General features: G+C 34.8%; 11 protein-coding genes and 3 pseudogenes across 14 annotated transcripts in view; 7 read left to right on the forward strand and 7 right to left on the reverse strand.

Annotated features, from left to right (window-relative positions):
* Window positions 1–294: 294 nt before the first annotated feature.
* LOC145611381 (thioredoxin-like protein CXXS1) lies at window positions 295–2,282 on the reverse strand. The gene is made up of 3 exons (XM_081666708.1): window positions 2,103–2,282; window positions 1,359–1,481; window positions 295–638 (listed from the first exon to the last, which is right to left on the reverse strand). The coding sequence occupies exons 1-3, from the start codon at window positions 2,190–2,192 to the stop codon at window positions 495–497; spliced, it is 357 nt and encodes a 118-aa protein (XP_081522834.1). The 5' UTR covers window positions 2,193–2,282; the 3' UTR covers window positions 295–494.
* Window positions 2,283–3,632: 1,350 nt separating this feature from the next.
* On the reverse strand, window positions 3,633–10,178 carry LOC145611368 (kinesin-like protein KIN-14C). The gene is made up of 17 exons (XM_081666694.1): window positions 9,957–10,178; window positions 9,608–9,853; window positions 9,351–9,495; window positions 8,834–8,943; window positions 8,615–8,734; window positions 8,314–8,517; window positions 7,529–7,738; window positions 7,364–7,438; window positions 7,116–7,262; window positions 6,603–6,741; window positions 6,307–6,416; window positions 5,724–5,885; window positions 5,300–5,517; window positions 4,851–4,932; window positions 4,674–4,772; window positions 4,478–4,582; window positions 3,633–4,058 (listed from the first exon to the last, which is right to left on the reverse strand). The coding sequence occupies exons 1-17, from the start codon at window positions 9,999–10,001 to the stop codon at window positions 3,879–3,881; spliced, it is 2,397 nt and encodes a 798-aa protein (XP_081522820.1). The 5' UTR covers window positions 10,002–10,178; the 3' UTR covers window positions 3,633–3,878.
* A 7,590-nt stretch (window positions 10,179–17,768) lies between these two features.
* On the forward strand, window positions 17,769–18,328 carry LOC145611379 (protein SMALL AUXIN UP-REGULATED RNA 54 pseudogene; annotated as a pseudogene).
* Window positions 18,329–29,405: 11,077 nt separating this feature from the next.
* Window positions 29,406–32,830, reverse strand: LOC145610966 (uncharacterized). Its single transcript, XM_081666221.1, has 3 exons — window positions 32,750–32,830; window positions 32,028–32,291; window positions 29,406–30,545 (listed from the first exon to the last, which is right to left on the reverse strand). Exons 1-3 carry the CDS (start codon window positions 32,828–32,830, stop codon window positions 30,048–30,050), a joined length of 843 nt encoding a protein of 280 aa, XP_081522347.1. The 3' UTR covers window positions 29,406–30,047.
* A 246-nt stretch (window positions 32,831–33,076) lies between these two features.
* On the forward strand, window positions 33,077–45,580 carry LOC145610967 (uncharacterized; annotated as a pseudogene). Its single transcript, XR_014106311.1, has 16 exons — window positions 33,077–33,108; window positions 33,560–34,834; window positions 34,980–35,123; window positions 35,260–35,438; window positions 35,526–35,736; window positions 35,827–36,064; window positions 36,177–36,324; window positions 36,448–36,760; window positions 40,134–41,336; window positions 41,926–43,248; window positions 43,394–43,537; window positions 43,673–43,851; window positions 43,939–44,149; window positions 44,240–44,477; window positions 44,590–44,737; window positions 44,861–45,580. The product of XR_014106311.1 is annotated as an uncharacterized LOC145610967 (transcript).
* Window positions 45,581–48,115: 2,535 nt separating this feature from the next.
* Window positions 48,116–51,495, forward strand: LOC145611366 (G-type lectin S-receptor-like serine/threonine-protein kinase At1g11300). The gene is made up of 7 exons (XM_081666693.1): window positions 48,116–49,379; window positions 49,494–49,604; window positions 49,700–49,878; window positions 50,038–50,248; window positions 50,383–50,620; window positions 50,761–50,908; window positions 51,042–51,495. The coding sequence occupies exons 1-7, from the start codon at window positions 48,116–48,118 to the stop codon at window positions 51,354–51,356; spliced, it is 2,466 nt and encodes an 821-aa protein (XP_081522819.1). The 3' UTR covers window positions 51,357–51,495.
* A 13,695-nt stretch (window positions 51,496–65,190) lies between these two features.
* On the forward strand, window positions 65,191–66,657 carry LOC145610969 (G-type lectin S-receptor-like serine/threonine-protein kinase At1g11330). The gene is made up of 5 exons (XM_081666222.1): window positions 65,191–65,331; window positions 65,415–65,625; window positions 65,739–65,979; window positions 66,055–66,202; window positions 66,334–66,657. Exons 1-5 carry the CDS (start codon window positions 65,191–65,193, stop codon window positions 66,655–66,657), a joined length of 1,065 nt encoding a protein of 354 aa, XP_081522348.1.
* Window positions 66,658–70,527: 3,870 nt separating this feature from the next.
* Window positions 70,528–74,671, forward strand: LOC145610970 (G-type lectin S-receptor-like serine/threonine-protein kinase At1g11300). The gene is made up of 8 exons (XM_081666223.1): window positions 70,528–71,806; window positions 72,465–72,483; window positions 72,817–72,914; window positions 73,013–73,176; window positions 73,431–73,641; window positions 73,746–73,983; window positions 74,093–74,240; window positions 74,360–74,671. The coding sequence occupies exons 1-8, from the start codon at window positions 70,528–70,530 to the stop codon at window positions 74,669–74,671; spliced, it is 2,469 nt and encodes an 822-aa protein (XP_081522349.1).
* A 1,301-nt stretch (window positions 74,672–75,972) lies between these two features.
* LOC145611370 (G-type lectin S-receptor-like serine/threonine-protein kinase SD1-13) lies at window positions 75,973–79,700 on the reverse strand. The gene is made up of 7 exons (XM_081666696.1): window positions 78,019–79,700; window positions 77,540–77,644; window positions 77,304–77,440; window positions 76,995–77,205; window positions 76,618–76,855; window positions 76,380–76,527; window positions 75,973–76,284 (listed from the first exon to the last, which is right to left on the reverse strand). The coding sequence occupies exons 1-7, from the start codon at window positions 79,295–79,297 to the stop codon at window positions 75,973–75,975; spliced, it is 2,430 nt and encodes an 809-aa protein (XP_081522822.1). The 5' UTR covers window positions 79,298–79,700.
* Window positions 79,701–86,055: 6,355 nt separating this feature from the next.
* Window positions 86,056–90,328, forward strand: LOC145610971 (G-type lectin S-receptor-like serine/threonine-protein kinase At1g11300). Its single transcript, XM_081666224.1, has 7 exons — window positions 86,056–87,343; window positions 88,176–88,292; window positions 88,384–88,541; window positions 88,634–88,841; window positions 88,998–89,235; window positions 89,741–89,888; window positions 90,014–90,328. Exons 1-7 carry the CDS (start codon window positions 86,056–86,058, stop codon window positions 90,326–90,328), a joined length of 2,472 nt encoding a protein of 823 aa, XP_081522350.1.
* Window positions 90,329–92,112: 1,784 nt separating this feature from the next.
* Window positions 92,113–95,461, reverse strand: LOC145610972 (3-ketoacyl-CoA synthase 20 pseudogene; annotated as a pseudogene). The gene is made up of 2 exons (XR_014106312.1): window positions 94,679–95,461; window positions 92,113–92,913 (listed from the first exon to the last, which is right to left on the reverse strand). The product of XR_014106312.1 is annotated as a 3-ketoacyl-CoA synthase 20 pseudogene (transcript).
* Window positions 95,462–100,893: 5,432 nt separating this feature from the next.
* LOC145611374 (uncharacterized) lies at window positions 100,894–105,851 on the reverse strand. Its single transcript, XM_081666700.1, has 2 exons — window positions 104,764–105,851; window positions 100,894–101,184 (listed from the first exon to the last, which is right to left on the reverse strand). Exons 1-2 carry the CDS (start codon window positions 105,829–105,831, stop codon window positions 101,161–101,163), a joined length of 1,092 nt encoding a protein of 363 aa, XP_081522826.1. The 5' UTR covers window positions 105,832–105,851; the 3' UTR covers window positions 100,894–101,160.
* A 1,515-nt stretch (window positions 105,852–107,366) lies between these two features.
* Window positions 107,367–116,640, forward strand: LOC145610973 (uncharacterized). Its single transcript, XM_081666226.1, has 11 exons — window positions 107,367–107,432; window positions 107,554–107,764; window positions 107,921–108,143; window positions 108,276–108,420; window positions 108,509–108,685; window positions 111,055–111,658; window positions 115,106–115,287; window positions 115,389–115,599; window positions 115,710–115,947; window positions 116,066–116,210; window positions 116,338–116,640. Exons 1-11 carry the CDS (start codon window positions 107,367–107,369, stop codon window positions 116,638–116,640), a joined length of 2,505 nt encoding a protein of 834 aa, XP_081522352.1.
* Window positions 116,641–143,713: 27,073 nt separating this feature from the next.
* Window positions 143,714–144,179, reverse strand: part of LOC145611372 (uncharacterized) — a 2,527-nt gene continuing 2,061 nt past the window's right edge. For both annotated transcript variants that reach the window (XM_081666699.1, XM_081666698.1), the window contains 2 exons: window positions 144,091–144,171; window positions 143,714–143,993 (listed from right to left, as the gene is read on the reverse strand). In XM_081666699.1, the coding sequence (XP_081522825.1) occupies window positions 143,874–143,993; window positions 144,091–144,171 (201 nt within the window). In that variant the 3' untranslated portion in view covers window positions 143,714–143,873. The remainder of the gene's footprint in view (window positions 143,994–144,090; window positions 144,172–144,179) is intronic.

Consider the following 144,179-nt stretch of genomic DNA (forward strand, 5'->3'; position numbering starts at 1 on the left):
ACTGCAGGAGGCTAGTGTGATATCAGAACTGCTTCTACTGCAGTGACTGAAGTTATAATGCAGGTTCGTACTATACACAGTGAGTCAGCAATGAATTGATGTGCTTCTGTTCTTATGATACTCTCTAGTGTAGCAAAATATGACAATTATGCTGACTCAATGACTGCAGCAGACACTTCAAGCTAACAGCTTGACAAGCAAATCTTCAATTCAAATATTATGAACATGCCAAGACATTCAATAATCAAAAACAGAACAGATGAGAAGCAGTCATCAGGCATAGCACAAAATACATGAAATAATTTACAATCAACCTTTCATACGCATACTTTCATGTATATATTTTCACTTGACAATCAGTACCACACCAGAAACGGAATACATTCATACATCAGAAATCATTGGCATAAAGCTGTAATAATTTTCCTATTTGCCAGCACACTGCTATAAGGAAAATGAGCAAGGTAACAGAATGCACAACATGAAATACAAGACTAGGCCATACTAGCACCAGTAAACTTTTCGACCCTTTTCCTTAACTCATCTTTGTTCGCTCCAACCATCTTGTCAACTACGATGCCATCCTTCAGCACAAGAAATGTTGGCATAGCTTTCACTCCCATCATTGAAGCAACTTCCTGTACAACAAAAGCCACAAGTGCAAATACGATAAGTAAAGAACTACAAAATGATTAACCTGTATGAAAGTAGTAATTTTCTGAAATTGACCCGAGATATTATCATACTAATACCGCATTAAACATAAAAATCATATCAACATATCAGATACTCTAGATAAGCATGATTCAAAATCTTGACTAATCAACTGAAAAAAGGGCATTTCTTATGTATGGTAATGCTATAGAGAAGCAAACATAGTAGTGCTTAACATGACATGGGAATCAGATTTAGAAGCAGTCAGTCGGACACTACAATTTCACAAGACATGACACTAATTATTGGAAAATTTCACCTTTGCTAACCAGTAAAGACCTGGACCGCCTAGTAAATTGTCTCGAACTCTCAACTACAAGATACAAATAACACAAACCCGACTGAAATTGTATTAAACTAACTCAATAGGAGCTTACAGCATGTAACATCAACTGATTCTTTCATGATAAACTGATCGACAATAGACCTGATTATACACCATTTGTCCCAAATCGAACCAAATTACTTGTTACACGCATAACTCTACACAATAACAAGATAAGCACACTGTAATTGATTGACAGAATCAAAACACAATCCAATAACATATTCATCATATACTACTATGAAATATGAAATCCGAAAATATATTTTCTTAAGGCCAATTCAACAAAACCAAGTCATTTCAAAGGGAAAGATACTACCTTGACTTCATCAACATCAACGTTGACAAACTGTACATCAGCATATTCTGAGGCCAATTCTTCAAAGAATGGATTCATAACAAATGATGTGACACACCATGTTGCTCCAAAGTGAGCCACAATCTGTAAAATAAAATTTGCCATTATAACATGATATAAACATGTTTCACCAAAATAAATACATCATATCCAAGTAATAAGTATCCAACTCTTCCTAAGAAATGACACATTCATACTCCCCCTATCCTTCTCTACCGGCCTTGTTTGACCTTTTATGACGAGATTTTCAACAAATATGGGGCAAGTGAAAAGAGACGGAAATTTTACTATTTCATTGCCAATATAAAAATGTTTGCTTCTGAACTTCCAAAAACACCCCTCATTAATATGAATCCCTTCCTCCTCCCATCACTCCACCAAAAATAAATGGAACCCATCCATTTTCATAGCTTTTTTTTTTCTTGCTTAGTGTTCAAGAAATTCAATAAATAGAATTGAATACATAAATTTTGCCCAAAAATAGCATGCAAAAATATGATAAAGCCCCAAAATAACTCATGACCCCACTAAGCCATATTGATCAAAAAAAAAATTATGCAAGATTAGATCTTTCAAAATTATTCATATAAAATACAAACTCACAACCAGAACCACAACATATATTTGAACAATAATCAATATAAATAGCATAATTTGAAGTGACAACTAAATTCGGACGAAGACGGGTAATAGAAATGAACATACAGGGGTACCCTGTTCCTTGGCTTTGTTGACAAGATCCTCCCATTGATCCTTGGATTCCACAGCTGAAACCTTTGATCTGCTACTCTCCATCTCCTTCACTTTTGTTAATGTTTTTTAGTTTTGATGAGTTTTTCTTATATAAAATCGATTTAAATAAAAATTGACAACACCTGAAAATATTCGAATAAGAAGTCCAACAAAGTGGATGTGAACGAACTATATATCTAGATAAGAGACTGGCATGAATCAACTTGAGGTGGACCCACCCTTTAATTTTAATTACAAAAAACAAATAGTACTCCGTATCTTGTTTGATATTTTGATTAGTTTTTGGGTAATTAAGGCGAATCAAATAAGATTGTTGATATTGATTTAATTAATAAGCTTAATTTAATGCAATTATAAAGGATGTTAGTGATTCTTGGGGCCACAATAATACTGTGGGCTTTGACATGCAATTCTAGAACCACCTAAATTAAACCACAACATAATGTTATTTTATTTTTAGTAAAAAAAATTTTAAAAAAAAAAAATTTTAAAAATAAATAAATAAATAAAAAATAAATAAAAATAAAAAAAATTATTCTCCCTAACAAAATCAAAATTAATTATGTTCCAAAGGCCTAGTTTGATTTGATTTGTCTCTAATATGACTATACTAGCTTAGTACTTTATAGACCCTATACTTTATTTAGGAATATGTAATCACACATGGGAAGAAAAAATGATGTCATAAAAATATTAGGCAGAAAATAAAAATTCATAAAAATTGTCATGTGCCTAATGTCAACATAACCTGTTTTTGTAATACGGAGTAGTTAATACATAGTATGAATTTGTCTTGTCTAAAAAGAAATTATTTTAAATTTGCCTTATGTAAAATTGCACCATTGAAGTTCAAAGATACGTGTTTGGTAACTCATATTTCAAACCTGTAGATACACAATGTGATTTGAACGACTATTAAATTTTTAAGAAATTTTTATTTATAACTTGTTTTCCCAATCAAATTTCTATCTCTTTTCCAATTGTATTTGTCATTTCTACTTTTCACTATAAAATAGATTTTTCAACGTGGATAAACACTTTGTTTTATACAAGTACTTATGTTGTAATGTCAAAACAACTTATGAGCTATTTTCCTTTTTTTTTTGTATACAATTAATTTCTAAGCATTATAAGTAGACTTGAAATTCTATCCTTTATTCTTATAAATGAAGTAATAGAAGTAAATTTATGACTGTATATGGATTTCAAAATTGATCATTATATTTCAATGCAATTATATAAAGACACTCCGTTTCAATACAAAAAATCAAGAACACAAGGCCTTTTTTTGTTAATGAACATATGCATGAGTACATTTTCATACTATAATTACAAACTTGCAATGAATCTAAAGTAATTTGAATAAATCTCTTCAAATAATTATTGACTGCACTGTAATATACTCTGAATTTGCATAAATCAAATTATAATTGATAATATGAAGAAAGAAGATACATCAAAACGACACAGCAGAAACCCATTCAAATCAGGTATTACAGGCAAGCAGGAAACTTTGCCCTCAGATTCAATATATTACAATACAATCAGAATAAACCAATTAATGCAACCTATAGCTGCTTATACAAATCCATTATAAGCCCATCATGTAAATATATGTAATACAGATTACAACTCTAGGAACAAATTTCATACAGGTAACATAACCAACGGGAGATGTGGTTGTGAGACTAGATGTTAAGAAATAAAAAGAGAGAAGGAATCATGTCTTCAGCCTATGCTTAAACGAGAATCAGCCGATCTGATAGCTGTCTGACGGCGAGGAACTCCTATCTGACAAGTATTGACTCTGGCTGCAAACCGGAGGGAGCAAAGTGACTCGTTGACAGATGATGGTTCGGGAGAAAGGTTGACAAACATCAACGTCTTGGAGTCTCCACTAAGGCATGGCTGATAATACAACACAGATATATTAATATTTATCCAGTTTCAATAAAAGCAACTGATGGAAATTGAGATGCATGAAACTAAGGACTCCATTCCAGAAGCAATAGAATGTATTCAGATTAAAGACAGGAAATATTCATGTCATTCTAATCAGAATTATGTCAGATAGACTCCATTCCAGAAGCAATAGAATGTATGCAGATTAAGGACAGGAAATATTTGATATCCGGTTATCAGAATTATGTCAAATAACCGGATATTAGGAAGTATGTTATCAAATATTATTAGTAAACTGCAAATATGGAAAATAGATCGCTTTTAAATTTGCAGGTTTTTGCACATGATATTTACTATTAGAAATGATATTAGAAAAAACACCAAGATAAGGTAGTTCATTTAAGATGATAGTTTCATATTGGTACCTGCAGAAGATATGTAAGCTTTGAGTTCCTAAAAGGGACATGGTTATCCTTCTTGGCCAAAGCGAATATAACATCAGCCAGGCAGGACAAGCTCTTGTTTATGGCCTGATCATAGCAAAAAGAAGTTAGATTCAGTTCAGTGGCCTGGAATAACAAGCTCAGAAACCCAAACAAATTCCTAAGCAGACATATATACCTGAGTCTCTTTCAATTGATCTCCTGTTGAGCCACTTTTAGAGAGCCGCTCACTTCCAGCAAGATCAATAAGATTCAAAACACCATGCTTTTCAGTGGTCTGGAAAAATCAACCACTCATGTCAGACAAGTCATACTAGGGCTACAAGAATGTAAAGTGCTTAAATTTAAAGCCTACCGCATTTACTGCAGTTATCCGCAGGGTAAACACAAAGTGACTTCTTGATGATTGCTCATTCATTTGTGTCTTGCCAACCGACCTGGAAGATAGCACAGTAAAGTAAGAAAGCATGAAGCAAAAAGGCAGAAAGAAGAATCACGATAAAGATATACTGAGAAAGAGTGCCAAAGAAATTTCCTATAATGTGTTTGAGAAAGGAAGAGAAGGCGATTGATAGATCTGATTTCTTTATATGCATAGATATACATTCGGGTAAAAAGTCAATATCTTAAATCCTACTAAAAATACTGACTAAGCTCGAAAATCATCATCACTGATACATTCAGTTCTACAACCTCTATCTAAGAAAGCTTTAGGGAAATCAGAACCTATTACTAGCCCTCCCACATTTGATTTTCAGTCCAACCTCCTTTTGTACACAGAAAGTAAAATAAAATAACACTTACCGGCATTGACCTGCTTGATGCAGCAGAGAAGCTACCTCTTTTGAGCTACAGACATCAACAATGGTAAGATCAGAAACATATGTTTCCCCATTTGCGTCATGCTTAATTGCATACTGCTTTCCAGGAATGCCATTTTCAGTACGTGTAGCATCCCAGCTTGTTCGATTAGGTGCCAGGAGATCCCTAATTGTTTCATTGTAAATTTCCAGTACTGATGCCTGATATAAACAGCAAGTTAACAATGACTTCTTCATCACTAAACTTGCTACACTTCCATCAATGAAAAATATCTATTTGCGTGTGTGAATAAGTAAATATTCCAATGCTTTTTACATAAATTGGTAAATATTAAGCATAACATTTACTATACTCCTATTAGAAGTATTTTCAGATAATACATGGAATTGAGAGTCAACCAGCCTACCTGCATTTTATACTTCCAGCCCTGAGCAGAGAGCCTTTGGCTAGTCTCAAAAATCTGCTCCAAAGAGCGGGGTATAAGCCCTTTCTGGTCTATGGACTGAGGCCTGCCCATCATGGTATATGTTTTGCCTGAACCTGTTTGACCATAAGCAAATATACAAACCTGCTTATATATAAGACAGAAATTCCAATGGAATTAGATATCTCGAAAAGAATATGAAATAATACCAGAGACTCACCACATAAACATCCTTAAACAATGAAAACACAATGATTGAATGTTCCGCATTTCTATACTACAATCCTACATGTTTTGTACCACAAACAACAGCTAACATACTAATAAAGAGAAAACTGAACGTAAGAAACAGTCATGGATCAGAGGATAGGTGATAAGCTTCACAAACTACCTTATCATTCTTACACAAATCCAAAGGGTAAAAATTCTCTTTAACAAGTTCAAGCTAAGTGATAAAAATGTCTGCAAATGATTGATCTTAGCCACTTGAAGCAACGTGTCACCTTAAATTAAGTATGCTTTCATTTTAATTTAAGTAGGAAATCCAATTGAAGCAACATGTCACCTTATATCCATCAAGTGCACTCTGCACCAACTCTGATATTTCCGAAAACACATGAGTCTGTGAGGCCTCATGAGTAAAAACTTTGTCAAAAGTGAAAGCATACTTTTGTCCTGAAAAAAAAGGAGGAAAAGGTATCAGTAACTAGTTCTTACAAATTACAACGCATCGACCTGATATAATGTTGTACCGTGAATTAAAAATGTGAAGTCCATTTTTATTCTGTTCATCATTTACAATAACGAAAATGTGAAACCAGGCATGCTTGGATAATAATGCAAAAATGCCTAAAAACTTACCACTTTGTGTAAGATCAATGCCCTGCTCATGTCCTTCATCTGAGGCAGGATATGATATAACTGGTAAATCTGAAGCACAGCCATCCTCAGGTAGTAAAGGCCTCACTCTGCAGAAGACACGAATGTTTCCTTTTAATTCCTGTAACACAAAAAAACAGAAAAACAAAAAAGGTTTAGAAATTTCAATATAAATGCAAGGGGGGATAAGAGAAAGTCCACCCGCCCCCACCCCCACCCCCAACAAATAAATAAATAAATATACATTTCAAGTGAAGGAGAAACATGATTATAAAGAGGCACCAATGGAAAATAGGTCTTCATCATAATACAAATATACTAACCAAATAATATACTACTCGGAATAAGTCATGTAAAGATTTTCCCATACTTTCCTTCACTTACATTGCCAATGTTAATTGTCCCTTTTCCAACTTTCCTTTTCCCGTTGTCCATTTAAAATACTCTAAAACAATATCAACATATAAAGTTTGTCTATTTCCAGTAAATAATTACCAAAATAGTGTTGTGCAGCTTTCTCCTCAACATCTCCTTTTCATTAATTTGAAGTTCAGCATCTGCCAAACGTTTTCTCAATTGACATATCTCTTGTTTCTGCTCTTCATATTCAGTTTTTGTTTCCGAAACAGATAGATCAGCCATCTGCAAAGAACAACTTTGATATGAACAAAAGTGTGCAATGTACAGGCTAGGTGATGAATGTTGAAGTATACAAATTTGTAAACTAAGTCTTAAATTTCAACCTTAAGTTTCTCGTTTGCAGCAGCAAGCTGATGTTGAAGTATACGCAATTGTTCCCTTTGTGAAGCACAGGTTTCCTATCAGAAGATGCACAGACAATAATTACTTATTTAGAAATGATTTGGCAGAAAGCCTAGAAAAAAAAATATATAGTCAAGGTAATAAACCTCCAAGGAATTTGACTTGATCATCATGTTATCCAACTCTGCCACAGATTTTCCCGTACTCTCTTTAAGCCTTTCGATATCAGCAGTTAGGAGCTTCATTTGTGATTGCAACCGTTCACGATCTTCTCTTACTTGTTGCAACTCCCCACGTAGACGATTAGCTTCATTCATAAATGTCTCTTTTTGCTTTATGGCCTCATCTTGGGAAGCCTAGAGATAGGCAAAGAAACAAAAGCAATTAATTACAAAGCAGACCTTTTATAACCAGTAGCACACATACTCCTGACATTTTCAATTGAATGTCGTAAGATTTTGCATATTGTGTATCATGTTTCATCCATCTTCATTATACAAATTTGATTCAGAGGAACATAAAATTAATTTTGAGTTCCTTACATATACAGGACAATAAAAGCTGTATATAAGTTAACCGTTAGGATACCATTTTCACACTCCTTTCCCACTTAGCTACAAGGAATTCTATACATCAAAAGCCCAATAAACTACTACCATTAAAATTTCCTTATTTCCTTGATATCCAAAACAATACCTTGTCAAAAGAATATAAGACACCAATAAGACACACTGATACATATTATAAAAATTTCTTAATAACTGAAGATCCATTTTACAAGATACATCACTAATATCAGCAACCAATGCATGCATAAAAAACTAAAACAAATGGCACACCACACAAGACAGCTCCATGTTAAATCAGATGATTTGAAAAGAAAAGCATTAAGTAAGTTGCTTGAGGAAGCAGCTTTCATCAAGCAGCTTACCCTCGAAGTTGTCAATTGATCTTGCAGGGAGGCGTAATGCCCCCTTAAGGTACCCAAATTCTCTACAATCGTGGATTTCTCCTTCTCCACCCTTTGAAGTGTTGCATTAGCTGTTGCAAGATCTGTTTGCAGCCTGCTATTATACTGCTGTAAGCTTGTGTTGTACTCTTGCAAGCGCTTGTACATATCATTGACTGATATTACCTAAACAATTTAATGTTTAAAATAAACATCATAAGAACAAGTACATTGTAAACATGTAGTGGCAGGAATACTTAGCTAATCAATGCAGCTGCAATACCTTTTGGTCAGCAGTCATTTTTTCTTGACGGGTTTTCTCAAGCTCCTGAGAAAGGGCAGCATTCAAAGCTTCTGCAGCAACTCTCCCTTCCTTTTCTCGATTAAGACATTCAATTGCATCCTACACATACCATGGTTGACATATTTTAAAAGGGTTAAAGATTAAAAAATAATAGTGTGATAACAAATTAAAATTTATTATTAATTGAAGTAAGCATACCAGCTTTTCTGACTCTTCTTTCACGAATTTCTCCTCCAAAACTGCAACATTATGTCTCAACTCTCCAATAATCGCGTTAAGTTCGTCCTCCTTGTTCTTCCTCCCAATCTCTAAAATCATACCACACATAAAAATGAGATATGCTATAATGTCAACATGATCACTCTTATTCTTCCTTGCCTAACAAAGAACTAAAAAATGATCTCCAGTATGATATAACTAATGCTTAACAGATTAAGCCTAAGAAAACGAGTCTCAGTAATCAATAATTCCAATCCACACCTCGAAGTTTGAGTGTTTGACAGTGATAAAACCCTAGCTTAAGGGGGGGAAATTCTATGATTTGTAATTGATTCACTCCTTAATATTGAACTAATACAGCTTACATAAAAGCAAGTAAAATCGAAGTGATCGAAAATAAAGGCCATTAATGATTTTCAATATTTGTACTTGGCAAACTTCCCAATACAGAATTAGCTATAACACATCAACAAATGATTAGGGTTAAAGAAATTACCGATTTCCAAGCATTTCTTCTCGGATTCATCTAACAAATTCCGCAGCTTTTCCTGCTCTTGATTACGGGTTTGCTCACCTTCTTGAAACCATTTTATACAAAGCCTGAGCTTTTTATTCAATTCTGAAATTTGCTCCAATTTACCCTAAAATTCAATAATCAAGCAATCAATCTACCTAAAAACCTCTCCAATTATGAACACCACATAAATCAATCAAACACAAAACATCTAACATTCAATTGTTTTGAACAAATACCTTGAGATCAAACTTTTTTCCCTTAATTTTCTCATTCAATAACGCTTCCACTTCTTCACTAGTAAATTCAACCTGCTCCGAACCCTCGGCAACCGATGCCGTATCACTAGCAGTATCTTGATTGTTCGAATTGACAGCGGAAAGCACCTGCCGCGCCCTACTCGCCGCAGTGGGCCCTGCTAACCTCGTTCCTCCGGCGATTCGCCGGCGCTTATCAAAGGGAATTTCTTCTCCGCCATCCTTTTTCTGCAATCAAATACAACAATCAAAGATTAACCAAATTACAAGAGGAAGATGAAGATGAAGCTTCAATGGCGGAAAATGAGGAGAGAGAGTGAGAGTGAAGTACATGGAAAGGGCTCTTAGGAGGTCGATTTTGGTTGCGAGTCGCCATTGTTGAAGAGGAGAGAGAAAATGAGGAAGAATTTGTACAGAATTAGGGATTTTGTGAGTGAATTTCGAAGGTTTGATTTTTTGATTTAGGGTTTTGCAGAAAGTGGGAGGAGCGGAATTGGGGAAGGGGGAGCGTAGAGAGACGTTGGGATGAGTTTTTTCAAATTTTGAAATGTGTTCTGGCGCTATGTAAATGGACCCTCTAAATTTGGATTAAAGAAAATTAAACACATCGTTTTGCTCATTTTTGAAGAAAAACGAGGTTTTAACAAGTTAATGCTTAACGGTCTAATATTTTTTTGAACAACTTCTTGGTTGAATAAAGAAAACAACTGAAGTTGGGTATGGCTGATGTTTGGGCCTAACACGAAATGGGCCTATACAAAACAAGTCTGTTTAAAGTACGGTTCAGGACGAGCATTGAGCATGATATCAACACAACAAAACCACACCCGAATCAACCAGATTCAAAATCGACCCAAAAAAAATTCGACTCTTATTTCAATATAATTCAAGTTTAAAATAAACCTGACCCAAGAGCCAACCTCACCAAAGTCGATACAAACACCACCCAAATTGACACCTTTATTCACTACATCGAGTTAGTCCATGCATTGGTCAACAACTCAACATATTTAAGTAAAGGGCCATATGGCATCATCCAACTGGACATGACTCGTGGGTCAATGGACCTCTTTTATGGAAGATTAGCATGGCTTGCCTCAGCATTGACTCATTTCAAGGTAGGGTAATACCTTTTTTTTTTTCTTTCTTATTTCCCTCCTCTTACATTCATTACTTTTCAATAAATTATTACTCACAGTATCTTTCTTTTACAACTTCCTAATACTCTAAATACCCCCACTTACCTCTTATTTTATTTAAGTCAAGTAAATTGGCTAAATCTATATACCAGTCAAAATGTAACAGTTATTAAAATAAAGAAGAGTAATTTTTTTTTTCTTTTAGCTTCTTATACATAGCCCTTAAAACTACATATAGTATTTTCCTAAAAATTATTTTAGTACATAAAAATTCATAGGTGAGAGATATTTAAGTGTGAAATCCATGGTCACAAATTTTCATCAAATCCATGGTCACAAAATTCATAGGTAAGTCGTGAAATAAAGCATATGTTCGTGATCATCAATCACTGGCCTTGTCATTATTTGCCGTAGAGTCTAAGAAGTATATCTTGAATTAATCTTGATCATTATTTACACATTAATACGTTACTATCAAAGAATAATGCACAATTTACGCGTGATAGGATAACAGTCACTACTGAAATTTGGACTTCATATATAAAAAGAAAATCCAAATATATACAGTATTACTTTGTTCTTATTGTCATACATACTTGTAGTTCTTAACATCTTTCAAGTATATTCGATTGATCTAACGACAGTGTAACACATGATTCATATGCTAAAAATTAGTATACCACATGCATCTACGAATTTTTCTATGTAAGGACGCGTAAAAAAAAGCAGAATTGGACCCTTAAATACCTAAAATGCACATATTATTTAGCTCTTGTCTCGTCACTAGAACATCTGGTAAGATTCATCTTATGTCAAGTTCAATACTACTATACAGGAACAATTGTCTAGCTTACAATAATAGATCACCATGGCTCCCTATGTCGGGTTCGAATCTTTTTCGAGGTCTTCGTTAATCCTAGATCACAATTGTTATCATCTTTTGCGAATTACATAGTACTCCGTAGTATATACACGTTGTATATAATCCTACTTTACTATTGTTTATAAATGCTGAATGATCAAAGTATTGGTCCTGTTATTCACATGTTATAGTAACTATTGATGGGATGTAACGTTGTGGAAATTAGGTTATAATGTTATAGTTTAATTTGTATCCCACACGTGATTCATTGCTTCTAGCTATGAAGTATATATGCCTGAATTTGTTTTTGCACATGTTGAATTCATCACCAAAAATAGATTTATATATTAAGTACAATTGTACAAAAATGCCGCGAATATCTTCTTGCAGATATGGACGGCTACAGCTCATTTATTTTGATGATTTTATACATAGTAGCGACCGAGCGAGTTTTAATTTCAAACTTACTTATACTTATTGATCATTGAAAGAATATAAAAAGTAAAATAGCTTAGAAGTATTCTTTATTAGTCATTTCTTTTATGTGATGATAAGTATTAAAAACGATATGTATAATCATTAAAGAACAAACCTTCAGGGCCGTCCCAACCAATTTAGGGGCCCTGTGCTATTTTTAAATTAGGCCCCAATGATTTTAAAACGTATAATTTTAAATATGAAATTATGCTTTATAGTTTTTAACTCATTGCATTTAGCCTTCTTTTTTTTACATGATAAAACACATAAAACTTATGTTTTATTATTAAGTTTATGAATTTGATAATAGCATTTCAATTTCAAGTTTAACCCATATATTTCCTTTTTTTTTAAGAGAAACTATATATACTTATTAATTATTTTGAATAAATATGCTTATCAATTAATTAACCTAAAATGTAAGTTTAATTAGTCTGTTTATTACATTAAAAACAAATTAGCAAAACTGGTCTGGCCTCTTAATTTCTAGATACTACATTAAAAACAAATTAGCAAAACTGGTCTGGCCTCTTAATTCCCTAGACTAGTGATTGAACAAACAAAAAAGAATAAAAAGAAAATAAAAAGTAAAATAAAGGCTGGAAAAAAATGAAAGAAAAGAGAATGGCAAAAGGTTTTTAAATGTATAATAAAAAATATATATAAAAAAAATAAAAAATAAAAAAAAAAAGACATGGGGGCTCGAACCTCAACCCTGGCACAATAACCCAAGCCTTAATGACTTAAGTATTCGACAGCTACCAACTAAGCAAATTGCACTTACATAACACATTGCACATTTATTTTTCTTATAATAGTAACAATGGTTTTTTTCAATTGAGGGCCCTCTTAATTTCGGGGCCCTGTGCTATGGGTCTCTTTGCACAGGCCCATAGCCGGCCCTGCAAACCTTAATTTCAAATATTCAAATAAATTTTATTACAGCTTTTTAATGGTAAGAAGAACGACGCTCATTTGAGGGGGAGATAACTCAAATAAGGGAAATCTCTCAAATGAGTCCCATAAGGGTTGATCCTTAGATTCAAGGATATGAGGAGGGAACGATGTTAGTATGCCACTACTCTATCACCTCTACCTCAATAAACTTTATTACATGATGAACCAAATTGTGAGGAGTATGTACATGAAAACCTAATGTCTTTTTTTTTTTTTTTAATAAAATACCCAATGTGTTATTAAAATATGACATATATGAGAGGATCAATAGTAAGAAGGAAAATAAAAAAATAAAAAAAAAATTGTTAAAATTTTCTAAATGCGGTAATAGAGCAATTACTTAAATACAGCTAAATATGAAAAATGAAGCAATTAATCAAATACGGATGGAGTACTACAGTATATAGCTAGGGCGATGATACTGATCATAGGTGATGACCTATTTGGGTGGAAGTAAAACTTAAAAGCATGCATGTTTTCAACTGTTTTTGTACGAAAGTGAAATTTTTGTGTACCAAAACCCTAACCTATTTCAACCACAAAAGTAGCCTACGCCGTGTAATTGAGGCCACCAATATAATGATACAAGTACAATTTTTCAAGGATCAACGACTAAGCAGTATTCACATGGTTCTACATTAAACTTCCTTGCCGACTTCTGAATTCTCTAGTTACTACTTGCTATAGGTAATATGACTACTCTTATGAGTAATCAATGGCTCAAATCTTCAAGATCATCAGATATTTAAACCTTTTGCGAAAGGACGGATATTCTATACTTCTATTGTTGTGTTTTTGCAAAAAGAACAAAGTGAGTATATAACTATATACCGAATATATAATAATTAAGGAACTGTGAGTAATTAATTAGGATTAAGCTAAGGAAAAAGGATTAATAAGAACATTAAGGAACATAGGGTTTGTATAAATTACTTGGCTCGTGTTGTTTTAATATTATTATTATTATTATCATTATTATTATTATTATTGTTCTTTTTTTTTTTTTTTTTGTGGGCGAATTATTTTAGAATACTTGTAACACAACTCCTTGGCATGCACATCAAGAGATTAGATATAAAATCTAAAAAATAATACATCTATCTTCTATATTTTTCCTCAATCTCAATCATCGTGCCAATTAAGAGATTGAGTACCAAGTATAAAGGAAACAAAGGAAGAGAGGATGTACTATAATAACAACAACAACAACATCTACTCTATATTGAAAATTCTTATATATGGACTTACGGAGTATATTCTTGAGAATGGTGCACGCATAATTATTTTGTAATATAGGTTTGATTTAATTGGTCTATATCTTTTTTAGTATTAGATATTCCATGAATGTGTTATTTGTATATATATTTCACTCTAATCTGATACTCTCTACTATGTACTCTAACCTAATTTTACCCTATTATGTAGGAATGTCGTCCCCAAAAATTAAAATTAGGATTTGTTCATTATCATTTTATGTACTTGCATTCAATTATTATGATTTTTAAAGAAATACTAAAAACTAGAATACTAAATCTACACATGAGTTAATATGAAAGTAGAACACATACGGTAACGTCATGAACTACCTTAGTTATCTTTACACATGTATTATGATTTTTATGAGTTATGAATGAGAATGACGACAACACAAAATTAAAAAATCCGCAAAGCCAAAGGACAAGCGGTCGATACAAAATACTACTCGTAGTACTTGTGTATCACAAAGGACGATTCTCCTTTAATAGTTACACGATATGTATATTTAACGTTCAATCATTGTTTTTCACTATCTTATTCTCCTTATTAACCGTAGTGTACATAAAAACTCAAATGTAACCTTCTTTCAGAAACGAAGTGTGCAATAGTGTTAGAGGTATGAGATATTGGAAAATATATGTGTGATATCTCATATCTCTAACAAATAGCTACATTAATCGACTAATTGTAAAAAATTAAATGATTGTACTTAAATGATGGAGAAAACAAGAGTTGGCTGGCGGAAAAAACCAGAAATGAACATACAATAACACTGAATACCAAACATAAAAAGCCATTGAATTGGAGTATGTAGGACCCTCATTGCATGCAATTCAATCTGATGAGAAGAACGAAGAGCACGTACAGATCAGATCAATCACTGACGATGTACAGATCAGATCACAGCTATAGATTAGGATGCCACTGAAGTATATAGTATATAAATTACTACTTGTTTGAGAAATTTCTGATAACTCATGAATTGAATGATGAGTTGTAATGCTGCATTTTATTCACCAAAAACAATGCCCATTATATCGGATCACTCAATGCATGCATAACTTTCATGTATAATTCTGATCGAGGTATGTAAAATTTTTTAATGCTAATTATGAGGTGATATTCTAGTTTACACAACCTATGCAATTAGGGTCTACTTAAGTTAAGATAAGTTTAGACAAAAAAGATCGCATATTAATATTGCTACAATAAAATATTTATATGTTCAAATAAAGCACACAAAATAAGTTGGAACCAAACAAAGCCTTGCCTTAATTTCCTCTATTTTCAATTCATCCGTACCAATCATTTGAAACAAGTTCCTTTTTTAAAGTCGTCTAGGTGTTAGGAGATCGAAAATATCGAGTTTTTTTTTTATCCAACAAAAAAAAGTACTTCATAGTACATTATGGATTATTTCACTTGAAAATGATATTTGCAATGAAAGGAGAGTGTGGAAGTGCAATGTGGCAAAGCCAAGTATGTATGAAATTATGGATAAGAAAGTAATATATGGCAAAGAAAACACATCATTTGACAAAGTTCAGATTAGGGTTTGTTCTCTTCAGCTTAATTTTAGTTCAATTCAGCTTCTAATTTCCTTCTCTCACAAACAGTTCAGTTAAGTTCAGTAAATCATCAGAATAGGCCCTAACTGCCTATCGATATATATGTACATTTAGGCCTAACTTTTTTTAATATGAAATGATTTGACCTACCATGTTGCTTTTGATGATCACAGTACAAATAAAGTCCGGACGTACCCATTACATATTTGACTCCTTTTACACATGAACAGTACAACTTATTAACTAGCTGGTATCTATAACCCTAATTATAACTCCAACTCTTTATTTAGTGCTATTTGCGGATCGGACAGCTTAGGAGCCTCAACCGCTTAGCAACTTTTGTGAAACAGGCTATACTCTAAAATGTAACTTTGGCTCTTTCAAATTTAACACTAACTGTATATACTCTAAAGTTGATTTTTACCATTACTTGACTGAACATCAATCAGGTAGCATACAATAATACTAGGTTCTGAACATCAATCATGCAGCAATAATACTAGCTAGGCTCTCAAAACCTAGCTTACAAAGTGTAGATAACATAAATTTCAAATAATTTAATCAGCTAAATTAAGATAAGTAGTTTATAGGAAAAGATTACTACTCCGTAGTTCAAACAAATTCAGGCCAAATAGCTAGCTAGGTTTAATTGTTTGAATAAACTAAGTTCATATAATTTAAGTTAGATATAAGAATAATAAGATAAACTTAGACATGCAATTAAGTGGAATAGGACATACCCAAAGCCAAGAGCTTTTCAAATTATTAGCAAGTACTGTAGTTAGTAATACTGTTTTATTTAATCAAAACACGTGTTGACGTATTTGTGTGAACTAATATTAGCTTATCTTAAATCCAAATTTTTTTTTTTTTTTGGTTTGAACCTATTTGAACTAATTACCTTGTCCAAATTATCTGTCTTAAATTGTTTGAAAGTATCTATACTAATTTCGTTTAAAATTGTTTGAGCCTGTCTAATTTATTTACAATAATATGAATAAAACAAAGTTGGCCTAAAAGTTACTTCAAAAGTTAGTAAAGTTTTTATATAATAATACGCTCAAAATATTCAATGTAATCACATAATGACATAAGTATTGTTTAACAAATTGTTCACACAAGTATACATACGAAGCCTAGGTGTGGGCTAGGTCCTACTCCGTGTTTCATTGATTACACCTCAATTCAGCTAAAACTCAGCTCAAATCACACAAATTAAGCTTCAAAAAGTCATTATAGGTTAACTACTTCTAATCATTCCAACTAGCCTATTTGATTTTTGGGTTGGTACCCAAGACCTGGTTTGGTATCAAATCCCTTCTACGTCGCTACCGTTACTGTTTTGCAGCTCGTTTTACAACAACCAAAAAAAAAAATACTAATTTTAACCCAGTATCACATCATTTATGAAACTTTGGGCGACTAAACCTGTTGTATAAACAAGTTTAGGAATTAAATAAGAAATCGAATATACAAGATCCAAAACACACAAACACAAACAAGTAGAGGAACTAATTGAAGCAACTTCAGAGTGAGTGCCTAATGGTATACTGATCACTAGTGAGAGTGGGGTGTTGTATTCTTGTATAGTGTATAGTAGGACAACCATTGCGAAATAGACGTTACATAGGCTAAGAAGAAAGCTAAGGGTTTTCCTTCACATGCAACGGTCTCCCTCTTTAATATCACGTCCTTTGTCGTTTCTTCCGCCGTGTCTTTCTTGCCTTAGCTCTTTTCTTCCATTGCCTTCTTATCATCATTAATACTTTCAATTTTTCCTATAAATACCTACCTAATTTATACCATTTTACACAACAAAAAAAAGTGCAACCTTAAGCCTTAATATTTGACCAAAAAACCAACATTTTTCAAACATAATATTATATAATTACCTACTTCTATTACAAAGCTTGTTGAATATGGCATACTCTAAGCTCATTTCTAAGAAAAACAAGATGATCAACCTTAAATTAGTCATGGAGAAGTTACAAAGGAGTTTCTCCCTAGGGAAGAGGCTTTCGATGTCCGATGTTGATGAGCTCCAAGATCAACATGATCATGAGGAGGAGGTATGTGATCACTCTGGAGGTGACTCAAACACGGTGCCTGAGGATGTCAAGGAAGGGCATTTTGTCGCGGTGGCTGTTGATGGAGGGGAGGTGAAGCGGTTCGTGGTGCCTCTAAGGTACTTAACACACCCTATGTTTCTAGCATTGTTGGAAAAGGCAGCTGAGGAGTATGGGTTTGATCATGGTGGTGCACTTACCATACCTTGTAAGCCAAGTGTGATTGAGACAATATTGGCTGATAGATGGGATGGAGGTAGACGATCTAGTTCTAGGAGAAGGTCTAATAATTATAAGAGAAATTTTAATATTATGGTTCAAAGCTATTAGATTAATTGCTTAATTAGCTTGTATTATGTGAAATGGGTATATATTAATCAATGCATGTAATGCTTTTCTCCCCTTTAAAGTCTCGAGGTTTTTTTTGAGGGGTTGTTCTGATTATTACTTATCTTGCTAATTATGATATTATTAATATTATAATCTTATGTTTGACTAAATAATAAACGTCTTAACATAATAAATAAATAAATAAAATTGGAATATAAGTACCACAAATTGATTTGGGACCTACACTGCAAATATAATATAGGTCGAACAACAAATTTAGAAATAGTTGAGACAAGTATATTTATAAGGAAATTTAAATTTTCCTCAAATAGATTTTTTATTAAGTTTATAATGTTCATTTTAAATACTGCAACATAATAACTCTATCAATGATTCCAATCACCCGTTATTAATTACTCCTACGTACTTTATTTTTCCATACATATCACGAGTTTAATCTAAAGTTAGCATTAAAAACATCTACTCTATAATTAATAAACAAACTAATTACTACTATAGTATAATTCGCGATATTTATTTAGTTGAAAATTTCCTTCAGCCCTGCATGTTGGTCTTAAAATGCTAGAAAAAATACACAATTTCTACTTATTTAAGCTTTTTTTTTCTTAATTGAACTTATTAAAACCTATATAGAGTAAAAATTTGGATGTGAATTATTGAACCTGGGTAACCCCTGTAATTTTTAAACTAAAGTTATTTAAACATGTATCTTTAAAATTATCTTTTGTGTACTTATCTTCTTAATTGGACTGAGCTTATTTGTGCAAAATTTTCTCAAATGTGAAAATAATTAACTAAAGTGAACAAATCAAAGGTAAACAAAACAAAGTCTACTAACGCCATGTATCTATAGAGTGTAGATAAAACGATTCAATTGGTAAGAATTAGGTAGGACCGTAGGATTAGTAAGGGAAATGAAAGGAATAAATTCAAGGTATTTCCTTTTCTTCTTAATTGATTTCATTTCCTTCGATTCAGTGCAAACCATGCATGTGGCCGCTTGTAAAAAGAACAAAGTAACTCTTATAACACTAACCGGTCGAGTAATCCATTAAACACTGACAAATTAAAAGGTAACCACTGTAACAATTATCGAATATCCCTATAACACTAACAAAGTAACCCCCATTATAGCCGGTCATACGATGTGGCCAGTCACGTATAAAAATTTAATTTGAGCACTTCCTTTATTTTAATTTCTATTCTTCTCGTAAAATTCCCACTAACTATATACGAAGTATAAAACAAAGGTTTAATTTATTTCTCTTTCTCTTTTCTCTTCTCTCCTCGCTCTGTCCTTCAGGGTTTTAATTTTCTTAGTCGTTTAGGTCGAAAATAGTCTAAATACAGTATCTTATAGTCTAATTTTTCTATTTTCGACCCTTTTCTTTAATTTAATTAATTTTCGCTTTGTGTTTTGTTTTTATTTGCTTTATTCTCTCCATTTGAGAGCATTTGTGAGGGCTTGTCCTAATGTTTTGAATTTTTTTAATTTTCTGAGATTTTGATTCTCATTTATGGATGAAAATTTTATTTTAGTATTTTAAAAATAATTGGGAAGGTGATTTGGATTCATATGGGTTTAGAGTTTTTCATCAACTCTACGATCAAAACATCAGCACAAATTATTAAGGTCTCTAGAAAGATGCGAGTACATTGAAAATCACTTCTCACGTCAAACTTGAAGTGTTGGAGTGTGAGCTATGCAAATTTGCAAAATAGCAATGAATGATTTTGATTGTAGAAGTTATGTAATTTCCTCTAAATTAGTGATTTATTAATGGATTGTAAATACCCTATGACTATTCATTAATGATATACACTTCTGCTTGGTTAAAAAAAAGGGGAGGTTTAGTTCAAACTAGATCCTATAGTTTTTTCCCTCAAAAAAAAAAAAGGATCCTATAGTTTTAGCTAAAATTAGAATTTATAACGGTGATATGTGTTTCCTCCAATACCCTAGCTAATAGCTAGTGCCCATCAATGATCACTTTAACATCTAATTTTTTGATGTACCCCGGCCCAATGGGTGATCGACAAACAACAAAGAAAATAGTCAAATACAATGCAATGTCCTCTCAAAATTGGATTTTCACAAGCTGATAAAGACAATTGCAAAAGAGAATTAGCTAAACATTTTTTAAAAGCTCTATTACTAATTTTTTAGTATTTTTATTGCAAAAGTGGGTGCTACTATCATCGATTGGTAGATAAACAATTAAATAGGCCAAAGTATATAAGATATTGTTCGATTATTCCATTTAATGCAGAAAAAAAGTTCTTATAATGACTTTCAATTCTTTTCACCTTATTTTTGCTTAAGGTGAAAAGAATAGAAAAAAAATCCTAAATTGAATTAAGAAAAAGCAATTTACTTTTTTCAGATAATTTACATACATACAAGTATAAGTTTATTTCGGATAAAATAAAATTTTGTTATATGGAGTATTCGACTTTTATTGTCTAAATTTATTTTGATTTAATATTTGAATTTACTTCACCCTCATTCACCTTCGTTCTTACTATCACCCATATATCACTTCAACTATGTTTATTTTGGCACATCCTTAATTGATTTTGACGCACACCTATATGAGAAGAACCTAGATAACTGTGCTCTCACATAGGGGTGTGCAAATTAATTACCCATCATAGGAGAGTACTTAAAGAACAAGGGAAATAGCTCAATCTTTATCGGACTTACTATTGGCCAATGCCAGAGATTTAGGATTGGTGAGGGTTTTGTTTGAAAAACACTTGCCCTAATAGATAGGGTCATATAATTAAGAATTATAGTACCTTTATTAGGACCAAAGGCGACAAAAGTTGAAAAAGTGCTTGCCCAAATAATTGGAGATCGCGATAACGCTACAGTTCTTGCGATCGACTTTTCTCACCGCCCCACTCTTGGGTCATCATGATCAAATATTGACATATAGACATTGCTTTTTATGTTGCTTGAAATTTTTTTTTTTTTTGGATGGTCATGCTAATTAAATTTGATGCCCCGCCCCGGCCCTTAAGAAAAGACTCTATCCAATTTTACATTTTTCCTGATGTTTAGAGAGCCGAAAACCCACAACAACAATAAGAATCGATCCCAAAATTCCCTGGAATCGAGAAAGAAGCTCTAACCACTTAAATTACCCTTCACTCTCTGACTCAATCATAAAACCAATTTCTAATACTTTTTTTTTTTAATTTTAGGTAATACTTTGTACTAAATATTTATAGATGTTATCTCTATCTTCTTTAGATTGTTACATAGTCCTAACAAGTCGGCATAAGTATGCTTCAAAAGCAAGAGCCAAGAAGAAATGACTTGATATCGAACTCTCACAAATTTCATCACGTTCATGAATGTCCTACAGGCCTACATACACAAAAAAAACTTGGACCCTCTTATTACCTTCATGAATTATTTCCAATGAATCTCTTTTTATTATTAGGGTACATTATTACGTACCCAAAATTATAAAGCCATGACTTCCTAGAATCAGTCAAAGTAGTCTCAAAATAATTAATTCGCGTTTGTGTTATGTAAATTTCAATTCGAAAAATATATCTCCTTATAAAAGCATGTTAATGTATGCATGTGTTAGTTACCATATATAATTTAAATTGAAAGTAAACAATTAACCTCCTAATCTTAAGAGTCAGATGCATGATTATTGATCCAATCAGTCAAATGTAATAATTTGATCGTAAATGGAATAATCTTAGGGTATGTTATGTTCACCTTATTTTCACTTATTTCAGGTACTGCCTCCGTTACATATTAGTTGCAACTTTGGAATATTTTATCTCTCACAAATAATCCCCAAAGTTGCAAAAATATGTAACGGAGGTAGTATAATAAGTTCAAATAAGTTCAGGTAAGTTCAAATAAGTTCTGATTAGGTTTGGTAAGTTTTGATAAGGGTTACCCAAGTACAAATTACAACTAAAATAAGTTTTAATAAGGTCTAGCTAATAAGTTCAGATCAGTGAAAATCAGTTGAATAGAACACACCCGTAATGTTATAAGAGATGGAGGAGAACAGGAGAGAAGCCCAAAAGTTCATAAATTAGTGCCACAACGAGGTTTCATTCAAAAACTAATTGGTAATTGGAGTAGTTTGTTAAGGTTATAAACTAAAAAAATACTACTCACACTTGAGATAAGCTAAAATACGGTCCCTAAACTATACCATTAGTTGCACATTTGGTCCCTCATCTTTAAAATGAGGCAAATTAGTCCCTCTGCCACCCTTGGATCACCATTTCTGGTGGAGAAAAATCTGAGTCAGCAAAGTTGAGGGATGTTTTTGCCAACTAAGCAAAAGTTTAGGGACTGCACATGTTGAGTCAGCATTAGTTTAGGGACTGCACTTCTTTTTTTCCAAAAGATTAGGGACCTCCTGTATGCTTACATGGACATTTTCAATTGCAAAAAAAAAATGGTAGTTTAATTTTAGGTTCAGGGACTCTGCATTTAATTCTGAAGGATTGTAACAGCAAAAATATCCAAATTCCAAAATAGCTAAAAAAACTATCGTTACACACAAAAGTGACTATCTTTATATATTGTTGCTGGTAGCCATTAAAACCATCAAAACAGTAAGCGAAAATTCTTCCAAAAGGGGAAAAAAAAACCACAACAATTGCTGCAGTGAAGAAGGAAGCTCCTGCCAAGATACCTGCAATAAAATTAGTAATTAAGGTAATTAGGAGTTGATCAAAATTAGAACTGAAAAGAGACAAGGGTTCAGGTGGCTATAAGTATGAATTTTGGGGTGTAGTTCTTGTAATAGCAGTAATTTGGTGTTGGTATTTGTTTAAGAAAGTAGGCAAGTAATGTAATCATATGTAGTGAAAGTAAAACCAACAAGAAAAAAATTAAAATAAGCAAGTATGTAATGAAATGATAACTAATTAAATAAAGTTGTAGATTTACCTTAGGATTTCTTATTTGTTAGATGTTGTTGCTTTTCCTTTGCTAATCCTTGCAATGCTTGACTTGAGATTGTCTGTTGTGGTTGAGATGCATTCTCTGACTGTGATTGTGAAAGGGGATACTCTTGGGAGAAAGCATATATGGTCTGTTCACCTTCATTATCAGAATAAAATGCTGCTTGTCTTTGTTGATTGCTTGGCTATATGCACAGATTTATAAATAGAGTTAAAAGTGTAGATATAAAAAAGATGATGTAATGGGAATAAATAAATAGGTTAGTTGGTACTCACATTAGCAATTCTTTGGAATCCATTGGGGTAGGTGTAAATTCCCACTCCTCTGTTATGCATAGGGACTGTGTTGAGAGTTGACCTTGGTTGTTTTTTGTTCTGATGATGAGCAGATCCACCAGTATTGTCATTTGATTCCCTGGGGGCATCCTTGCAGGTTGTTTTATTGTGCCCTTGAACTCTACACAAACTGCAAGTCATTGCAACACCTGATTTCTTCAGTTTTCCTTTTTCAGTCACTTCCCCAACACTTGGTTTTTTCTTTGTCTTAGGTCTGTGATTGACTTTTTTCAGTGGAGGGGGGATGACTGTGTTCAGTGAAGTAGGCCACTCTTGTGGGCCATTTAGGGGTTCAAGCAAAAACTGGTACGCATTTACATAAGTTGATTTTCTGAAATATTCACTTACATACTCTTCGGGTTCATCAACCTTCTTCCAAATGGCAACTATGGCATGTTTACATGGAATGCCACTTACTTGCCAAGCATTGCAAGTGCAAGTTCTTTGTGCCAAGTTCACCACATACTTGCATTGCGATGACCCATCCCTGACTCCATAGCTAAATCCCCCATCCCAAAAGGCATTCCAACCTCTAGCCCACACCTTATGCTTTTCTAATTGCTGCTGAATTCTAGGACAAAGTGGTTGTCCATCATCCTTGAGCATGTCTCTCTTAGTGTGTAACCTCTCCATAAGACCCTCTCTTATGTCTTCTAACGTGGTTATGATTGGCTTGTGTCTCACCTTGAGTATATAAGCATTGAAGACCTCGCTCATATTATTATCCACACTATCACATGAAGACATAGGTGTATAGAAAGCCCTACACCATTTCTTGTAGTTCCTATTTAACAAATCAGTAGCTGCATCATCAGAAAGCTTTCTCATAGCATCAATTTGTTCAAGAAAACCATTTTCAGTTGTGCTCTTTGCTATGAACCAAAATTGTTTCCTTAACTCTAAGCCACCCCCAAACACACTCCTAAAATTGCAATAAACATGTCTTGCACATACCCTTGTTTCTGCTTGTGGAAACACCTCTGCAACAGCTGCAAGTAACCCTTTTTGTTGATCTGACATGAAGGTGTACCCAGCACCTTCAGAAGTCCCTAGGTCAGCAGCCAAAAGATTTAAGAACCAACTCCAAGTTTCAGTCTTTTCAACATCTACAATAGCCCAGGCAATAGGGAACATTTGATTATTTCCGTCCCTACCAACTGCCACTAACAACTGCCCACCATAAGGTCCCTTAAGAAAACATCCATCTAGGGAAATGAAAGGCCTGCACCCAGCCAGAAAGCCTTTCCTTAATGCCTCAAAGCATATGTAAATCCTGTCAAAGACATTCCCATTCAATTTCAGCTTCACAGTGTTGGCCCGATTGCTCTTAAGTATCTCCTCTGCATACCTGGAAAGTAATTCATATTGTTCCTTGTACTACCCAATAATAATGGATTGGCCCCTCTTTCTAGCTCTGAAAGCCATGTACTTGCTCACTCTAATACCCCAGTCTAACCATATTAGCTCCATTATGTCATGAAGCCTCATATAAGGGTTGACCTTAAACTGATTTTGGTAGGTCTCACCAATCCATCTTGCTGACATCTTTTTCACTCTTGGAGATCTACCACACTTATGCTGACTGACATGGGACTTGACTGTGAAATGGATTTTATTCCTATCCCAAGAAGCCCATATTCTCCAAGGGCACCCCTTATCTTCATGCTCACATTCTGCCCCTACCCTTTGTTTGTCATTTTTTTTAAAAGGTATGTTTCTGCCTAGCTTTATGGAATGATTTCTAATTGCTTGTTTGAAGGCAGCAGGGTTGTCAAACTGTTGACCAGGAAAGAAGTCTTCTATGCACTCATCATCCTTAGCTTTTCTCACCTTCTTTACCTGATTATTGGGGGGTGCAACTAAGTAACCACAATCATCATCATCCTCTGACTCATTAGGGCTCTCAATGTCACTAAACTCCTCAAAATCCGTTCCTATCTCACCAAGACCCTTTGATGCAGCTACCTTCCTAAGCCTATCCAATTCCTCTTCATATGAATGTTCATTATTTTTATCCATTGCAATTTCATCCCTAGCCTTCACAAACTCCTCATCATCCTCGTTTGTTCCCTCTGTATCATAGTCTATGTCAGTTTGAGTTGCCCTAGGAGTTTGGGTTGGTTGAGAGACTTTTTCATCAACTGTAAAAAATTGTGTTGCCTTAGGAGTTAGGATAGATTCATCATTAACCTCAGAAACATTGTTATCTGTTAATAAGCTCATAAACTGTCCCCTTCTCCCATGATTGAACAATGGTGTGGGTGGTGGGTCATGTTCAGTGTAAATGTGAATCAGTTTGTATTCAAGGAGAAGAGACAAGAAAGGATCACAAATTCTACTTTCAAAGCTTAAGTACCTAATGCCACTATTCAAATCTTTCCTCGGGTCCAAAAAGTGGAGCTTCACAATGTCATTATAACCTAACCCCTCTACTAATCCTTTCACATAATGCCCATCTATATTATCGGGAAGGTTATCAAAAACATTTATATTCCCACCTACATAAAATGCATCAGAAGAAATTTGCCATTCACCACCATGATGTATAACCAAACATGGTTTTAGATCCATTTCTGACAATAGTTATAAACAACACCAAAATTAACAACCCCAGCAAGCAATAAATTGAACAAAGTCAATGAATAAATTTTTAATTTATTGCAACTCTAATTTTTGATAGTTGATTATAGCTCATCCATAAACCAAGGGAACTAAATAGCTAATTTTTCAATTATTTTAATGTATAACAAAAAAAAAGTAGCCTCTGCTTTAGCATACACAGTAGCAGACATATGTAATTAGCATTATTGAAATAATAGTGGTGGATCATATCATGCATGATCTATTCTTATCTTATTACAAACCTTAAAGAATAATTTAATAAGCATATACAGTAGCAAACAAAACTTTGATCATCATCATTCATTCACTTAATTCATCAACAACTAGCTAGATGTGGCCGTTGATTTATTGCAATTTAAAGTTTAAAAAAACAGAGCATAACTAAACCCTAACCTACCCGTAAAATCGTTAGAAAACTTAACCCACAAAAATTCAATCTTTACCAATCACAATTACATACAATACCACAAAACAGCATAATCAAGCATATTTGAACCAAAATCAACCAAAATAAGCACAAATTACAAAAAGCCCTAAATTTTTTTTTCGCAATAACATAGCAGGGTTTGATCATATAACTAAATCGAGATTAATTTCTAAGAAGTCAAGATCGATAGGCGTACCTTGAGCAGATGTGAGTTTCGCCATCTTCACTCTCTTCTGCTCCGAACATTCACCAAATTCCTATGGAGTAATTGAGTTTGAAGATGATGTGTGGGTTTGTTTGGTAACCAGTACTATACTACTCGTATATTATCATTATATTTTTTTTTTCACACCTAAAATGATAGAAGGTCCCCTAAACTTACTCCTTCATTAATTAAATGCCAACTCATACCCACAAGATCCTTAAACTTGGATTAAATTTTATTTATTTTGCCACATGGGCATTGCAGTCCCTAAACTATGCTGACTCAACATTTTTTTTCACCGGAAAAGTCAGATAAGGGTGGCAGAGGGACTAATTTGCTTCATTAGAAAGATGAGGGACCAAAATGCTACAAATACTATAGTTGAGGGACCGTATTTATACTTAACTCACTCACACTTGCACCTAACAATTGAAATTAGCTAAAATTTGAAAAGCGAATTGAACGTCAATCATGTACAAGTGATTTAATAGATACTTAGGGCGGTTCAGTTACCCTATACAAATCAATGCAATAGCAACAACTACGACCTAACAAATAACATCATACTAATAATAGTGATAAGGTTTGGCATGCATAGTCAATCAATTATAATAAGCTCCATATATATGTTATTAAAGCTAGGTTGAAAGAGATGTGTTAAGAAGAAAAGTGCAAAAAAAGTGCACAAAAAGCGCAAGTAGAGCGACCAAGAGGGTTCCACGTGGAATTAGACGAGTGCTAATTGGTGGGGTTTTTGATTAAGTCATTTATAAATATCTAGCTGGATATTCTCTGAGATATTTTTCATTGTCTTGTTAGAATATAAAGAGATATTGTATTAGATATTCATTGCCAACTTTCAAGATTGAATGTATGTCCCTTAGCTAAGTAGAAAGGAAACATGACGGTTTCCTTTAAGCATCTCTATTGGGGTATGATTCAACATTTGAACGTATGGACAATGGAAGTTATCCAGGAAAATAGTGCAAATTTATAATAATTCATCTCTATATCTTGTTATGTACGGAGTACGTACTAGTATATTGATCCTTAGTCTCGCGAGTAATAACAAATAACGATACTATGTTACCTTACTAGTAGCGTTACAAGAACAATGAAAATTGCGACTATTTTGATGATCGATCAGTCTTTAATTTGCAAAAAGATAAAAAATTTAAGTATGAATGTATGATACAGAGTTTGTAAAAGGTGATAATAATAAGTTGATAGGCTGATAGCCAACAGCATAGTAGTACATTTATTGATATTATTAATTGGTACTCTGTAATAAGTTGCTGAATTGTACTCCGTAATATATATGTCAATGTGATTTATGATTTGATGGAATAGAAGAGAGCTAGAATTGCTTGTTTAATGTATTGTCTTAATTGACATGAGTGTATTTGTAATTATTGACAATTTTGCTATCATAACTAACATGACATTGTTTAATTAGTACTTTAGTAGTAGTAGTACAAGTATATAGTAATGATGAACAGAATTTTCATTAGCTATGATTGGTACTGTACATTGTTAATTAGCATCCAAAAGGTACACATTAAGTAGGGTAAGAGCATAGCTTACTAATTAATTTAATGGGCCATAATATAAATAGCTTACTGTATAATGAAATAATGATTAAACTAGTGAGTAGCCCGAGCGTTCCATGCCCCGGGTTGCTACTGTTGTAGACGTGCAATCGATAAATTTTTTAAAAGTTTTTTTAAAATTGTGTAATAATTATTATTGTCAAACTAAAATTCAGTTATTTATTTTTTTTAGTATATTTTATTTTAATTGAATCTTGTGGTTTGCACTTATATAATTTTTTTTACATATTGATAATATACTTGGTAATTGGCTTAGATGGTGAAATGGTTATTCTTCTTGTAAGAGATTGTGGGTTCAATCCCCCTTATTTTTATATTTTTAGGGACTGCGTGGCACATCGACGTTCTTAAAAACGCCTTTTAATATATAGTTTAGATAAGACCATAATTCGCATGTCTAAAATTGTAAATTAAGCAAATGACACAAGTACGTCATTACTCAATTTTGGTTACGTCAAAATTGGAGTGTGACATGCTAATAATACACAAGTGTATAATAAGTAAGTCAAAAAAGTAATGTCCATTTATGAATAATTATTTTCCAATCCGGCCGGAATATATCTTGTCTTTGGAACGTAGGCATCATTCATAGCAAAGGACAGGACAGCAACAGTGCTACAACATAACAAGTACAGTAATCCAATAATCCATTCAGATGGGAATCAAAAATTATTATTTTCAGAGGATCAAGGTTTTCATTCGTTACTCTTCTTATAAATCAATGTTGGGATTCAAACATCATCAAACTTAATGACAGAAGTTCGGGACAAGTTTATATAATCTATCATTAAATTTAATGATTAAAGTTAATGACTGAAGTTAGTTTGGGATTATCACTTTAGGGGGGGGGGTGTTAATTAATTTTTAACCTAATTAAAAAATAATTTAGATAATTTTACCTTTTTTAATCACTACAAGAAAAGGGCCGTTTTGCGACGGAAATAATTCGTCGCAAACTGGCAAAATTCCGTCGCAAAGTGACTTTGCGACGGATTTCCGTCACAGGCATGGCGTCGCTCGAACTTTCGTAGCAAACAGTCCTTTTGTGACGGAATATCCGTCGCAAAACGAATTGCGACGGATTTTGCGACGGAAAGGTAGTTGTAGCTGAAAACAACATTTGCGACGAAAATTCCGTAGCAAGAGGAGTCATTTTGCGACGGAATATTCCGTCACAAATTTTGCGACGGAATGTATTTCCGTCGCAAAATGGATTCTTTTGCGACGGAATAGTCCGTCACAAATTTTGCGACGGAATGTAATTCCGTCACAAATTTTGCGACGGAAATTCCGTCGCAAAGTTATTGTAATTTTAATTTTTTTTTTTTTTTGTATTTTGTTTTTTTTTCCTGGAACCTGTATTCCTGCAATCCTGTTTAATTTTTTTGTATTTTGTTTTGTTTTCCTGGAACCTGTATTCATGCAATCTTGTTTAATAAAATACGTGCATTTAAAATAATTTCAGTCAAAAAGTCCACGCCCTAACATAATTCAAATATATACAACACGTAGCCGTAACTACCAAGTACGGTACATGATATAATTTTTTAAACTACAATGTCATCCATATACAAAAATCGAAAAATGACACCTAACTAAACACAAGCTGGCTGTCCTTGGCCTGCACCACCACCACCACCACCACCCGGGTCGTTCCTGGGGTCTCGAATCTGAGGCTGAATCGTAGAACAAGTGAAAGGAGTGGTCAATCCTGTAAATCTACTGGCTAACTCCTCTAAGAACTCCTTGTTCTTCCTCTCGATTTCAGCCATCCGTTCTGCCACTCGAGCCTCCACTCGAGCATCGAGCTGTTCCGCCACACGGCTATCGATCTGGCTCTCAATTGCTTCCACCCTCTCATTCAACTCCTTGTGGAAGTTTTCCTGCATTTGAGTTATGACCGACGGTACGTATTGGCTGGAAGAACCCGATCCTCGTCCCCTAGATGTGCCGTAGTACAAGTCAGCACCAACACCAAGACCTCTAACACGACCCTTCTTATTACGACCACCAGCCGCCTCAAAGAAAATTTCATTTTCAGACAGTTGGGAACCCTGGGTTCTTGATTCCTCCTGTCTGTGTTGGTACGCCTCCTGTAACAAACAAAGGATATACAATGCAGAAATAAAAATAAAGAATGAGAACCAATAGTTTGAGGCTTGATATAGTTCATAAGTGGCAATATAGGTTCACTAGGTCCTAAAACTAGGAAAATTGGGTGAAAATGGGGCGTTTTTGGTTCTAACTTGTCTATTTCTCACATTTGTTATCTAATGAACCTATTTTTGACCTTAATACACCTAACTAACATAGTTACTTGAGTTTGAGGCTTGAAATTGTTTATAAGTGGCAATATAGGTTCACTAGGTCCTAAAACTAGAAAAAATGGGCGAAAATGGGGCGTTTTTGGTTCTAACTTGCCTATTTCTCACATTTGTTATCAAATGAGCTTATTTTTGACCATAATACACCTAAATAACATAGTTACTTGAGTTCGAGGCTTGAAATAGTTCATAAGTGGCAATATAGGTTCACTAGGTCCTAAAACTAGGAAAATTGGGTGAAAATGGGGCGTTTTTGGTTCTAACTTGCCTATTTCTCACATTTGTTATCTAATGAACCTATTTTTGTGACCTTAATACACCTAACTAACATAGTTACTTGAGTTTGAGGCTTGAAATTGTTTATAAGTGGCAATATAGGTTCACTAGGTCCTAAAACTAGAAAAAATGGGCGAAAATGGGGCGTTTTTGGTTCTAACTTGCCTATTTCTCACATTTGTTATCAAATGAGCTTATTTTTGACCATAATACACCTACCTAACATAGTTACTTGAGTTCGAGGCTTGAAATAGTTCATAAGTGGCAATATAGGAAACAAGTGGCTTGAAAATGGGCGAAAACTAGTTATTACCGCTACGCTCTGTTCGTTTCATTGTCACAACTTCTACACAACTCACGCATATAATCATATCAGTCACAAACAATAGTAGCAAAGTATCAAGCTAAGTTCTTTTCTTCATAAAATCAAACCTACATGAGGTTTTAGATGACATATATCCAGGGGTCCTTATCACTCCAACCTAACCCATCCTTGGACATCTTATCTCACTAGTGAATGTATGCCTAGTGATGAAACACATATAATTAACACACAATTACCCACATTCAAATAAACATACATACACTAACATGTATTTTTAAATTAACATATATTTTAAACTAATCTAACATATATTTTAAACTAATCTAACATATATTTTAAACTAAACTAACATACATTATAAACTAACTAACATATATTTTAAACTAAAATAACATACATTATAAACTAATCTAACATGTATTTTAAACTAAACTAACATACATTAAACTAATTCTAACATTGCAATATATCTTAAAAATTAAACTAATTCTAACATTGCAATATAAATTAAACTACACTACACTAAACACAAGTAATTAAATAATAAAATTTAGTTACAAATTAAATTAAAAAACATAATTAGAAAAAGTTAGGGTTTACATTAAAATTAAATTGAAAACAAAAACAAAGGGGGATAGTGGAATACTCACCGGGATTTGAGGGTGTTGTGGCGGAAATCCGGCTGCCGGAAGGAGGGTGGTGTGGTGGCTGCACACCGCCGGCGAACGGAGGGGCGTGAGTGGGCTTGAACGGAGGGGGTGGCGTGGGTGGGCGTGAGTGCGCGTGAGTGGGAGTGAACGGAAGGGGTGGGCGTTAGTAGGTGTGAGTGGCCGGATTCCGGTCGTTCCGGTGGCGACAGCGGCGGTGAAGTGGCCGGATTTTCTTTCTCTCTCTACGCTTTCCTCTATCTCTCTCTACGCTTTCCTCTTTCTGTTCTTCGTTTTCTTTTTCTCTCTCCTTCAGCGAAACTTCAGTTTTTTTTAAAAAAATTTAAAAACTTTTTGCGACGGAATTTCCGTCGCAGAATCCGTCGCAAAATGTTTTTTTTTTTATTTTTTTTTTAATATTGTTTTGCGACGATTATTTCCGTCGCAAACAAACTTTTGCGAGGGAATAAATTCCGTCGCAAACTTTGCGACGGAAATTCCGTCGCAAAAGTTTGTTTCCGTCGCAAAGTTGCGACGGAATTTATTCCCTCGCAAATTAACCCTTTTTGCGACGGAATTGTAGTCCGTTGCAAGGTTTCCGTCGCAAAATGACCTATTTCTTGTAGTGAAGTGCCAGATAATGCCGAATGGTTGGAATCATATGATGAAGAGGATTGCAGGAGAAAGTGCCTTGGAAATTGCTCTTGTTTAGCTTATGCTTATACTTTAGGTTTTGGGTGTATGATCTGGAATGGAAGCTTGATTGACATACAGAATTTCGCTCCTGTTGGTCCTGATATTTTCATTCGGCTTGCACAATCAGAACTAGGTGATCTTCTTAATGTCTTTAATTTATCCCCTTTCTTTTAATTTTTTTATGTTCTGCTAGTTCTTATTAATGATCAGTTTTTTTCTGTTTTTCCTTATATCAATACTCGTTGGCTTTGTAAGATTGATCATGCATGCTAATGTTCCTTTGTCTTCTAAGTGACACTAGTAAACCGAAGGACATAACTTTTAAATAAGGTTGTGGTGTTGGTTGAAAAGTTGAAATGAGTGATTTTAGTGGTCACATGCCATGCACGTGGGTGGTTAGCACTTGAAAAAGGGAGTCAATGCTGGAATTTAAAGTATTGTTAAAAGGAAGTTTCTAACAAAAATCCTATTCTTGGTGATTTTGGCAAGTTTTCCTAAGTGGAAAGTAATCATCACAGTCATAGTGATTATGGATGCAGCACTTAAGCTACATAACTAACATTTATTTGTCTAAGCCTGAAATTCTAACACACGCTTTTGCATGATGAAATTGTATGGGAAAGCACCAAAATAAAATTCAAAGTTGGGTTCTCAAAGAATATAGACAAAGCTGACAAGTTGCTCTAAATCTCTAATACATGCTACAAGGCAAAAACTGAGCCACTAATTAGCATTGATTAAGTATATGAGAACAAACAGAGTCTTGGTTGATTGGATGGATGTTTTAATCATAAAAAGCATATGCAAAGCGTTTGAATTTTTTTTTTGTTTTCTTTAAGGTATTATCATAGGAGAAAATCCTCAGTGAAAATTATGGCTTGTATGCACATGTTTGTTTTGTTTCTCTGTTTTATTTCTCTCTTTGAGTTTGGTATTGCTCGAAACAAAATTACAACCACTCAGTTTCTTAGAGATCCTGAAACAATAGAGTCTAGTGATGGCATGTTCAAGTTTGGTTTTTTCAGCCCCATTAACACGACGAATCGTTATGTTGGGATATGGTATAGTAATCAGGAGTCTGATAAGCTGGAAGTGGTATGGGTAGCCAACAGGGAAAACCCAATTAATGATTCCTCTGGGGTGCTCAAAATATCAGATGGAAATCTTCAACTTTTGGATGGGAAAAATGAGGTGCTTTGGTCATCAAATGTATCTCAACAGGTGAATAATTCAGATGTTGAGCTTCTAGACACAGGAAACCTTGTTTTGCGCTCGAATGCTGGTAAGCTCATTGTCTGGCAGAGTTTTGAGCATCCCACAGATTCATTTTTGCCACTAATGAAATTTACCATTCATGAGAGTGTGAAGAACAAGCATGACCTATTTCAGTCATGGAAGAGCACTTCAGATCCATCCATTGGTAAATTCACTGTTGGTATTAACACTCTAGTTCCTCCTCAAGTTTTTCTATGGAATGATGATCATCCTAATTGGAGAAATAGCCCATGGAATGGAAATATAATCCTTGGAAAAGGTTCAGTTCTTAGTATTTTAACTGACAACGATGGAACAACATACTTTGGATATCCTTCGGGGAATCAGTCAACTCAACAACACTTTGTAGTGAATTATGATGGAAGTCTTGTCCAGAAAGAATGGAATACAGGCACTAGAAAGTGGGAAGTTATGGAGTGCTCGAGAATTTGACTGTAACTTTTATGGAAAGTGTGGAGCATTTGGTATTTGTAACTCAACAAATTCACCTATATGTGGTTGCTTGAAAGGCTTTGTGCCAAATAACTATGAAGAATGGAGCAAAGGAAATTGGACGAATAGGTGTGTTCGGAGAACTTCACTGCTGTGTGAGACTAAAGGAGACAGAGCAGATGAGTTTTGGAAGTTGAGAAATGTGAAAGTACCAGATAATGCTGAGTGGTTTTCCGCAAATGGAGAAGATGATTGTAGGAGTCAGTGCTTAGGAAAGTGTTCGTGTAATGCTTATTCTTATTTTTCAAGTATTGGGTGCATGATCTGGAATGACAGCTTAATTGACACAAATAATTTATATAATCAGGGCATGGATCTTTCCCTTCGGTTGGCTTATTCAGAATTAGGTGCATCTACGTTTCTATCCTCTTGCCCTTTGTGTTATCCCCATAGACTTACATTGCAGGCTTGCATCATCACCGGTTGGGCATTTTATATTTTGTACATGAGATTTCAATTACTGAATAATTGATGATTTTGTTCTGTTTTCAGATAAAACTAATCAGCAGAAGCAACAACCAAAGCAAGCTAAAACTAGAAAAAGGAAAATTATTCTTTTACCGATGGTTATTATTGGAATAACTACGGCTGCTGTCATCATGTACTTTGTATGGAGGTGGATGCGTCAAAGAAATGGTGAATTCTTTTTTTTTTTTTTTTTTTTTTTCTAATTCACTTATACTTCATAGTTCATATGGGTGATATTACTGATATAGCTACTTGGAAGTATTGTTTTTAGGCTGTATTTTCTGATAGGACAATTTGGCTGTAGGAGTAATGAGAATTACGAGCAAGGAGACGTTACTGCAAAACACTATGCTTAAAGGCAGAACTAGTAAAGCTGAAGTTGGAGATTTACCAGTGTTTGGATTGAAAAAGTTGGCAGTTGCGACAGACAATTTCCAGGATAGTAACAAGCTTTGGCGAGGTGGTTTTGGCACCGTGTACAAGGTAAATGCACTGAAGAGAAAACAAACTTTTCCTTTTGTGAGTGGGGACCTAAACGGCTGAACTTGAAGATGTAATGGTTTTTTTCAGGGAAAATTTGAAGATGGACAGGAGATAGCGGTCAAAAGACTTTCAAAAGCATCTGGGCAAGGACTCGAGGAGTTTATGACAGAAGTGTTGGTTATTTCAAAACTTCAGCACAGAAATCTTGTCAAGCTGCTGGGGTGCTGTGTTGAAGGAGAAGAAAAAATGCTGGTGTACGAATTAATGCCAAATAAGAGCTTGGATGCACTTCTCTTTGGTAATTTGTGGTTATATCTATAAGAACATAATCCTACTATTGATATTTTGTTATCTTTGTATGGCTAATGCCACAGTTGTTAATTCTCAGATCCAACATATCAGAATATCTTGGACTGGAAAAAGCGATTGAACATTATCCTTGGCATATGCCGAGGACTACTTTATCTTCATCGAGATTCTAGATTAAGGATTATTCACAGGGATCTCAAAGCAAGCAACATATTGTTGGATGGCAATCTCAATCCCAAGATATCAGACTTTGGCATGGCAAGGATATTTGGAGGCAACCAAGACCAAGGCGACACCAATAGGATTGTTGGCACCTAGTGAGTCATAGTTCATAAACCATTTTCTGTAAATAAAATAGAATTTAACATTTTAATTGGGTACAGAGCTAATCCATGTACTCCTACATTCTTTTGGTTTATATATATGCAGTGGTTATATGTCTCCAGAGTATGCAATGGAAGGCCGGTTTTCAGAAAAGTCAGACGTGTTCAGCTTTGGGGTGCTACTACTAGAGGTTGTAAGTGGAAGAAGGAACAGTAGCTTCAAGGACGAGGAATGCTTGAGCCTTTTAGGTCATGTAAGATAACATTCCATATCTATATTTTGGGTATCGATTACCATGATTTCTCGCTTGTGTGGCTTGCCTTCATATGAAAGGCTGTGTATCTACCATCTAAACTAATGCTTTTTATGGTTTTAGGCATGGAATTTGTGGAATGAGGACAATATTTTGTCATTGATTGATCCAACAATATCAGAAAATTCAGAATCTACCCGCCATGCAGAGATTTTGAAGTGCATACAACTAGGACTGCTATGTGTGCAAGAAGTTCCTGAAGATAGACTGAGCGTTTCCATGGTTATTTCGATGATTGAGAGTCAGGTTACAGATCTTCCTCATCCAACTCAACCTGGGTTTACACAAAGAAGGATTGCTTCTCATAATGAAGCCCAACAAAATGCTCATGAATATTGTTCTGTTGATCGTGCTTCTATCACTGTTTTAAGTGGCCGTTGACTGCAGTTTGTGGTAGCGAGTTGTTTATGCTCTGATTACTATCCAGTCATCTAGTAATTAGTTATGCAATGTTTTTGACAGTAAAACTTTTCTGTTATTGATCATATGCGATTGCAGCTCTTTTATACAAGCATTGCTTATCAATATCATGTATATATATATAAGCAGTTCCTATATAATGCGTACTCCTTACAAGTACACTGTGGCTATGCAACTCATACATGAATATTTTGGGGAAAGGGGTTAGGGGTTTAATTAAATTCAAATTTTTTATAATTGTTTGATTGGTTTTTGGATTATTGGTTGCCGTGGTAGGATATATAGCGGTTGCATATGATATTTTATAGTTATCACTCATTACAAACTCTAACATTATCCGCTATGTTGTGAAGAAGGTTCAATAGTTTAGAATTCTTCTCTGTTACACAAATAAAGGGTTTCAAATTACAAAAAACAATACTTTATATTGCTTGGTAATAAGAATTGAAAAGTGTGAGCTTTGAATATGTGAAATGTGCTCTTTTTGCGCTGAGAATCTTCAGCATCTACTCAAAACAGCTCAGTTGTAGCTATGCACACCATGTGTTCGACAAAATGTCCGACTGGTAACTACTCGCAACCAGTTTTGATTTTCTGCAATCTGACATCTTAGTCTAAACTCTGATCATTTCACAGGTTACTATATCACTGTCAAACTAGTCCCAGTTAAGAAATTTACGAGCTCTATGATCGCGCTGCATTGATTCATCAGCATATTGGAAGATCATTGGTGAGGCTACATTATCAAATATTTATCCCTGATCATGTTACATGCCCTGAACTACCTCAGCTAGCATGATTAGTGCGGATGTAAGGGCCATGACTTCGAGTAATTTAAATTTGGGGGAAACTCTTTATTTGAGCAAAGATAAGCAGCGGATGTAAAAGTGCATGATGAACACGAATCACACCAGAAATGTTTGGCTTTGGCCTATTGTTTCTTTTTGCAATGTAAGTTTTTATGAAGTTTATTTCATTTTTCTGCTATTAAGTACAAATTTATTTGTGCTTGAATTTGCTACTCCCTCCGTCCATGACTGTATTTCTTTTTGGGGTGACCAAAATTAAATGCCTGTTTCTATTTATAGGTTGTACTTTTGTGCCAATATTATTCTTGTTTTGATGAATTGTCATCATTTTTCTTTTTCTTTTTTGTACTTTACATCAATTTCCAATACTTTCTCTCTCCTAATTCTCAACCACCTTTTTCTTTCTCTCTATCTCTCTCTAACCCCACATGCATATTTATACTCCTACTTTTTAGTTTTAAGGAATCTTTAACTTTCTTAATTCCCGTGCAAAATGAGAAATAGGCATGTAATAAAGGGACGGAGGGAGTATTGATGCCTAATCTATCTGATCATTCTCATACATCGTACTTATATTAACATATGTTACAAACTAATGAAGCTGTCTATCCGCCTGGCTTATTCCTATGCTATAGCACAATAGGCATAGTTGTTTAGGTGCTCAACTCTAGTTTTTTAGCTACAAGTCTTAAGATACCTGATGCCCTGACTTTTTTAGCTACAAGTCTAAAGAGAAAACTTACTACATAGTTGACTTTTATATCACTCTGTATTTTAATGACCAAGAACTCAAAACCACATTGATGAATTTAGTTTGCTCTTCATTTTTCCCTTCTCAAATACCCCAACTACTTGAAATGCTGTTACATAGCTACTTTAACGCGAAATCTTTTGGTTATAAAACTTTTGATTCAGGTATTATTCAAGACTCAAGAAACATAATTATTATTATTATTTTTTTTTTTATTTATTTTTTTTTTTTTTTGCTGCTTGTTCCTCTAAATCACGTATTATTGAAAATACAGATCACCACCATATGCTGCAAACTTTCTACTGGGACAATTGCAAGCAACATGCAAGAGATTCAAAATGGGCAACCCAGAAGATAAGAACATAATACTCAATTAAGGTGAGTATTTTAATTTGTGTGTTTCTTGTATGCACACCAACTGTTTGTTGATTTGCTTCACTGAGATTTTGTACAACACCAATAAAAAAATTGAAGAAGTCCAATTTAGTTGATTAGTCAGAGTCAGCTGACAGTTGCTTCAATTAGATTAGACTTTTATTGAGGAAAGACCAAAATTTTGGGTGTTACCAAAATTTACTTACTCTCATTTGACTGTGTATGTGGCATATGTAAGATACATTTTTTTTTGGGTGCAAATGAGCCCCAAGGACATTACATATTATAAAGGGAGAGGGGGATTCAAACCTGCAATCTATTATACATAAGCCCCCTGTCTTTGCCAATAGACTAAGTACGTACTGAAAATATTGTCAATAGTCATATGAGATATTGTTATATATGTCTCGAATATATAATGTTAGATGTTTTTATAATTTTTTCTTGTCAATCATAAAAGGTATTGATGGTTGGATGTGTGCATTGACACATAGGATAAAAGAACCGTGTCAATTTAGTATAAGTAAAAGAAGTATATTGCATTATTGCCATTGGGCATGCATACAATGCTTTATAATATACAAAATTACACTCATTGACACCAACTGTCCAACTTTAGATTATGTTGCAAATATTGACATTAACTTGTATCGCTCATTGAATTGACACCAACTTGCTAAAAAATAAAAAAATTGACATAAAAGCATTAAACACTCGGGTTTACTCCACATCGATCATTTGTATAATTTTTTTTTTCCAATACAATAAAAGCTATTTGCAAGCAAATGAATGTTGAAAAGGAATTTTATGCTTTTATGAGAGTTTAAAGTTAAGTAAAATTGGTTATTTGATGTCATTTAAGTTGGTATTATTATTTTTGTAACAAGTTGGTGTCAATCCAACAAGTGATATAAGTTGGTGTAAATTATTGTAAAACACCACAGAGTTGGTGTCAATGAGAGTAATTTTGTCTTATAATATTAATAAATACATAAGTGAATAAAGTTTAAAGGTTATGGTTTTATGAAGCTTCTGATTCTATATACTGGAAGGCTGTGCATAATGGCCAACTTTGTACAAGGAAAATGGTAAGCTGAGTATTGAATTGGGAATTTCTTATATAATTTTTGCGTCAGTGGGAGAAGTCATTAGCTTACAACACTTCTAGTGGTAAGGTTAGTCAGTCAACAATGAAACAAATTTAGGAAAACAGGAATTTGCAATGCCCAAACTGAGCCCCCAATTACGAAGGGAAGACCAAAGTTCAGGCTCAAAAAGGTATCAAGGCATAAGCAAAGGTTCCTGATTGTTTGTCCTCTCTACTTATATTATGAGTTATGTCCATATCCTCGTGCTCTTTCTCTCTTGGTTTTGGGTCTATGAGTTTGGTTCAGCTCGACGAGATATTACAACTACTCAATCTCTTAGAGACCCGGAAACTCTAGAGTCTAGTAATGCCATTTTCAAGTTTGGGTTTTTCAGCCCCATTAACTCAACACATCGCTATGTTGGAATCTGGTATACTAAGGAGGTTGCTAAACAATTAAAAGTGGTATGGGTAGTGAACAGAAATAACCCGCTTAGTGATTCTTCAGGGGTGCTTAAAATTTCCGGAGATGGAAATCTTCAACTATTGGATGGAAAAAACAAAAGTGTTTGGTCATCAAACATATCAGGTAATAATAAGGTTAATTCTTCTGTTGCTCAACTTCTGGATTCTGGAAACTTAGTTTTATCTTCTAGTGGGAATATCATCTGGCAGAGTTTTGACCATCCTACAGACTCGATGTTGCAAAATTTGTATATGTATTTTGATGAGAATTCAACCATATCACCGCTTGTTACATCTTGGAAGAGCGCTTCTGATCCATCAGATGGACAGTTTACTGTTGGTATTAATCACCGTAGGCTTTATGAAGTTTTCATCTGGGATGGTGTTCATCCTTATTGGCGATCAGGACCTTGGAATGGTCAAGTGTTGATGGGGATACGAGCTATGTACTATTTTGCACAGGTTGATGGATTTAGTCTTGAAAATGACAATAAAGGCACAGTTAGCATATCAGTTTCTTCCACAACCAAAAGACTGACGATATACTTTGTACTGACTTATGACGGTAGGTTGTTACAAAGAGATTGGCAAGACAATAAAAAGGATTGGAAAATTGAATGGAATTCCCTAGAATCTGAATGTGATATATATGGAAAGTGTGGAGAATTTGGGAGTTGTAACTCGAATAGTTTGCCAATCTGTAGTTGCTTGAGGGGCTTTCAACCAAGGAATGACCAAGAATGGAGTGCAGGAAATTGGAGTAGTGGGTGTGTTCGGAGAACACCTCTGCAATGTGCAAATATAGGAGGGGGAGATGATGGATTTTCAAGGTTAAGGAACGTTAAAGTGCCAGATAATGCTGAATGGTTGGAATCATATGATGAAGAGGATTGCAGGAGAAAGTGCCTTGGAAATTGCTCTTGTTTAGCTTATGCTTATACTTTAGGTTTTGGGTGTATGATCTGGAATGGAAGCTTGATTGACATACAGAATTTCGCTCCTGTTGGTCCTGATATTTTCATTCGGCTTGCACATTCAGAACTAGGTGATCTTTTAATGTCTTTAATTTATTACCCCTTTTGTTTAATTTTTTTTTTTATGTTCTGCTAGTTCTTATTAATGATCAGTTTTTTCTGTTTTTCCGTATATCAATACTCATTGGCTTTGTAAGATTGATCATGCATGCTAATGTTCCTTTGTCTTCTAAGCGACACTAGTAAACCGAAGGACATAACTTTTAAATAAGGTTGTGGTGTTGGTTGAAAACTTGAAATGAGTGTTTTTATTGGTCACATGCCATGCACGTGGCTGTTTAGCACTTGAAAAAGGGAGTCAATGCTGGAATTTAAAGCATTGACTCCCTTTTTCAAGTGTCTTCTTAAGCTACATTACTAACATTTATTTGTCTAAGCCTGAAATTCTAACACACGCTTTTGCATGATGAAATTGTATGGGAAAGCACCAAAATAAAATTCAAAATTGGGTTCTCAAAGAATATAGACAAAGCTGACAAGTTGCTCTAAATCTCTAATACATGCTACAAGGCAAAAACTGAGCCACTAATTAGCATTGACTAACTATATGAGAACAAACGGAGTCTTGGTTGATTGGATGGATGTTTTAATTATAAAAAGCATATACAAAGCGTTTGAATTTTTTATTTTTTTTGTTTTCTTTAAAGTATTATCATAGGAGAAAATCCTCAGTGAAAATTATGGCTTATATCCACATGTTTGTTTTGTTTCACTGTTTTATTTCTCTCTTTGAGTTTGGAATTGCTCGAAACAATATTACAACCACTCAGTTTCTTAGAGACCCTGAAACAATAGAGTCTAGTGATGGCATGTTCAAGTTTGGTTTTTTCAGCCCCATTAACACGACGAATCGTTATGTTGGGATATGGTATAGTAATCAGGAGTCTGATAAGCTGGAAGTGGTATGGGTAGCCAACAGGGAAAACCCAATTAATGATTCATCTGGGGTGCTCAAAATATCAGATGGAAATCTTCAACTTTTGGATGGGAAAAATGAGGTGCTTTGGTCATCAAATGTATCTCAACAGGTGAATAATTCAGATGTTGAGCTTCTAGACACAGGAAACCTTGTTTTGCGCTCGAATGCTGGTAAGCTCATTGTCTGGCAGAGTTTTGAGCATCCCACAGATTCATTTTTGCCACTAATGAAATTTACCATTCATGAGAGTGTGAAGAACAAGCATGACCTATTTCAGTCATGGAAGACCCCTTCAGATCCATCCTGTGGTAAATTCACTGTTGGTATTAACACTCTAGTTCCTCCTCAAGTTTTTCTATGGAATGATGATCATCCTAATTGGAGAAATAGCCCATGGAATGGAAATATATTCCTTGGAAAAGGTTCAGTTCTTAGCATTTTAACTGACAACGATGGAACAACATACTTTGGATATCCTTCGGGGAACCAGTCAACTCAACAACACTTTGTAGTGAATTATGATGGAAGTCTTGTCCAGAAAGAATGGAATACAGGCAGTAGAAAGTGGGAAGTTATATGGAGTGCTCAAGAGTTTGACTGTAATATATATGGAAAGTGTGGAGCATTTGGGATTTGTAACTCAACAAATTCAATAATATGTGGCTGCTTGAAAGGCTTTGTGCCAAAAAACTATGAAGAATGGAGCAAAGGAAATTGGACGGATGGTTGTGTTCGAAGAACTTCACTGCTGTGTGAGACTAAGGGAGACAGAGCAGATGTGTTTTGGAAGTTGGGAAATGTGAAAGTACCAGATAAAGCTGAGTGGTTTTCTGCAAATGGAGAAGATGATTGTAGGAGTCAGTGCTTAGGAAAGTGTTCGTGTAATGCTTATTCTTATTTTTCAAGTATTGGGTGTATGATCTGGAATGACAGCTTAATTGACACAAATAATTTATATAATCAGGGCATGGATCTTTCCCTTCGGTTGGCTTATTCAGAATTAGGTGCATCTACGTTTCTATCCTCTTGCCCTTTGTGTTATCCCCATAGACTTACATTGCAGGCTTGCATCATCACCGGTTGGGCATTTTATATTTTGTACATGAGATTTCAATTACTGAATAATTGATGATTTTGTTCTGTTTTCAGATAAAACTAATCAGCAGAAGCAACAACCAAAGCAAGCTAAAACTAGAAAAAGGAAAATTATTCTTTTACCGATGGTTATTATTGGAATAACTACGGCTGCTGTCATCATGTACTTTGTATGGAGGTGGATGCGTCAAAGAAATGGTGAATTCTTTTTTTTTTTTTTTTTTTTTTCTAATTCACTTATACTTCATAGTTCATATGGGTGATATTACTGATATAGCTACTTGGAAGTATTGTTTTTAGGCTGTATTTTCTGATAGGACAATTTGGCTGTAGGAGTAATGAGAATTACGAGCAAGGAGACGTTACTGCAAAACACTATGCTTAAAGGCAGAACTAGTAAAGCTGAAGTTGGAGATTTACCAGTGTTTGGATTGAAAAAGTTGGCAGTTGCGACAGACAATTTCCAGGATAGTAACAAGCTTGGGCGAGGTGGTTTTGGCACCGTGTACAAGGTAAATGCACTGAAGAGAAAACAAACTTTTCCTTTTGTGAGTGGGGACCTAAACGGCTGAACTTGAAGATGTAATGGTTTTTTTCAGGGAAAATTTGAAGATGGACAGGAGATAGCGGTCAAAAGACTTTCAAAAGCATCTGGGCAAGGACTCGAGGAGTTTATGACAGAAGTGTTGGTTATTTCAAAACTTCAGCACAGAAATCTTGTCAAGCTGCTGGGGTGCTGTGTTGAAGGAGAAGAAAAAATGCTGGTGTACGAATTAATGCTAAATAAGAGCTTGGATGCACTTCTCTTTGGTAATTTGTGGTTATATCTATAAGAACATAATCCTACTATTGGTATTTTGTTATCTTTGTATGGCTAATGCCACAGTTGTTAATTCTCAGATCCAACATATCAGAATATCTTGGACTGGAAAAAGCGATTGAACATTATCCTTGGCATATGCCGAGGACTACTTTATCTTCATCGAGATTCTAGATTAAGGATTATTCACAGGGATCTCAAAGCAAGCAACATATTGTTGGATGGCAATCTCAATCCCAAGATATCAGACTTTGGCATGGCAAGGATATTTGGAGGCAACCAAGACCAAGGCGACACCAATAGGATTGTTGGCACCTAGTGAGTCATAGTTCATAAACCATTTTCTGTAAATAAAATAGAATTTAACATTTTAATTGGGTACAGAGCTAATCCATGTACTCCTACATTCTTTTGGTTTATATATATGCAGTGGTTATATGTCTCCAGAGTATGCAATGGAAGGCCGGTTTTCAGAAAAGTCAGACGTGTTCAGCTTTGGGGTGCTACTACTAGAGGTTGTAAGTGGAAGAAGGAACAGTAGCTTCAAGGACGAGGAATGCTTGAGCCTTTTAGGTCATGTAAGATAACATTCCATATCTATATTTTGGGTATCGATTACCATGATTTCTCGCTTGTGTGGCTTGCCTTCATATGAAAGGCTGTGTATCTACCATCTAAACTAATGCTTTTTATGGTTTTAGGCATGGAATTTGTGGAATGAGGACAATATTTTGTCATTGATTGATCCAACAATATCAGAAAATTTGGAATCTACCCGCCATGCAGAGATTTTGAAGTGCATACAACTAGGACTGCTATGTGTGCAAGAAGTTCCTGAAGATAGACCGAGCGTTTCCATGGTTATTTCGATGATTGAGAGTCAGGTTACAGATCTTCCTCATCCAACTCAACCTGGGTTTACGCAAAGAAGGATTGCTTCTCATAATGAAGCCCAACGAAATGCTCATGAGTATTGTTCTGTTGATCGTGCTTCTATCACTGTCTTAAGTGGTCGTTAACTGCAGTTTGTGGCAGCGAGTTGTTTATGCTCTGATTACTGTCCATGAGTTCATCTAGTAATCAGTTCTGCTTCTGCAAAGTTTTTGACAGTAAAACTTTCCTGTCATTGATCATATGCGATTGCAGCTCTTTTACGCATGTATTGCTTATCAATAACATGTAGTATATAAGCAGTTCCTGTATAGTGCACACTGCACAGTAGGGGCCCATACAAACAAGTACGCTATGTGACTATGTAACTCTTACAACTCACTAAAATATAATGGGGAAGGGGTTTGGGGTTTCACTAAATAAAAAAAGTTTTGAAATCGTTTGATTAGTTTACGGATTATTATTGGTTGCACTTGCACCACGTAGAATATACAACGGTTGCATAGGATATTTTATAGTTATCACCCATTACAAATTTCAACATTTACCGAAGTTCTTTGTTTTGTTTAATGCTAAATCTATTATATAAACGAAGTATTATGATATGAAGAAGGTTCAATTGTTTAGAATTCTTCTCTGCTATGCAAATGAAGCAGTTCGGATTACAAAAACAAAACCTCACATTGCTTGGTAGTAACAAGAATTGTAAAGTGTGAACTTTGAATATGTGAAATGTGATTTTTTGCGTTGAGAATCCTCAGCATCTGCTCAGTATAGCTCAGTTGGAACTATGCACATCATGTGTTCGATAAAATGCCCAACTGATAACTGCGCTCAATCAGTTTTGATTCTCTGCAATCTGATATCTTAGTCTGAATTTTGATCATTTCACAGGTTACTATAATCGCACTGCATTGATTCAGCATATTGGAAGTTCATTGGTGAGGCTACATTTTCAAATATTAATCCCTGATCATGTTACATGCCCTGAACTATCTCTAAGCTGGCATGATTAGCGCAGATGTAAGAGCCATGACTTCGAGTAATTTAAATTTGGGGGAAACTCTTTATTTGAGCAAAGATAAGCAGCGGATGTAAACGCGCATGATGAACACGAATCACACCAGAAATGTTTGGCTTTGGCCTATTGTTTCTTTTTGCAATGTAAGTTTTTATGAAGTTTATTTCATTTTTCTGCTATTAAGTACAAATTTATTTGTGCTTGAATTTGCTGTTGATTAGGCATAATCTATCTGATCATTCGCGTACATTGTACTTGTTGATTAGGCATAATCTATCTGATCATTCGCGTACATTGTACTTGTATTAATATCTGTTGCAAACTAATGAAGCTGTCTATCCTCCTTGACTTATTCCTATGCTATAGCACAATAGGCATAGTTGTTTAGGTGCTCTACTCTAGTTTTTTAGCTAGAAGTCTTTGGTACCTGATGTCCTGATTATCTGTCGTATTTCTAATTTTTTCTTATAGTTTACACTATATTAGTGTGTGAAGGCCTCATAAGACTTGCTCTTATCATGTTAAGGATGAGGTAACACATCTGTAATTGCATGGACGACATATTATGACATGTATTTCTTAGCTCATCTTTTTTATTAGAATATTGATTTAGGTTTTTGGAAATTCACGGTCTTCCATTCGTTGCCATTGTGAAGGAACTCTCTCGTATTTGCCCAAAGGAGTAGCTATGAAGGGGAAAAGAATAAGAAATGGAAAGTTTCCTTAAAAAACTCTAATGACCATTCACAATACAAGACAAGGGAGTATTTCTTGGTCTAAAACTACTCTGTTTTGAATATTGTAGTACTTAATTTGAATACCAATTGAGACCACAGTTAAATCTTAATTTATACATGTAAGTTAAGACTATGATTTTCAGCTACTATTCTTGTGTTCGTCATCCATTAAGCGGTTAAACCTATTATATTGGAAAATAAAGAAAGTATTAATTGTATTAAACTCATGCATGGTCAAAAAGTCAAAATTATCAATATTTTTAGATCATAAAGTCAAAAATTTTATGGAGATGCTATTCTTGCAATTACATCAATATGTGAATATTTCTTTTTAATATTGCATTACTACCTTGACTGCAGATTGGAAGACTTTATTCTTTTTTTGATGCGTTTTTTGTAATAATGTTGATTCAATTTATGCTGGATTGGTTAATTGATTGGTTGGTCAAACAGTGTTTGGGTTTTCTGTCTTTGTTTTTAGCTTATTCTAGATTTTATTATGTCATGGGTTCATATGTGTAGGATAGACCCTTGCCAGGGCTGGCAGTATGGCTCTGGAGCCAACACGAATCACGGTACAAGTTGCAATGATTTGGCACGGTTAGGCTAGGCACATGAATACATGACACCGAGGTGTGAACCTTGCCTAGGCAGGACATTTAAAAAAATGGCAGTTTCATGATATGATGCAAAATTATCCCATGGATGAAGCACAGCAAAACCCTTGTTGTGTCTTCATTTAACTTATATTTAAGTCTATTTATCTGTTAAAACATAGTTAAAATTAGCTTTTCCATTAAATATAACAGAGTAGTTTATTAATATATACTTAATGTTTACATACAGTTTATTTTGGGAAAAACCTTTATACAAAAGCTCATATGATGTAAAAGTATGCTGATGAAGGTGAAAACAACAAACCTGTCAAAGTTTTAATGACTCAATAGAGTTAAACTGTGGAATGGTTGACAAAGTCTATTATCAAATTTTTAATCCCACTGTCACAATTTTTACAATTTAAATACTGTTAAGACTTAGCTTGTTGGCCAATTGTAATTAAGAGATAGAGACCAGAAAATCAAACTCGACGGATGCTTCTAGCATTCTTGTAGTCAGACTTATGGGTTCATACATAGCCAGAGGTAAATAAAAGGAATACGCGGAGCCTTGTGATGAATATATGTAGCCATGTACATGACAAATGAATTCATGAATAACATTGGTTTTAGGATTGAGCAACAAGGCATAGGACAAAGCATTCCTTTTTTCTCACATATTTGTACAGATTTTGCTGTTTGTGATAATCTATGAACATATTTCTTCTATTCTTATTTTGCTTTTCTTTATTTTTTGGTTTAGTCCTAGCCAATATTACCACTACTCAATATCTAAGAGACCCAGATGAATTAGTCTCAAGGAATTCCACTTTCAAATTCGGGTTTTTCAGCCCTGCTAATTCGACTAATCGCTATGCTGGTATATGGTACAATAAAAATAATTCTGATGTACTCGAAGTCATTTGGATAGCCAACAGAGACAGACCACTTAATAACTCTTCTGGGGTGATCAGTATATCAGAGGACGGCGATCTTCAACTGTTGAATGGACAAAACAATACTTTCTGGTCAACTAACATAGCAGCTGATCACGAGGTAAATAATTCAGTTGCTCAGCTTTTGGATACTGGAAACCTTGTTTTACTTTCAAATGTCAGCGGCGATATCATCTGGCAGAGTTTTGACTATCCTACCGACACATTGATGCTGCGCATGCAAATAATTGTTGATGAGGATAGAAATACATCACGGCGGCTTAAGTCTTGGAAGAGTGCTACAAATCCATCCACTGGACGCTTTAGTGCAGGCATTAATCCTCGTTTGCTATCTGAAATTTTCGTTTGGGATGGTGATCGTCCTTATTGGCGATCTGGACCTTGGAATGGTCATGTATTTATTGGAGTACCAAGTATGTATTATTTTGCTCTGATTGATGGATTTCGTCTTGATGATAACTATGAAGAAGGCACACTTGGCCTATCATTTTCAACATCAAGCCAAAGAGTCACAGAACACTATGTTCTGACTTTTGATGGAGTAGTGCTACAAAAAGAATGGGATGAAGACAGAAAGAATTGGACAACTATATGGAAATCAATAGAAACTGAATGTGATGTCTATGGTAAATGTGGGGAATTTGGGACTTGTAACTCAAATAATTCGCGTATATGTGGTTGCTTGAAGGGCTTTGAACCAAGAAATAACCAAGAATGGAACGAAGGGAATTGGACAAGCGGTTGTGTTCGGAGAACATCTTTACAGTGTGGGGATATAGGAGCTGAAGAAAATGGGTTTTTGAGGTTAAGGAAAATGAAGGTGCCAGATAATGCTGTGATGTTGAACACAGTAAATGAAGAGCAATGCAGGAGTCAGTGCTTAGGAAATTGTTCATGCTTGGCTTATTCTTATTATTTAGGTATTGGGTGTATGATCTGGAGGGAAAGCATGGTTGACATACAGGAATTCTCCTCCCTCGGTGTCGATTTATACATTCGTTTGGCTCAAAGTGAGCTGGGTAAGTAGTTCTCTGCTCTGTGTTTTTCCCCTTACATGTAGCCTTATTTGTGCTCTGAACTTTGTATATATATATTTTATCTTGTTTAATGTGGAATTTTCGTCGGTTTTGCAGAGGAAACTGGGAGTAGATGGAAGCTTATTTTGGCAATCACACTGGGTTTGGGAGTAGTTATAGTTGTTCTAGTCATGTACTATATATGGAGGCGAATGAGGAGACGAAATGGTAATATTTTTGTCCTGCTAATTCATCACTTTTATAGTCACATATTTTGAACTTCCTTAGTTTTTTACACGGAGTATATGTTTATCTTGCTGCAGAAAGTAACGTTATCAGCAATAATGACGCACATTCACATAGTATCAAGTTAGAATCCGGTTTTGATGATGTGAAGTTGCAAGATTTACCATTGTTTAGATTTGAAGAGTTGGTAGCTGCAACAAACAACTTTGACTTAAGAAATAAGCTCGGTCAAGGTGGTTTCGGTCCAGTTTTTAAGGTAATTTATTTTTATATCTTTGAAGACTTGAAGTTATATCACTATAAAACTCAAGTGTTTTTCCCCTGACTTAATACAGGGTAATTACAGGGGAAAATGGGGGTATGAACAGTAAAAAGAAATAAGAAGTTTATAGTTTAATGTTTCTTTAACTTCCAGGGAAAACTAGAAGACGGACAAGAAATCGCTGTCAAAAGGCTTGCAAGAGCATCAGGACAAGGCTTACTAGAATTTATGAACGAAGTGGATGTCATCTCCAAACTCCAACATAGAAACCTTGTGAAACTTCTTGGCTGCTGTGTTGATGAAGAAGAAAAAATGCTGGTTTATGAATACATGCCAAATAAGAGTTTGGATGCATTTCTTTTTGGTAAGTTCTATACTTATCAGTCAATGCCGCAATCTAACCCTTATATACGTACATGCATGATACATTATCAAAATCCATCTAATAGCATCACTAACTACTGATTTTACTAAATTGTCTGTATATTGTTTCATCAGATCCACGAGCACAGGAACTTCTATACTGGAAGAAGCGCTTAAATATTATTGAAGGGATTTGTCGCGGCCTTCTTTACCTGCATCGTGATTCTAGATTGAGGATTATTCACAGAGACCTCAAACCAAGCAACATATTGTTGGATGAAGACCTCAATGCTAAGATATCAGACTTTGGCATGGCAAGGATATTTGGTGCCCAAGAAGATCAAGGAAATACCAACAGAGTTGTTGGCACCTAGTAAGTATCCTATACTATGAATAAGATCTAATAATAAGTATCCTATATTATGAATAAAATCTAATAATAAAATCAATTGTAATTTATAAAATGATTAGTATGTAAGTTACTAATTTGTTGATAATTTATAACTATTTTAGCGGTTATATGTCTCCGGAATATGCAATGGAAGGGCGCTTTTCAGAAAAATCAGACGTGTACAGCTTTGGGGTGCTGCTACTAGAGATTGTTAGTGGCAGAAAGAATACTAGTTTTAACGACGACGATTCATTGAACCTCATAGGATATGTAAGCTAATCCTACAAAATCCTTTGAACTACTTCTATGTTTTGTATATTAATTTGAGTAATTATTGATTGATTGAGCACAAGTATCAGACAAGTTATTAAACAATTGCATATTTGTATGCTTATTGTTTTAGGCCTGGAAGTTGCGAAATGAGGATAACATTCTTTCACTGATTGATACAACAATCAACGATCCATGCTTCCATGAGGAGATATTGAGATGCATTGAAGTTGGATTGTTATGCGTTCAAGAACTTCCTGAAGAAAGACCATCGATTTCGTCCGTTATTTCCATGCTTGATAGTGAAATTACAGATCTTCCACAACCAATGCAGCCTGTATTTATGCAAGGCAAAATCCAATGTCCTAGGAGATCCCCTCAGAATTTTGACCTAGAAAATTGCTCAGTGAACAATGTTTCCTTAACTTCTCATATCAGTGGTCGATGATATAATTAAACTGCTCGATAATATAATTAAACTTCCCATATAACGTAATTATGCCTTTATTAATAAGTAATTATAATAATAAGGAATTATAGTAATATATTTGTAAACATGGACATAATTTGTAGTCAACTAGTCATACATTCATGAGATCAAAATCTTATTGTGCACATGCTTTCATTTTACGGTTTTACCGCAATGTTGGATTTTTTTTTTTTTTTTCCTTTTTTCACGAGTACCTATCTGGGCTATTTTTTTTTTTAAGTATGTGATGTGTGGTCTAGCTATACCGAGATTATATCCTATGTAGTGGTAGACTGGTAGTATATTCATATTCAAAATATATTCATCTGTAAGCCAAGTTGAATAGAAAAGTTGAAAATCCCATTTATATAGACACAAGAGAGTAGAGAACAAACCTTCATGGCTCTACCGATCGCGAGTTTCTCAAATCGCATAGCCCGCGAAGATAACCATTTCATTAACAAATGGTGAATTTTTTTTTATTTTTTTTGTTAAAAAGAAAACTTAAAAAAACTAAAACTAACGAAGAAGCTCCTTTTGTTTGGATTTGGTGGCAGCAATCAATTGATTGAATGATAATTAACTTAAATTAGGTGAAAATGAATATTATAAGTTGAGTACTTTATTTGAAACTTTTGTAACTTAAATACCTTCGGTGAAACTTTTTGCAAACGTTAATACTCTTTAGTAGTATTAACTCGGGTTTTAACTCAATTATGTTTGAGTTGCTCAATGAATGATCGGTCGTACTCATTAGCACTTACATTATTTTCTTGAATTACAAAATGATGTTTGATCATTGCATTTTGGGTCATTAAAATTCATAAATAGACTTTTTGACTCTAATAACAGTGATTGATATTACGTCTGAGAATACATGCGAGTATCATTTTCCTTAAACGATTGGTAAGTAAACGCGTCGCTTCATTTGTTAATCAACAAATAATAACAATAATAAAATTATAATTGAGTATAATAAAAGAATATCATTATGCATTGGGTGAATGACAATTCCGTACTTGGATCACATCGTACAATACATTATATTTCAAGTTATGCACATGCAACACATCATTACCAATTACCAATAACAAATAGACTTTGAGGATTGATAATTCTTTTGTATAATATACTAGATGAAGCCCGTGCGATGCACGGGTCGATCTATTTTTTTAAAAAAAAATATATTTTTCATATTTATGTGATTACATTTGTTATTTTATTAGTTGTACGTAATATATCATTTTCATTTTATTAGTTGTACGTAATATATCATTTTCTCCGTATTTGTTTTATAATATTAGATAAAATTCCTAATCTCAAAAGATAATATTTCGTATTTAATTAATGTAACCATTAAAATCTCATTGGTCAATTATGCTTATGTGGCACTTGAATTATTTATTAGATATAACTATAATTTATAATCCTACGTCGCACGTTAACTAATCTTAGGTGGCATAATCCTATTATAACGTTTTAAAAATATTAATCCTATGTGGCGCTCTAATAATTTTTTAAAAATAAAAATCCTACGCGGCGCTCTAAAATCTCGGGAAAAAACTCCCCTTTATATATATATACTAGATGAAGCCCGTGCGATGCACGGTTTGTTTGATTTTTTTTTTTTTTTTTTATGAGCTAATATTTGTTATATATTTAGATAAAATTCCTAATATTAAAAGATAATATTTAATATTCAATTAATTTAAACTTAAAAATCTCATTCACCAAGCGTACGTTGAAATATCGCTCACATGTTATTAAAATTTGATCAATGAATTATTAGTTTTTCCTTCAAACAATAATTCATTGATCAAATTTTAACCTTTATTTTTAAAATTTGATTGAAGATATACTACCTAATTAGGAAAACCCGAATTTAAATATCAAAATGATAATTTATATTTAACAAAGGAATTTAAAACTTATGAATATGATATTTTCTGGGCATTTTTAATAATATCAAGTGTTATTCCTATTTTAGCATTTCTATTTTCCGGAATTTTAGCTCCGATTAACAAAGGACCCGAGAAACTTTCTAGTTACGAGTCGGGTATAGAACCTATGGGGGATGCTTGGTTACAGTTTCGAATCCGTTATTATATGTTTGCTCTAGTTTTTGTTGTTTTTGATGTTGAAACGGTTTTTCTATCTCATGGATAACATAAGACGAACTTAGTCCTGCCAAGAAGTAATTATAGAGTTGACAATTATTGTAATGAGCTAACTATCAGGGAATTGTTTAGTAGATGTGAGAAGGTGAAATGTTCAACTAACAACTAAGTGTGAAAGCGATGCCAAAGATATTGTCGAGGAAATTATTGACCTTGATGAAAGTTTTTGAAAGCATTTATATTTTCCTCGAATAATCATCTTCCATTATTAGTAGAAATCAAATAACAAAAAATAATTATCGCAAAGTTTATAAAGCTTACGTGGCATTTGAATTATTTAATTTTAAAAGAAATTAATAATCTCTTATTTAATTGGCTAATACTAAAATTTATAATCCTACATGACGCGCTGAGAAAATTAGATCCTACGTGGCTTTCTAAAAACTCGGGGAAAAACTCCCCTTTATATATATATGAGATTAGATTGTTTTTCAAGTACTATAATACACATGCTTTCAAAAAAAAAAAGGTACTATAATACACATAGTATATTAATACTGCCAAAAAAAGTACTATAAAGTATAATACACATATAACACGGTATTCTCATAGACTTTGACACTTTGTACAACAAGAGAAATGCAATGAAATGATACATAATCTGATAGTCATGATTCTCATGACTCATTATAGGAGTTGATCAATTCCTCTATTTTCCTTGAATATTACATAATAATAATATGGAATATATATACATATATATACTAATATAGTTTAATATTTGTACATACTTTAACCGCTAATTTATTGAACATCACAGTAAAGTGATTTTATTAACAATAATTTCTTGATGCATCAAATATATAACGCTAAATTTTGATGTCCATAAAATCTTGTGATGATTAAATTAATTTTCATTGGATTTATATTTTCATGCTTACGGATTTGTTGAGCCAGGTTCTCCAGCCCCTACCTCGTTTTTGGGAAATCATTTGGGATCTTGCCTCAGTCATGTTTGATGGTTGCTCTGGCTTCTTGCATAGCACAAAGTTCCTCCCTCCACATGATCCGATCTCGTCCCATGTACCTAGGGCTTTGAATATATATGAAGTTGGTCATTAACTAAGTAAAAATGTACATAACTTATAAATTAAGATGTACGTAATAATACTTCTTCCAATCCATTCTTTGTTACTTGACGTATTATGACTTTTGCACTGCTTAAACACTTGTTGTTTACTTTTGTTATTTATACATAAGGATAAATGCAATCATATCACATGATATATCCAGTTATTGATGATTATGATTATGCATTGAAAAATGTAATGAATAATACAGGTTAAGTGAAAAAGAAATAAAGGAAATGGAGATTTTGTCAGAAAAAACCATTTATAACAACTATTTTGTTGGAAAAAACCTTATAAAAATTTTTTGGCAAGGAGAAACCAGATTGTAAAATATTTTTGTTGAAGACAACTAGATATCTCTAATCACTCAATTAATCATTAATTTACCCTTAATTATTTTAATTAGTCATAACTTTCACTAATTTTTTAATAATTAGATTGATTTATAAATTTAAAAAAAAAAAACCAAAAACCACCCTTACCACCACCAGTCAACCACCCTCTCCTTCTCCCCCTCCCATGGCAGCACCCCCCTCCCTTAACTTAACCAGTTTAGACGTTATATACAAAAGCATTGAGAGAAGGGTATGTAAGGCTTATACCATCAGAACCAGCATGGGAACAATAGAGGAGAAATTTGGTAGAATCAGAACCCAATATAGGGAGGCGACCTTCCTTAGCATACAACTTCAAAGCAGTGGCAATAACTCCGTCAACAACATCCTCTTCATTTACTAGAAACCTCAAAGGCCCTGCACTTCCTAGCACATTGATAATCACCAGCAAACGTTTGTTGTCACGGTCATTGATACTACCCTTGCTACACTCAAAGCAGTTGCCTTTATTCTGCTTCTCGCCGGAGTACAAGCTCGTGATCATATTCTCCGATAAATTCCTCCTCATTTTTTGGTTAGTAACGTTGTAACCCTTATATATATCGATCAAAGATATACACTCGAACAAAAGATTTAACAGAATTTAACACGCACCTAGCTTATAATCACACTTGTGCTAAAATAAAAGCAAGGACACAATGCAAATTTATGGACTTTTAAAAAATGTTTTATGGTGTTTAAGGGTCAAGGCCGAGGCAGCGATAATACCAAGCTTGCTTACAAGAGCTGAAAGAAGAAGAGAAGAGAAATATGAAGGAAGCGCGACCGGGCTGCGCTTGTTTCATAGGACGTGCAGTAGATGGGATGTTGAAATATAGAGAAGGCATGAAAGGAGCTAAGTTGCTAACTGTGTGTACCATTCAAATTGTTGTTGATTTTTTTTTTTTTTTTTTTTATAAGATGACTTTGACATGTAATTGAAGGAGAAGAATATTGATGGAAAGAATTCTAAAAGAAATGGTATGAAAAATGGGATAATTAGGAAGGCTACTTACAAATAAGATAGATTGTGCAAAATAAAAGAAAATAGGTGGTTTTTGTGCTGGTATATTCTCTTTGTAAAACGTTTGTTCTCTAAATTTTTTAATGGCAATCATATTATGGTGTGGACAGAGTGACGCGAATTGAGCAATTATTCTTTTAATTATTAGTGTATGTTCAAATGAGCAATAATTGTATGCATGTTGTCTTTATTTACAAAGAATCAATCAATGACAAAATTAATTCCTCATTTTTCACATTTCATCTCGTCTATTATACCCTTGAGTGTGCTTCACGCTAGAGTGTGTGAAAAAAAAATACATGTTTCTTCCATTTTTTTTTTAATTGCACCATTTTTCTGAAAGTTGCTTATTAATTAAATTATTTTTATAAGGAAATTTTGTCAGAAAAAACCATTTATAACAACCTTTTTGTTGGAAAAAACCTTATAAATTTTTTTTGGCATATAGAAACCAGATTGTAAACTTTTTTTGTTGAGGACAACCAAAAACCCCTAATTGACATTATTAACCTCTAATTTCTCTTATTTATTCTAATTACACTTTTAACTCTCATTTAACTATTTAATAATTAAATTAATATGCATATTTTTTTTTAAAAAAACAAACAAACAAAAACCACCACCAGGCCACCACCACCCAGCCTGCTAGAGTGCTAGCCACCCCTTCCCCTTCCCCTTCCCCCTTCCTATTCAAGCCGCCGCCTATAACCTCCACTCTTATTGGTGACCAACCTCCAATCAACCACCGCGTTCACGACCTTGGTTGTTGCCCGCCGAGCTCCCCTGCTGCGACCAGCCAAAAATTTCTTCCATTCTTTTCTAATCGTGCCATTTGCTACTGCCGACAAACAATTCCATGGCAAAATCAACATCTCACAACAAATTCAGGCAATTCAACAACAAAAAAATGAGAGAAAATCACAGAGAAAGAGATGAAACCTCGAGGATTGATGACGAAGACGAGATCAGAGCAGCGAGAGAGAAGATTAGTGGAGGAGAGAGAAAATTGAGGCGGCATGGATGGAGGATAACCACTCTATTGGGTGGAATTTTTGGGTTAGGGTTTAGGAGGGAGGTCGTGGCGATTGTAAAGGGAAAAGAGAGGAGGTTGGTTCGACGGTGGAGGTTGGTCGGCGGGGGTGGGGGGTTCCAGGCGGCAGCTGGGGATGGGGGAGGGGGCTGCTACCTGCTGCCACGGGAGAGGGAGAAGGAATTGGTGGCTGGTGGTAGTGAAGGTGGTTTTTGTTTTTTTTTTTTTTTTTTAATTAACTTAATTATTAAATAGTTAAGTGAGAGTTAAGAGTAATTAGAAGGAATTAATGGGAAATTAGAGGTTAATTGACTGATTAGAGATCTTAGGTTGTCTTCAACAAAAAAAAATTTACAATCTGGTTTCTAATTGCAAAAAAAAATTTATAAGGTTTTTTCCAACAAAAGAGTTGTTATAAATGGTTTTTTCTGACAAAATTTCCTTTTTATAATGTATATTTCCATACACTTTTTTATTTGTTTGCACACCAAATAACCTATTTTAGCTTTTTACATATGTTATACAAAATATACACTTGTTACCTCACTTTTACTCATTTATTAAACTATGTGCTCAACTCAAATGGTGTAATTAAAAAAAACAAAGGAGTTCATGTCACGCAACATATATGCAGACACTAACACATGACATACATAGATTGCCATGCTTAGGAAATCCTTGATAGACTATTATTTATTTTGAATTTATTTATTTTGGGTGGAAGACCATCATCTTTTATTTCCTTAGCTACATATTAAAGCTGATAATGACAACTTTATCATTGTTTAACAATCATATAACCAATGGATGAAGAAAAAGTAATTTATTAAAACCAATAGATTTGTCTAAGGTCGTTAATGAAGATTATAACAATCGTAATGAAAAGAACCTAATCTTTAATTAAACATGAGTCGCTTTCTGGGTTAGCTCAAGTGGTTAGAGCCTCCCTCCCGGTTTCAGGAGATTCTGGGATCGAATCTCACCTCGCCCTTGTGGAACTCTAAACACCAAAAAAAAAAAACTTTCTCCTACTGTTGGACTATCTGATTGTCTTCATTTTATAATAAGACAAAGAAAATTCACATATGCTCACCCAAATAAGCTAATCAGGTACTAATATATTACTTTTATTTACTGAAATTTCGCAAGTCAAAACTAAGATCTAATTGTATTCATCATGTTAATAATAATTACTGAATTATCATATTCCCTTAGGCATAAGGTACAAATACAATGAATTTTCGTATCACTCACACTTTTCTTGTATGCATTTCTTGGTTTCTGATCTTTTCGTATTTCTATCAGTAGCAGCCAATTATATCACCACTACTCAGTTTCTAAGAGACTCAGAAACAGAAACATTAGCTTCTAGCTAGTAATGCTGATTTCACGGTTAGTTTTTTCAGTCCACCTGATTCGACATATATATCGTTATGTTGGAATCTGGTATACTGATAAAAAGAATTCTGATTCTGATGTATCATAAGTTGTATGGATAGCTAACAAAGATAGCCCACTTAAAAACTCTTCTGATGGGGTGTTCAGAATTCCTCATATACAGGTTGTTGTTGTACAGGTTAGTTTATCACAACTTTAATAAGCAACAACCTATCAACACGTGTCATAAATTGCTACGCCTGGGAAACCCACAAATGGACCTATTTTTTTGGGAAATTCCCTGTTTCTTATGGCAAGAAACGAAAGTTGTTTCTCATGGGGGCATTTTTGTGAATAAATCAACAACTTTTTCATTATTGTGACCTCCACAGTTGAATAAAGTTGATGGTTTATTCACGAAAATATCATGTGAAAAACAAACGAGAAACTGGGGCATCCTCATTTTTTTGTTGAACACCACCTTCATCTTTCCATTCATTAGCTGCATATCTTAGCCAACAAATTTTATTGCAACAAGCTCACAACATTTAAAAATCGAACAAAGGATGAAGAAAAATTAATTGATTTGACTAATAAATGAGTGTAAGGTCGTTAATGAAGATTATACAACAGTCCTAATGATGAGCGGAGAGCCTACTCTTAAATTAAACTCGAGTCACTTTCGCCTACTGTTGGCATATTTGACTGTCTCCATTTTATAAATAGAAAGCTAAGAAATTCAAACATACTCACGTAAGTAAGCTAATTAACTATTAACATGTCAATTGTCTTTGACGACGAAATTCCGGAAAGTCTTGTACATATGATCAATTATTTTCATCATGTTAAAGGAAATCAATGAATTGTCGTATTTCCTGTACAATTGCATACAATGAATAATATTTACATTTTTCTTGTATGCATTTTTTGGTTTCTTTTCGTATTCTTTGCAGTAGCAGCAACCAATTATACTCGCATCAGTAACATCACAACTACTCAGTTTCTTAGAGACTCAGAAGCATTAGCTTCTAGTAATGGCAATTTTATGGTTGGTTTTTTCAGTCCAACTAATTCGACAAATCGATACGTTGGAATCTGGTATACTAACAAGCAGGATTCAGAGTCTGGTATATCAGAAGTTGTATGGATAGGTAAGTAGGTAACAGAGATAATCCTCTGATTAACTCTTCTGATGGGGTGTTCAGCATTTCCGAGGATGGAAATCTTTGAGTTTTGGATGGACAAAACAAGAGCATTTGGTCAACTAATATAACTCAAGGTCATCAGGCAGATACTTCAGTAGCTCAGCTTTTAGATACAGGAGATCTTGTTCTGATTTCGAATGTTAGTGGTGAGACCATCTGGCAGAGCTTCGATCATTTAACAAACTCGGTGTTGCCTCCAGTGACGGTCACCATTGATATGGAAAGAAATGATAGCTCATTGCTTCGATCTTGGAAGAGTGCTTTCGCAGAACACCACTACAATGTGGTACACTAGAAAGAAAATCAGACAAGTTCCTAAAGCTTAAGCACATGAAAGTGCCAGATTATGCTTACTGGTTGTCTTCGGGTGGTCAAGAAGGTTGTGAAAGGAAGTTCTTACAGAATTGTTCATGTTTCGCTTTTGCATATTATACAGGAATTGGATGCATGATGTGGAATTCAAGCCTAGTTGATATACAACAATACTCTGCTGAAGGCGCTGATCTTTTCATTCGCTTGGCTCATTCAGAATTAGGTAATTAAACATCTCAACTTAATAGAATAATTCCTTGTATAGTAATTACTTGTGCATTCTTTGTGAACCAGTATAACTGTATAAGTATAGACTGTTAGTCTGTTCGTAATTAACTCGTGCATTTAAAGTAAGCAGAACCAATTTTTTTCACTTAGAGAGGTATTCTTTGATCTATTGGTATCATATGATGAGGGATTGATTACAGAAGGTGCTTTTCTTCTCATCATTATATAGGTGAGCCTAAACAGAAAATCATAATTACTACAGTTTTGGTGATTTTGGGTGCAATTATCTTTATTGGCTTCATGTACTACGGATGGAAATTGTTGAGGCAGCGATATGGTGAGTGGTAACACCTTTTTCTTCTAAGCTCTCTGATATAATATGTGCATTTTTTATATTGAAAGTTGTATAACATCAAAAGCTAGTTATTGCTATCGCAGGGCCAAAAATTACTATAGGAATTAGAGAGAAAAGGTTAATTTATTCACATATACTCAAAGGTATTTATAGCTAAATACATACTAGGTTAGGCAACTAACAAAAGCTATTAAGTAGGATACTTATCCTTAGAGCTATACAAGATATATACACTTAACAATATTAATAGGATAAATATCAAGTAAGTAGTATCTTTATCACGCCCCCTCAAAATTGACGGCTAAGAGGAAAGGCCAATTTTGTGGACCAAGGAGGTGTAAGTAGCTCGTGGAAGCGGCTTCGTTAACGCATCAGCTAGCTGATCATTCGTGGATATGTAAGCCACCCTTAACAAACCTGATTGTACATTCTCTCGGACAAAATAATAATCCAAACCAAGGTGTTTCATTTTTGAGTGGAAAACTGGATTAGCACTTACATATGTTGTCCCTGCATTGTCACAAAATATAACTGGAGCTTGCTTCAACTTGCATCCTAACTCTGTGAGTAGATTACGAACCCAAAGAATTTCAGCCGTTGAATTTGCAACTGCCCTATACTCAGCTTCGGTTGAGGAGCGAGCTCTTGTACGTTGCTTCTTGGAGGTCCAAGAAATTGCATTTCTACCCAAGGACACAATGTAGGCTGTTGTGGAGATATAATCATCCTTATCTCGGGCCCAATCGGAATCAGAATAGGCATGAAGTGTGATTGGAGATTCTTTATGTATAATAAGACCCATGTGAGAAGTACCATGGAGGAAACGAAGTAGCCTACGAAGAGCTTGCATATGATCTTGCGTGGGTCGCTGCATATATTGGGCAATTTTATTAACTGCAAAGGCTATGTCTGGTCTCGTTAAGCTCAAGTATTGCAGACTACCAATTAGAGTTCTGTACTCCGTGGGATCTTGAAGGAGAGTGCCATTATGAATGCTCAGAGGAGGATCAACTGCCATTGGAGTTGCTACAGGTTTTGCATCCTCCATGTTAGCTTTGCAGAGTATATCATTAATGTATTTCTTTTGACTGAGAAACAAACCCTTCGGATGCAGCATGACTTCGACACCCAAGAAGTATGATAATTCACCCAAGTCTTTGAGAGAGAAGCGGGATGTAAGCCTTTGCACAAACTGATCAAGAGCTTTAGGAGAGTTGCTAGTGACAATAATATCATCTACATACACTAGTAAATATATTATTGCACTATTAGAATTAAAAGTAAATAAATGAGTCTGATATTGTACTTTTGAAACCCATATCAATCAAGTGCTGTCGCAGCTCTTTGTACCACGCCCTCGGAGCTTGTTTTAAGCCGTATAAGGCTTTATTTAATTTGCAAACATAATTGGGAAATTTCTGATCAACATACCCAGGGGGTTGTATTGTGTAAACTTCATCTGTGAGGGTTCCCTGCAAAAAAGCGTTATTAATATCAAGTTGGCGTAACGACCAACCTTGACTGACTGCAAGAGATAACACTAGTCTGACCGTTGCTGGCTTAACCACGGGACTAAATGTCTCACTATAATCAATTCCTGGTCTTTGATTAAATCCCCTTGCAACATATCTTGCTTTATATTGAGTGATGTTTCCCTCTTTATCTTTCTTTATTCTGAAAACCCATTTGCAGCCTACTACATTGTGTGAGGTTGAAGGTGGAACTAAATCCCATGTTTTGTTGCGAGTGAGAGCAGCTATCTCCTCATCCACAGCCTTCCTCCAAATAGGGCTTTTCAGAGCTCGGGCAATGGTTTTTGGTTCGGTATTATTTGTGGTGTCAACTATACCACTTAGGTTGAGTTTATTAATAGGTTTCCTAATGCCATTTGTAAGTCGAGTAATATGATGTGGTTGGGAAGGAGGGTTAGTTTGCAAGGGAGTAGTAGAATGGGTAGGTTCAGATGAGGAATTTGATGGAGTAGGATGACTATAGTGAAATGATGAATTTGTTGGAGTAGCGGAAGCAGGTGATGACGGAGGAGTTAAGTGTATTGTAGAAGTGGATAATTGTTGTGGTTGGGGATTTGACGTGAGAATTGTAATTGATAGTGGGCACCACTCATCAATTAAAGTTGGAAGGGAAGTAGTAGTTGATGAAATGTTAGAGAAAGGGAATTTATTTTCTACAACATGAACATGCCTAGAGCAATATATTTTGTTTGTCTTTGGATCAAGACAATAGTATGCACTTTGGGTTGAAGAGTATCCCACAAATACACAAGGAATGGATTTTTGATCAAGTTTATGGGTTGTGTAAGGTTTTAGCCACGGGTAGCATAGACACCCAAAACTTCTTAATTTAACATAGTTGGGCTCAACTCCAAAAAGCTTAGAGTATGGAGACGCATTATTAAGAGTAGGTGTGGGAAGACGATTGATTAGGTAGACAGCAGTGGCACATGCATTTGACCAAAACTCTAGAGGCATAGAAGAGTGAGTGAGAAGAGTAAGCGCCGTTTCAACTATATGTCGATGTCGGCGTTCACTTAGACCATTATGTTGAGGCGTGTGAGGTGGAGTGGTTAAACGAGAAATGTCATCAATAGAAAGATATTCCTTTAAGCTTTCATATTCACCGCCATTGTCGGAGTAAAGTGTTATTAATGGTTTTTGAAAGAATTTTTCGACTAATGCTTTAAATCGAATAAAGACATTTTTTGTATCCGATTTTAATTTTAGAGGATATAGCCATATATATTTGGAGAAATGATCAATAAATATTACATAGTACTTATAACCATCATGAGAAAATATTGGGGATGACCATAAGTCAGTGTAAACATATTGTAGAGGAGTATTAGAAGTGATAGAAGAAATATGAAAGGGAAGACGATGACTTTTATTGCAAGCACAAGCATTACAATCTAAGGTAGAAATACTAGAAACATTAATATTATTTCTTGAAATAAGATGCCTAAAAGCTTTTAAGGAAGGATGTCTCAAGCGGTGATGCCACTCGAGAGACTCTACTTTTGTGCTTGTGAAGACTTGTGGAGACTGAGATGAGATTTCATAGACTCCAGAACTAACCGGACCCTAGAATAGAGATGCCCCCGTTTTGAGATCCTTCACAACAAAGGAAGAAGGTAAGAATTCAATAAAAGCATTATTATCATGGCAGAGTTGAGAAATTGAAATAACATTTCGAGATAAAGAGGGAACATATAGGACGTTAGTAAGTTTTATGGTGTGAGATAAATAAGAGATAGAAGTAGATCCTATATGAGATATTTTTAAACCCGTACCATCACCAATGATTAGCTCTTCAGTGCCATCATACGGGGTATGCAACGAGAGAGTGTTAAGGTCATTTGTGACGTGGTGGGAGGCACCACTGTCAAGCAGCCAACCAGAAGTGGAGGAGGTGGAGGCAACATTTGCTACATTGGCTTGGGCTTGGGGTTTTGAGGAGCGAAACGGGTGGTTGTAGTGTGAAGGAGGTGGGGGTGGTGTAGCATTAGGAAATTTCTGAGTGAAAATAGGACATTGAGATACAACGTGTCCTTGTTCTCGGCACCATTGACATTTACCTAGGTAGGGTCGAGGTTGGTGCCTGGGTTGAGAATTTGCATGAGGAGTAGGAAGAATTCCAGAGCTGTTGTTGCGGTTAAAGGGGCGAGGTTGGGTACGAGTAGATGTAGAAAATACAGAAGCAGGTTGAGTAGTAGGCTCCAATTTATTTTGTTGTAGGGAAAGTTCCTTGTTGATGAGCTTTTCATGAAGCTCTTCAAAGGAAATAGGTGTGTCTCTAGCATTGACAGACTCAATAACAGAATTATAAGATTCATCAAGACCAAGAAGAACACGATCAATGAGATCCTCATGCTCTATCACCTTTCCTAGAGCTGCTAACTGATCGGCACAAGCCTTTACGGCTTGCATAAATTCAGAAATGGAACGGTTGCCTTTGGTGGTTCGATTTAGTTGGTCTTTGAGTTGTTTGATATGACCACGACTAGGTAAGGCATAGGTCTTAGCAAGGATATCCCACAAACCTTTCGATGTCTTGGCAAGGGACACGAGAGGAACAAGGTTCTGAGAGAGTGTGCCAACAAGTGCACCAAAGATTAGTTTGTCCTGCCTAACCCAGAAAGCAAATTCCGGATTTGGAACTTCAATCTCAGCAACAACACTAGTGGCAGTAGGACATGGGTGTGATCCATCAACATATTTAAAGAGATCGTGACCAATAAGAATAGCCTCAATTTGGATTTTCCATGACAAATAGTTTGTGGGTTCAAGTTTGATGGTGTTGTGGATGTTGAGAAAGATGAAAGGTTTGGTGGGGTCATTGCCATTAGGAATGTGAGACGTGGAGGTGTTGTCAAGATTAGCCATTTGAGTGAAATGATTGTATATATTTAGGATCAAGAATCTGATACCATATAGGAATTAGAGAGAAAAGGTTAATTTATTCACATATACTCAAAGGTATTTATAGCTAAATACATACTAGGTTAGGCAACTAACAAAAGCTATTAAGTAGGATACTTATCCTTAGAGCTATACAAGATATATACACTTAACAATATTAATAGGATAAATATCAAGTAAGTAGTATCCTTATCAATTACAACCAGAGAATTTCCATTACACAACATGTTGGATGATAGAATAGATCAAGTTCAATTCCAAGATTTACCATTCTTTAAATTTGATAAGTTATTAATTGCAACAAATTCTTTTTCGGAAAAGAACAAGATTGGACGAGGTGGATTTGGTATTGTGTACAATTTAACAGTTTTTGTTTAACTAGAACAGAATCAGTCAATACATATACAAAATCAACAGTTTGAGTTGAATGATACGATAATATTATTCAGGGAAAGTTGGAAGATGGGCAAGAAATAGCGATTAAAAGACTTTCAAGAGGATCTGGACAAGGCCTACGAGAATTTATGAATGAAGTAGAAGTGATTTCAAAACTTCAACACAAAAATCTTGTCAGACTGCTGGGCTGCTGTGTAGAAAAAGAGGAGAAACTGTTAGTCTATGAATACATGCCGAATAAGAGCTTGGATGCGCTTCTCTTTGGTATGTTTTATAATTTATGCATATCATCACTGATTATTATTTATGTATGTAATATCTTATTATGCTGTAAATTAGTAAGATTGACAATGCAACAATCTTCTTTATGCTGTTAGATCCACATCTTCGGAAAGATTTGGACTGGAAGAAGCGCTTCATTATTGTTGAAGGGATATGTCGAGGCCTACTATACTTGCATAGAGATTCAAGGTTGAAGATTATTCATCGGGACCTCAAGGCAAGCAACATTTTGCTCGATGAAGAGCTCAATCCAAAGATATCAGATTTTGGAATGGCTAGAATATTTGGGAGCAACCAAGATCAAGCCAATACCTTAAGGGTTGTTATTGGTACCTAGTAAGTTTCCTAACAGTTAAGCATAATACTTGTACCAAAAGGCAATGTAATCATGAATCTTTCAATGATATGCAGTGGGTACATGTCTCCGGAGTATGCCATGGAAGGTCGATTCTCTGAAAAATCGGATGTATTTGGTCTAGGAGTGTTACTATTAGAGATTGTCAGTGGCAGAAAGAACAATAGCTTTTCAAATTATGAATCCTTAAGCCTTTTATCATATGTATGTTATTATTTGATATTAAATTAACTTCAATTCAGTAACAAAAATTTACTTTAATTAATTTCCCTTGTCTTTTTATTAAAGATCACATGAAAGTCTAAGTAACCAACACATTGTTTTGATGCTTTCAGGCATGGAAATTGTGGAATGAAAGTGATATAGTTAGATTAATTGATCCAGCATTAGACTTTGATCAAAGTTTTCGAGTTCAAATATTGAAATGCATACAACTGGGGCTACTATGTGTGCAAGAATATCCTGAAGATAGGCCAACCATTTCGGCATTAATTTCCATGCTTGATGTTGATGATGTTGCTGACCTTCCACGTCCAAAGAAACCTGGTTTTACTCAAAAGAAAATATATAGCACTAATGATGAAGTAGTCCCTCAATATGGTGAAGAACACGTTTCTATAAACCTTGTTTCCGATCTGACTATATTGAGTGGCCGGTAGTTTGTGCATATACTGAGGAGATTTTCATATCTTATTCTGGTTCACAACTTTTTCTCATTAGTTGTCTGTAAACTAGTATAGTATGAATTTTATTTTTTGTTTTCTCATAAGTTCTCTGTAAGGTGTAAACTAGTAAAGGAGACCAATAATCATCAGTAATGAAATGATTTTGGCCAACAAAAATAGAAAATATTCACAGCAAGCATAGGATAAAATATAGTCATGTGATATCTTGTTTGAAACTTTGAATCGTGTTCATGTATATTGTATTTATATTCACTTTATTTTTTAATATAATTTTACAATGCTGATAATCAAAGATATTTAGCATTAAAAATATGCGTGGGCAAGCGTGATAATATAAATGTGTCAACTAAAAAAACAGAGGAAGTATAATAATATCATCAATTACTTTGAGTATTGAGTGTACTTAAAGTTTATACTCTATTAATAGAAAGTAGATGTTGGTCTGTCAGTTTTGATTTCTATGAGGCGGGCATTCACATCTCGGTCAAATAGAACTGTCTCTTTGAAAATATAGACTGAAAGAAGCTTCTATTTATAGAAAAAATGACAAAATAACCCTTGTTTCAAAAAAAAATGACAAAATAACTAGGGATGTCAATGGGTCGGGGCGGGGTGGATGTTAGCCTTCCCATCCCCATTCCCACCTAACATTTTCATCCCCATCCTCATCCCTATACCCGCGGCGGGTCTAATATTCATCCACATTCCCGCCCCAGCGGGTACAACTCCAAAACCATCCCTGCCCCACCCCCACTTGGATATCCATCCCCACCTAATCCCCACCAAATACCCACCTAATCCCCACCCAAGACCCACCTAATCACCGTCTCTCAAATACACAATCCTACATAATTAATACGGATTATAATATTAAAAAAAAACATTCTTAGTATTACACACATTTTTGTTTATAATATAAGTGTAGTACAAAGTATTATAATTAATATTTTATTTCACGTAATTATTTTATAAATTAAAATAGTATAAAAGTATATAGATGTGGGTATGAGGTGGGGATGGGGCAGGCACGAAGTGGGGCGGGGATGGGGCGGGTACAACTTAAAATCCACCCCCGCCCCATCACTCATGGCGGGTATGGTTTTTATCCCTATCTCCGCCCCACCACCCACCAAACCGAGACCTATACTTGACCCGCCCCACTGACATCCCTAAACATAACCCCATTAATTAGGTAAAATAGCAAAGTTATATCCTTCACATTTTTTATATCCTTCATTTTATTAGCTTAAATGCTCATATAATCATATTATTCCTTGACTTAAATAATTTGTACATTTTTCTTCAAAAAAAAAATAAAAAATAAAAAATAAAAAAATAAAATTTGTACATTTTAGACTTTTACACTTGATTTTTCTCCAAATTAACTTACTTTTATTTTAAACTAGATTAGTCTCGTGCGATGCACGATATTAGAAATTTCTTTGAAACATAGAGTATATATTGTATGTATTCATAATTTCATATTGCTTAATTACCCCATGTAAGAAATATAGAGTATGCATTAGATACAAATAGTTGGTGATAAGGAAAATTAAATAAATTAAAGAGTATAGATAAATTGAGAGGAGGTGAAATTAAATTTGAAATTTGAAACGAAAGAAATTTATATAATAACATCATATCTTATTTAGGCGGGAAAATTTTTCTTGTAAAGCTGCCATGTGGACAATATGATGTCAACGGTTGCTACTTTAGTTATATTCATAGATAGATTGAAATTATTTTACTAATTCTTTAACATTCTTAGCAAGGCCTAACTTTAATCATTCCTCTCTCCTTCCTTTAATCCCAAAGAAAACAAAATCTCTTGTTTGTTAAATGAGATTGGGATTAATGAAGGGAATGAGATTGGGAATAAATGGGGTGAATTCCCACTAATTTATTACCTAAGGAGGGTAGGTAATAAATGGTTGGGAATGGGAATAAGTGGAAAAAGACATTTTTGCCATTAATGAAAAAAATGTAGGAAAAAGATTAGTAAAGGCAATTTTGTATTTTTATTATTTTTTCCCCATCTATTTCCATTTACTAGAGCACTACCCAAACAAAGTATTGTCATTTTTTTCAATATTTCGAACCATCAATTCCCAATCCCATTCATACGTGTTAATCCCTAAACTCCCATTCCCGCTTTCCAAACGCCCCGTGAGTCCTTCTTCAGTCATCACTCCTCCATTGAGTCCTTGTTTGCCATAAAGCTTTAACAAACCTGTGCATCAATCAACTTGAATTTCCAGGTAATTCCCATCTTTTATTCCCTTCTTTTTTTCATTTTAATCTTCTATTTAATTACTTTGTGACTTTGGTTTCATGGTATATTGGATAATTTATTGGTTTCAGTAGTCAAGCTTCTATGTATTGTGAGCTTGTTCCTGGTAATAATTTAAATTTGTTAGAATTGAAATTTCGTTGGGACATTGGGAGTCAATAAAAAAAAAAAAAAAAAAGAAAGGAGAATTTATGTTTTTTGGAGGATAATTGTGTTCTAGACGCAGAGGCACGGAGCTTTTGGAGAAATTTGGGAAAATAAGGGTTTTTAGTTTACACATTCAAGAGATTATCGATCATTTAGGACCATTTTGAGAAGATACCCCGTATATTAATTAATCGGGATAACTTGTTTGGGTTATTTTGGGAATGTCTTTGTGGAAGAAGTTAGTACTCTAATAAATCTTTAATTTGTAAAATGTCACAATGTGAATTTGTTTATGCTACAAGTCAACTTGGACAATGTTTGTTAGGTTGTTATGAGTATCTATGAGATGGATGTGTTAAAACTAACACTACTTGCGTTGATACTTGTTAATGGCAAGAACACTGGTAATTAATTAAACAGATGTTCTTATCGTCACTGCTTCTATGATAGTAAATTAAAAAATACTCATACTAGGATAGAGTTGGATGCTCATTTTCTAAAACATATAATATGCCAAATTGTATGTCTGATGTGTTAAAACTAAAATAATTGATGCAATCAATTGAGTAATCAAGAGATGAGTAGAATAAGGTTGTATGTGGAGGGTACAATGTTTCATTGGAATAGTTTAAGATTGTCGTAACTTCCAAGAGCACCATACATGTCTCGGGCTATATTCTCTTCACCTAAATTTTAAGACATTCTGATATGAATATTTTTATGGTCTGATTGGTCTAAAATTTTCAGATATGGATCATACTTTTATGATTTGCTTGTACTTCAATCTTATTTATGAAAATATTCTGTTTTGGGGTAATCCATGCTTTAGGGATTAATTAATTTTAGAGATGCGTGGAAGAAGGTATTGTAGCTCTTTAAAAGTTAGTATGAAGATTATGAAATGATGTCTGCATAGGACAACTTGTACAATGTTTGTTAGTAGCTGTTATGAGAATCTGGGGTCTTAAATATTAAAGTTATTACTACTTGAGTTGCTACTTGCTAATGAAAAGACCGCCTATAGTTGATTAAGCACGAGTAACTTTCGTTGCTGTCATAATTTTGTGTTAAAATAAGAAAGGATATATTAATACTTGAATGGAAGAAGACTCTCATACTAAGAAACATATAGTATGTCAATTTGTAGGGAGAATTGCTTGAAAAAAGATTATGTATGTAACTAAGTAAAGGAACCAAAATATAATTAATTTGAAGAAAGGTAAATCATGTATCCACAACAATGACGAAGTATATTATATTTATTTATAAATGGTTGTATAATCAATGGTGGACTAAGTATTGAAGATCAGACACATATATCATCGCTCATGCATGTATCATTATTTCTCTAACTAGCCATAAGAAAAGAAAAAAAAAAAAAAAAAAATCTGTAATGGCGGCATTGTATGTTGCTTCTTTTCCAAACTTTATACTACTCCCCATTTTTTTTTTTTTGTTTGAACTTTGTCACAGCAAACACAAATATTAGCACCTCTGAATTTCTTAGAGATTCAGAAATTTTAGTGTCTACTAATGCCATGTTCAAGATTGGCTTTTTCAGTCCCACTAACTCAACAAATCGCTATGTTGGAATCTGGTACAATATGGAGGATTCTGATACGTTTGATGTTGTATGGGTAGCAAACAGGAATAACCCAATCAAAGACTCTTCTGGGGTGCTAAAAATATCTGAGGATGGGAATCTTCAACTCTCAGATGGGCAAAACACGATTTTTTGGTCATCTAATGTGTCTGATCAGGCAAATAGTACTACTGTTGCTCAGCTTCAAGACACGGGGAACCTTGTTATGCTCTCAGGTGCTAGTGGGAAGATCATATGGCAGAGTTTTGAACATCTCACAAATTCATTGTTGCCACTGACAACAGTCTCTATTGAAAAGGACACTATGTATGAATATTCAATGCTACGATCTTGGAAGAACACATCAGATCCATCAATTGGACGCTTTAGGGTAGGAATATTACCCCGCACACTTCCTGAATTTGTCATATGGGATGGTAATAAACCTTATTGGCGATCTGGCCCATGGAATGGTAACCTTTTTCTTGGATTGCCTGAGTTATCTTCAAGGGCTTCCATGGGATTTCGTATTGTAGATAACAACCGTGAAGGAACAGTTGATTTTGCATATTATGTGGAGAATGAATCATTACTGAGATTCTTTTTGTTAAACTACAATGGAAATTTGATCGCCAAAAAATGGGATGATGGAAGCCAGAAGTGGGGAATTGAGTGGCAATCCTTTGAATCTGAGTGTGTGTTTTATGGAAAGTGTGGTCCTTTTGGAAGCTGTAATCCAAAGGTATCACCAATTTGTAGTTGTTTAAAGGGGTTTGAACCAAAGAGTATTGATGAATGGGGCAAAAACAATTTTACTAGTGGGTGTGTTCGAAAAACACCATTGCAGTGTAGTAATACAGGAGGAAAAGTAGATGGTTTTTTGAAGCTAAAGAATATGAATGTGCCAGATTATGCTGATTTGTTATTATCAGATGATGTAGATGACTGTGGGAGGAAGTGCTTGAAAAATTGTTCGTGTTTAGCTTATGCATATCCCAAGGGTATTGGATGCATGGTGTGGGATGTAAGCCTAATGGACTTGCAACAACTATCTGTTGATGGTGCTGCTGATCTTTTCATTCGTTTGGCTGATTCAGAATTAGGTGATTATTTTACTAATAATTATGCTATTTATATGCCTTTCATTCGTTTGCTCAATCCTTCTATCCAATACGGAGATATATATATTTACTCCACCCCCCCCCCCCCCCCAACAGCGAGTCCCCTTTTAAGTGTAACTTGACAAGTTCTTTCTTAAGCAATTGGATTTGTATGTGATTGTGGATTTGTTGGTAGAGATTTTATTTTATAATTTTTATTTTTTTATTAATTATTTTTTTTTTTTTTACAGTGGGTTATGGGCCATTTGATTTTGAGTGTTTGTGAGTGGGGGCTTCTAATGTATTGTGCTTGAAAATTGGTATCATGAACAATTCAACTAGGTACCATATACTACCGATAACATTCTTTTTCTTCCATGTGTCTTGCTTCTTTGGAAAATGAACATTTTGATAAGGGGTATTTCTAATGTAGTGTTGACTTGAAAATTGGTATCATGAGCAATTCAGCTAGTTACATATACTACTGATAACATATCGATCTTTCCTCCTCGTAGCTTGCTTCTTTGGAAAATGAATATGTTGGCAAGTGTTTTAGTAGGTTGCTGTGAACTATAGTTTGCTTCTTAATTGCCATTTGTCTAATATCTAATTCTTTCTTAGTTAATTAAGATGTTAGCTCAAGCAAAGTATTTGTTTGAAGCCAAGACACATGAGTCATTGTTAAATTGATAAGTTTATTAATCATGTTAGTTTAATGAAATGTCGAGTAATATTGGTTTGTAGGTGAAAAATATTTCACATATGTTTCTTCTTTCAATGCACTCATACTGTTGTTTGATCAAGTAAAATGCTACACTGGCTAGGCATTGGAATTTTGGACTTAAGTGTTGGGATGTGAGTTACCTCGCGTTATATGATATACAATAACACATGAAAAATCAGGAAATGTTGTATAGGGAGACTTTTAAATGGATATATAGGGAGTTAAATTATTGACTGAGATTGACTGTATATGCATATAAATACATTCCTGTTTTTGCAGGTCAACCTAGTAATTTGAAAGTACTGATTGCAGTCATAGCAATTGTGGTGGCAGCCACATTTGCTGTCTCTGCATACTGTCTACGGAGGTGGATGCTTAAACGATATGGTGACATTTTCTCTTTAAATTGCTCATGCCAGCCATAGCTTTATATATAATTTATGTTTTTATCTTGCAACCTTGACACATACTTCTTGCCATGACAGCTAAGAATTCCTCAAACAAGAAGATACATTTTGTTGGTTCTGAAATGGATCAAGTTGAATTCAAAGATTTATCATTGTTTGAATTCAAACAATTGGAAGTGGCAACTAGTAACTTTTCAGTGGATAACAAGCTCGGACAAGGTGGTTTTGGCCCAGTGTACAAGGTAATCCATGTATAGTTTTATGCTGAAATATTTCTTCAGTCTTATATTCACCTTCCTGTTAGGCTTTGAAATTGAGTATGGGAGGGTGACCAAGGTACTGCAGTTATATACTAGCCAAAAAGTTGATTAAATATGAATACAGAATTTCAAAGTGGATAGATAGAGAGAATTTATAAGCTAAGTAAAGTGAGAGAAAAGTGGGTATTAGAAAGAAAATAAGGGATAAAAAACTGAATGCAATAATGTATTCCTAGGGAAAACTGGAAGACGGACAGGAGATAGCAGTGAAAAGGCTTTCAAGAGCATCTGGACAAGGCCTGCAAGAATTTATGAACGAAGTGCTTGTGATTTCGAAGCTTCAACACAACAATCTTGTCAGACTGTTGGGTTGCTGTGTAGAAGGAGATGAGAAATTATTAGTTTATGAATACTTACCAAATAGGAGTTTAGACGCACTTCTCTTTGGTATGTTCCCAAATTCATGTACTGTATTTCTTGTCGTACCTTTAAGTTGGATTTGTAACATTTAACTTCAAAGAACTGATAGTGCATATGTACTGTTTATTTAGATCCAAGTCATAATAAACAGTTAGACTGGAAGAAGCGCTTCAATATTATCAATGGGATATGTCGAGGTGTCCTTTATCTTCATAGAGATTCTAGATTGAAGATTATTCATAGAGATCTCAAAGAAAGCAACATTTTGCTGGATGAAGAGCTCAATCCAAAGATATCTGACTTCGGAATGGCAAGGATATTTGAGACCAAACAAGATCAAGGAAATACTGTTAGGGTTGTTGGGACTTAGTAAGCAACTAACCATCTAACAATTTACTCTCATAGTATGCATGCTGAATTTGGGCTTATATTGTTTATGTTAGTTTATGAACTTAATGGGTGTTTGACTTGCTTGCAGTGGCTACATGTCTCCGGAGTATGCTATGGAAGGTCGGTTTTCTGAAAAGTCTGATGTATTTAGTCTTGGAGTACTACTATTAGAGATAGTCTGTGGAAGAAGAAACAGCATCTTTCTGGATTATGGGTCTTTGAGCCTCTTAACATATGTATGTTTGATTAAGTGATTTATATATCTATATTTAGCCTTATCTTTATATCCATCCATGTTAAAGGCCAATGCTAATGAATATGCAAATAGCTAACGATTTTGCTTTTATGTTTTCAGGCTTGGAAAATGTGGAATGAGAATGATATGTTTTCATTGATCGATCCAACTATCTATGATCCATTCTATGAAGGAGAGATTTTGAAGTGCATACAGTTGGGGTTAATATGCGTGCAAGAATTTCCAGAAGATAGGCCTACCATTTCGACATTGTTTTCCATGCTTGATGTTAATGATATAATGGAGCTTCCGCAGCCAAAGCAACCCGGCTTTACTCAAAGGAGAGTTTATACTACTGATGAGGGAAGCCACAGTGGCCAAGAAAATGGCTCTATAAACCACGTCTCCCTGACTGTATTAAGTGGTCGATAGAGTGGTGGATTTTCTCAGCAAGAGATTAAGCTCAATCACCAGAGTACCAAAATTCAAGTGTTAAACCTAGTAACTCTCTGAACTATATATATATACTCTTTTTACTTATACCTCAAAAAAAAAAAAAAAAAAAAAAAAAAAAAAAAAACTCGTTTTACTTTTCCGTTTGCATTAGGCAGGGATTAATGGGATGTAAATGCAGAATAGTGGTTGTATTCTCTAACACTATTTAACTTTGGTTATTTAAGTAAAGAATAGTCTTACTAATCCGATAGTCACTGATCATTGGTTCGAATCCTGTCACCCACGGGTTTTTAGGGGTAGATAGGCCCTAGCACCCACGGGTTTTAAGTAATTGATATCTTTATTCTTTAGACTCATTTTAGGAAGACATCCGTAGGTTAAAATGTTTTAGGATAATTCGTAGTAGGGTTTTATTTTAGGAAGCTCATTGTTGAAGATGGTAATAGTGGTTCATGTATGTACTAGTATTATTACTACGCAGCAAAATTTAAACTTGTTTATGCCTGCACAACTGTATAATTCAATAAGTTTGTAACTTGTAAGGCTATTGCATGTGAAACTATGAGATGGATGATGGATCAATAATTGTGTTAATTGAGTTGCTACTTGCTAATGGAAAATAATTAATTAAACATGAGTCGCTTTCACTGTTGGTATGATTTCAGATCAAAAGATAATGCATAATACGAAGTGCATGAATACAGTTGGGTGCTCATAGTATATTATGAAACATACATATTGTATGCCAATTTGTATATCCAAGTGCTGGAATTGTGGTAATTAATGTAATTAATAAAAAGACCCAATAGATAGTTAGAAAGATGGTGCAAATGGAAGGCACAATGTTTACTAGGAGAGTAGGTGGGTTTGGTACTTGGGTTTAGGCATAATTTCAATGTAAGCTAAGTCATGTGCTCACATTTATTAGTAGTAACAAGTGCTATATGCCTATATAGATCATAAACGACAAAAGAGATATTTGGGCTGGGTATTATCGTTTATAATCATCTATTAAATGAGCCGTTAGAAAAAGGTAAAAAAAATAACCGAATAGTAGATTATTATTATTATTATTATTCATAATAAGCCGTCAGAACAGCGTAAAAAAAACTACAAATAGGATTATGTAATGAATTGAATTTCGTAGGCAAAAATGTTACAAGTATAACAAATTCTTAGTACTGTATATGTAGTATGTTAGTATAAAAAGTTTTCATACAAAATATACAAATTTTTCTAAATATATTCTATAATTCTCTTGAAGAAAAGTTGACACACTATCGACCAGTTAATACAGTCAGAGAGACATGGTTTATAGAACCGTATTGTTGGCCAATTTGGTTGGCCTCATCAGTAGAAGAATCTCTCCAATGTGTAAAGCCGGGTTGCTTTGGCTGTGGAAGTTCCATGATATCGTTAGCATCGAGCATGGAGACCAATGTCGAAATTGTTGGCCTATCTTCTGGAAATTCTTGCACACATATTAACCCCAACTGTATGCATTTCACCATCTCACTTTGATAGCACGGATCAAAAATAGTTGGATCAATCAACGAAAGCATATCGTTCTCATTCCACATCTTCCATGCCTAAACATGCATTAAAGCAAATTGTTAGCTACCTTTATTGTAATAATACAAATTCAACAGATATTTAGAAAAAATTGTATGACATACATACATACATATGTTAAAAGGCTTAAAGACTCGAATTCCAGAAATGTGTTGTTCTTTCTACCACTGACAATCTCTAGAAGTATCACTCCAAGACTAAATATATCCGACTTTTCAGAAAAACGGCCTTCCATAGCATACTCTGGAGACATGTAGCCACTGTAAAAAAAAAAAAAAAAAATTGTTGATTTGATTAATTTAAGATAAATGTTTGCCTGAATTTAGTGAGCATGAGGCTAAGTGGCTTACTAAGTGCCGACTACCCTCAAAGTATTGGCTTGGTTTTGTTTTGCCCCGAAGATCCTTGCCATTCCAAAATCTGATATCTTAGGACTGAGCTCTTCATCGAGCAAAATGTTACTTGCTTTGAGATCTCTATGAATAATTTTTAATCTTGAATCTCTATGAAGATAAAGAAGGCCTCGACATATTCCATTGATGATGTTGAATCGCTTCTTCCAGTCTAATTGCTTCTGATAATTTGGATCTAAGTAGCAGTACATATTCATAATAGCTTGTCAGATGTTGAAAATACAGCATTGTAACCTGACTATTAAAAAAAAGGTTGGATCATGTAATAAGATGAAACAAGGATGGAGAAAAGAAAAACTAATTTTAGAACGTACCAAAGAGAAGCGCGTCTAAACTCCTATTTGGCATGTATTCATAGACTAGTAATTTCTCTTCTCGTTGTACACAACAACCTAACAGTCGGACCAGATTATTGTGTTGAAGTTTCGAAATCACAAGCACTTCGTTCATAAATTCCTGTAGGCCTTGTCCGGATGCTTTTGATAGTCTTTTCACTGCTATTTCTTGCCCCTCTTCTAGTTTTCCCTAAAATTAAACAATACAATATTCAGCTTTATACGCCTTTTACACAAATGACAAAATGATACGAAGTACAACGTTGATGTTCTAATAAAAATCGTTACCTTGTACACTGGACCAAAGCCACCTTGTCCGAGCTTGTTAGTAATTGAAAAATTACTGGTTGCGATAACCAATTTTTTAAATTTAAACAATACCAAATCTTTGAATTCATCTTGATTCATGAGTAATGATCTCTTCCCTGCCACAACCATAGCTATATGTCAAAATTTCAAGGTAAAACTTGACAGGTTATAAAGCAATATGATTGAATGGCTAGAGCGAAGAGAAGAAGTGTCACCATGTCGATCAATCCACCTCCATAGATAGTATGCAAACGCCACGAATGTGGCTGTTGCTGTTATTGCTATGAGTGTAGACATTAATATCAAATTTCTAGTTTCTTCTGGTAATAAAGAAAAAAAAAAAAAAAAATCAATACATTGCATCAGCATCTCTCAGAGAAATTGACAGACATTCATTTAGAATGGAGGCTGTATTTTTTGTTCCTTTTATCATTGTATTGTAGGCTCTAGTGACAATATATAACCATAAAATTCAGAAATTATGAGTTGAATTTTATTCAAGAGTAATATATTTGCATTGTAAGCAAATTCGTTGAATTATACAGTATCTTTAAAGTCGAAAATTTTATGAAAAGAGACTTATAGATAAATTTTAATACGGGATGGATGTATACAATGATGATCAAATGAATTTATAAGCATACATAAAAGAAAAGGTTATATAATGAGGATAAAAGTTGAGGAAAATGATCACCTAGTTCGGAATGAGCCAAACGAATGAAGAGGTCAGCACCTTCAACAGAGAACTGCTGCAAGTCGATTAAACTTGTATTCCATGTCATGCACCCAACAAACTTAACATATGAACAAGCTAAACAAGAGCAATTTTGTAAGCACTTCCTCCTACATTCACCTTGATCGTCTGCAAGTAATAAATCGGGAAAATCTGGCACTTTGATATGCTTTAGCTCCGAAAATCCATCTAATTTGTCCCCTGTATTATTACTACATTGCAATGGTGACCTTCGAACACACCCACTAGTCCAATTACCTTTGGTCCATTCGTCGTTGTTCTTTGGCTCAAACCCTCTTAAGCATTGACAAATCGGTGTCTTCTTTGGGTTACAAATTCCAAAAGAACCACACTTGCCATAAATATCACACTCTGACTCATGAGATTGCCATTGAATTTTCCATTTCCGGCTACCATTATCCCAGTATCTTAGGAATACATTTCCATCATGATTCAGAACATAGTATACAAAAAATGATTCATTTGCTACATTATAGAATATGTCAAGTGTGCCTTCTTTGACATTGTTTAAAATACGAAATCCATTGGAAGCCTCCGTAAACAAATTAGGCACACCAAGGAAGTAGTTGCCACTCCATGGGCCAGTTCGCCAATACGGTCTATCACCATCCCAAGTAACAAACTCAGGAAGTGAATTAGGAATAATTCCAACCTTGAACCGTCCATTTGATGGATCTGAAGCGCTCTTCCAAGATTGTAACACCATTGACCTCTCATTCATATTGTCCTTGTCTACAGAGATTGTCGCCTGGGGCAAGAGTGAATTCGTGAGATGCTCGAAACTCTGCCAAATGATCATCCTAGTAGCACTCGAGAGCAAAACAAGGTTCCCGGTGTCTAGAAGCTGAGCAACTAACGTACTGTTAGCCTGATTAGATACATTGGTTGACCAAAATATCTTATTTTTTCTGTTTGACAGTTGAAGATTGCCATCCTCAGATATCTTCAGTACACCAGAAGAGTCATTAATTGGGTCGTTCCTGTTGGCTACCCATACAACTTCCATAGAATCAGACTCATCAATATTATACCAGATTCCAACGTAACGATTTCTTGACTTGCCGGGGCTGAAAAACCCGAGCTTGAAGACGGCATTATTAGACACCAAGACTTCAGGGTCGCTTAGGAATTTGCTGGTGGTAATATTGCTATTTACTGACACAAGTTTCAGACAAAACAAGCAAACGAATAGTACAATAAGGATGGAAGAACTTGCCATTCTTGGATGTTTTTATTTTTTTATTTTTTTGGGCCAAATGCCTCGTTGCATGAACACAAATTTTTGTCTATGAATCTATGATCTTTTCTTACCAATAAAAAATGTATGATCTTTTATACTACTTGTCTACTTGGTCCTTGTCAAAAAAAAAAAAAAAATACTTGGTCAATAGTAGATTCTTCGTAGCTTACACCTTAAAAAATGGACAATTTGAAACATAAACGAGTAATATACTCCGTATATGGACAACTTGCTTTACCAAAAATATATATGGACAATTTGCAACATATGGACCAGTAAGATAGATGGACAAAGACTGATTATTAAATATTATTCCTGATCATTTTTTAATCTGTTAACACCATATACAAATGCAATTTTTTTAATTCTTTGAGCTCTTACATTTCACACTTAGCCATGTCAAATAATAAATAAATTAAACAATACTTTAGACTTCTATCTGTATCAATAACTTAATATTAAAACAGACACGGGAGTGACACATGTCACATCTTGGTGCTGTTTTTTCCCTCCAAAATCCACCTTCCCTTTTTGACTTTTATTTTTTATTTTATTTTATTTATTTATTTATTTATTGTAAATATTTGATACAATTATAATATTATCATTTCAAATTTTTTTGTATTATATTTTATGACAAAAAAATTCCTTTTTATTTGGTGTTATAATTCTTCCATACACATTTATCCTAAAATATTATTCCAACTCCTTTGTAATTATCTAATAAACAAAGTAATATTATATTTTGCAAAAAAAGTAATACTCCGTAATAAAATTGATTCATATTTAAAGCATCACTTTATTAGTTAGATCTTAGATATACTTTTATTTTTTTAAAAAAAATTAGACTTACCGTGCATGGCACGGGGCCTAAGCTAGTTAAATAATACTAGACAATCAAAAGGATCTTTTTTTTTTTTTTTTTTTTTTTTTTTTTTTTTTGAAACCAGCCAAAAAGATCTTACCAAAACCTTTTCCTAGATTAAAGTTGCCAAATGAACCAAAACTCTTGAGATGGACAATCAACTGAAAGTTGAAATTACAATTTCCTCGTTGTTTTTAGTTGCTACACTTTTCTATTTTGGAAATTGTTAATTAATTGCAACACCTTCCATTTTTTTACATTTCTTTCTCTCTATCTCGCTCTCTCCTATCCACATGGGTCCCTCTGATTTTTCTCTATATATCTCAACTCTTAAAAAATTGTCTAGGAGACCGTGAAAATAAAAGTGTAGCAACTAAAAAAAATAGAGGAAGTACTTAACTTTACGACCCTTAAACTCAAGGGCAAACTCGATCAACCAGACTCTAAATAAAACAACAAAACTTCAATAGCCTCCATATCTAAAGCTACCATAAGGTCATGTTCACATTTACTGAAATGAGCTGAACTGAACTGATTGGAGCTAAACTGAATTGAACTAAACTGAACTGAACTGAAATTAAGCTAAGCTGAATTGAACAGGGCCTAAGAAACTCCAACTCATAATTCGTAAAAACATGAGTAAGCGTATCGTCCAAGACTAGAAACCCGAACAACAACACAAGCAAAAAATACAAACGCCTAAACATCTAAACAACAAACCATGCCTAATAAAGTAATAAGAAACATAAACGACAACTAAACAACAGAGTAATATAAGTTAGTTTGCAGGATGTTTTGTTAATCATCCTCATGTAATATAAGTTCCTTTCATTGTTTAAAAAAAGAAAAGATCTTGCTAACGAATGCCCCAGGGCGTTTTATAAGCATTTAAATTATTACCTAAAATGTTATGGAGTATTATATTGGGAAAGCTTGACAAAATCACGTGTCAATCGGTATAATTATTGTTAAATTTAATTTAATCTTTCTATTTTTTGCTAGCTTATCTAACACCCCCACACCGTTCGTTAGCTTTTGCCTTAAAAAAGAACAACAAAGTCAATTAGTGTTTCATACACCCAGGGCATGGTACACCTAGATTAAAGCGGAATGAATATCGTATATAGTTATAAAGAACATCATGAATTTATAAAAGAACATATCACTGAAATATAAAGAATAAAGTAATTTCAAATAAATGGTATTTAAAAAGGTAAAAGATAAAAACTAATTGAGTTTTACCAAAAATTTAATGTCAAATCATTTCAAAATATTTAGATATCAAGAATTTCTCTATCCAAAATTATTTTCACCCAAATATAATTCAAAATTTCATTTTTAAATTTCAAAATTCAAAATTTAAGAACAAATTATTCAAGTATAAAGAACATACTTAGGGCCTGTTCTCATTAACTGAACTCAGCTGAAGTGAACTGAACTGAACTGAACTCATCTGAACTGAACTGAACTGAACTTAATATTTTATAAGAGAAGGAAATTAGGAGCTGAACTGAACTGAACTGAATTTCAATGTAAGAGAACATGCCCTTAATTTATATACCTTGAAGAACATTGTTTGTAATATAAAGAACATATAGTTATGAGTCTTATGACTCCAAAAACATATTGATTAGACTCCAAAACATATTTGATTCCATTTTAAAAAAAATGATAAAAGAACATTCATCAAAATATGAATAACTTCATCTTCAACCTTTGAAAATATTACAAAAACAGAAAAAAATAGATAAAAAAAAATTGAAAAATACTTCTCTTTAACAACGAATTCGTTAATCACACATTTCAATTAAAAGATTCATAGAAATGATTAAATCATTTTGAAATCCAAAATTTATGTTTATCTCTACAATAACTCCATTTCTCTCTCTTAACAAAAAAAATGAAATTCTACATAAATCAAGAAATATAAATAACAAATCAATACCTTAAATCAAGGAGAGAATCGTTTTTTTCCCCCTCACTTATGTACTTTGTATTTGCGCATGATGTCCTTTCCGCATTTATATAACTGGTGTATCATGGTACACCCGAGCGTATGGTGAAAATTTCACAACACAGTAATAAAATTGCGAAAACTCACAAAATACTTGTGATTTAATTCGTGAGTCTAGGAATTGCTTTACGATTATTACACAAACCACTTGTCAGTCTCCGATGGCCGGGGAAACCAGTGGGCAGTGGCTCTTCGCCTCTTTCTCGCTGACGGTGCATGCTTGAGGTCCAGGAATATGTTTTATACTCTATCACGCCCCCTCACACGAGAGCCCGTTGGGCTAGAAGTGTGGATGCAGCATGAGTCCTTCTCATACCCTGCGCTTAATATTCCACTTGAAAGTGGGGGGTGGATGAGATTCGAACCCGTGACCTTTGTGTTGCGCCGGCTCTAATACCATGTTAGAGGACCAACTCAACCAAAAGCTTAAACTAATGGTTGAGGTCCAGGAATATGTTTTATACTCCAAAAGCTTAAGCTGATCTGATGGTTGAGGCCCAGAAATATGTTTTATACTCTATCAGAATTTCCGACAAAATTGATTTCAAATTCTCATACCACCAATTCCCAATTTTGCTTAATCTTTTTCCTATCCATGCATTTGGCCTTTTCTGATCGGCTTCTTAAACAGGAAATTTCAGGTTTGTCCATTATTTGAAATTATAATTCCAATTTCTCTTTTTTAATAACCCAATTGTTGAATTGAGTATGTTTAGTACTCCGTAGTTGATTTGAAGCTGTTTAGTTCGTGTTCTTGGTTTAATTTATAGTTTAATTTGGGTTGTTTGTGATGATTTTTGTAATAAATGCAGAGTTGAAATTGTATTAATTCGCAAATTGTATGCTTTATTTTATGCAAGCTATTAATTTAAGGTAAAATTGGTATAAACCACCCTTTTTTGTCCAAATTTTTTTTGAAAAAACCCCCTTTTATTTTTTTTTTTTTTTAATAACTAAATCACCTTTTAAGTACCTAAATTTTTATTGCACCACCCCTATTATTGTATATCAATTTATGCTTTTGATTACTGAATTATATACTTAATATTTTGTTTAGTCAGTAATTCGTAGTTGTTATGTTTATTAGCTGATTCGAGTTTAATTTTTGAAGATTGTATCGTCTATTTGAAGCATAATTGATAATTGCACGCTTGCTGTTGGAAGGGATTCGAAAAATAGTCAGTTTTGATATATTAGAGATTTAAGTGTAATTATATTTTAATTTGGATGTTAAAGAATTGAGATAGACCAAATAGTGCACTTTATGTAGATCAATTACGAAAAACAGAATTGTGTTCATTGACATGAACTATAACCCAACTATAACTATTGATACGATATTGATCTTGTTGATATAATTCAATTAACATGAACTTGGTACTAAGGTATGAATGAAGTGCTAGTGAATTTGTGATAATTAAACATCTGTTCATGTATGTTAAGAAATTGAAACAAATTTCCCTTGTAGGAATTGAATGACCATCTTTGACTCTTTGTGAGTAACACATTTGGTGTAATGTTTTTAGGCATAAAAATCATTGATTGCGAACAATATGCTTTCCTCGATCGGTCCAGCAATTTTTGATTCATCCTTTCAAGGTGAAATTTTGATGTGCATACAGTTGGTGTTATTGTGTGTGCAAGAATTCCCTGAAGATGGAGCATCCACTTCGACGAAAATATCCATGCTTCATGTCAATAACATTACTGATCTTCCACAGCCAATGCAACCTGGCTTCACTCAAAGTCAGGCAAGTTAATTCTCCGATGACTCCTCTCCAATAGCTGATGTAGAACTATGATTTATAGGATTGTATTGACTTTTCCCTAGGGAAGATGACGATTAATTATGTATTTATCAAATACTTGTAGCCACATTTTTATGAATTCAATACTGTTACATACGTATTTGATTGCACCATTCTTGTAAACTTGTTTATGCCTCAAGAAGACAATTTTTTAATTTTGTCATGAGAACCTTTGTTGGTCTACTTTTAGTTGCTACTTGCTGATTATAGGAGTACTCATAGTTATTTAAACTTAAGTTGCTTTCTGTGCGGTTTTGACTTTTAATTAAGAAGTTGCTGAGAAAATTCATACTTGGACCGAGTTGGATGCTCATGTTAAAAAAACATGTAGTATGTTGAAGAACTGGATCTAAGATCTTAGATGTGATTAATAAAAGGACTTGGAGATGAATTGAATAATAGGTGGAAGGTGCAGTATAATATCTAGTGGGAGTAGTTTAGGTATAATAAATAAAGTTATGTCACAATTTGTCAAAAGGGCCAAATTTACTTTGTCTTTCTTTTTTGAAAGGAAAGAAGGGTATGAAAAAATTAGGAAGTGATGATATGGTAATTTGTTTATCTTAATTAAGAATTAGATTTGTTCAATATGATATGATGTCATGGGTTTAATGGGGAGGTATTGTGTCTAGTTGTGATTAACATCATATGTATATTCTAATTTACTTTGTTTACGTCCTACAAACATCCTGACATGTTAATCAACTTTTCAAAAAATTTCTAGTTGACAATTTCCAATTCTTACCTCACTCGCCTATAAACACTCTTAACACATTGAGTTAAGGGTTTTTCATCTCTAATTACATCAAAATACTTATTAATATATGAATCTCTTATGACTTAATTGGCTTATGGAGTTCAGTTAACAGAAACCGTTAGGGATATATACACTATTATAAGTATTATGAGCATTTAAATGTGTTAAATTTCGAAACAATGTGAGTTTGGGCCACAAACAAGGTTTTGGAGCTTCCATATTAAAACCAATTGGCAATAGTAGGAGTTACTCCTCTACCTTATAAAGTGGAACCACGGTACAATATAAATCCTCTTTGGGAATGAACATCCAATAGAGGCCCCTTAACCAGTGGCTTGACAAATACCCAGTTATAAACGGCCCAACAAACCTGGGCTCTAATACCATGTTAAATTTTGAAACAATATGAAATGGGCCTGGGTAACCCGAACAAGGAGGAGGAGAGTTTGGGCCACAAACAAGGTTTTGGAGCTTCCATACTAAAACCAATTGGCAATAGTAGGAGTTACTCCTCTGCCTTATAAAGTGGAACCACCTCTCCTCTTTCTCCAATGTGGGACACTCGGCTTTTTTTTTGGGTGTTTTTGTGATTTCCTTTTACTAAGGGGAGGTGTGAGCATATGGCATTGTGCTTAGAGGTATCTATAACAAATTAATTACTTAAACAAGGATTGTTAATTACATGACATGGCAGGATGGCAGTAGCCATGTAGTGGATTTCTAATGATGACTCTAAGATAACAGTAGGTCTTGTATTGATTGGCTGTTTTGTAAATTGCTTTTTAATCACCCCAATTTACAATTTCACATAAAAACTACATGGCAGGTTTTGTCACTTAAATAGAGCTATAAACAATTAGGGGAAAACTGCATGAGAAATCTGCAATTCTGCAAATTTAATATCCTGATATAGCTGTCAGTCATGCTCATGCTACTATTTTCTAATTTTGTCTATTTTTTCAACAGAAATAAGACATGGTAGACATTCCTAATATAGTATACTATACAATTCGTTTAGGATGACAAGGAGATCAAAAGTAATGATGAGGAATGTTCAAAATTCCGTACTTATGCTGTTATACCTTTGTTTATTTGTCCAAGTTGCAACATGCTTCAGATGAAGTATAGCATATATGTACAACTGTCATATGGTTGACAAATAGAATTTTATGCATAAAGTTGTGTTTTCTAGTGTTCAAAATTCATGCATATTAAATATCATTGACATATTTGAATACTTAAGTAATCGTGCCGTTGTCAAACTGGCCATAACCAGGGGAAAAAAAAATTGTAATGGCAAATGTTTCAATGTTTACTCTGCTATTCATTTGTTGTCTTTGTTTGAAATTTGTCTCAGCATCTGCCAATATTACCACCACTGAATTTCTTAGAGACTCAGAAACCTTATTGTCTAGTAATGCCTCTTTCAGGCTTGGATTTTTCAGCACCGATGATTCAACAAATCGCTATGTTGGAATTTGGTATAATACCGTGAATGAGACAGTAGTTGTATGGGTGGCCAATAGGAACAACCCTATAACTGACACTTCTGGGGTGCTGAAAATATCTAAAGATGGAAATCTTCAACTCTTAGATGGACAAAACACGATCTTTTGGTCGTCAAATGTATCTCTTCCAGCTAACACTTCTTCAGTTGCTCAGCTTCTAGATACCGGAAACCTTGTTTTGCTTTCAACTGCTAGTGGGATGATCTTGTGGCAGAGTTTTGAGCATCTCACAGATGTGTTGCTACCGCAGACAAGCATCATAACTGATCTCTCAATTGGCAATGGTACGGATGAGACCCCAATATTGCAATCATGGAAAAATTCAACAGATCCATCAGTTGGACGATTTAGGATTGGATTGACTCCACACCCAAATACGGAACTTATAACTCGTGATGGTGATAGAATATTTTGGCGGTCTGGCCCATGGAATGGTAGCCAGTTTCTTGGAATGCCTAATGGGTACCGGGAGACATTCCGTATTGTATATAACGACCAGGAAAATACTCTTAACACATTATACACTGTTGCTAATGAACCATTGCTGGAACACTATTTATTAGGTTTAAATGGAATTATTGCCCTAAATATCTGGGATGATGTTAGCCGAAGGTGGGAAATTGGGTGGCAATCCATTTTGTCAGATTGTGATTATTATGGAAATTGTGGCCCATTTGGACGTTGTCACCCAGGTGATTCACCAATCTGTAGTTGCTTTGATGGGTTTAAGCCAAAGAACAACGATGAATGGAGCAAAGGCAATTGGACTAGTGGTTGTGTCCGGAAGACACCATTGCAATGTGGTAATACTGGAGGCAAAGAAGATGAGTTTTTGAGGCTAGAGCATATGAAACTGCCACATTATATTAATTTTGAAAAGTTAGTAGCTGATCAAAATAATTGTAGGAAGACATGTTTGGAAACCTGTTTATGTTTAGCTTATGTGTACCATGAAGGAATCGGGTGTATGACATGGACTGAAAACCTAATGGATCTACAAGTACTCCATGCTGATGGTGTTGATCTATTCGTTCGTTTGGCTCGTTCAGAAGCATCAGAAGATCCTAAATTAGGTGAAGGTGATCCTTTTAACAATTTCTCTCTATTGATAATTTTTGCCTTATTTAAACCATTTACAAATGAAATTGTTCTAACAACATTATTTATTATTTCATTCTATGGAAAATTTTAAGCAAAGTAACACAGAAATGCCTATTATTATTAAGTAAATTAAATTATTTGTGTTTGTGTGTGTGTGTGACTACGCATGACCATGTTTTAACAACATTGAGAACAACCCCGAGTTAATGGTTATCATTGTTTAATCGCTACATGCAGTAGAGGTTTATCTTTAACACTTACGTATTATGTGTGAGTAAGCAGGAGAATGAAAAAAAAAAAGATACTAATCATCTTTTACTGTTTAGACTTTTTTCGCCCGTGAAATAAATCAATCAGCTGTAAACTACCCAACATAGTATGGTCAAGATGGTTAAAATTTTAATTGCCTACCATCTTTAGATAAAAACCAACCCTTTGAAGCAAATTATTGACGATTTTTGGATCAATGCCAACCATTCTTATAGTAAAAACACTGACTATTATGGTGTCATGAGAGGATCCCACTCCGCCAAAGGTGGTTGGGAGTGGTGAGCATCAAATCTACAACCTGATAGTCAGAGTTGGGAACTAATATCATCGAAATCCCGCTTCAACCTCAAACTTTACAGATATAAAGATAATGTAATTGTGTGGGAAAAAAACAGACTTATTTTGAGGAAGGGTTATCACTTATCTTATCTAATGACTAAGATTGTTTGCAGTTTTTGCAGATACTGATTTTGATTTTTTTTTTTTTTTTTTTTTTTTTTTTTTTTTTTTTTTTTTTTTTTTTTTGTTTTGTAGGCAAAAGCAAAACTAGCAATATGAAGATAATTATTGCTGTCATAGCACCTGTTGCCACAATTACAGTCATTGTCTTCATGTACTGTCTGTGGAGTTTGGTTTATCGATCACGATATGGTAATTTTTTATTAATTACTCACCCTATATCTTTTTCATTTGATTATTCTGCAAAATTTGACAAATAGCTACTGAATTTTTGCCACTGCAGGTAGGAAAAATTCAAACACTGAAGCAGTTGATTCTGATGTGGATTATGCAGAATTCAAAGATTTAACATTGTTTAAATTTAAAGATTTGGAAGTTGCAACCAACTTTTTTTCAGAAATGAACAAGCTTGGGCGAGGTGGTTTTGGTCCAGTGTACAAGGTAAGAGTGTACTTTGTTGTTACTGGACCAAAATAATTCTTATTATACAGAGAAGGATATGAAATTGAATGTTATGTGATTATATCTTTTAGGGAAATTCAAATGGGCAAGAGATAGCTGTTAAAAGGCTTTCAAGGTCATCTGGACAAGGCTTACAAGAGTTTATGAATGAGGTTCTTGTGATCTCAAAACTTCAACATAAAAATCTTGTCAAACTATTGGGTTGCTGTGTAGAACGAGAAGAAAAACTGCTGGTATATGAATACATGCCAAATAAAAGTTTAGACGCACTTCTCTTTGGTAATTTTCTTGAATAATATACTGAAAATTATATGAATTTCTTGCAGCATATAAATATTGTATAGTATTCGTAGGATTGTAGGAGCATTATTAGAATTATGTGTAGCATCTGACATATGGATCCTGCCATTTTCTCTTCTGTATATTGTTGATCAGATTCACATCATGGAATACAGTTGGACTGGAAGAAGCGTTTCAATATTATCAATGGAATTTGTCGAGGTCTCCTTTATCTTCATAGAGACTCTAGATTAAAGATTATTCATAGAGATCTTAAAGCAGGCAACATTTTGCTTGATGAAGATCTCAATCCCAAGATATCTGACTTTGGTATGGCAAAGATATTTGAGAACAAACAAGATCAAGCTAACACCTTAAGGGTTGTTGGCACATAGTAAGTATCTCAATAATTTATCATTATTACTAGTATAATGTCTGCTATATTTGTACTTTTTTTTTTTTTTTTTTGAATGGTGCTATATTTGTGTCAATTATAATCGTATGAAGTATTTCATAAAGGAAATTGTTTACTTTGGTGCTGTGATGAGGTCCTTCCTCATAACATTGACAGAGACTAAAATTTAAATGATGTGTATCAATCTTTCTATGTATAGGTTTATATAGTTTTAATTAACATAATACATTTAACATATAACATTATATTCAAAAAGCCTTTGTTAGGGAAATTTTTAATTAACATAATACATTTAACATATAACATTATATTCAAAAAGCCTTTGTTAGGGAAATTTTTATTGGGCATTTTCTCAGCTTCGTTTGTGATTTACAAAAAGGTGAATGAATTACCTCTAAATGTACTGGCAAAATCTCGAACTACAGCAATGAAATGATTTCTATTATCAACTGATGGAATTAATAAAGGTATTATTTCTTTTCAGTGGCTATATGTCTCCGGAATATGCTATGGAAGGCCGCTTCTCAGAGAAATCAGATGTTTTTAGTTTGGGAGTGCTACTACTTGAGATTGTCAGTGGCCGGAAAAATAGTAGCTATATGAATATTGAGTCTATGAGCCTCTTAACCTATGTATGCTTCATATTACAGAATTAATTTCGCATTGGAATTTACTATTCCTTTTCTTGTCTCAATGTATGTTGTTCAAATAAAAAGCTTAGTAACTAATACATTGAATTTGCTTTACTTTGATTTAGGCATGGAAATTGTGGACCGAAAATGATATGCTTTCATTGATTGATCCAACCATTCTTGATCCTTGCTTCAAAGGCGAGATTTTGAAGTGCATACAGTTGGGTTTATTGTGCGTGCAAGAATATCCTGAAGATAGGCCAACCGTTTCAACACTGATTTCTATGCTTGACATTAATGATATTGAGGATCTCCCACATCCAACACAACCTGGATTTACTCACAGGAAAGTTTACTCGATTGATGAAATCCTTCAAAGTAGCCAAGAACACGGTGGATCTGTAAACAATATCACTCTGACTGCAGTCAGTGGTCGATAGTAAGTATGTTCATTCATGCATACTTTTTGGTTATCTATTTTTGTTTTTCTTTTGGGGTGATTTGGGGTGGGGTTAAGTGTGTTGTGATGAACTGGTATTAAGTTATCAGTCTGTAATGTAATTGGTCATAAATTGAGGGAATAATGGTAAATGCTTTTGTATTCAATTTATAAGGAAAGCTTTTGAAATATCATGGTAATGAATTCCCCCAAGCATTTGTTTTTCTTCTTAATTTGAAGAAAATAAGATATTTTGGGGTTTTACTAGCATTACCATGAATACGGGTATCAAGTTTTCAGTACAAATTTACATATAAAATCATTATCATTATTTCTATCACTTTTTATCGACATCTATTACCGAAGTTGGCCGCTCCCTGTTTGAAGATTGCTTGGATGTTAACATGTCCCTAAGATTGAAGATTAATATGTAGTCTAGTAGATTGTACATGTGCATTAGAATTTGATATGGCGATTGGCGATTGGCGATATGAACTATTCTCTATTAAATATGCAAAACAATAAGTAACTTTATTTAGGCCTCGTTTATTTAGATGAAACATTTTCCCAGAAAATGGATTTCCTTCTTTTTTTAATCCCCGTTTGTTTTGTGGAAGGGTTGAAAACAAAACAATATTTCCATTGATCGAAGATTGCTTTTTAGAGATGGAAAATCAATTTTTGTAAAGAAGGTATTTTCCTCTTTACTCCTTAAGTTTTTGTAAAGAAGGTATTTTCCTCTTTACTCTATTTTCTCTCCTCTATCCTTCCCCTATCTTTTACTTCCAAATTTTCTTTTCTCCTTAAGTTTTTCAATAATCAAACAAATAAAGAAAAGTCCTTTTCACAATTATGTTTTCCATTAATGAAAGATCTTAGGAACAAAGTATGAATGTTTGGTACAACTGAGGTTAGGGGTGAGCGTAGCAGGGTACCCTGTAAAAATATCAGTACCCGGAACCGGAACCTATTGCAACAGGTTCCTAAAAATAGGAACCGGAACCGGAACCTGTTCAACAAGTTCTTAAAAATTTGGAACCGGAACCGTAACTTGCAGATTCCGGTTCTTAAACAGGGTACCCTGTCTTTCAAAGTAAGCTTAATAGTTACTTGTTAAATTGTTATAAATGTTTTAAAAAATAATGGATGTTCACGATAAAATTTTACAACTATAATATAGTAATTCAAATATAACAAACCAATACTAATTGTCTAGAACATTTAATGCCCTACAGGTTCCGGTTTCATGCACCCTATAGGGAACCTGTACTAACAGGGTACCCTACAGGTTCCAAGCCTAAAATTTTATTACCCGGAACCGGAACCTGTTGCAACAGGTTCCTAATTTTATTACCCGGAATCAGAACCTGTTGATCAGATTCCGGGTTTGGAACCTGCGGTTCCGAACAGGTTTCGATTCCAGTTCAGGGTACCCTGAATTTTTGCTCACCTCTAACTGAGGTTGTTTAAAGTCCTTGATTAGTCCTAATTTGCATATTCGATATAGCTAAGGTTCTTTAAAGTCCTTGATAAGTCGTACTAGGTTCAGTATGCTTATTTTATGTATTTAACAAGAGCAAATTTTAACTCGTCAATATATGAGAAGACATAATACTGGAAGAGATCGAGCTATATGCTTCAGACTAAAAAGTGTTGAACAAACCATGTATTATTAACTAATAAGTAGCGTAAATTATAAGAAAACCAAAGAAGGTGTACATGGAAATTAAAATACAACTATAATTATACAGAGTAAATTTAAGATGGAATGTCTACTTAGCTAGTTCAGAAGGTTGGCATGACAATAGGTGATACTTGGGGTACGTTAACCGGAAAATTATCAATCTCAACCATCCAAGGATTTCTTTCATCATCTTTAGGATTAATGGTACGTAAAGCACGCCAAACCGCGCTATTACACTTGAATCCAGATCCGAATCCAATCTGCCAAGTCCTGTCACCTCTTTTGATCCTCCCCTTGGCCTCAAGGTACGCAAGCTCGTACCACAATGAACTACTAGACGTATTTCCGTACCTATAAAGAGTCATCCTAGAAGGCTCCATATGTAATTGCGAGAGCTGGAGATTCTTCTCTAACTCGTCAAGAACAGCTCTTCCACCGGCATGAAGACAAAAATGCTCGAAAGCTAGCTTGAAATCTGGCACGTATGGCTTAAGTTTGTGCATACGTAACACTTTTTTTCCAAGTAACACGACTAAAAATATTAGTTGTTCGGATATTGGAAGAACTAAAGGCCCGAGGGTCGTGATGTTTGTCTTTAAAGCGTCCCCTGCCATTGTCAATAGGTCCTTAGAAAGGGCAATGCCACGAAGTCCTGTTTCGTGGTCATCTTGTTGGTATACACAACTATAGCTATTGTCGTTTGCACCTTTATTGGTGCGGACGACATGTACCAGTTGATATTTTGATCGATGACGATCAATTTGCTTGTTGGAAAGGAGGATTGCAGCAGCGCCCATCCGGAAAAGGCAATTTGAGATGAGCATTGAACGGTTGTTTCCACAATACCAATTTTGTGTCAAGCACTCTAAGCTGACAACCATAGCATATGAATTGGCATGCACCTATTGCAACAAATACAACACATAAGTTTAATTAATAACTAAACACATACTTTAGAGAGTTAGTCAGCAATTTTTTGGTTGCAAACACGTCATATGGAACTGATTCAATATTACTACTACTACTAGTACTACTACTACTACTACTATTAGTTAGCTTTAAATTTAGAACGACTCATTATAGTATTACTACTACTACTACTATTAGTTAGCTTTAAATTTAGAACGACTCATTATAGTATCTACTTCAGTTGGCTTTGAATTTCAATTTAAATTTAGTCATCATTTTTTACTCAATATTAGATTCAAAACCAAAAGAATCTGGCATGGGGACTAAAAAACTTTTATTTATTTATTAGTTTTTTTAGAGGATGGGGACTTAAAAATTTACTAGTAGAAGATTAATTAAGACCAATTTATTTATAATTAAAAAATAGAGCATTAGAGCATATGATGGCAAAATAATAATAATATTATTATTAATGATAATCTATTCATTATTTCTTTATGCATAGATTAGCTAATTTAATTAAATTTTCTCCTATTTATTCATGTTGTTATCCCATTTAACATTTGAGTAAGCTAACAACTAACTACTTTTAACATGTTCATATAAATATATCAGCCAAAAATCATCCTTAAAAAAGTTAACCATGCATGATGTCATAATATATATTTTCAGAATAAAGCACAAATACGGTCCTTAAACTTTCGTATTTGTGCACTTTTAGTCCCTCAACTTTCATTTGTGCACTTTTGGTCCCGCAACCACCGCTCTTGGTCAGCCTCCTCTTCTACTATTTCGGTTTGGCTGCTCTATTGGGGAAAACAATCCCTTACTTTGCACCTCATCAACAATCATCAGGAATAGTGATCTTTGCTGGGTGTGCGAAGGTGGAGGCTGTTTTGGTGGAGAATGGAGATGCGGGAAGGTGGCGCAGTGGTGGGAGCTGCGGTTGCGGCGAGGTGAAAGGTGACCACAATCGAATTTTAATTAATTTTTTAGTTTAATTGGATTGTTTATTGTTTGATGAGGATGATCTAATGAAATATATACTCGTATAATCCAACACTTGATCCTACTCTTTACGAGTATGAAGTTCATTTTCATTCTTTCTAAATCTTCTTAGTCAAATTTGTATTATGATTTATTGAATTCATCTTTATTTTTAAAATTGATTGAATGTGAAGGAGATTTATCCGAAAATCTCATCATTTACTTAAAATTGAGGCAAATTAGATGATATTTGTAAATCCCAAATTATTTTTTTTTTCTTTTGACAGGAGTAAATCCCAAAGTAAAAAAGTCACAAATTAAGTTAATTTGATGTTGAGAATTCTTTTGGATTTTCCGTCAAATTAACTGTCTCATATTCAGATATTTTATGTTTGTTTTAATTTGACATTTTATTTAGAAAAAACAGACTATAATATGTTATGGTCCAACAAAAAAAAAAAAGCAAATTTAGGGAAAAAGATTCATTTTTAAATAAAAATCTAAAAAAAAAGAAAATAAATAAATTAATGAGTCATAGTCCCTAAACTTTTGTTCACTAGGCAAGGTCCCTCAACTTTTTGGTTATAAACACCAAGTATGGTGGTTGAGGGACCAAAAATGCACATACGAAAGTTGAGGGACTAAAATTGCACAAATATAAAAGTTTAGGGACCGTATTTGTGCTTTACTCTATATTTTTCAAGTATTTTAATTATAGTAATGTTATGTTGTATGTACATGTAATGAAGTTGCATGCAATTGACAGCAAACCTTTAAAAGATCTTTAGCAAGATCAATGGAAATGAGGCCAGCACTACATCCCATGCCACCTAGATTATAGGTGACAACATCTTCCTTAAGCTTGTAATGGTTAACCACCGTTGCACAAAGAGAAGGCAATGGATTAAAAACACTACAATTTATTATAAGTATCCCTATTTCCTTAGGCAAAACCTTTGTTTTTGCAAGCAATCCATCTATTGCTAAAAACATGAGATTTTCCGCCTCCTTCCTCGCCTCGTCCAACGTTGTATTCGGAGGGACTTGGATCACAGCCTCCGGCAAGTACGTCTCATCGCCTACCCCGGACTTCTCAAACAACTTCCTTTGAAACTCAACGTTCTCTTGAGTGTATGTCCCGCATTGAGCTATTCTATCTACGCATGTTGCCTTACTCGTCCTACGGGAGGGGTGTGGCTTACAACAAGCAAAATCGACTAAATAAATCGTCTTCCTGGTGCCCCTCATGTACAGAAGAAGCATAGCCAAGAAGACGAAAGGGAAAAGTAAGGAGTCGCCAACAAATTGATGGTTAAGTTTGAGAAGATTATCCCGTAGTTGGGATAAGTCTTGTTTGGTAAGAGGGAGGACTACGAGTGGAATGAAAAAGAAGAGCAACATCAAGTATATTGCATTCGAGATGAGATAATGGTAACCAAGTTTAACATACTTGAGCTGAATTGAAGTGTAATAATTTAGAGGGGTCTTCTTTTTTGGAATTTCTACTTGTTTTGAAGTTGCTGATTTTGATATTTTCTTAGCATAATCTGCCATAGTTGGTTTTTATTTTTTTGGTAGAAGTTAGAAATGTGCGTAAGAGTTGAACTCACTTCATCACTTTATAGACTTTTTATAACGGAGTAGTTTAATGGTACACTACTCCGCAGTCTGCACTATATGTTCAGTTGGTCAGTTTAGTATGGAAATTGAAAAATTTAATGCACAACCAAGTATTACCATATGTCCATATCCAAAATGATACAGAGTAATAACTAATATTTTACTTGAATGAACTAAAAAAAAACTAAAATTGATCAAGTCAGATCCAAGTTCTGAGACTTCTAACTTAAAATTTATTAGTATGACTAAAATTATTACACTAAATAATTGTTAGACCTTAATAGAGCTAGAAATCTCTGACATAGCACGACAACACGACCGAAATCGGAACGACACGAACACGAAGTTACTGAGAGAAAGCACGAAGTTGACACAACACGACACGAAATCAACTCGAACACAACCTGTTTAGATAAAGGGGCCAAATTGTGCATTTATCTTATTAAATTTTACATAGTTTTTGATAGATTTTATGAACAACATGAAATTGCCACGAGACCAACACGAACACGACTTTTTGCCAGCTCTATACCTTAACTTATTATTTTCCTTAAAAAAATAAAAAATAATTAAAAAATAAAAACCTACACGTAGTACTTTGATATGACCATATTCAAATTTATCCACCATAATAGTATTCAATCACATTTCTATAGGTGACTAAGCTAGGATTTGTCATTCTTTTTTTTTTTTTTTTCTTTTGACGGGGTCATTCTTTTTACATTACTCTTATTAATTTAAATTTGCTTATTATAAATCAAATCAAAAAAATCATAACCTAGTTTACAATGATAACAATTTATGTTAAACATAAAAATCAGATCAGACCACATCAGAAAAATTGATCTATCAAATCAACCCATACCGTAACAAAATGTAAAAAAAAAAAAAAAAAAACAAAACAAAAAAACAAAAAAAAAAAAAAAAAAAATCAGAAATCACTTTAAAATAAATTGACAGCATAGAGTGAGTAAGTGATATGTGATTAAAAATCTGAAAAATAAAATAAAATATACATATCTTATTGTATAGTTCTGGTCTTCTGGACTTACGGGTCTGCAATGTTATAAATGTTTGTTTCACGTTTCATCTTCGATTCACACTGCGCATAACAAGGAAAATTGGTAAAGTGGGCAACACTCAATTTATTAATCGGACAGACGGAAGTCGAAATTTGGCATGAGAAAATGCATGCATGCGCTACACTTGACAGCATGAAAGTATAGTGCATTTCCTATGTTTTCTTAACTACTTGTTCTAGTCAATACATGCATGTGCTACACTTGACACTTTGACAGCATGAAAGTAGAGTGCATTTCCTATGTTTTCTTAACTACTTATTTTAGTCAATAGTTTACACTTAGTATTTCATACGGAGTATATATTTATCGACAAATTTTGATTATTGACATTATTTACATACTAGTAAATTATTTTGATTTTCATTAGTACTCTCTCCGTCCTTAAATTACATTCCTCCTTTCTATTTTTGGTATTTTAAAATTACATTCCTCCTTTCTATTTTTGGTAAGTTTTTTTTAGTAAATCAACTCTCTTTTTCTGTTTTATATTTAATGCTTTCTCACTCATCCTTACCTAATCTCACTCATAATCCTTGTGCCAAATTACAATGAATATGATTGGTTAAAAAATTTCAATTAGGAGCATGTGATTGGTCCTTTTTTTTGCAAAGGATTGATGACATGTCATGAGTAATAACTAATCTATCTTTGTACTTCCCATTGCATTATCTAATTATTGTTATTTGTCTTATTCTTCCTTTCTTAATTCCCGTGTAAATTTCCAAAGTGGAATGTAATTTAGGGACGGAGGGAGTATATAGCTTTAAAAAAGCACAGTTGTGTGCGATCTCATTCAATTAATTTTGATGTATATTTTTCAAATTTAAGTTTTTTTGACACATGGAGATCTACGATATTAAATATTTCGTTTACAACTATATATTAATTTTGTTTTACTAGATTTAAGTGCAGATTATGACATTATGTAGATGCTTCCAAATTCAACACAATGAAAGAAATTTTAGTTGAATAACCAGCTTTGTTAGATTGCTTTTGTACAATGGCTAATGACACAAGTACATAACTCATACAAATGTAATCTTTTGACACTACATTTATCATCTAAACACTATTATCATCGTGTTTATTCAATTATCCTTAATAATTACCTTACTATAGCAATAGTTAACTATTATATGCACTAATACTTTGTCACTCTTTTTAGTTACAAGCACTACATACATGTTATTCCTTATCAATTCATATTAGAGTTTAATTTAGTTCATGCAATTATATTCCTTAAATTTAATTTTTTTTGTTGCTATAGTATCAAACTACTCTATTTTCAACTCCTTTAGAATTAAATAGTTAATGAAAATTCAAAATTGTAAGGTTTGTATTATAATGCCCCAAAACATCATCCAAGCCAAAATCTAGCTAGTTAAGCACTACATCACTATAAGTGCAAGTAGACACAAAATGTCTTTTTTACACTGTTTTAATTCAAATTAAGGGTCTGTTTTTTTTCAGTTTATTTTCAGTTCAGCTCAATTTAGTTCAGTACAGTTCAGTTCAGCTCTAATAAGTTCATTTCAGTTCTTATCTTAATTTAATTACTTCCCTCATAAAATATTCAATTCAGTCAGTTTAATTCAGTTCAGCTCCAATAGGTTTTGTTCAATTCAGTTCAGCTTAGTTCAGTCAACCAGAACAGACCCTAAGTACATTAAGATCTTCAAAAAAAAAAAAGTACATTAAGATCTTCAACCTAACATTATAATTATAAATATTCTTTAATTAGTATTTCAAAATATTTGATAATTAATTAAAGTTTATCTGATATCTTTTCAAGATGAAAATTTTAAATGAGTATCGATCAACATTAATAATGGGTAGGTAAATATAATTATCAAATATGTATCGACAATACCGATGCTATTAAAACGGGATCAATTAGTTTGAGGTTGTGCAAATTCATTACATAAGTTGCAACGGTCTTCGCATATATGTGCCTATATGGTAGTAAATGAATTGGGTGTAAACATGTCACTATTATAAATCAATTTTGGACTAGAAACAATAACAATAACATATTGGCATTGAAGACGTGTAAGTGTGGGCGGCTACACATGACATATTGTGACGACCTATGTATATGTTTACTAATGCGTATGTAATAGGTTGCATATATTTACAATCTCTTTGTTAATTTTGGTTGTTGGGAGATTTTTGGTTAGCTTTAGATTTACTTGACAACAATTTCTTTTGTGTTATACGAAGTAGAAATTATCGTCACTTTTAAGTGATAGAAATTATCGTTACGTAAAAGTGATAGAGGAGAGGAAATCCAAGTTAGAGCCGCCCTCATCGTCTTCAAGCCGTGTAGTTCAGGTACTTCTATTAAGGACATTAAATTTGATTAAGAAAACTTGTGGGTTCGATTGAATTACTTACCTTAAACTTATACGAAATTCGTCCTACTAAATTTGTTCTTGAGAAATTAGACAAAATTGTATGTTTTGATGTGAACTCTACTTTTGCTGGCACTATCGATTCAATTAGAGCATTCTTGAATGGTGGGTTTTTTTTTTTTATTGATTATCAGGTGTTCCGGGTATGGATCCAAGGGCGTTATGACTGGGTAGGCTAGGTCCAGCTTAAAACCTGCGCACAGCAACACACGTTATTGCCCTTCGGGGGTGGCTCGGGGAACCCCTCTCCGATGGTTAAGTTAGAATGTGTTTAGAGAGAGAAAGTGTACTTAGAGAGATAGAGAGACTGTAATAATTTGTGTGTCTAACCTCTTTTCCGTTGTACTTTATCCTTTATTTATAGGTGTACGATCTCCTTTCTGGAGAGTCTTACTTGGTTAGCCTGCGGGCTGACTTTGTCGGTTTGGTGAGCCCCTCTGATTATCCTTCCAGCGTTAAGAGTGCACCCGGTGAGTCAGATTAGGCTCAGTGAGAGCTATCCCATAAAACAACAGTTTGATTGCTCGCGTTTTTCTTCTTTTTCCTTTTCCTTGCCTGTTATTCTAGGTTATGACAAGCTGGATAGGCATATTCTCGGGCTGAAGGACAATTTGAAGGATCCTATCACTGCCACCCCTGATAATCCTCTTGAATTGTTTGAGACCTTGGAGGTTCATGCAAGTGCCCTGAAGTGTGAAATTAGCATGGCCCCTGCTGAACTAAGGGTTGTTTTTGGATCCCTTATTCATGCAGATTAGGCAGGGCTTAGAGGAAATAAAGTTGAGCCTTCCTCTTCAATTGTTGGGAGTCGGCGAGAATAACACAACAGGCCAAAGGAAGTTACTTCGAGATCTGAGGCATTAGTGGCACAAAGAACTTCATCTTTGGTGAAGGACCCTTCTACGAATTCCGGCTTGGTGGCACCTTAGTCCTCTCAGGTTCATAACCACGAAAAGCAAGCTTCGATATAAGTAAATTTGTTGACAGCGTTTTGAACTCTCCTCCTAAAACGGGGATCAAGGCTGATGTTGTGGTGGGTAAGAAACCCACAACTTCTGCTAAGCATGTATAGTCCTCTACTATTAGCATTGGTACTACCATTGCTGCCAAGGAAACTGTTGTTCCTTGTACGTATACTGAAATTTTTGAATTCGAGCTACCTGATGAGACCATCATGGAGAGCTTTAAGATTACTCCTCACTTAGCTGGGCTTTGAGGTTGATTACGAAGTGGTAGCAGGTAAGGCTGTTCATAACCGGGTACCCGACTTTAATTTTCGGGTATCTGAAGAGTCGGGTACCCGCCTTTGCGGGTGGTTAATGACACGACCCGCAAATTTCGGGTACCCGCCATCGAGTACCCAGAATTCGCGGGTTGGGTCAACGGGTACCCGTTTAAAATCAATTTTAAAATTATTTTTTTTAGAAAAATTTAAATTAAAATAATAATTCATTAACATAGATTAATATATAAAATTATACATTATACTGAAATTATTACAAATCATGTACTGAAATTGTTACAAGCTGACAACAATTTATTAATCTAAATGCAACTAATTATCCCTGGCCCAAAATGCAATTAATTAAAACTAAAACCTAAAGTTACAAATTTACCATTCATTTCCCTCAAATTATATACGAGTACTTGATACATTCATCATAGCCATCGTTTCACTGTATAACTTAACAACCCAAAGACCCATAACCCAAAATGTAGATCTAGTCGTGAAAGCTTGAGAAATTCAGAGTGGAGAGGTGCGGAGGCCGCTTGGATGGTGAATCTTGAGTTTGGGAATTGGGAGTGAGTTACTGAGTTTGGTGATCGAGCTGAGAGAAAAAGCTTTTGGCCATGTTTTTTTTTTTTTTTTTTTTGAGGTAGAAAAGGAACTTAGTTAATAATTAAGGAGGTAGTTAAGTTTACAAAAGGCGATCTCTCACTGTGAGAGAACAAAAGTACAGTCTGATCAGAAGCACGATCATCTAGAGAGATACAGTCAGAATCTAGGTAGTTTATACAATAAGGAGGGGGACTTTGTAAAACAAAAAGCTGGTTCCGTTCAGTTGCCTCCTTCCGTGCCTCCTTTGCCATGATGTCAGCAACTCTGTTCTTCCCTCTTTCTCCATAGTATAGTTGGACCTCAGGCAGTTGAAGAAGCTGCGCCCTGCATTCAAGCAATGGTGGGGTTAGGACACTATTGCTTGTGTCATTTAGATCAAGCACTATGTTCCTGCAGTCTGTTTCAATTTGGCATCTATCCCATCCATTGTTCCTGATCCATTTTAATGCAAGGGAGATTGCCTGTAGTTCTGCATCTTGTGCTGAAGGTGAGAAACCTTTCCATTTGAAACCTTCTATCCATATACCCTTGTCATCTCTAGCAACACCTGCACAGCCCACTTGTTTGGAGTGGTTGATGTATGATGCATCCACATTTATTTTAATGAAGTTTTGGGGGGGGGGATCCCAGGCAATAGGCTTAGGCTCTGTTCTGGCTGAACTAACACTGGAAAAGTACCATTCAGCAGCAGCCCAAGTGCATTGGGATGTAGATTTTTGAACAGGGGAATTTGAGTGTGAGAATATCCAGGAGTTTCTCCTCTTCCAGATGAACCACAAAGCAAAGGTGAAGGTGATGTGCCAAGGGATATTGTGGTGGCTTAGAAGTTTGTCTTTCAGGTTCCTAGATAGCCAATTTGGGAAGGTATCTAGCTGTGAGTCAAATGTAGAGGGAGGTGGCTTAAGCTCAGTCCAGAATTCCATAGCTCTTGGGCAGTCAATGAACAAATGGGTAAGGGTTTCAATGTTTGCAGGGCAAAAAGCACAATATGGTGTGGGTTTGCAGTGTCTATTATACAAGTTCCTTGCAGTGGGAAGTCTATCCCATAACAGTTGCCATAGGAACAGTTTGATTTTAGGCAGGGTATGCACCTCCCATACACATCTCCAATGGTACTCAATGCAAGGGGTGGTAAGATCTGAGTTTATTATCCAAGCCTTTGCAGCAGCACTATCAAACTTCCCTCTTTTTGTCCAACTTGTGAAATTAAAATCTTCACAGTCAGATAATTGAACACTGTTAATTCGAGCCCTGATATCCTCTGGAAATACAAAGCCTAGCTCACCTTCTAACTGTTCTCTATCACTAAGTATTGCACTGAGGGATTTATATTGTGAAGAGAGTGTTAAAGGTCCCACAATCAAAGTTCTTGGAGTCTCATGATGTAGCCACTTATCTTCCCAAAAAGTGATTTTCTCTCCATTCCCAGGTTCCCACATCAAACTATGTTTGAAGAGCTCCCATCCTTTTCCTATGGCAGACCAAATGTGGGAGCCTTTGTTAAAAGGGGTTGGGTTGGGTTTGTTTTTTACATACTTCTCAAAAAGGAGTTTTCCAGCCCAATTTGATCTGGTATCCACCATCCAGCACAGTCTAGCAAGGCTAATGAGATTAAGGTCTGAAAATTTCAGGAATCCCAGCCCACCCCTCTCCTTAGGTTGACAGACAAAATTCCAAGCTATCCAAGTTATCCTCTTTCTAGTGATATCCCCCCCCCAGAGAAAGTTTGAGCATATGGAGTCAAGCTTATTTAGGATGCACTTTGGTAATTTTACACAGTTCATTTGGTACCTGGGGATAGAGAACAAAGTGGACTGGAGAAGAGTGAGTCTTCCCCCCCTTGACAGTGTCTTTGCTTTCCAGGAGGCTAACTTCTTCCCAATTTTTTCAATAAGGCCATTTAGTTGCCTCCTAGTTGGCTTTTTCTCAGACAGGGGGTAACCTAGGTAAATGCCTAAGTCTGCAGATCTAGTAACATTTAGGGTTTGTTCAAAATCATCAATCATGTGGATGGGGGTGTTAGTAGAAAAATAAATTTGGCTCTTCTGTTCATTTATCTTCTGACCAGAGATGGAACAAAAATGTTTGAGGGTGTCACTCAGGGATTTTAGTGTTTTGCTATCAGCAACCCCAAAGAGTAGGACATCATCAGCAAAAAGGAGGTGAGAGATTGAGGTCTGGCCCCCTCTAAATCTAAATGGTTTCCATTTATTCAGGTTGCATTGATCATGGATCTGTCTGGATAAGAACTCAAGACAAAGGATGAAAATGTAAGGGGATAGGGGGTCACCTTGTCTAATCCCTCTAGATGGGTGGAAGGGGGAAGAGAGCTTACCATTTATGAGAATTTGGGAAGAGACAGAAGAGATGCAGGACATGATAAGGTGTACAGTCTCAGGTGAGAAGTTGAAAAAGAGAAGGCAGTGCCTTATGAAACTCCACTCAAGCCTATCATAGGCTTTCTCCAAGTCTAGTTTCAAAGCAAAAAGACCTCTAGAACCTCTTTTTTTTCCTCATAGAGTGTAAGACTTCAGAGGCAATTATGTAATTTACCTCTGTCCCCCTCCCTTTTAGGAAACTGTTCTGGTTTGGAGAAATTATTGAATACAGGTGAGGTCTAATTCTGTTAACCAGAATTTTTGACAAAAGTTTGTAAGAGGTATTGACAAGGCTAATGGGTCTAAAGCTAGTGATTTTACATGGAGAAAGCACCTTGGGAATGAGGCAAACAACTGTTTTGTTTATTTCTGGTGGGATTTGTTTGGAGGAGAAGATAGAGTTTATTAATGACAAGCAGTCCTGATGAATAAAGGGCCAAGAGGAGTGGAAAAATGAGGCATGGAAACCATCAATTCCAGGAGCCTTGAGAGCTCCAATAGAGAACATGGCCTCCTGGATTTCAGGCAGGGAGGAAGGCCCTGCACAGTGTATACTACCAGAAGAGTGTGGGGTGGAGGGGACAGAACAGGGCTCAGAAGAGAAGAGTTTTATGAAGTGAGCAAGAATATGCGAGTGAATATGACCAGGGTCAGTGATCCAATCCCCTACATCATTTTTCAAGGCATGAATTTTGTTCCTTCTGTCCCTAATAGTTGCTGAGCAATGGAAGAACCTAGTGTTTCTATCTCCTTGTGACAGCCAGTCAGTTCTAGCTCTAGTAGCCCAGTAAAGTTGTTCCTGGTCAAGTGTTTCACTCAGAAGTTTCTGTAGGCTACTCTCAAGGTCAAACAGGAAGGGGTTAGAGGGATTTGATTGGTAAGCTAGTTGGACTCCATTTAGTCTAGCATTTATTCTTTTAATTTGGCTTCTGAAATTCATAGGGTGATTTTTACTCCAGGTCTGTAAATCTGCAGTGAGCATGTGCAGCTTGCTGTGGAGATCTCCCAAGTAAGAGGGCCAATTATGTTGGACAAAGGAAATGAAATCTAAGTCAGTTAACCAGAGAGGTTCAAATCTGAATGGTTTCTCACCAGGGAAAATTTGTGTTGCTGTGAGAGTCAGTAACAAGGGGTTATGATCAGAGGAAAGTCTAGGGAGATTTCTAACAACATTCTGAGGGTGCATTTGAACCCAGTCAGCAGTAGCCAAAAATCTATCTAATCTCTCTAAGATTGGATTTCTTTTTTGTTTGTTGAACCAAGTAAATTTGTGCCCCACATACCCCAAGTCTACAAGATTGCAGTGTTCAATGGTATCATTAAAGGCACTCATTTGATGCAAGGGATGAAGATTGCCCCCCCATTTTTCATGTTGATAACATAATTCATTAAAGTCACCACATACAAGCCAAGGTAAGGACATAGATTCACTCATCTTTTTCAAAGACTCCCACATTTCCAATCTAGCATTAAAAGAAGTAGAAGCATAGATTGCAGAAAGAAAGAATTTGTGTTTTGAATTTACCTGTACCACAGCATGAATTGCACGTGGTTCTTTACTCACAACATGGAGAGAGTTGAAACCAGAGTTCCACAGAATGAGGATGCCTCCGGAGTAGCCAATTGGATCCACCACCTCGAAGGAGTTATAGGGTAGGATTGAGAGTATGTGTTCACAGCTGATTTTTGGCACTTTAGTTTCGGTTAGGATGATGATATCAGGGTTGTGATCCCTAATCAAGCAACGGATGTTGAGTTTAAAGCCATCACGGGCTATCCCCCTAGCATTCCATAGTAGGATCGACATTCCGGGTTTCATGTGGGGGAGCTTTGATAGTTCCTTCCTCGTGGGGTAGGCAATCTGAGTGTTGAGGTCGACATATTTGCTCAGAAACGGACTGAACATGGAGGTGGTGTTCTTTTTTATCTTGATTCCCGACATTTGGGTCTCTTTCCCTTTTTGTTTCCCCCACCCCACTGAGAGATGAAGTTGTTGGGCTTCCTGTGCAAGGTGCATGAGTTTGACGTTGTTTGTGCCTGACACTGATTGAAGCACCAGCAAGTCGTCGGTAATCGACAACGCTTTTCTTACGCTCGGAAGAACGGGAACCGGGTCTAGTATGAATTGTAATTCCCATGGTACCGCCATTAGTGAGCCTTCCTTGTTCAGTTTTTCCATCCACCATTTGAATAGTATCCCGAGTGGTTCGCTGATGATGGAGACATCCGACAGGGAGGGGACATGTGCTGGAACAAGGTAAAAAGGATTGTCCGGGGACGCCATTCGCAGGTTGGAGTAGAGGGGGGACTGATCTTCCGGGCTTAGGAGAAGCCCCCTGATGCTCGTCGGCGAGATCGCATGCCATTCCCCGAACAGGCCTTGAGCGTAGAAGGACATTAGGTTGAGCATTGTCTCCGGGAAGGTTATCACCGGCTTCGTCTTGGTGATAATGTTCCTGTCCTGCGATGGTTGAAGATGGACAATCGAAGGGGGCATGATCGGAGGTCTCAGGAAGCCTCCCTGATCCGCTAGCTCGTCCGGGTCTAAATTGATGAGCTTGTTCAAGTAGTCTGGGAGAGACATGCTTGCCATGGTCGCTGTTTTGGTTTTCTTGTGATGGATTCACTATCTACCACTCCTCCCACCTTACCAGCTTTTGGCCATGTTTGGTAAATGGCTTTTTGGTGGCTTTTTTGTTAGCTTTTGGCTTTTGGCTTTTTTATATGGTCAAACAGCAAAAAAATGTGTTTGGTAATTGGCTTTATAGTCAGCGAAAAAGCTGGCTTTTAAGCCAAAACGAAAAAGCTGCTTTGAGTAGCTTTTTTTGTTGGCTTTTGGATTGTTGGCCCACAAATTTATCATTTTGCCATTTAACTGGGACTACCTCGTATTTGTATACATAACTTTGTTGATCACATCGAATTTCTACAATTAAATATTTTTCTTTTTAATTGTTCCTAAAACATGCATTGTGCAAGTTGATCAGTAAATTTGGTGCATACAATACTACCATAGACAGAACTACAAAAGTGACACCATTATTAGGAATTAGGATTACTTTAACTGAAGTCTAAACCAACATTTTCTGTATTGAATTATAACTTTGTAGTTAATGTATGTACCAAAACATTCTATTATGACTTTCTTTAACACCTGATAATTTCCAATGCCGCATTATACATACTTGTTATTTATCATTTAATTTGGTACGGCTGATTGATGTTTCGATGTCCTTCGTGGACTGTAATCTCTCATATTTTCGTGGTCATAACACTTTCGTTTAGATTTTGGAAATACTTGCACTTCTATTGATTATTTTCTATATTCTTGTATCAACTTTGACCCTGTCGTTTTATAACTATACTTGGCAATGAAGTTTGTTGTGTCATTTAACTAGTTGGAAAAAAGAAATACTATGATACTAATCATAAACATCATGACAACCATGACTCATTGACTAGTTACTAAAATTGGCCATATCTCTTTTTTATTTATTTTTTAAGGGGTCCTCATATCTTTTTCTTTATAGATTTTTTCTCCTTTCAACTTTAAAGGCCAAACCAAAAAATAATAAAAATAAATAAATAAATTGATTAATTCATTAATTCATTGTATCAAAACAAGTTAAACAACTTACTACGATTATTTTCTTCTACCTTCCTCTTCGTCGTCTTCTTGATTTCATAAGAGATGGTTAACATTATAACGTATGTTTCACTAATTTTATGAAGTATGGTACATGAATGCATATTTTTTAATTTTTTTTATATGCAGGTAAAACTCTAAATCGGAAGATAGTTATAGTTGTAGCGGCGATTATCGGTACAGCTGCGCTAATAGGCATCATGTTCTTATGGAGGTGCTTCCGTCGTCCAAGACATGGTAACGCTTTCAAATGTTTTCTCTTAATTATATTGCATATATCGTAGGCTACGTAACGTATATATACATGCTGAATGTTGATCAGCTTCTTGTATAAGCTGCGTTGAGAGATATAAAATGTCTTCATCGTTTGTCAAACAGGCAATGAATTTACGAGCAAGGAGATCAAAACTTCATTGCATCATATTATTGAAGATAGTGGGAGTGAATCTGAATTCCAATATTTACCATTTCTTAAATTTGAAATGTTGGTAATTGCAACAAATAACTTTCATGTAACGAATAAGCTCAGTCAAGGTTCAGTTTATAAGGTATTATAATTCTTACTTAATATGTGCAATTTATAATAATTTTTTTTTTTTTTTTTGTAATGTGGGCATACATACAAGTTACAACCATTAATCATGCTAAATGTGCGACGCCTTTGTTTAGGGAACATTACCAAATGGAAAAGAAATAGCTGTGAAAAGACTTGCAAGAGTATATGGAGAAGGCCTTCGAGAATTTATGTATGAAGCTATTTTGATATCGAAGCTTCAAAACGAAAATCTGGTTAGGCTACTAGGTTATTGTGTTGAAGGAACAGAAAAGTTTTTAGTCTACCAATTCATGCCAAACAAGAGCTTGGATGCATATATCTTTGGTATGTTTCTAAGGTGTTAATTATGATGTTCAAAACAATTTATAAATATAGTACTAATGTAGATTATCACCTTTTAATTAAGTGTATAAAGTCTGTGATTATTAATAAGTGGTTTGGTTTCTTAAACTTTACTTTATATTGGTGTCCATTGTTCAGATCCAGTTCATAGGGAGCTTCTAGACTGGAAACGACGTTATAATATTATCAAAGGAGTATGTAGAGGTGTGCTTTACCTGCATAAAGATTTCGGGGTGAAGATTATTCATCGCAATCTAAAAGCAAGTAAAATTTTGCTGGATGAAGAACTCAATCCAAAGATTTCTTACTTTGGGAGGCCAAGGATATTTGAAGTCGAAGATGATCAAGCAACCACTCTAAGGTAGGGTTGTCTGTACCTAGCAATTAAGCATTCATCGAAATCCCCTCAACTTGTTTTGATACAACATATATTTATAATACAAGCTAATAAGCCTTAAATTTGTAAACCCATGCCAAATTTCCGCATATACAGTGATTACATGTTTCCGGAATTTGCAATGGATGGTCGATTTTCAGAAAAATCGGATGTATTTAATCTCGGAGTGCTATTGCTGGAGATTGTAAGTGGGCGAAGGAATGGCAGCATTCATGATGATTCCATGTGCCTCATTAGCTATGTAAGTTGCCCCTCAATCGATCATACATATATATATACATATTAATGTTATAAGTGCATAATTTATTTTCTTGTTGTAATGTTTTTAGGCATGGAAACTTTGGAATGAGGATGAGGTACATTCACTCATCGATCCTACAATTTCCGGTCCATGCTACGAAGTTGAGATTGTGAAGTCGATACATGTAGGGCTACTGTGCGTGCAGGAATCTCCTGAAAACAGACCGAGCATTTCAAGTGTGATTTCGATGTTGGACTGTGATGAGGTAATAGATCTTCCACGCCCATTAAAACCTGGATTTACACAATGGAGAACTTGTCCTGCAACTGATGATACTCAACATTAATATTGCTCAGATAATCACGTCTCAATTTCTTCTGTACACGGTCAATAAACTTTGCTACACTAGCATCCATGTAGTTGACTCTAAATTTTTGCAAGGGTGTCCAATTTATTGCATGAGATATTAACACTACATTATAGGAATCTTATTGTACTGATGAAATCCTTCAAAGTAGCCAAGACCATGATTTATAAGTTTTTTTTTCTTTTGGGGTGATTTAAGTGGGTGGGGTTTAGTGTGTTGTGATGAACTGGTATTACGTTATTAGTCTGTATTATAATTGGTCATAAATTGAGGGAATAATGGTAATGATTTTGTATACAATTAAATTTAAGTATAAAGCTTTTGATTATGTCATGGTAATGAATCCCCCAAATATTTTTGTTTTTCTTCATAATTACTTTTAAAAATAAGATATTTAGGAGATTTACCACGAATACGGGCATAAGCTATTAAGCCATAAGGTTATGTGTGCAAAATTACATATAAAATCATTATTATTATATCTCAAATCCCTTATCGGAGATGGCCGGCCCCTGTCTGAGAATTGCTCGGATGTAAACCTGTCAATAAAAATGAAGACTGGCCAGAAAATGTTCAAACCTAGCTTGTAGCCTTGTACTGTCTGTAGTCTAATGGATTGTACATTTGTGCTAGAATTTGATACGGCAATATGGAAATATTCTTTATACTACAAACTTTTTTCGAGGCACCATCCACAATCTTGAGCACCTAACACTCAAAACTTCAACAATGCCAACTAACAAGCTAAGAAGAAGTCAACAAGTCATAATTTGTATAATCTATCATCTTCGATCTGGCATGGCTCACATGCAAGCATAGTTTACCTTGACTTCTGATTTTAATAAATCATTAATTCAGCTGGATCAAGACTTCGTTCCTATTAACTTACTTCCTTTTCTTTTTTAATTGTTCTTACAACATGCAATGGCCACGTTGATGTTTCAACTTGGTGCATACAATATAGATAGAGCTACTTCATTTACTAAGATCAACTTTATTACAACAAACTAAACTAAAATTTTATGTATCAAAACAATCTTTTTCTACTTTCTTTGATTTCTGATCAGCTCTAATGAATTATACTACAACCGGTTGGAAATTCTTGCATACAACTGATGATGTATAAAAACAGCTTACTATTTTCTATCCTCTTCTTCGTCGCCCTTTTTATTTCATCAGCTATCGCTGATGAACAATATGATAGTTGCCCACCAAGCAATTCATCATGTGGTTTTGAGCTGAAATATCCTTTCTGGGACGGCAATCTGCCAGATTATTGCGGTCATCAGCCCCGTTTCTGAGATTTTGGTGGCCTATGGGCAAACTTATGATTTGGGGCCCTAATTAAAAAGTGATGTTAAAAATTCTAAATTTCAAGGGTATGCAAAAACCAAAAAAAAAAATGAATATTTTTAAGTTACAAGACTTACAACAAAAATAATGCTGAGTAACTTATTTCTGAAAATTTTCACATAATTTTTTTTTTTTTTTGAGAAAAAAATATTCATTTCTTTTCCAACTTAATCATCGTCCACCATACATAGCACTATATATACATCAAAAGACATAACTTAAATTAAGATAAAATTATTTAAAAAAAAACTTAATCAAGATGAAATTCAAAACATTCTACATGCTTAAATACTAGCAACACCCTCCAAAATTCTTGGCAAAAAGATAGCTTATAAAAAATCATAGTATAACAAATTTGTGAAATTATACATTAAAAACATAAAAAAATCACAAAAAATTGAACCTTTAAGATTAAGAGGTCATCATGAATAACTTAAAGCATTTCAATGGAAATCATCTCTGCTAACGATCTACGGCATCTACTCAATCCCTTTTCATCATTCTTGTCAACATTCTTCATCTCTTTAAGCCTTAGTCACCAATGTTTGTACTCCTATAGAGAACCACCGTTGTTCTCTTTCCCTCTTCAATAAATTTAATTTTTCTGAGAATTAAACCTAGCCAAATTTTAAAGGTATTAATTAGGAGAGTAACTGTTTTGGGAAAGGAAAATCTTTTTTCTATGATTTCATTAGAGTGACTGCGTGAATACAGGGAGGAATATTAAACATTAATTAAGGGCTTTGATTTTTTTTTTTTTAAATAAACCAAACTCTCTACAAATTTTGGGCTTTCCAATCTGGGGCCCCGGGCGGCTGCCCCGGCTGCCCTGCCCCAGATACGGGGCTGGCGGTCATCCGACCTTCAGGTTAGACTGTTACAACAATTCACTAACAATCAACATTGATGATCAGACGTACGAAATCCTCGACATCAACTATGTTGACAAGGTGTTCACCCTTGTAAAACCACCGCTCTTAACTGGCCCCTGTCCTGACGACAAAAGCCTCTTGACCAACACTACCTTCAACTCGAAACTCTTTGGCCTTACTCAAAATTCTGTGAATGCAACCCTCTTCTATGGTTGCCTTCCTCCTAAGTCGGACCCAGACCCACCCTATGGCTTTATTTGCTCAATGAGCAATTCGTTTATTGCTTCGGAGCTAGCATCCGTAAGTGATATTGGCTATCTTTCAGTCAGCAACTCAAAATTGGAGAAAGAGCTCAAACGAAACTGTAGTTTTGAGATGTTTATTCCGGTTCAAAGGACCGAAGCAGTAAAGATTGCCAATGGTGCGTCGAATATTGAACAGCTTTTGAACAAAGGTTTCGAGGTAAAATGGATGATCGATGATGTTCAATGTGACAAGTGCAACAAGTCTAAAGGAAGATGCGGATACAATCAAACATTGAATCAACCAACTTGTTTTTGCGAGGATGGTGCTCATGGTCTGAGCTGCAACAGACTTCATAATCAAACACTTGCTCCAGTAGATGCTCCAGCAGATGCTCCAACAGGTAAGCATCAATATATTACTATTAATGTGATTGTTATAATTAGTTTATTACATACTATAAGTTAACTTAAACTTTAATTAACTCCTATTGAAAACTGTCTCTTTTGAAGAGTTGTTGAATTACTTAATTTAGTTAATTATTACGTTCAATAATATGACAGTCAAGGTCTCAAGGATAAGATTATGTAAACTATATTTGGGATTACATAATAAGCACATTGCTCTTTTGGTCCTTTTAAGTTTTCCTATTTTATATGACAACAAGCTAGAAAAGAGAACAGTTGCTGTATGATTAAACAAAAATAATAATAAGGATTAAGGAAAATAGTTATGGCTTGTAATTTGAATTATCTTAGGTGAAAAAAGTATAACACATCATAATCATAATATTAGAGACAGTAAAAATGCATTTTGTTTGTCCCTATTTAGTTGGCAAAGGTTGACTGGCATTGAGTTTTACTCATTTTTTTATTGACTCGTATTTTATCATATAAAAGTAAATAGTGCGGTTATTTTTTTTTATTGTAGTTAGTGGGGGTGTTGGAACCATTACTTTTGTTAATGGGAGTAGGAAGTTGAAAATTTAACTATTTTCTTAGAGGTTAAGAAAAAAAAAAAATGAGACCCATAAACAAGTGAGTGAAATATATAAAGAAAACATTATATACATTGGTGGCTTACCATTCCTTTTAAGGAAAATAAAAAAGTAGACTTAGTTATTGGATAGGGACGACCCCATAAGGAAAGCTTGTAAGCTAAATAAGGGTGGAGCCGGGGAGGAAAAATTAATTCGGTGGAGTATAGGAATATGAGTAAGCCCTGATTAATCACCTAGACAAATTTTGTTTATCAAATGGCGCTTTAGTAATTATTTAGCATTTAATATTTGGCTGGGTACATAAAAACTAATTTAATTCTATCTATGCCAAGTGTCTCTAATGCTCTATTTTAACGCCGTTCACCATTATGGATTGAAGTTTCAGGGCAAGCTCCCTCCTCCCTTCCCAATCTCCCGTGGCCACGCTGATCAAGCAACCACCTTTAATGCCGCTTCGGCTACAAATGGCCGACCTAACAAACGACACCCTGATAGTAAATTGCGTAAATTAGGGCAATGCAAACCCTAAGGGAAAGGCATTTGCAACTAAAAGCAGTGTCATGTCGTGACTGGTAATCTTAAAAGTGGTGGTGGTATCTATAGTCGGGTTTGAGCGGTGCTGAGGTCGTTTAGTTAGAGTGTGGGGCAGTGGTGCGATGGGGAGGAATTCTGGTTTATGGTGGTGGGTGTTTGTTTGTTGCGGATTTGTGGTGATAGTGGTGGAGTAGCTAGGGGAGAGACTAGAGAGAGAAAGTAACCAAAGAGGGTGGTTGTCCATGGAAGGAATGAAGAAGCTAAGATCATAAGAGATGGTTTAGTTTAGAGGAGAGGAGAGAGATGAGAAAGAGAGTAAGTACTAGGTTGTGGTTGTAGTACTACTAGTTTCTAATGGCAAATTTACTCTGTTAATGCAAAATATATAAAATGATACATATCTCCCTACTATTTATAGTTAAAAAGTAAGTACGTGTGAAAAGTACTACGTATCTTTCAAAAATTGAAAATCTCTCTCTCTCTAAAAATCCTCTCTCTCTCCCTCTCCCATAACCGCCGCCCCTCTTTCTTCTTCTCCGGCTATGAGGCTCGCCGGCGGGCGTGTGGCTCACCGCCCACGCCACAGTGTCGGCGAGCCTCCGATCTACCCCTTTAGCTTGTTTTTTTCTTTTTCCGTTATGGTTTTTCGTTTTTTCAGCCTTTCATCTTGCGCCGCACCGCTCCTTCGTCCGCCGCTGTTGTTCTTCTCCGACTGGGAGGCCGGCCTGCCGTCGTTTCTTTGTACCGCCTCCCCGACGCACCTTCGCCCCACCCTCTTGTCCGTTGCCGCGACGTGGTTTACGAGAACGGGGAGGGGGAGTTTTCTCCCTCTAAGTCCCTCGTGTAGGGCTGTTCTAAGTCCCTCGTGTAGGGTTGTCGTTGCAGCGGCTCGGGGGTGTGTGGGGTTCGGGCTTCTCAGGCGGGCCTCGGTGGTCCGTGCGTTTCTTTCCGGCGGTCCGTGGGCTGGGTTGGTGATTCCCAGAGCGTTGGTGGTGGGACTCGGGTTGGAGGCGGGGTGGGATGTTAGGGTTTCATTTTTTGTTTTAGGTTTTAGTTTTCGTTCTGTTTTTCCTTTTAGAAGTCGTTGTGTGCTTTTTAGTTTTATTATTTTTTCTGTTTGTGTGGTGTGTTGGAGTGATATGGGCTTGCAGATCGGTGTACCGATCTTCTGGTGCAGGATTTCAGCCGGGTTTTTTGGCTATGGGGCTTCGGTTTGATCTTCTGTTGGTTTGGGCTAAAGGGTTTTGCTTCCATGCCGATATCCGTGTTTGAATCGGAGTTGGTCTTGTCTATGGTGAAGTGTACGACACCAATTTTGATTTCAGGTCGAGGAGTACGGGATTCTGAGCCAATGAAGGTTCTCGTCAGAAATTACATCATATTGCCAGACCCCCTTGCAAGAGGCTGCATAGGACAGCGTTATATGAGCCAAGGGTACTTAAGAATGTCATTCTGCGCGTGCAATTGTAGTTTCTTTTATTTCGAACTTGTAATTGGTTCGGTTGTCTTTGTATTGTTCGATTATGATCTCTTATGTAAGTGCCGTATGGCTTTTTATCAATGAATTTAATCTCCCCCCTTTCAAACAAATTTATAGTTAAAAAGTCAAAAAAAAAAAAAAAAAAAAAAAAAAAAAAAAAAACCTTGATAAACATTTTTTCAAGGTTATAAACTTGTATTTTCTCGTAGGAATATATGGTAGAGTATAAATATCAATTTTATGCATGTTCCAACCATCACCTTAACCTTTTTGTTGAATTAAACCTTTAATATGGTATTAGAACCAACGTGGCATAAATGTCAAATACCATTCAATCCCAACTTTAATTTTAAGTGAAATACTCCGTATTTCATAGAGGGTATGAGGGGACCCATGCTACATCCACATTTCAAGCAATTTATGATGAAAATATAGTGGATTTACGAGTACATTTAAAGATTTTTACAGAAGTTTTAATAACAAAAGGAATGGTTAGTATTTTAATTTATGTTTGACAATTTCTCTTCTATAGATGAAGTATGGTGCAGTGCATGCATAATTCTATGTTATTTTTTTAATTTTAAGCAGGTAAAACTCAAAACCGGAAGAGAGTCATAGTTATAGTGGGGATTACTGGTACAGTTGCACTCATAGGCATCATGTATTTTCTATGGAGGTGCATCTATCGTCCAAGATATGGTGACGCCTTTGAACTTTCCCTCTAAATTAAACTGTATATAGTACTTCAAATATATGCTGAAATTTGATCTACTTCTTGCATAAGTTGCAATGATGTCTAAGATATGTATAAAATGTCGTCATTGTTTGTCAAGCAGCTAATAAGATTACGAGCAAGGAGATCATCAAGACTTCATTGCATCATATTATTGAAGATAGTGGGAGTGAATCTGAATTCCAAGATTTACCATTGCTTAAATTTGATATGTTGGTACTTGCAACAAATAACTTTCAAGTAACGAACAAGCTTGGTCAAGGCGGTTTTGGTCCAGTTTACAAGGTATAACTTTTGCTTAAGATGTGCAACTTATTTTTGTATAAGCGTACTTACAAGAGTTACAACCATTAATCATGTTAAATGCACGATGCCTGGCCTTTTAGGGAACATTAGAAAATGGAAAGGAAATAGCTGTGAAAAGACTTGCAAGAGCATCTGGACAAGGCCAACGAGAATTTATGAATGAAGTTATTGTAATATCGAAGCTTCAACACAAAAATCTAGTTAGGCTACTAGGTTGTTGTGTAGAAGGAGAAGAAAAGTTGTTAGTCTATGAATTCATGCCAAACAAGAGCTTGGATGCACTTATATTTGGTATGTTTAATTTCTTAAGCGTTATTATATTCAGAGGGATTTATATACTAATAATATAGTTGTATTTTATGGTTGTTTGGTTTTTTAAACGGGTGCCATTCATTGTTTAGATCTAGTTCAAAAGGAGCTTCTAGACTGGAAAACACGGTATGGTATTATCAAAGGAATATGTAGAGGTGTGCTTTACCTTCATAGAGATTCCCGATTGAAGATTATTCATCGCGATCTTAAAGCAAGTAACATTTTGTTGGACGAAGAGCTCAATCCAAAGATTTCGGACTTTGGGATGGCAAGGATATTTGGAGGCAAACAAGATCAGGCCGACACTCTAAGGGTTGTTGGTACATAGTAAGCATTCACCTCCTCAAAATTATTTTGATATAGGATGAATTGGAACAGATATTTATAATTTAGGCTAAGATTTTGTTAGCCCTTTCGCTAATTAATTTCCGCACATAATGTACAGTGGCTATATGTCTCCTAAATATGCAATGGATGGACGATTTTCAGAAAAATCGGATGTGTTTAGTCTTGGTGTGCTCTTATTGGAGATTGTAAGTGGGCGAAGGAATGGAAGCATTCGTGATGATTCCATGAGCCTCATAAGCTATGTAAGTTGCCAAAAATGGCTAAATCACACATATAGATACTTTTTCCTAACAATTTTTAAGTCTCTCCCTATATCTAGTAATGCAATAAGTGCATAATTTATCTTCTTCCTGTAATGCTTTTTATTAGGCATGGAAACTTTGGAATGAGGATGAGATACATTCACTAATTGATCCTACAATTTACGGTCCATGCTACGAAGTTGAGATTGTGAAGTCGATACACGTAGGGCTATTGTGCGTGCAAGAATCTCCTGATAACAGACCGAGCATTTCAAGTGTGATTTCGATGTTGGATTGTGAGGTAATAGATCTTCCACGCCCCTTACAACCCGGATTTACACAATGGAGAACATGCCCTACAACTAAAGATGCTCAAGAACAATTTTGTTCTGAAAATCTCGTCTCAATTTCTTCTGTAAAAGGTCGATAAACCCTGCTACACCAGCATCCGTGTAGTGGACTCTGATTACATATAATTTCTCAAATATTTGTGGCACTGTCAAAGTTATTACTTGGAAGAAAGATACACGGATTATGCCTGTCTCCTCTCATAACTATAACCTAATCTATTAATTAGTGTTATGAAAGTATGTACTTAATATGACCCTCCATTTATTGTAAGTGTTACACTTATCAAATGCAACTTTTTTTAAAAAAAAATAATAAAGTATTACACTTTCATTTTGAGTAAACTATTACATATATCTTAGTCTTCTCTTATGATCTCCACTCAAACTCAAATATTACACTCATTATATATATATATTATGTATAACTTTTTTTTTCTTTTGAAGAAAATATTATGTGTAGCTTATGTAAACAATGGAGATATTGTAGGAAATTGACCCCTCCAACAATTGAGAGATTTGGAAGGAAGACTCACCATTCTTTCCTGCCCTCCCTTTCCCTCCCCTCCTCTTCTCCTCCCTCCCCTTCTTTTCCTTCCTCTTTCTTTATCCAAACACACTGTTACTTTCAATTTTTCTTTTCTCCTTGAATTTTTCAATAATCAAACAAATAAAGAAAAATCCTTTTCACAATCATGTTTTCCATTGATGAAAGATTTTAGGAACAAATAAAGTATGAATAAATAATCTATCTCAAAATTGTTTTACCCATGTCAAAACCATATCCTAGTCTTCTAGACACGAAAGCCAATGTTTATAGGTAAAGTTTTGGGTGAGACGGACTCACGTGAGTCCACTATCATGTTTTTGGTATTGCGGGCCTCGCGATCGGATTTAGTTAGCCCGCGCCTTTTTTATTGGACTTTTGTTATTGAGCCCGGCCGGTCTCACACAAAACCTTTTGTATTAGTAATAGCTCTAATAATGAATTTGTAGTTTTGTCTATAAAATTGTATGCACCAAATTGAATCATCAACTTGCACAACGCATGTTGTAGGAAAAATAAAAAAGAAAAAAAATACGAGTATTATACTTGTAGAAACTTGATGAGAACAAAGTCATGCATACAAATGCAATGATCTAGTTGAATTACTTTAATAGTTTATCAAACTCGAGGTCAAAATAAATTGTGCTTGCATGTCAGCCAGATCGGATTATGATTTATTGACTTCTTCTTCTTCTTCTCGGTTGGCACCCTTGGGCACCCGAGGACCGCCAAAATATGAACCGAACCCCCCCCCCCCCCCCCCCCCCCCCCCCTCACTTACAAAATGCTTCCAAGATTACTTGCACACATATTATTATAACTTTAAAATCACAAAGGCATACACTTACAAGTTACCATTATCTTGAATTCTTGATCTTAATAATACTTACTATGTATACGGGGCAAAGGGACTAGGAAGTACTCCATAATACTCACTTTGTATTTCTTGAATTATTTCTTTTATTTTATATTGACTTTAAAAGCTTATGTGTTTTTTTTTTTTTTTAACCTTTTAACTCGGTATGAATTTTTGCACCATTCACATGTTTTATTTTGACCAATATTAGTAATTTTTCAATGTCAAATAGTAAAAAGAATAGTCATGAGATGTAAAAATCATCTCAATATATAATCTCAAAATTTTTAAGTTTAATGAAAATTTGAGGATCGAGAATTTAAGATATAAATGGTTAAATTTCTTCATTGACAAGAACAAAAAGTCAAATAGATAAATTAAGAACAACGTAACGAAGGTGGTGACATTGTTCATATAATTTCTAGTTCGGTAGTGAAATTGTTCATATAATTTCTGATTTGGTAGTGAGACTAGTGACATTGTTCTCAAAATTCAACCATATAAGGATTATAGGCGACTAGGCACCCACATTTCTTTGTCCTAGTTATGCCACTATTAAAGTAACTTTTATCTTTCAAAAAGATCACATGATTTAATTTAGAAGCAAAATAATCCCATAATTTGAATATTAACTCTAAGACTTAACCAAAGCCAATGTTTATAAGTGACCCTCTCATTCATGCATCGTGTGACAACTTATAAACATCAAAAGGTTTTGTGTGAGACCGGACTCACGTGAGACCGGGCTCAATAACAAAAGTCCAATAAAAAGGCGCGGGCTAACTAAACCCGATCGCGAGGCCCGCAATACCAAAGTAAGTATAACAAACTATGTATAAAATTTTGTGCAAGTTTGTAGTAAATGTTGTACCAATTCAATCTACTACAGACACAGTAGTACTTACTTAAATACCTGAACATCTCCGATCCAATAAATTAAACTTGTTATCATCTGCTACGGCGATTGATGTATTGACGCTAGCACTGCAGTCAAATTATCATACAGTACATTCTTTCTAGCCTTCTTGGACTGCAGTCTTTCAAGATTGTTGTGGTCATAAAGCTTTAGATTAGATTTCAGAAACACTTGCACTATATTGATTACTTTCTTTATTCTTGTGATTCAATGAAGGTCGTAGTGGCATTTTAAATACTCTAATGCAAAAAGTATTTACTACAAGTTGAATGAAAAAAAAAAAAAAAAAAAAAAAAAAAAAAAAACCTATGATACTAATCATAAACATCATGAGTACCATAAACATCATGATTACCATGATTAGTCACTAGAATTAGTATTTCTCTTTTTTATTTATCTTTTAAGGGGTCGTCATATCTTCTCCTCTATTGAAATTTCCCCTTTCAACCTAATATGCGAAACCAAACAAACACCTTCTATTCTTGGTACCCAAAAATAAATAATCTATTCTGAATCAATGTATCAAAACAGCTTATCAAGAGTTTTTTCTTTCTTCTTCTTGGTTGCCTTTTTTATTTCATCAGCTATCGCTGATGAACAATATGATAGTTGCCCACCAAGCAATTCATCATGTGGTTTTGAGCTGAAATATCCTTTCTGGGACGGCAATCTGCCAGATTATTGCGGTCATCCGACCTTCAGGTTAGACTGTTACAACAATTCACTAACAATCAACATTGATGATCAGACGTACGAAATCCTCGACATCAACTATGTTGACAAGGTGTTCACCCTTGTAAAACCACCGCTCTTAACTGGCCCCTGTCCTGACGACAAAAGCCTCTTGACCAACACTACCTTCAACTCGAAACTCTTTGGCCTTACTCAAAATTCTGTGAATGCAACCCTCTTCTATGGTTGCCTTCCTCCTAAGTCGGACCCAGACCCACCCTATGGCTTTATTTGCTCAATGAGCAATTCGTTTATTGCTTCGGAGCTAGCATCCGTAAGTGATATTGGCTATCTTTCAGTCAGCAACTCAAAATTGGAGAAAGAGCTCAAACGAAACTGTAGTTTTGAGATGTTTATTCCGGTTCAAAGGACCGAAGCAGTAAAGATTGCCAATGGTGCGTCGAATATTGAACAGCTTTTGAACAAAGGTTTCGAGGTAAAATGGATGATCGATGATGTTCAATGTGACAAGTGCAACAAGTCTAAAGGAAGATGCGGATACAATCAAACATTGAATCAACCAACTTGTTTTTGCGAAGATGGTGCAAAGTGTTACAGATTTGTTAATCATACACCTGCTCCAATAACAGACTCAACAGGTATAAAAATTACAACATTAAGCATCCATATATTGATATATACTCCGTATTACTAATTTACTATATTAATGTTATTTTCATTTTACTTTCTTGGATTACATATGGTCAATATTATTATATACTTATATGACAAATTGATTATGTACCCGGTATTATAAGGCCAGGATCGGAGATCGAGAATAAACAATATTTTGGTAATTGGACATAAACAATAATGGTAATCTAAAAAGAATGAATTTATACATAGATTTGAAATGAAAAAACAAATTAATTCTTATAATCCTTTAATATGACAAACAGATTGTGGAGCCCACAATAATGAAAAAGTTGTTGATTCATTCACGAAAATACCACCATGAGAAACAAATTGCGTTTCTCACTATGAGAAACAGAGAATTTACCTAATTACTCAGTTCATTTTCGTTACCACAATTAATTACCAGCTACCAAACATGCCGATAGTAATTCAATTACTCATACTGAAAATTGTCTCATTTTAAAATTTTGTTCATTAGTTGTGACAGTTAGAACTTGAGAAAATGTGAACCTGGGATTAGGGAGTACATATAAGGCATCTATGATATTTAATAAGACCTTTGCTCTTTTTTGTCTTCCTATTTTAGATGGTGTGAGCCTGAACCTATTTAAGATGTAAATATTGAATATATACATTATAATCACAATGTTAAAGTAAGTAAATAATTGATCTATTAATTAGGTGAATAATAAAAAGAGATAATTAATTAGTCTCTATGAAGTATGGTACATGCATGCATAATTTTTTGTTTTGTTTTTTTATTTTTTTAAAGCAGGTAATAAAATGCATCATAACCGGAAGATAGTTACTTCCTCCGTTTTCTTTTACTTGCAACACAGCCTTGTGGCACGTGTTTTGAGGTCGGGTTATATAATGTAAACGGACAAATTTTTTATAATAATTTTAACAAATGATACTTAACCCTATTCTAATTTTCGTGTAAAAATTGTATTGATAAAATCGCTCGTTTACCCTCACTAACCATCTCCTAAAACTACGTGTTTAAAAGGTGTGTCGCAAGTAAAAGAAGGAGGAAGTATATTTGTTATAGTGAGCATTATCGGTACAGCTGCGCTAATAATAGGCATCATGTACTTTCTATGGAGGTGCATCCATCGTCCAAGTCATGGTACGGTGACGCTTTCAAACGTTTTCTCTTAATTATATTGCCTCCGTTTTTTATTATGTGTAATAAAGAAATAATTTATGTCTCACAAATAATAATACCCCTTTGTTGCACATAATAAGAAACGGAGGTAGTATAAATATATATATATATATATATATATATATATATATATATATATATATATATATATATATATATATATATATATATATATATATATATATATATATATATATATATATATATATATAATAATACCCCTTTGTTGCACATAATAAGAAACGGAGGTAGTATAATATATATATACATACACATACACATACATACATATAACGTCATCGTTGTTTGACAAACAGGCAATAAAGTTACAAGCAAGGAGATCAGGACTTCATTGCATCATATTATAGAAGATAAGGGGAGTGAATCTGAATTCCAAGAATTACCATTGCTTAAATTTGATATGTTGGTACTTGCAACAAATAACTTTCAAGTAACGAACAAGCTTGGTCAAGGCGGTTTTGGTCCAGTGTACAAGGTACAATTTTTGCTTAAAGATAAGAAATTTATACTAGTAATTATTATTTTTAATGTGGGCATACTTACAACCATATCATTAATCGCGTGCTAAATTAATTGTGCCAAATGCGCGATGCCTTTGTTTAGGGAACATTAGAAAACGGAAAAGAAATAGCCGTGAAAAGACTTGCCAGAGCATCTGGACAAGGCCAACGAGAATTTATGAATGAAGTTATTGTAATATCAAAGCTTCAACACAAAAATCTAGTTAGGCTACTAGGTTGTTGTGTAGAAGGAGAAGAAAAGTTGTTAGTCTATGAATTCATGCCAAACAAGAGCTTGGATGCATTTCTATTTGGTATGTTTAAGAGCAATTTAATGATATTAAGAGCGATTTAAATACTACGTACTTATAATGGTTTGCTTGGTTTATAACCTTGTGTTTACATCGGTGTACATTGTTCAGATCCAATCCACAGGATGCTTCTAGACTGGAAAACACGTAATGATATCATCAAAGGAATATGTAGAGGTGTGCTTTACCTTCATAGAGATTCCCGGTTGAAGATTATTCATCGCGATCTTAAAGCAAGTAACATTTTGCTGGATGAAGAACTCAATCCAAAGATTTCCGACTTTGGGATGGCAAGGATATTTGGAGGCAAACAAGATCAAGCTGACACTCTAAGGGTTGTTGGAACATAGTAAGTACTTAACCCCTCATTTTATCTTGATAACATGAATTGAAATAGATATTTATAATGAGGCCTGCCCAGTTTATCTTTATGATTTATTTATCATGTCAATCTTTTATGCCAAGTAAGCAAATGGATGACAAGGATGTGGAGTCATGTGCCAATTCGGCCCACGTTGGATACGGAAATTTTAAACCCCGTTATGGAGCATTTACTAGGGCGTGTTACTTGAATTTGAAGCTTGAAATTAACACCCTGTGAATCTTGATAAGGAAGGTGTCGTACATCATTTCTTGCTTACCAAGTTTTGTAGGCGTTTAGATCTGCATAACTAAAAACAAAGCACAAAGGCAAAGATTCATCGACTTCTTTCATGGGTTGTTACCGCCAAAGATTTGATGAGGAGGTGCTACAAGAAATCCGAATATAAGTAAAGGATCACATTCAACAAGACTGTGAGTGTTTCTTTATTTTTAGCTTTTCCTTTAACAAAATTGTGTGATTGGGTAGTTAAAGAAATTATGTGATATGTTTAACGAAGAAAATTGTTATGTCAGTAACAAAAATTTAACTTAGATCTTGATCATTGAAGTGATTTTTCATGTTGCTAATTTTAACAAGCAATAGTGGTTGGTAATTTGATGGATAAATAAGTATCTAATGCTGCTTTAAAAAATTAAGAATGCTCCGACATAGTAACAACCTTATCCCGCGTTGTTTTGTTTGTTTAGCGAGTCAATTTATTTGTTGATCAATGTAGTGTGTATCAATTGTTTATTGATTATTTGAAAACGAGTGGGTTGTGTCGTGATAATCTGATAGATGAACAAGCATATGAAGCTAGTAAAAATGCTTTGTATGCCGCTTTTAGTTGTGTATTGATAAATTTATGTTTGGATCTGATTAGTTTGCACTTACATGTTGAAGATATCAATTGGGCTTTGAATATCTTAAATCGATTTGAGGCCTCATTGGTTTTAGGGTTGCGTGATTTAGTCTGTGATTGGTTTTAATTGAAATTGTATATTGTTAATGAGGTTTGTTGTCGGAATTCCTCGTTGAATAAGTTAGTATCACAAATGATTATTATGAATGCGATTTAGTGGCCGCTGATATTGACTATATGGATTAATATTACACATTAATTATAGGACATAAAACAATAAATTTTATGATCAAGATTGTCGCCATAAGTGTGTGTCGTGTTTTTGCTAATACAACAAGTTTGCTTATTAATGTTGAATGTATAAATTTCATGTCAGTGGTGAATTTAAAAGGATTAGGTCATTTACAATGTAACATTGTATAACAACGGGACACGTTTCATGTAGGTGTACGTATACAATACGAGAATTGCATAAAAAATCATCGTAAACAGTACATGGCATACGAATGTGAGTCTGGTGACCAGACCAATACCTGTGAAGGTGGTTGTGGAGGTGAATTTGGCAATGATCAGTCTGGAATATGTGTAGACGAGGAAGTCGTTGTTGTGGATGGACAAAGCACAACTAAGGCGAATGGCTCAGTTGACCCCAGCAATGTGCAATATATGTCTCCAATACCCACAAGTCGTTCCTCACACACATTTGTTGATAGTAATCGGTTGAGCGGAGATAACGACGTTGAACCTCCGCGGGTGGGGATGGTGTTTAGAAGTTGGCAGGAGGTAGAGGCTTACTACAAAGCATATGCTGAGCAAAAGGGGTTTGGCGTAACTAGGGCACAAGGTGTGTTTTCTAAAGGTGAGATAAGAGATAGAATCTCAACAACATGGAGGTGTGAATGTTGGGGTAGACCAGACATGAGAGCCAGGAGGGAAGCACAGAAGCGGGCTAAGGTTATGGATGTTTCTGGATCTGGAGGCGTAGTAGGTGGCGTAGTGTGTGTGGATGAATTAAGCCAACGAAAGCGGAAGTCCAAGAAATGTGAGTGTCATGCAAAGGTTTATGCAAGTGTTAACCGTGCCGGGGAGTGGGTGATTCGGACAGTGGAGTTGGAACATAGTAACCACACCCCCACACCTGGTAAGGCCAAGCTTGTTAAAGAATATCGAATGAAGAAATTGACTTGTGCGGTTCGGAAGAAGTTGCTTCATTTTTTCGATGAGGGAGTCCCTGTTGAGCAAATTCACGGGTGCCTTGCAAACGAACTTGAAGGCCGACCAAACATTGATTTCACAGTTAAGGACATGCAACATGAGGTGTATAAGGCACGAAGGTTGAAGATGCTTGGGGGTGACTCATCAACTATGATGTCATATTTTAAGACATTGCAAGAATCAGACGAGAATTTCTTCCATGCTGAACGCGTAGACACAGAGGGTAGGTTGAAAGATGTTCTTTGGGTAGATGCTCGAAGTCGGGCTGCTTATGAAGAATTTGGTGATGTTGTGTGCGTTGATGCAACCTACTTGACTAATGAGTATGAATTACCATTTGTTAATTTTGTCGGTGTAAACCACCATGGTCAATCTATTTTACTGGGTTGTGCGCTGGTTTCCAACGAGAACTGTGATACGTATACATGGGTATTCCAGGAGTGGTTGCGCTGTATGAAGAATAGAGCTCCCACTGCCATTCTAACTGACCAGGCTGCCGCCATGAGGAAGCCCATAGAACAACTGATGCCACTCACACGTCATCGATGGTGCATCTGGCATATTATGAGGAAAATTCCTGAAAAACTTGGAAAATGTGCAAGGTCAGTTACATGTTTATTTACGATTGTAATAGTCGTAAATTACGTGAATATGCTAAAAATTTCTTTTTGTTTAATATATGACAGGTACACGGATTTCAAGGGAGTTTTAAAGGCGGTGATATATGAAAGTCTTGTTGTTGAGGAGTTTGAAAACAAGTGGAATGCGACCATGGATCGATTCAAGCTGAAAAGTAATGATTGGTTATGCGCCCTCTATGCGGAGCGCCATATGTGGGTTCCAGCGTATATGAGAGACTACTTTTGGGCCGGCATGAAGACTACGCAGCGGGTGGAGAGTATTAATAGTTTCTTTGATGGGTTTGTAAATCGAAAGACCAAGCTATATGAATTCCCTCAGAAATATTCCAAGGCCATGGCTAAGCGCGTGCGTGACGAGAGTGCGGCTGATGCAAACTGTGCAAAATACGTTCGAAGGCTAATAACCGGTTTCTCTGTGGAGAAGTTTTTTCAGAGGTTGTACACCGACACCAAGTTTCAAGAGGTACAAACTGAGTGTTCTCGTATGATGTATTGCTACTGTAAGGAGGAGAAGATTTTGGATAAAAATACAACGTTGTATGTTATAGAAGACCGTGTATGGGTTGTACCAGAAGGACGGAGCGAGGAAATCCTCACCGACCGTAGAAGATATTACTCCGCAACATATAATAGGGAGACCCAAGATGTATCTTGTGATTGCCGAAAATTCGTAACACATGGTATAATGTGCAAGCACATGATGCGTGTACTTGATCAAAATCGTGTCGTAGAGATACCAGAAAAATATGTTGTAAATCGTTGGCGGAAGGATATCCTACGAAAACACACACGTGTTCGGGTTTCTTATCATGACCCAAACAAAAGTGCGGCTGTGAGAAGGTACAACAGGCTAATGGGAGAGTTTGAAGTGTTGTGCGATGCAGCTGCCATGGTTAACGATGAGGCCGTTGACGTGGTTAGTAATGCTTTGAGGAATTTACACTCAGAAGTTGAAAAATGCAAGAGCAGGAAGGTCGAAGAAACTATTACAACTTCTTTTCCGAATGTATCTACTGAATCGGGAATCGCAGTATCTCCAAGCACGAATACAACTTCTACTGTACACAAACCCCAGTCTGAAATTTGTCCCCCGTCTTGTAATGTGAACATTAAGGATCCAATACTGACTAAGAAACGTCGCGGTAGGCCGAAGGGATCGCGACACAAGACACTTGCTGAGATGGGTTTTAAGAAACCAAGGTCCTTGACTAAGAAAGTAAGCACAAACACAGCCACCGAAGGTAGCACAGACGACAAAAATACAAGCACAGGACAGGTGACCAACATGAAGAGCAACATAGCCACTGCTTATTCAAAGACGTGTAAGGGACGAGTGAAGAAGAATAAACCAAACAAACACACAAAGCTGAGTGCGGGGAAGGTCCAAGTTAACACAAAGACAATAACGAGGGAGGTCCAGAATAACAAGAACAAGGTCAGATCTGCTCCTACCATGGACAACAGGAACAACAAACTAAAGAGCATCTCTAGCCGTCACAACAATTCTGTCAAGGTAAACTACTAGTCCTTTATACTTTTTTATAAATACTGAGCTCTCTTTAATAATGGATTTCACATATTATTAACTAATTAACCAAGCTCTAATGATCACGTGTAGGTTCATAAGGTCAGGTTGCTAAATGATTTAGTACCGTTACCAGATGCGGTGCCAACGACATTGGTAAGCATCTGTTGCATTTTATGTGACAATTGAAATCGTGTCAATGATCACTTGGTACACCGTTTTAATTTCATCGTTCCTTTTGCTATGCACAGCCTAAGAAACGGAAGGCTAATCCTATGGGTCGTCCCTCGAAGTCAGCAAAAGGCTAATCCCATGGCCATATGCGATATCGTTACTATTTCTGGAAGCTTCTGCTTAGTAGTTTAATAAAACTTTGTGTCTTCTAAGTTGTTGTGAGTGAATGACTCTTTAGGGGTTTTAAAATTCCGTGAATTGTAGTTTGATGTTTAGATGGATGGTATATGAACTTAATTACCCTTTCAATGTTGTTTTTATTTCATGTCTTAATACTAGTGAATTTGGAACGTCAAAAATGAGGCTGTGTCCGACACATGATTTTAATTTCATGAATATCTTTATAAATCATATAGTCTTTTTACACTTACTTATCCTATATTCCTATGTACACCATCGCATTGGTACAATTTAGGAAAAAACCTTTGCTCATTCACATGAAAATAAAGGGCATGCACCATTTCACCTTCAATTAATTACCAAATAATGGCCCTAGCTTTAGCATTGCAAACTATACTTATGTGAACTATTAATACTCGAATTTTAAAGTATTAATACTTATGTGTTTATTATCCTTCAACATCTCCTATTTAATTAGTCGTACTACTAGAATTTTAAAGATTTCTTTACGAAGCAATACAAATACTCTTTAATTGCTACTACTTTCGGATAAATAATTGACACTATACAACAATGAATTACTATGACATATTTTCCCCCCAAAGGGCAATATCTATGTTTGTTGGGTGCACACTAGCTTTCGACTGTCATTTATAGCTTCTTCTTAAACTTTGGTTATCAAAACAACCTCACAACAAGCAACATATTAGCAGCAGGAGCAGTGGTATGTGACTGTAAAATAAATTAGGAACAAGTAATAATAAACTAGAAAGCAATTGGTTTTCAAATTAAAATTAAGACTAGGAAAAATACTACCAACAACCATCATATTACGCAGCAACACCTAAGATCAGTAGTGGTGATGGGCTCAATTAATTTTCAGTCGAAAATTTAACAACATCCATCCCGTACACATTTTAATATAAAATTTTCTTGCGAAGGCAACAGCTACATCGAAAGCAACAATAACAAATTCGAAAGCAACAACAACAAACAGGCATATAAATATATAATAATGTCCTTCTAATTTCCGTTTGCAATGAAATAAGACAACAACAATTTTTTTAAATTGAAGATCATACAAAGTTTTTGGCTGTCCTCGCCTGCATACACCGACGCACACTCACTACCTCTCCGGCCATATGCAATTAACAAAACATTTACATATTAACTTTATATTTCAAGTTAAAGGACACCACAATTAATTAACAGCACTAAGGAAAGGTAAAGCACTTAAAAAAAAAACCAAATTTCCATAAAATCCCCACCTTAGTAGCCACCGTTGCTGCCTCCACTGGTGATCCCACATTCAGGACACAAACCTTTTCCTCCTCCTTTTTGGGCGGCAAACCTTCGTCGCCTTGGTTTTTTCTGCGGTCAGCCGCTTCATTCATCTCATAATTAAGCTTGTGCTCCTCCGCATCAGCTGAGCACCGCCGTGAATGTGGTGGTGTTCGAAGTTCTTCAAAGAGGCCTGTGTCATTGAACACAGATGGGCATAGAATAGGGAAAGAGAAGCTTTCTCCGCTTCTAAGTTCCTCCACCGATGATGTTATCGTCGAGCGAAGAGGGGGGTGGAGCTTGGCATCCATAGCAAATTGGTGCTCCTCATGACGATGCAATTCCCGTAAAAGCATACGATCAAAATCTTTTTCCGAAGGATTTGGGCCAGCGGCCGGGCCAAATGGACACTTAGGGACGAGGGGGTCACACATTTCAAGATCTGGGACTGTAATCCTCCCTTTGGACAACTTAACTACCATCCTCCAATTTTGATTGTTTGACAAAGAGAAACGACAGAGCTTCTTAGTTTTAAATTTTTTTAGGAATGTTGATTTCGAAGGGTATTTTGTTGAGAAATTGGAACACTTTGTCTTAATTCTTTGGAACATTGTGTTGGTGGAGTTGAAATAGAAGACTTCGGTTTTCTCTCCTGACTGGGAATTAAACAACTTCTACATCCCTCCTACATTAATAAACTGAGAAGTTGAATTAAATGCACAGGATGTTGATTGGTTGGAACTAGATTTTCTCCAAATTTAGAGTCTGTCTACTTATTAATGAAGGAGGAGTATTATTCGGGCTCATTCATTAACCATTATAGAAGGACCAGTACTACAAGAGGCAAAAGGTCCAACAAACGCATATATGTTGCTATTTTGATCTAGGATTGTAGAATACTAACATGTCATATGGTCATAGTGTTGATGACATCATCAATATTGCACGTATGGGACCACCGGGTTGTGGGTTCGACTTCCTTGCGCAACATTTACCTTGTAATTAGCAAATTCATAGTTCCATCAATTTCACCTCGTTGTCTCGTACACGACTAATATTTCCATATGGTGATTTTTACAATAAATAAACTCAATATGTAAATTCAGAGTGCATTAGATGAATTGTGTTAAAAGTCAAAACAATTCATTTACTTATACATAGATGGAGTATGTCTTTTTATATTCATTTTAGTTTTAATTATCTGACCATAGTAATATAAACACGATTTAAGGCCAAACAAATGCAGTGTATACTGTTTAATGAAATTGCGAGGAACGTCATCGAATATAGAGGTAAGAGTATTTCTTAGTAAATTATTTTTTTTTTGAAGAAAGTTCGTAATAAATTATTAATATAAGGGTTGTTTATAAAATGTGTTAAAACTGAAAAAAAAAAATTTAAGTAACGAAATAAATAAATACACATAAAAATTTCAACTTATCTTGGAAACACAAGAAAAAAAAAATATGTTGCGGAGTCTCGAACCCCTGACCTTGATGCTCACACAACTCTCCTTACACCTCCCTTACCACTGCAGCAATGCTAAACATTATTAACAACAACACAGATTGTAATCTTTATATAAATATAATAGGCGGTTTGTGATAAAAACAGGTTTTCTTTTTTTTTTTTTTTTTTTTTTTTTTGTGGGGTAACACGTGTCCCCACAAATATTAATAAGTTGGGCAAATACATAAATTGTTAACAGATTGTAATCTTTAGTTGGGCAAATACATAAGTTTTTAACATAAATTAATTTTACATTACGTATAACTATTTATTCATCGATTACATATTATTAAGTACACTTAATTCCTGAGAGTACTATGCTTTACTTTGCTTACACGAACAAGTCATACAGTATTTACTTCACCAGTAGGGGAGATATAGTGATTATAATGACTTTCCTCTTTTTGTTAGAATTAATTTGATAACTTTAAATTCATCTATACTCATGGATTTGCGTTGGTTGATATTAATCTAGCTACGAAGAGTCTCCTGCGTGGGGAAAAAACTACCAGCAACCAATTACGTACAAGATACAACACAAGGAGGCATCTCAATACGCACTTTAATTATTTATATCTTTGAATTTAATGCTCAATAAGTGATACTAATTACACCAGTGCATTATTATGTAATAGCATTCAGTGATACCTTCAATTATATTTATAAGGCATGTGTTAATTGAAACTCTCTTGTAACTATTACTTACCACAGTAAAAGTTACTCCTTAAACTACATAAAATTGATTAAAATTGTAAAAACATACCCATCATCAAGTCACTTACAATTTTAATCAAATAACACCAGTCAATTTTAATTAATAATAATAATATTATAACATTAATAGTTCCACAAATACAAATATTAATTTCACAACACCACTCCTACTACCATGATACGATCAACTTAAAGTCACATGGATTTTTTGTTTTTCAACTTAAAACACTACATAATCTTAGTGAGGCACACTACTAGAAGTCTAGATAAACTTAACTAAAATAAAGTTTAATAACAAGAAACATAAAACCATAGCCGATATATATAATAAACCCTTCATTTTTGGGAAAACTTTCTTCAACCTCCGACTCCATTGTAATCTTTTTAAACATTTGGTAAGGCAAACACCTCCTGCTCATTCTTAATGCCCGCATCCCTAACATTGTGCATACGAGTGAGCATACCATTCTCATAGCTTAGTATGATACGGTCAGGATCAAAATCAGCCACGTGTCCAAATAGCTCATACAGTCCATCAAGGGTCGCAACCAAATCACTAGCAACCTTGACCCTCAACGGATGTGTTCTGTGATCCCGCACATAAAAGTGCTTCACCCTAGTGTCCATGTTGTGTTCCGGATTCTACAAAAAAAAAAAAAAAAAAAAAAAAAAAAAATTAAATAAATATATTATTAAAAATAAATCTTATCAAAAACAACATAAAATAAAGTATGCTTAGTCACGAGGAACTATTAGGGCAAAAAAAAGTATTCATGAACTTAACATAACTAAAATAACTAACATAACAAACTCACTTGACCAATGACCACGAGAGCATCGAAGTTGGCTACACCAACACCCATGGGGGTGTCGTGCTTCTCAATGTATGATCCATGTCTGTTGTAGATCAGTATTTCATCAACTGCTCTATCCACCTTGCTAGCATAGTCATAATACACACGTTCGAAGGTTTCATCCCCCCTAATGTAGTACACCACACCAAGGTCAACGGCACTCCTGCTTTTCACCGTTATAACGTACAAGGGAGCAGCATTGAGTTGAGGAACAAGGTTTAGGTTAGGTTCCTCCATTGGAAAAGGAGGTAAGGCAGCGTTAGGGTTTTGAAGTGGTGGAGGAACAACTGCCAAAATGGCGAAGCCTGCATTTGGATTTGGGAAATTGAGTACGGGTGGAGGTGCAAGTGGTGCAAATGGCTGCATTTGCATGTCACCAACAACAGGGATGGCATTGTTCAAGTCAGGAACAACAGCATCATGTTGAGGTTCAATTGCGGGAGGGTGTCTGACACGACCTCGCCTAATTCGAGCTAACTGGCGTCCAAGTATGGCCGCCAGACGGTTGGTCCTACTAGTAGCACGACGTAGGCTACGAGAGGTGGGGGTCCGTCGACGACTAGAACGTCGAGAAGAGGCAGAGGGGGTTATGCGTAAATGGCTGCAAATTGAGGGGGATGATGGAGATGAAGACATTGTTCCGGGAGGTGTGGAAGACATTTTAGTATTTATCACTTTAGTTTCTTATAAAATTTATGTTCCAAGGGGTGCTACATAAGCACATATATATATAGTAAATTAGAGAGGGACTAAGATGTAAAATACACACGTGTGAAACATTGTGCTTGTTACGTATTAGGGTTTTACGTTCGAAATAATAGATAGACTAAGGCGTAAGGGTGCTAATTGAGAAAGGTCAATCGTAGTCGACAAACAACTCAAAGATAAGTATTTATCTTAGACCAACGTGTCACTTGATTACTTGGATAACGTTCACGTAAGAGTAAAAAAATTAACCCGATCAATGACATAAAATGAAAGTTAACCTATTAATTCATAAACGCTATAGGGTCCTAAGGTGCATGGCTTAATATAAATAACCAACTCAAATTTTAGTTTTGTAATGTATAACTAAGTATATACCTATAAATTACACCTATGTTTGTCAACAGATCATACATATAAATTATATAACTGTATCTAATGAACTATGCTTAACGATTGATGGGATTGTAACAATTAGACGACGATACATAATCATATAATATACTATATTAACCTGAATATGTCATTTGAAATTATATTTATTAATTAGTACATGTTACCACTCACCGCCAAAATTAAATGACCAAAAAAACCTTCTCCGGAAAAAAGACCAACTTGTTTTAGGGCATAGTTATTTTTGTTATGTTTCACAAGTTTATCAAATTATTATTGTATTAGTTACACAAATTTGCTTTTAAATTTAAACTTTTACCCTTTAATCTTTACTCAATGGACTATAGCTAAATCTCCAATAAACTCCCTTTTTTTTTCCAACAGCTTTATTGTAGATTTTGTTTGTAATTCTTTTTTTTAAAGGTAATTTATTCACAAATTGAACACTGAAATCTTGTGTTCATCTTTATTTCACCTTCATCATCTATCAACCTCTATTTTTTTACCATATGGAGTAATGACAAAGAGCTGTTGTGTGGTAAATCCCCAACTACCTAATATTACAACTACCAGTCTACCAGTTGCCCTTGAAAGCTTTTCCTTGGTCAGGGTATATTACCAGTTGCCCTTGCAGGAGCTTTCTCACATTGGAAAAGCAACACAAGTCATTTGCTATCAAGTAAGAAGCTTCCACGTATCAATCTTAAAAATTTATCCATGGGGATAGTACCGAAACCAGCTGTTGGGGTAAGTTCAGCAACTTTAAAAATGAAATTTCAGCAAAGGGTGTAAATTTGAAGGACACGTGGCAAAGATGAATAGGCTGAGTACAAAAATGTGGATGGTTGACATATATTTCTAATATCAGTCGAAGCAAATTTCGCGTCAGTGCCATGTATCCTAGGTGCGGAAAGTCAAGGTCTAGCAAAAATAGGCGTGTAAACCGCTTTAAGTAATGGAAAAAATCTATCCAAACGACATTTATTTGCTTATAAACTGTTGTTAATGGAGCTTAATTTAAGCTCTCCATTTTCCTCTGCGAAATTTTAAATTGATAATATTACTTATTTGTTAGTAAATATTAAATACATGAATATCAAGAGTAAGCTTAATTTATGACCAAAAAAGTCACCATTATAAAGTACTTAATAATTTTCAATGACATCTAAATTATCCTAATTTTCCTTAAAAATTATCGTTACATTTAAAGTGTTTGTAGGAAGTGTGATCCACCTCATTAGAATTGATACGAAGATACAACATTATTTGTGTTGCGTACTTCTAATTAGTCTCAATTAATTTTTAAATAGTTTCAATTCGTAATCTCTTGTAATTTTTTCAAATTCCGTTTGTATTTTTGCACAAATTGAATATCAATTAAATTGTAAGAGTGCAGTACAGTAAAAAGTGGATGGTTGCCATTTACTTCTTGTATCAGTCGAAGCTAATGTCGAAGTAGTCCCAATTATCTTAGGTACTCAAAGTCAATGCCTACAAAATTTTTGCATAATAGGTTCTGAAAAGGTCCTGTTTGCTGAGCTGTAGGTTTTGTACCAGCCATAGTTCTTATTCTTCTTTGTGGTTTTCTTACAAGTTAAGGCTTCATGAATTTTTTCAAAAAAAAAAATTTAAAATGAAGAAGGGAGAGCTAAGTAGTACACTACTACTTATGAATGTCTTGATCATTTACTGCCTCAAAAATAAAAGGAGAGAAAAGGAAATGCAAAGCATTTAAATAACGGTGTTAGGTTGGTTTGCAATTCATTTGCTAAATTTTATGTTTCTTAAAATCAAAAAACTCTCCTCTAACATCGCTGTTTTTAAGAAAAAAACATTACAAATTCATCGATGTATATTATATTGGGCGTATAGTAATTACAAATACATATAAATGTGTAATTACATGCTTTGGTAAGGTATAAATAAGTGAATATGTGGTAAAAGTACTTAATGGTTTGAGAAGGACAAAAAAAAAAGCAAAAAAAAAAAAAAAAAAAAAAGCGCAAAACCTGAAAGTGGTATATTACATTTGTAGCCTTGTAGGTGTTTATTGCGTTTTATTTGAACTAAGCATAGTAGTTAATTTATTTATAGGATACGACGTTTTAATTATATTAATTATTATACCATCAAGCTAAAAAAACGATTTACTTTGGTTATCCCATGGCATTTGTAGGTGACTATAGTGAAGATCTTCAAGGGCCACAAATGTTAAGGTTAGATCTGTTAGCTAGTCCATGAACATCATTGAGGGGGTTCATTGCACATTTGCACCCACATAGTTTTTTTTGAAAAAAATAGGGATTTCCAATTATTTTCCAGCTCCATAAACAAAACAACAACGTACCTAGTGTTTTAAACAATGTTTACGCGACAAAATATCAGTAGAAAGGAGCCTGGCACAATGGTAAATGGGTGGATGTTAGAGCATAGATCATCTTTCTTAGTTTCCGGGTTCGATTCCTGCTGGCCACACTTTTACCCTTTACAAAATTTTGTGCTTGTTCTTACCCTTTTTGTGAGTTTGTGAGAGCTATAATTGGCCTACTCCTCTGAATTCTTAAATCACTCTTCAGTGCATAATTTCAGCTAAATTAATTCATATTTATCTTAATTATTTTATATATATTGTTCAACACTAGACTTGGTCACAAATTGAATCGTAGGAACTTAGATTTTAAAATTATTTACCTGTGTAAGATTTGTATTTTGGAATAGAAATATAGCTTTATAGAATTGTAAACGTATTAACGCACTTTCAGGTACTCCAGTGCATGCAAACTTGAGTAATGATTTTTTTTTGTGTTTCAGTGTACATTTTTTTGTAATTGGATACAATCCACCCAATTTTAACTATAATAGAATGCAATGACGTACTGAATTGTTAGGTGAAATACGATCAGCCTTTTCTTTTTAAAAAAATTTTCAAAACCCACATTTCAAAATTCGTGGACACGCCACAAGTGATAGTCAATCGCAAATTAGGTTACGCCTCATTTCAACATCTCGTTTCAATTTAATTATGTGTGTTCTACGCAACGCGTCACATTGAATTAACTCAGCGGAGACGAACTAACAACATTGAACTATTGTACCCGTAACCTAATTACCTAATTGTTATCATCACTAACTTGCAATGAACTTAGCTTAGCCGAACTAACTGTGTTGACCTATTGATCATAACGTAATTGTTGTGATCACTAATTTGTAAAAACATACTTATTAATCAATAATCTATGCTGATATATAGCTGTAAATCACCGTGCATTGCACGGGAGCTAACCTAGTTAAAATTATGTATGTGTCATGTGTGGGTATCGTTGATTTGAGTAAATGAATAATCGTAGTCACTTAAGTTGCACAATTATCTAATAGATATTGTACTAATTACGAATCAAAATGACTGAACTCCATTAAAACTAACTTACTACAATCACAAGTTCATTTCTGTTGACAATTTAAAAGGAAAAACTTGAGAAAGTACACTCTAATTGACAAACGGACTTATTCACTTAAGTTGCACAATTATCTAATAGATCTTGTACTAATTACGAATCAAAATGACTGAACTCCATTAGAACGAACTTACTACAATTACAAGTTCATTTCTCTTGACAATGTAAAAGGAAAAAGTTGAGAAGGTATACTCTAATTGACAAACGGATGGAGGGAGTACCTCACACATCCACGCATTGGGAAAAAAAAAAAATTTGAAAAAAAAATGTCTTGAATATTCCACTTATATGGCCACCAATGTCACAAGTAGGTTGCATTTCATCATATCACCCTACCACATAATTTTTAATGGTTATTTTTTTTTTAAATTTTGTTACACAACTAAACCACATTATTTTAAAACCTAAACACTAGTTATATTACGTGGAGAAGGTGTTCCAGATCAAAAGGAGTATGCTCTTGTAAACAACCTCTTGAAAGGCCTCCTTAAGTCGCCAGTCGCACTCAATCTTACAGGTATGTAAACAATAGATTACATTTGTAAGTTCATCACAGTGTACCATGTTTCCTTAGATTTGTATTGCCTTATTGACATATCCATTCTTTAGACATGTATTTTGAATTCAAGATTACTTTACTCGTACGTCATAAGTTATCCTCGAAAAATCTTAAAATTATGTAGCACTTAGTAAGTGGACAATATATAATTTCGCAAAATTTACTTAAACAAGTCAAACTTGCATGCAACAGCGACAAAATCAGAACCAATATACGTGGGTCTTTGGATCTATCGTTATGTAAAAAATTAGTAGATTTCTACAAGATCCTTACTTCATAGTAAGTAGTTGAGGTTTTACTTGTTCAATGTTTTTAGTTCGTATTGGTGATTGTTGTTAATTTTTTTTAAGAATTTCAATTTGTTTTAATGTAATTTCAATTACTGAAACATAATTAATTTCCATATTTAAGCTACAATTGTATTCATGGTTTGCCTCATAGGTATTTACTTGACAACCACCTCCTTTTTAATTATGAATTCGCATTCCTATTTACAGCTTAATTTATCAATGGAAGATAAACCACTGCCATGGTTTCAATTTATGGTGGATGCTTACACCCGACAAAGAGTGGTTAGTCATTCTTCCTTATCACATTCAAGATTGTTACATACAATCAAAAGCGGTCGAGGCATTATTGTGTCTAATACTCATGTGTAATACTCGTATGTGTTGTCTATGTGCATGGTTTTGTTATTAATTACTATTTAATTTTTTTTTTAACATTTTAATTTTCCTTTAGATTGTTCCACCAAAGGTTAGAAACGTGTTGGAATCACCTTATGGGGAATACTTCCTTGTAGCTGGGAACCCAGCTCCACCGACTCCAGTCACTCTCAGGCTTGTGGAAGATGGAACAACATGCAAATGTGTTATACAAGATGGCTGGACAAGTTACCTAGAGGACAATGGCATCATGAACGGAGACGTGGTTGAGATTTATTATTTTGGTAGTCGATCTCTCAAGCCAAGAATATTTCGAAAGGGGAGGATGGTCCTAGGACAAGACGAGGATGTGGATTCATCTGATGAAGCGATGGATGGTGGAGTCGAATACGACAACGACCCCACCACTTTCACTGCCAAATTCACAAAACATTACATAAACTCGGGAAGATTGGTACGGTGACAACAAACGCCTCTACACCATTCACGCATCTGTAGATAATTAATTTTGATAAAATAATTCTAATACTTCACTTAATTGTTCTTTGGTTGTGACTTGAAATATTTATTTTTATGATTGATCAATTTTTTTGTAGTATGTACCCGTGGCTTTTGCGAGGGAGAACTTTCAGGGGTATCCACAAGAGACACACATCCAGATGGTCATGGGTAAACAAGTTTGGGATGCGATCTTGGGGGTCGAATACAACTCTAACCAAAACATTGTGCGTTGTGTAATCAAACGCGGCGTCACCCAAATGATCCACAGCAATTTAATCTACCATGGACAGAAGGTGGAGGCTGAATTCTATGGCGATGCTACACCCCCGCTACTCTATGTTAGGAAGTGCTAGTAAATTAATATTATAAAGGCTAGAGAGCCACTATTATGCGCAAGTATATCTAGCATCACCGTGTAAGCGTTATGTGCGTTAGTGCATGATAGAATAAGGGAAAGGCCTATGTAATACTAAATTACTAATGGGACTAAAGTACTCGATGAGCTATTAACCAACCCAATATGGGCAATGTTAATGTGTAACTATTTATATCCTTAATTAAAGAATCTGGTTGGAACCTAGTATGGTATATCATATATGCGAATGCTCTTTGTCTTCTGAGCAGTATAAATGTTATTAGAGATAGGGGGAAAATAAAGTCATTTGCAAATTCTTATTCTTTTTTATGTTACCAATGTCATTCTAATCTTTCAAATGACTTCGACTAACTAGAACGGATCTAAAGTGTTTATGAGTTGAGCTTCGATAAAACTAACCATTGATTTTGACTTGACAAGATCGAACTCAAATGCTACACTATCAACCTCCTAAATCCAATCCTTCATATTTACGAAGTGGTAAACAATACAATTTGTGCTATGTCCGGAGTGTTGATCAATACATATTGTGCTTGTAATATGTCCGGTGTGTTGAGCAATACATATTGTGCTTGTAATATGTCCGGTGTGTTGATCAATAATTATTGTGCTTCTTATATTACCGAATACTTAATCAGGATAATGGAGTGTTGTACTTTGCATCTCTACATTACCAATGTCTGAGCAGTTTATATTTTGTAGTACAACAGCGATGCCCTTAATTAAAAATTCAACCTCGATAAATACATTTCTGACCCTGAAATGAAAACAAGTGATTACTTGAGGCGGAAGTTCAAATGTATGTAGTACACGTGCATCCATACCAATGACGGAGATCAAATTGGGGAAACAAAAATAAACAACAAAAATTTACTCCAAGCTTCAAAGTTATGTATTTTTACGATTTCAACATAGGTACGCTTCAATTGAATACACCACAAATTGTACACTTAGGGATAGGGTTACTGCGTTCTTGACTTGTTGCTAGCTGTGTAAGTAATTAAGATTAATGTCCTAACACAATGTACTAGTGTCAACATTTTCAAGCTTGTGTTACAAGCCTTAGATACTTTGCATCCAAGTTTCATAAAATTTATTGCCACAATTGACCGACAAACCTAACAAGTACTACCTTGGAGGTTAAGTTTTCATCGTACTTTCATGCTTCAGCTTCAAGTTTCTTTTAAAGCTACAGGCTTGTTCTACAAGTTGTTGAACATTCTTTATATTGATAACTTTTTAACATTAAATGTAACTTAATTAACATGAATAAACAAATAATAACTTGCACCGCAAGATATGTTGCTTAAGTAGCGTGTAGACTAAGCATCGTTTGCCCGCGATAAAAATATAAAATGAAGCTAAAATTGGATAGGTGGCAAGCATAGGGAAGATTAGAAAAACTGAAGCAGAAATCGACGACCTCATATAACCAATGGCTTCCCAAGGTAGCGCTACTTCCACCAATGCGACTAATATTACATGCAAACACGGTATGGTTGCCAGAGTTTCCACCGTGAGAAGGGGTAACAATGTAGGGCGTCGTTTTTTGGGATGTCCTTTGTGGAAGGTAATTACTCATTAACTGATTTGTCATGTAAATTTATATTTAACCGTACCTAATAATTTGTCAATGTTTGTTAAATGGTAACAGGACCAGACCAGAGACTGTGGATTCTTCATGTGGGAGGAGGATTCGGCTATAAGGAACACGGCTGAAGAAAGAGAAGAAGTGGAAGAAAAAATCATCCACCTTAAGCATATCAATGAAGCTTTGACAAAAGAGAATTGTAACCTACGTACCGAGTTACAAACTCTCTTGAAAATAAACGAATTACCAACCATAACCTAGCGTTATCATCAAGGAACAATATGATATCAATTGTAATAATCATATTCTTGGCTATGTATTTGTTATTTCGGGGATAGGTTGTAAGAATTACGGTGATGTAAAATGGAGTGAGTAAATGATCCTACATCTGTCACAAACTTGAATGGCTAATTAGCTTAAATTAAAAATTTACAAGTGATATTTGAGCCATTGTGTATTTTTTAGAAATTCTTGTTATTTTTTTTTAATGGTTAGTTTTTTAGGAAGTTCATTACGGCTCATTTGCATTTTTTCAATTACACCAGATTCTTTAATGTCATGTATCATTTTTTTAGTTTTTTCCAATTACCTTTTTTTTTGGGGCTAAGTGGGCAAGGCAATTTTCACAACTCATATCCACTTTACAAAGAAATTTTTGTTGAATACTTGTTATCACGAAATATAGACTTCACCATTACATCATTTCATTTTAACAATACCATTACAAACATACAACGTACCTAGTTTTCCATATTCTAATAAACGGCACACGTGACATGCAACACATGTGCAACCATTACAAGTAGATACCAACATTAAAAGACTTAAATTCCATTGCCTAGTGCAATTATTTTAATAACATAAAAGACATAAAACACTAAAACAACCATATATTTTCCCACTCCGATAACACCTTTGAAGCACCTTCGCTCATCTTCATGTTCGAACAACTTAGACACACGGACCCCTTGCAACAATCGGATGGCCCTGCATTTTAATTGATAGTTAAACACCCTATACGTTACAAGTCATTAAAATATTGTTGATTTGAAAAGGTAAGATCAACAAGTACAAGGTACCTTGAAATATAGATCTGCCTTGACAAAATCTGAATGAATTTTCCGTTGCTCCACAGCGATGAAGTCATTCCTCCAAAGCACCAACACCCCCCCAGAGAGTCCATTCGGTGCAGAAAACACGCAACTGTATTTACCTGGCAACGAGGGAACGATAAGTTGGACATTTTCCAAACTTTGCCTGGCCTCCAGCATCACAACTACACCAGGCTTGTGGAGTTCAAATAGTTGCTGAAAATGGTCAACGAGAGATGGTCTAGCAAGACCTCTTACATTCCAACAGCAAACAGTAGTGGAATTTGGCATGGGAAAAAATGGTGGATTAACAATGGATGCAGCCCTAGGACCATAAAAAGGAGTAAAATCGACATAATGGTATCCTGGTACGAGTTCGGTGTGGGTAGCATAACCTACCCACACATGCAATATATGTGGTGAGGAAGGGAGTTTAATTACTTGGAAAGCATCGGTGTATGTTCCCATACACAAACGAAATCCATAGCTATCAAGGTCCAGAATAGGGGCATTAAAGTTGACATCCGGCTTTGGGTCAAGGACATGTAGTGTTGGGGTTATGTTACGTGGGTTGAACATCTCCCCAAGACACCATCTAAGGAATATATGGTATTCAGGGCGTATGGGATAAATATCATTGTAGTTTGGGAGATGCGCTGGACGGAGCACCCCATCACCGGCTCCCCTACGCATTAAAAGATTGTTAAGATGGTTGTGGTCAGGACTAGATGGATTAAGGATTAAGGCAGCAACATTTTGGTGGGGTATGACAGTATAGGTGTTTGGAGTAGTGTTATCTTTGAGCAGAAACTGATAGGAATTAAAATCCATCTCCGGAACAAGTCCGGTGGGTGGATTAAAATACAAAAGTGCATGAGTACCAGCCCCAGTACGTGCACGTCTAGCCATGGCGTAAGACACAAAAAAAAAAAAAAAAAAAAATTTGGCAGAGCTGAAGTAGGAGAGGTGGAAGGGTCTGTCTTTGAATGTGCAATATGACTCCAATTGCAACCCCCTTTTATAGAGGGAGTTCACACAAAAACACAGTACATCTTATAAAACCCTCCCTTATTTGGGGTACAATACTTGTCTGGGAAGTATGTAACAATTACAATATCCACATAAGCATAGTACATGTTTTTGAGGATGCATAGTACTCTTGTAGTACCACTTGACAAATTAATATTTAATACAGTTAAATTTTTCAGTTTTTAATTGAGGCAATTTTGAAAGACATATGCATTCCAATCACACTTTTCAATTTCACCTTGAGTAATGAAATACAAAGGTAAATAATTGTTTTCACCTCCAACTGTGAGATCACTACCGCTTCTTAATGTAGCAACTCATGATAAGTAGACATTTCCAACGGTGATACACTTTATTTTGTTATTATTATTATTTTGTAACTGTCTGCACATGAAGAGCCACTCTAACTGTAAACAGCTACATTTTGTGGTCCCCCCTTTAATTATAAATTTAAATCTATTTAAAAAAATAAAAATTAGCGCGTGAATCACTTAAACAATGTATTACAATACCGAGGTTGGCCCACAAATTTGTTGTCCACTGAGGCTTAAAGTTGAATATCTAAACAACTCAACTTTCTCTTAGGGGTATGTTTGGCTACCGACCATGGTTGATATGATCACAATAATATAATCACAATACGGATATTACAAGCATACAAAAATGCGTGCTAAATTCGGATCGGTATCATCGTATATATATAAGGTTATCGGATAAAAAGAAAAGTGATGAAGGTCAAAGATAATTTAAGGCACAATAGTTGTACGGGTAATATACGCATATTCTTAGGTGCATACTCTTGCACCTAGAATTGGATGTACAAATATTACAATATGAACATTAGCTGTAATAAACTGAATATACACATAAACTGTATGACTATTATTTTTTAAAAAATTGAATATAGATTTTGGATGTCTTATTGGGTGACTCTGTGATTAAGTTCGATTGAATTGTTGATACTACCTCCGTTACTATTTAGTTTTAACTTTGGGATATTATCTCACGGACATAAAATATTTAAAAGTGGAAGACAAAATGGTAACGGAGTTAGTATATTATTTTCTATATTCTGATGAATTGAAATGTATCTGACTTTCTGCATTTTTTAATCAATGTACACCTGACAAAATGGTAATAACAGTTCTCTAAAATGTATGACCTTATGCCTTTCGAAGAGTGACTATGACATTCCAACATATGAACGTAAGCATTGGTTTTCTTCCCGTGAACAGAAGCAGTTAAAAATTAAACATATACGACAAACACATATGAAAATATACATACACAAATTTAATTAATATTTCATGAACAACACAAATTTATATAATGAATCTTTCAAATTATATATGAACATATACAATATTATTATGAATATAATGCACTTAATTATGAACATAAAAATATGAATACATAAAAAATTATTTGATAATCTAACATATGCATTACAAGTATTAATTGTACATCTTTGTTGCATGTTCATTTTATAATTATTAATTGTTCACTTTTTTATTCATGTTCATATTTCTTTACTTAATGTTCATTTTATTATGAAACACATGCTTGCGGATATGTTGTCCACTTGTCTGGATTATTAATTTGGCCCTCGTGTTTTCGGCATTCACTTGTTGCACCAGTATTCGGTGCATGAGGATGCACCTAAGAACAATTGGGTATTATAATCTATATAGGTCTACATTTTGCTGACAATTAATAAAAACCATAAATAAAATCATGTGCATTTAGGCCCAGACCCATATTGAGTCATTCTATGCAGGCCCAAACGCAATAGACATTTTCCATCAAAGGCCCAGCTTCATGATGCGTTGATGACTGCCATTTCAAAGTGTCTTTATCTTTAAAAATTAATACATCAATGGCATGGTCACATATTCTACAGAGTAAGACAGTAATGTGAATGAATGAGAAATTAGCTCCTAAACTCCTAATTCAATAAATCTACATTGACATCGATTTTTGTTGAAACACGATGAGCAATCCTCCGAGCATCCAAATCGGCACGTCGTCTTCTTTCCCGAATACATCCTATATGCTTTGAGACGTCCTATAAAAACAGGGATAATCAACAGAATAAATGAGCCAAAATATCACATTAATCGGACATAGTGTAGATTCGAGTATAATATTTAATAGTAACTCACGTTGTACATTGGACTATCCGGGGGGCCAGAAGAGTCTCGTGCTTGTCTAGGATGTCTTTCACCGTAAGCAACATCAACCAACTATCACA

The sequence above is a fragment of the Chenopodium album genome, chromosome 24, assembly GCF_948465745.1.
Source record: "Chenopodium album chromosome 24, dcCheAlbu1.1, whole genome shotgun sequence".
In the NCBI taxonomy this organism is placed as follows: domain Eukaryota; kingdom Viridiplantae; phylum Streptophyta; class Magnoliopsida; order Caryophyllales; family Amaranthaceae; genus Chenopodium; species Chenopodium album.

Excerpts from the sequence above, each read along its gene's own strand:
- LOC145611381 (XM_081666708.1), bottom strand. The coding sequence starts at position 2,192 with ATGGAGAGTAGCAGATCAAAGGTTTCAGCTGTGGAATCCAAGGATCAA. Across the intron at positions 1,482-2,102 it reads CCAAGGAACAGGGTACCCCT|ATTGTGGCTCACTTTGGAGC; the intron begins GTATGTTCATTT and ends TTTATTTTACAG. Across the intron at positions 639-1,358 it reads TTGATGTTGATGAAGTCAAG|GAAGTTGCTTCAATGATGGG; the intron begins GTAGTATCTTTC and ends TTTGTTGTACAG.
- LOC145611368 (XM_081666694.1), bottom strand. The coding sequence starts at position 10,001 with ATGGCGACTCGCAACCAAAATCGACCTCCTAAGAGCCCTTTCCAT. Across the intron at positions 9,854-9,956 it reads CTCCTAAGAGCCCTTTCCAT|AAAAAGGATGGCGGAGAAGA; the intron begins GTACTTCACTCT and ends ATTTGATTGCAG. Across the intron at positions 5,518-5,723 it reads GCTGGAAGTATAAAATGCAG|GCATCAGTACTGGAAATTTA; the intron begins GTAGGCTGGTTG and ends TGTTTATATCAG.
- LOC145610966 (XM_081666221.1), bottom strand. The coding sequence starts at position 32,830 with ATGAAAATATCAGGACCAACAGGAGCGAAATTCTGTATGTCAATCAAG. Across the intron at positions 32,292-32,749 it reads TCATACACCCAAAACCTAAA|AGAGAGATAGAGGAAAGCGT; the intron begins GTATAAGCATAA and ends AGGAAAGCGTAG. Across the intron at positions 30,546-32,027 it reads CACAACACCCTCAAATCCCG|GAGGCGTACCAACACAGACA; the intron begins GTGAGTATTCCA and ends TGTTTGTTACAG.
- LOC145611366 (XM_081666693.1), top strand. The coding sequence starts at position 48,116 with ATGAACATATTTCTTCTATTCTTATTTTGCTTTTCTTTATTTTTTGGT. Across the intron at positions 49,380-49,493 it reads TTTGGCTCAAAGTGAGCTGG|AGGAAACTGGGAGTAGATGG; the intron begins GTAAGTAGTTCT and ends TCGGTTTTGCAG. Across the intron at positions 49,605-49,699 it reads GCGAATGAGGAGACGAAATG|AAAGTAACGTTATCAGCAAT; the intron begins GTAATATTTTTG and ends ATCTTGCTGCAG.
- LOC145610969 (XM_081666222.1), top strand. The coding sequence starts at position 65,191 with ATGTTGGATGATAGAATAGATCAAGTTCAATTCCAAGATTTACCATTC. Across the intron at positions 65,626-65,738 it reads CTTGGATGCGCTTCTCTTTG|ATCCACATCTTCGGAAAGAT; the intron begins GTATGTTTTATA and ends TTATGCTGTTAG. Across the intron at positions 66,203-66,333 it reads CCTTAAGCCTTTTATCATAT|GCATGGAAATTGTGGAATGA; the intron begins GTATGTTATTAT and ends TGATGCTTTCAG.
- LOC145610970 (XM_081666223.1), top strand. The coding sequence starts at position 70,528 with ATGTTGCTTCTTTTCCAAACTTTATACTACTCCCCATTTTTTTTTTTT. Across the intron at positions 73,177-73,430 it reads GTTTTGGCCCAGTGTACAAG|GGAAAACTGGAAGACGGACA; the intron begins GTAATCCATGTA and ends ATGTATTCCTAG. Across the intron at positions 73,984-74,092 it reads GTTAGGGTTGTTGGGACTTA|TGGCTACATGTCTCCGGAGT; the intron begins GTAAGCAACTAA and ends ACTTGCTTGCAG.
- LOC145611370 (XM_081666696.1), bottom strand. The coding sequence starts at position 79,297 with ATGGCAAGTTCTTCCATCCTTATTGTACTATTCGTTTGCTTGTTTTGT. Across the intron at positions 77,645-78,018 it reads TTTGGCTCATTCCGAACTAG|AAGAAACTAGAAATTTGATA; the intron begins GTGATCATTTTC and ends CTTTATTACCAG. Across the intron at positions 77,441-77,539 it reads GAGGTGGATTGATCGACATG|GGAAGAGATCATTACTCATG; the intron begins GTGACACTTCTT and ends TGGTTGTGGCAG.
- LOC145610971 (XM_081666224.1), top strand. The coding sequence starts at position 86,056 with ATGGCAAATGTTTCAATGTTTACTCTGCTATTCATTTGTTGTCTTTGT. Across the intron at positions 88,293-88,383 it reads GGTTTATCGATCACGATATG|GTAGGAAAAATTCAAACACT; the intron begins GTAATTTTTTAT and ends TTGCCACTGCAG. Across the intron at positions 88,842-88,997 it reads TTTAGACGCACTTCTCTTTG|ATTCACATCATGGAATACAG; the intron begins GTAATTTTCTTG and ends ATTGTTGATCAG.
- LOC145611374 (XM_081666700.1), bottom strand. The coding sequence starts at position 105,831 with ATGGCAAGCATGTCTCTCCCAGACTACTTGAACAAGCTCATCAATTTA. Across the intron at positions 101,185-104,763 it reads CAATTCATGCTGTGGTACAG|GGCGCAGCTTCTTCAACTGC; the intron begins GTAAATTCAAAA and ends GCTTGAATGCAG.
- LOC145610973 (XM_081666226.1), top strand. The coding sequence starts at position 107,367 with ATGTTGGTAATTGCAACAAATAACTTTCATGTAACGAATAAGCTCAGT. Across the intron at positions 108,144-108,275 it reads GATCAAGCAACCACTCTAAG|TGATTACATGTTTCCGGAAT; the intron begins GTAGGGTTGTCT and ends CCGCATATACAG. Across the intron at positions 116,211-116,337 it reads CCATGAGCCTCATAAGCTAT|GCATGGAAACTTTGGAATGA; the intron begins GTAAGTTGCCAA and ends GCTTTTTATTAG.